At 47.7% G+C, this 144,179-nt stretch overlaps 2 protein-coding genes across 5 annotated transcripts in view; both read right to left on the reverse strand.

Annotated features, from left to right (window-relative positions):
- Window positions 1-6,949: 6,949 nt before the first annotated feature.
- On the reverse strand, window positions 6,950-117,656 carry GALNT14 (polypeptide N-acetylgalactosaminyltransferase 14). Of its 3 annotated transcripts, none has more exons than XM_082049116.1 (15): window positions 117,445-117,656; window positions 79,287-79,456; window positions 53,031-53,129; window positions 43,434-43,501; window positions 40,874-40,939; window positions 38,969-39,090; window positions 33,610-33,697; window positions 32,859-32,943; window positions 31,382-31,485; window positions 25,918-26,044; window positions 23,237-23,329; window positions 21,819-21,902; window positions 20,496-20,643; window positions 12,154-12,273; window positions 6,950-11,597 (listed from the first exon to the last, which is right to left on the reverse strand). In XM_082049116.1, the coding sequence occupies exons 1-15, from the start codon at window positions 117,571-117,573 to the stop codon at window positions 11,439-11,441; spliced, it is 1,662 nt and encodes a 553-aa protein (XP_081905242.1). In that variant the 5' UTR covers window positions 117,574-117,656; the 3' UTR covers window positions 6,950-11,438. The 3 variants fall into 3 exon arrangements, with proteins under 3 accessions (XP_081905242.1, XP_081905243.1, XP_081905244.1); XM_082049117.1 differs by having other exon boundaries at window positions 20,434-20,643; XM_082049118.1 differs by lacking the exons at window positions 25,918-26,044; window positions 31,382-31,485.
- Window positions 117,657-132,256: 14,600 nt separating this feature from the next.
- The window catches only part of CAPN14 (calpain 14), a 25,602-nt gene continuing 13,679 nt past the window's right edge, over window positions 132,257-144,179 (reverse strand). For both annotated transcript variants that reach the window (XM_082047904.1, XM_082047905.1), the window contains 10 exons: window positions 143,774-143,979; window positions 143,193-143,229; window positions 142,287-142,349; window positions 140,582-140,639; window positions 138,788-138,852; window positions 138,327-138,395; window positions 138,123-138,201; window positions 136,873-136,989; window positions 136,179-136,234; window positions 132,257-134,834 (listed from right to left, as the gene is read on the reverse strand). In XM_082047904.1, the coding sequence (XP_081904030.1) occupies window positions 134,808-134,834; window positions 136,179-136,234; window positions 136,873-136,989; window positions 138,123-138,201; window positions 138,327-138,395; window positions 138,788-138,852; window positions 140,582-140,639; window positions 142,287-142,349; window positions 143,193-143,229; window positions 143,774-143,979 (777 nt within the window). In that variant the 3' untranslated portion in view covers window positions 132,257-134,807. The remainder of the gene's footprint in view (window positions 134,835-136,178; window positions 136,235-136,872; window positions 136,990-138,122; window positions 138,202-138,326; window positions 138,396-138,787; window positions 138,853-140,581; window positions 140,640-142,286; window positions 142,350-143,192; window positions 143,230-143,773; window positions 143,980-144,179) is intronic.

Here is a 144,179-nt window from a genome sequence, read left to right on the forward strand (position 1 = left end):
AGCATCACCCTAATAGCTACAAACTGAACACCTTTCTGCATTATGTGACCAGCTATAGTGCTTTTCACGGGTGGGATCACAGTCTTGACTAAGCTTCAGTCTGCTTTTTGATACACACTCCCAGCATGGTCTTCATTTCCTGGCCTAAACAACATGCATATCACTTCCAGGTGTCACTTACTGTCATGGTGACATACAAATAGAGTTTATGAAACTCTTTAATATTCAAGTTGAGACCTGATTCCAGCTTCCCTGTACTGTGTGAGCCATCTGAAGCCACACAAAGAAGACATGAAAAATTACCATTGTAGAGAAGCGTGATTTTGCACTCCTCTTGCAGGGTTTTAGGTGCCTTGACAAAGAAGAGGTAGCAGCTCAGTTACTCTCTTTCAGTGAATTGAAGACAGTTCTTTGATATCCTCAGAAGAAAGTCTTCCTGCTTTCAGTTACATCACAGCAGACCATTGGACTTGTCATCTGGAGATTGTGTGTTTATTTTCTATCTGGACATCCCATACATGAGAATCGGCATTGGTTTCTCCAACAGGTGGGAGCCTGCAGAAGTGAGAGCTTGCTATAATGCGGAGGCCATATGATGACAGCAATGGCTCAGAGAAAGTGATGCTGCTAATTGCAGCAATTAAACAGTAATGATATAATTAATGCAAAAATTATGCATGGCTCAAATCCAAGCTATTGGAGTGCAATAGGTATTCATCACACCTAGATGAAATCATTCCTGTTGAGATGATATCAAAACTTTTATGACTTGATCGTTGGTAACGGTTACAGGGAATTCAGGGAACAGTGACAGACCACATTCAGCAGCAGAAGTAGCTGATGGGAATGGCAAGGAAACACAAAAGGACTTCAAATTTGATTGGAGAAATTGAGCACTGAAGGTGAGGAGAACTGAAAAAGTCTTGCGTCTTTCTATAGCAAGTCCCTGCATAACCCACATCCCACGTTTCCAGTCTAGTATATTGACAAATCCTTAATTTGAGAGATAAAGGAAATAGGTTTAAAGTGACATTATGAAATCTTAAAAAATGCTTAAAGTTCAGCAACCAGTTATTTTGAGATAGCTGGTAAAAAGGGGTGAAAGTTAAAAGTAGTCTGTTGTGTTTGCTCCATGCCTGCCCCAGCTGTCAGCTCATTCTGCAGTTTGGCTTGTAAATTTTGAAAATCCACCTTGTCATATTTCAGTGTATCTACTATCAGGAGGACATATTAAAAATATGGCTTAGAAGGCTTCATAAATTGCAATTTATTTATTTTTATGTTCAAAGCCAGTTGTGGCAGCCCGCAAAAGGAGACAGTCACATCAGTCAGACGGCAGTGCCCAGTAGCTCTTTCCCACGTTTATGCCAGAAGACTCTTGCTGTGACTGCCATTTGATTGTGCAGCAATAGGAGAACTGCAAAATGCTCAGAGTTTTTCAGCTGTGCTACAGGTTGAGAGGTTCCTATGTTTGTTGGTCCTACAGAAATGCTTTGGATTTGCAAAACTGGACTGAAAACATGGCTAGCTTTAAGCCTGTCCCAACCAAATCCAGCTTGAAATATTTAAGTGGTAGCTTACTGGAACCATATTATTTATACTTCCATGTTGTGTACCTTAATGTAGTGATTAATAAAACGAAAATGTTTGCTGTGTATTACCATATATTTTACTGATTGGTTGTCCTATGGATAAGGACACAGGTGTCAAGAAAAATGGAAGGACTCAGAGCACTCTTTAGGCTGAAAATACAGAAAAATATTAGAAAAAGACAGAAAAAAATATTTGAAAGCAGTCTAGTTTCTAGCACAGGGTTTTATTGTCTTTTTTTTTTTTTTTTTTTTTTTTAATATTGTGACCAGCATGAAATCACTTTTAACCAACCTCTGTGCTAAACCCAGAATAGTCTCTCTGGTTTCTTACCGAGTCATGGAGGTGAAGTCGCTAGGGAGTTTTGAGGGTCAAAACTAGCATGTGGTGTACAGCTTTGCCCTCCAGTAGCTTAAAACATTTTACTTGTCTCTAACTAAACAGAGAGAGCCCTGAGGTCCAGTAAAGCGGACATAGTATTTGTGTTCATGCAAGTATACAATATATTGGCCATTTGGCTTTATGAACCTACCTTGTTCGGTGTCTAAGGAGGAGTAATGGTTTTCCATTTAGACTGTGGAGTCTACTGCTTAATAATAAATATACTCCTGACATTGTTAAATGATAGCCTGCTTCTAATAAACCCCATGCTGATCTGTGTGTTGGTTAGAGTGGGTAATTCATCTTCCAGGGCTGTTAAAACTTTAGCTGGGATTATAGAGACAACATGAATCAGACACGATCAGCATGTCCCCTGCTGGTTTGCTCATTTTCTCCCCTTAACAAAACACCAGCTAGTTTTCCCTTCGCATTGCAGATCTTGTTATTAGGTGATTTCATTATTAATCTCTCCTAAGGCTTGGGAGGCCTTTTCAAGGCACGTACATAAGGGATCCACACAGTCTAAAGCAGATCACTGTACTTTCATGCACATGCTTCTCCCAGGCTACTTGGCATCAAGTTGTAACTCCTTTTTTGTTACCGAGTGAAGAGCCTGCAGCCACACTCTGGGTCCACAAGAACGAACTGAGTGTTCCAACTTTTTACTTGATTTGCTACCAGAAGGAAAGAGGGGCAAAAGAAAGAGCAAGGAAGAAAAGTTAGAATCATATTATCCTCAAATCTAATTATGGCCTCAATAGCTCCTGAGGATTTGGCTTTATGAAGTGGCTTATAAAAGCCTTCCTTGACATCGTGCCCACTAATACCCTTCGGTCTCATCCGCTGATAAGAGCTTGTTTGAGTCATTTTAAATCAGCTGCTAAATACGCCAACAAGTAGGCTGCAGGATGCACTGGACAGCCAAGAGCCCTAGAAAGAGCAGCCTCCAAGGAAGAACTCACAGCTGCCTGAACAGACATGGCTTCTCGCTCCATCAGAGTCCCACCAAAGGTTATTTGGCTTCCTCAGGCTCTGCTGAGGTTGGCACTGGTCCCTCCAGGAGCAGGCATGTCACACCAGAAAGGTGCAGCGTGCACCATCAGTGATCCTCCACAAGCCACTACTGTAAGCCTGGAGAAATCACAGAATCAATAGGGCTCCCCAGCTCAGCCCTGCACACTTGAACACACAGGACACAAGAGCTTTTAACTCCCCACTGCCTCACATAAAAATGGCTCAAGGCTGACCTTTTAAATCACAGACCAGACAGTAGCATAGTCCTTTCATACCCACCCACACCTGCTATTATTATTATTTGCCATGTAAAGTTGAAGTCAGGTTAAGGACGTGTTCTTTTTTTCCCCCCAGTCCAGTTACTTCTTACAAAATCCAGTTGAGGCATGATGAATCTCTCCTTTCCCTTCTGGATGCTTCCACTCTCAGGCACCTTTTGACAACTACCATTAATTATCATGATACATGAATATGGGACATTAAATTTTCACAGCTGCATACAGGCAAACCAACAGAAGATTTGCTCTCTGCCACCAAAGGCAACAAGCTCAGCTGTGAATGTTACCCTGTCCCCTGCAGAAGCACCAGTGCCTGCCCCAGGCCTGGTCAACCAGGGTCATTTCCCTGTTGTCTTAGGGACGTTGGCATCTGTTGCTAGGAGCCCATCCACTCCTGTTCGGGGATAACTGCTCCATCTTCATGAACCAACCTCTTCAGCCCATCCCTGATACTCCTGTCAAAGCAAAAAGGAATGCAGGGCCCACAAAACATTCCTGGTCTTGGCACAACAGAAGCTGGCAGCCTTGTGCTGAGGGAAGAGAAGAGATGAATCTAGACAGGAGTCACACTGCAAATGCACCTGTGTCTCCAGCACCAAAGTAGCGTCCCAAGCCCTGATACCTCTTAGATGTGTTAGCACACATCAGAAAAACCTATTACAGAACACAGAGAGAGAGAGGAAGGGAGGGAAACGTGGTGGTTTTGTTGTGGGCTTTTTTTCTCACTACTCTTCCCTTTAAATCATACTTTGTTTTGCTGGTTTCTGTAGGTTATCTGCCAGGGTACCTAAAGAGGCACCAGCTGAGGACCAGACTAGAAGGAAAGAACAAGCCAGAGGAAAGGAAAAAACAAAAGACATATAAGACACTGAATCTATCCAGACAGAAGAGCAAGCTGCATGTGTGACCTTCCAGAGCCACCACTTACCTGGTAGCCCAGGTAGAGCCTCACAGACCAACTTGCTGCCTCCTGAAGGCAGGGGGAGCAGCCTGACATCTTACTTGCAAGGCAATTCCCCCAAAACAGATAGAGCTGCCTCACTCATTGTGGTAATATGCTCTGGGTCACACCACCAGGCCTCATGAGATTCTGTAATGTGATTGGGAAATACGATATGCCTGTCCTGAATTAGAGTATATAGGTTTATCACATTTCAGAGACAACTCACGGATGGGTAGAGATCAGATCAGCTGTAAGAAATTCCTTTTATTGTGCAACTTGTTATTCACGGTAGAGTGAAAATGGTTTCAAAGGTGATCCTCTGCATTTTGAGGGATATCTTCTTATATCTAATGTAGTTTATACAAACCAAATTGGTTTTTGCTTCAAACATCTCTCCACAGAAGGAAATGAATTTCAAGATGCAATGGCTGTGATCTTTCAAGCTAAGGATCCATTGCAAACACACTAAGTGTTTAGCAATGCAAAGCTGCAGGGACAGGACAAGTAATACACATTACCAACATATGTGCTGTGTCCAAATCAAGGTTACACTTCCAAAGCACTGAAAAATCCACTGCCACTCTAACAACAGTTTCACTAGCAGAAGCAAAAATATGTAGTGACCAGATAAGCACATTTGTTTTAACCCCTTCGACATTTGGGTGCAACCATTTCAAGCCACTGGATCAGTTATCAATCAAAATAAAAAACTGTGAAAGTGCCGTGTGCCGACCTGAGATCCACCCTGGCTCTCTACACCCCTGGGAGCAGATGTTTTCATCCCCAGATTATTTGTAATGTCCCTCGCTACTCCCTAGTCTCACCTGACCTGCGGCAGCAGCGGCCTCATGGCTCCACACCTTATTGTGCATCTTGTGAACTCACTTCCCTTGCCCTTCATCAGCTCATGTGTCAGTCAGACTCCCTGCCAGTGCTTCCCACCTCTGCCAAACCTCCAGGAAAACTCCCTTTCACCTCAGCCTGTGCACAACCCTCCCCAGCCCAGCTCTCCGAGGATTAGTAAGAAGGTGACAGCAGCCTCAGGATGAGGATTAGGAGCACTCGCTCCTAACAGTTTATGCTCTTCTGCTTTGCGTGAAATGATTGTTGCTGTGCATGCTCCTCTGTCTGACCATAGCTGTGTCCTTGTTGTCAGTGATCCCAGGCAGCTGAAGTTCAGTAAAGCTTGTAATAGCTATCTAGCTTGTGTTGGATTAGCGCAAGAGAGTCAGAGATAATGTTAGTAACACCCTTGGGGAAGGTTGTGACTACACACAGTCTTTAGGACTGACTCTGCTTTTAGAGAAAACCATCATCTCTGCTAAGGGAAACAGGCTGGATGTCCCTGGGGGTGATGCAGGAATTGTCAAGCAGGATCAGAATTCATAAAAACTGTTCAAAGTGCTTCTAACACTGATCCGTCTAAAAACATTCCAGATGCGAGAACAGCATCACAGTACCTGGATGCTGACCTCCATAAATATAGGCTCAGGCAACTTCTCCAAAGCTGAGAGGAGACATGGCATTGGATCTGTCTGCTGCAGAGACACACAGATGGATAGATGGGTCGGCATGATTCTCCACGGTCAGAGTTAGCTGGGAGCATGCAGTGTGTGTTTAATACCCGATACAAGCACGGCTGCTCTGAAGGACCACAGGAGCACTCGAGTCACATGCTCTTTTCAGGAGTATTGGGAGAAACTTTGCTTTGGTGCTGTAGTACAAACTTGACCCTGTGGTGTAGCTCTGAGTCACTGGGGCTGGATTTGCAGCTCACTCAGACAAAGCACAACCACTCCAGCCCACAGCCAGGAGGACACGCTGCCAGTTTGCAGAGGGCCCTGCCACAGCTTTAAGGTCCCTTGTGCGCCCAGAGTATCCTGGCAAAGGACTCTCTGCTGCAGCAGAAGCAGCTGCTACCCTACAGGGAAATCAACTCTCTTTAAAACTATGGAGCCTTATATCAATTTGACTGTTAGATGGGAGTTTGCTTCTTCCCACTTCTCTCAGTTGGAGTGGTGGGAACAGGCTAGCTAGGACACTTCTGTCTGCAACCAGCTCACAGCCCAAGGTAAGAAAGTCTGGGTTGCAGAAATGGTCGGAAAATGTGCATTTACAATCAGTAAATTTGCTTACACTTAAGACCTCTTTTTTTCCACTCTTCTCTTAAAAATAACCCGAAACAGATTCCTACTGACTTGCAGACTACAAAACCTGTCAGCCTGAGAACAGTCCTGATTTTGCAATATATTTCTTTTGTTACATGTATCAGGTAACATATAAGCTTTCAATGCTCCTTTTCCTTTTTTTCCTCTTGGTTGGTTGGCTGTTTGGTTTCACAACTGAATTAACCCTGTATGGTAGCAATGTCTTGTCTGGGCACTTCTTTCACATAAATCACAGGAAAATGAGAGACAACATTAATTGTGATGGACAGTCAATAGATAATTACTTGATCACTTATCGTAGAAGGATTTTGCTTGGAAAAGATCCTCAAGATCGAGTCCAACCATTAGGCAAAACCCAAACTTGAAATTCAATCATATTTTCTTCTGTACATTACACACAACCAGCTTATATTTCCTTGGTGCCCAAGTAACACCAGAGAAAACAAAGCACCCTCTACACCACAAAAGCAGCATTCTTACCTGCAAATTTATTTGTTGCTTTTCATCAGCTCTCAGCTAAAATGCAGTTTAACTCGAAACTTAATTAGACTCAGTTAGAGAGGTAGTAGCTTGTAACAGGTTTTTATTCTTACAGGGTTCTGAAGGCACTTCCAGTGAGTAACAGAACAGTGGACATATGGAAAATATCCATAAATCTGGTATAATTCCACTGGATTTTAGCCCTTAAGTCTCAATGTGAGATGGACACCCATAGCAGGCTTCCTTAGTGTCTTCAGACACCTAAAGCAGCTGCATAATATTAAAACTGGAGCTGGACTGATCATCCAAAATTACTTTAGCTAGCACATTAATGAGCTGCAGTTTCTTCTGCTGCTTGTATGTCGATCATCAACAGTTTGTAATCTGCTTGATTTTGCTTCCTTTACCACTTCTACAAACAATTCTAGCCCATAGCTTTGCACCAAAGCTTCTAAGATCTGAAATTTGAGCAGCACAAATCCTTTTGCACAGTTGTGATCAAAGTTCAAGCCATGAAGAATACCAGTCTGTTACACTACACACCGTGGTTTGCCTAGGGCAGTGTGGTGGGTTGACTCTGGCTGGCAGCTAAGCCTCTACACTAAAATGTTGTGTGTTATCAACACTGCTTGGGTCACCGGTCTAATACACAATGCCAGACAGTCTGCTATGAGGAAAACTAACTTCATCTGAAACAGACTCTGTACAGGCAGATACTATAATAAAGGTCCATGGGGCTAGCTCCAGCATCTGCCAGTCTATTTCCAGCTCAGTACTGCTGGCGTTCCATACCACAAAAACTAATACTTGGCTTTCTCTCTCTTCAAAACATTCAGTCTTCACTAAAAGGTTGGGAAACTGAGGCAGGGAAATGAAGTAAGCTATGCCAAGTTGCTCCTAGAAGCAGTAGAAGGGATTAACAATCAGGGCTGGCGCTTGTCTTGAACCACAGTCCTCCAGTCTTCATCCATCAGCCCTGTATTCCTCTTGCCTAACTAGATAATCAGAGATCTTTGAATTCCATTTCCTTCTCTTTACTACTAAATTAATACGCTGACATGTTGTAAGCTGAGGTTCCAAGCACTGATGCTTCGTGTTCTTATCTCATGGCACTGTGCTGGTACAGAGAGAAGATGAGCACAAAATACCTGGAAATCAGATAAGCACCAAGGCAGGGATTTTAAGACTACCCCCAGCCTAACTAAACCAGGTAGATTTGTTCTCACTGGAGCATGGATCTCCTTCAGGAGGGAAGGGGAAGGTTAAGGTGCTTTTTTGCTCTTTTTGCACTGTCTTGGTTGGTTCTTTAAATGGCAGTAGTAGTTCTAGCCCTGAGTTTCCTGCTCTGAATCTTATTTTCTGAAGGCACAAGAAGTGACTTACCTGGAGATCATAAAGGCTGTCATGAAGCTCAACAGCCAGGATTAGAGCCATATTTCCTATTTTACCTTCTGTTCTTTCAAGTCAGTGCAAAATGTTACCAAAAAGCATTACTACCAAATTACATTAGGGCTTAGAGGTAAAGGCATAGGAGCCCATCTAGATACACCTATCAATATCACATATATTCCTTCAAAGCATGATAATAAATATCTAGGCAAGTAACAAATACAAAGCAAAAAAAGGTTCATCTGTCTCCAGTGTATTTTAATAAGTGAAATAAACCTAAAGGTATGAGTTGGATTTCAGCAGCAGTTAACCTTTCCCCTGACACAATGCAAGATCTTTTTGCAGGGATGGTAAGCAGAAGATTTGCTAAATGTCATACTGGGGCTAACTCTAGACACTTCCAGTCCATTGCCTGCTTCTGTAAAGCTTCCCAGGAGTCAGGTTGATATCCTCATGCTTCTCAAAAAACACTGCTGATGCATAGGGCTAATCTCATTTCTAGGACCATGAAATAAGCTGCAGTCAAAGGGTTACAGTCAATGGATGTGTGAGACACAATCATCAGTTTGCCGAGTGGCTGCTGCCCCCCAGGTCTTTTAGGTACGTGGTGGCTTTTGGGCCTCCAAGAGACTTAGCTGAGTGACACTACTCACTTGTAGGGGACACCAAGTCCTACACCTGATGTTGCCTTCCCCATGGCCTGACTTCCACTGCCCCCAAACAAGGTCACAGTGACCACCTTAGCATGTGTTTTAGAACCGAAGGGGTTTAGTACAGCTTTGGGGTTTCACAAAGTGCAAGAGAGCTGAAAGGTTGGCCAAACCACCTCCTAGACTACATCACTGCAGGTCCCACTGGTCCATTTGCTCAGGCACACACACATGTAGTGAGGTAGTAGCTGTTTCTGCTAAGGCAAAGAGGAGTGTCACCTGTTCAGAGAGCTTTGGCTGTCAGCAGAACAGTTATTTTTGGCTAAGGTGGAAAATAGTAAAGCTAGATAGGTCTGAGGTCCTGGTCAGAGTGTACCTGCCAGGTGCTGGATTTCAAAACTGATGCCAAGCCATTCATCTCTTTAGGTTTTCAGAACTGAAGTGCCAGCAGCTGGGCAGCCCCTGGTACAGGTGTGAACACATTAAACTGCAGGCTCTCAGGAGCTGCTTTCCCTGTGAGCGCTAGACAGGGAATAACTACCATTTGCGAGTCACCTCCAGTGTGAAAAGTAGGTGTGATATTTCCTGTTTCAATTAAATAGAAGGAGCCCAAGGTCATTATCCTTCTTTGTGAAAAGGGTCCATTCCATTTTAAGTGCTTCTCTTTGTTTCCCCGTGCAAAGTGGTGACAAGGAAACAATGGCATCTCCCACCACAAAATGAGAGCTTACTCCAGCCCTTTCATGACAGAAGCCCTTGAGGTTTGCACCAAGGGAGAATGATTAGGTTAGTAATCACTGCAGCACACACAAAGCATTTATACTCTGCAACCTTTTGTAAATAAAGAGTTATTCTGGTTCTGCCTCTAATGCCAGGGAGATTTACACATAAGGCTTTCTCCCAGCACTGGGGGAGGAGAAACTGAGGCAGTAAAATCCTGAAAGCTAGCAATTTATTCAAGAAGGGATGCTGAGAGCACTTGAAGGCTCAAAACTTGTGGTATTTTACTTAAAGCTTGCAGCACAGAGAACAAAGGATAGGATTTTCATTAAACTCTAGCATTTTTAGAGACATAAACTGTATTTTTTTCAAGTCATATTGATGGTCCTGCAAAAGTTCTCTTCAAGAGTTGTTGCTACACAAGAGCTGTGTGCAGAGCTCTTGGTGATTCACTGCCTGCTGTCTGTTGCTGTGGTGGGATCTGCTCTGAAGGACAGGCTGGAAAGGACCTTCCAAACTTCTATTCCTAAGACCCCTTTTAAGGCCTTCTGTCCTATCCTCCTTTGTTAGCAACCTCACTCTCACATAGCAATAGCACCTGACATGACATCTGGTGAATGACATCTCCAAAACCTGAAGAAATAACTTCTGCCAAGTCTGCCTATGCTAAAAGACTTTGGGAGAGAGGTACTTTGTGACCTAGGGTTCCCTCCTCACAGGTGTGACTGGGAGAATCCCAAACCTTTTCTTCAGTATTTCACATCTTGGGCTACAAGATACCTGGAAGCAAAACCAAGTACTATCCCTTTTCCGTTCTCAGAGCGGTGTCTAGTTTTAAGTACCTCCTCTGTTACTTCAGTAGCAGCATTTCATGGGAGTCCACTCTTCTATAGTCGGAGAACTGGGAAACACAAATATGACACAATTACCTTCAATTAGCAAAAATATTACTTTTATGGAAGAAAAGTGAAAATTTGACTTATTCCAGATCTGAAGCAGTGAGAGAGACATAGATTATAGGGGAGTTTTCAGTAACCAAAGCTCACCCATGGCCTTCAGAGAGAAGAAATAATCATGTTACTGCCTTTCCTCCCAACTTCACAGCAGTTTATATCCTTTAACCTCACACACCGAATCCTGTTTGCTTGGGCTTTGGAGATTGAACAACCCCCATGTGCAGTTAGCGCTGAGCAGGACTTCCCCATTATTTGCTGGCTTGATCCTGGCCGTAGCCATAAATGACTGCCCTGCCTCTGTTCACACATGTACGTGGATCAGATACAAATTCAAACGTGCAACACAGCTCCACCCATGCTGTCTGCAGAAGACAAACTCATCCACAGCAATGAAAAGTGCAAAGATAATTCAGTGTTTTACACACAATCCCAGGCAATGTTTCACATCCCTCCTTGTGCACCAGCCTCACACCCCATAAGTTACTGAGATGCTTGTTTTGCCAAGTCCAAGGCTCCTTTTGGTCTCCAAGGCTCTTCTACCATGTTTTGAGAGAGATTAATAAACATTGTGCACACCGAACTTCTGTAGGACTCATCACAGGAGCCCCGGTATCCCTCTAAAACATGTGAAGTTTGGTTTTTTTGCCATCCCTTCTCTTTGAATGCCGATATCAGCTGCACACCCTGCAGACAACATCCGTTGTTCAACCTGGAGCACCATGTCCTTATTTTTATCTGTTTGATTCTTCTTCTGTCCCACAATACACAAGGACCACCAACGGCTTTGCATTTGAGCTCCATCTGGTGCATCTTGGCTGGGTGTAGGAACATCTCATTGTCAATCCCCGTGGTGTAAGTCCTCCAGCAGGTCAAGACATCACCATGTCCCAGCGCTGACTCATGGCTGTGCTCTCACAAGGGTTGATGACAAGCTCTTTGGTGCTCTCATGCGTGTCCCCAATCGTCTCAGTGTCCAAACAAAAGCGTGAAGCTATATGTTCAATGTGTGACCCAACTTTACCCCATCGCTGAGGAGAGACACACATGAGAGGAAAAACATTTTGCTTTTGCTATACTGTTTCAGCATCAAGAGGACAGCTGTCACTAAGCCTTTGTGGCCTGATGTTGGGAAGCAGAGGGTTCCCCAGCCCACACCCAGCAGAGAACAGGCTTTGCATTTCTCTAATCAGGATACTCACTTAAGCTCAGTCTCTGCCTGGCTTCAGAAAGATAATATATTACTAACAGCTTTTTCCCCAGGTCACTGGTTCAAATGCCAGCTCAATGATTAACTGCAGAGAAATTTTAGCATCTGCTGGCTGACTGGCAGCCCGTGTGAGCTAAATTGCCAGCTCTGGTTTGACTTTTGCAGATAAGTATCCAGATCACCACCCGCACTAATAGACATCCTTAACAACACACTCATTTAGGAGGCAAAGGGCTGAACAGGCCAGAGGCTGTACTCCCATATAGACTGTGATTCCCAGATGAAGTCAGAGCACACGGGCCATTTGATGTGCAGTAATACTAATGCTGAAAGAAAGGGAACTTCACAAAAAGTAGGGGATCAATGAAAGGGCTCACCTGCTTGTTGTCACCTTCTTTGCAAGGTGACAGCAGCACCTGGGAACCGGGGAAAAGGGTATAGACAGACAAGCACAGCTGCTGCTGGCGGACTTGGTGGTTGTACGTGTATGTCCATTCCTGCAAAGAGGAAGAAAAAGAACGGAGTTGTGATGAGGACTGATCCTTGGTATTCTTCTACAGGAAAGCAAATACTTTGGCTTGGAACATGTCCCCTCTAAAGCAAGCACAAACCTCATTGATTTCAAGAGCTACCAGGACAGGTCACTAGGATGTTTCAATCCTCCCCCAAATTGCAGCTGTCATTGGGGGACTGCAAGTACCAAAGAAAATGTTTACAAAAGCTGCTCCAAGAAAAATGGTTCATGATGCAAAGGATTTCATACCCAGAACTGGGCTGTGGTTGGGAGACAGGGGCATGGAAAAACAGCAGAAGAGAGGCAGAAATACTACACACAATGTGCAATCCTCTTTTTGTCAGGAAGAGCAGCAGAAATGCTTTGCAGCTGGCAGTGGGAAAGAGAAGGTGATATATCACAGATGTTTGCTATTCCCAGGATTCTGTTCCCAAATATGAAGAAAATCATGGATAAGGCTTCCCTTTATATCAAAGGAGTGGGACCAAACTGAAGAGAAGCTGCTAAATTAATGCATACTGTGATTAAGTTACAAAAGACCTACCCATCATTAACCAATTAACATGATAAATGTTTTCTGACCACCTGCAAAATGAGGGGATATTTTTCAAATTTTAGATCCTTCCACATGACAAGAGGGAGACAGCAGATTGAGTAATACATTGTTTAGAAGCAGAGTGCTTAGTTTATATTTAACTAATAATTAATAGATGTATTCTAAGTAAGAAACTAAACAATTATAACTAACATCATCAATTATTTCTTAGTATAGATGTATTGCATGTACACATTTTCAAAAATTGTAATGCATATGTAATAATTATGTGAATATAAGCAATGCAAGAGCATCCAGTCTTTGGAGCACCTATGGAGGATGACTGCCAGAGCTCCCCAGCACTGTCAATAAAAGAATGCCGCTTAACAGTATAATTGACTCTGCTGTTAAGTTTATTTCTCCATTTCAAAACTCCAAACATTCACTGTACTGGTTTGCTATGACCACTGCTATTCCTGTTGCCTTGGGCTGCCTTGGAATTTTTTTCTCATGCCACTTTTCATGTTCACCTGCTCAAAGAAATAATCTTTGGGGGAGCAGAGACTCTTTGGCCTGTGTAAAGCTTACTATACAACAGGGGCTCTCTGGGATTATACTCTTTTCTACCCCTGGATGTTTTTTCTTGGGAGAAAAAGAGAAGCAGCGATAGTTTGATCAGCATTTCCAATGTGCTGGACAAAGCATCATGCTTGTCCAGATACACTGCTTAGCCCAGCAGTATTTCAATGAAGTTTACTCCAATGTTTATTCTAGTTGAACATTTTCTGTTGTTCACCTGTGCCCATATTACCCAAGAACACCTCCTGAAGATCTGAGACTGCCCAGGCAAGGGATATCTCCCCGCTATTTGTGTGTGTACACAAGCAGACAAGAGCTGCTTTGGCTTACAAGAAAGCACAAGCCCTGGAGAGTGACTTCTAGAACATTTTTTTTTTTTGCTTATAACTTTGTGCAGGCATTAACTTTAAAATTAGAAAGAGCAGGGCTGGAAGGGGTTTCTGAGGGCATCTAGACAGGGTGCAAAGCAGGATCAACTCCTGCTGTGTAAACAGCCCTGAGACAGCAGTCATGTAAGCAGCAATGGGAGCAAATGGAAAGCAGGTCGCTGGGCTGAGACAGGGCAAGCGAGCAGGACTTGAGGACAAACAGCAGGCTGGCTTCACTAGCAGAGGGCAATAACCACGCTGAAGAGACCAAGGTCAGGGAGCAAGAGGGTTTCTGCAATAGGCCCCAAGAGCCAAGGCTAGACATGTGGAAGAAACTTTTTACAATGAGGGTGGTAAAACACTGGCCCAGGTTGCCCTGAGAGGTGGTAGATGCCCCATCTCTGGAAGCATTCAAGGCCAGGGTGGACGGGGCTCTGAGCAACCTGATCAGGTTGAAGATGTCCCTGCTCATGGCAGGGGGTTGGACTGGATGAGCTTTGAAGGTCCCTTCCAACCTAAAACATTCTATGATTCTAGGCAAATGCCTTGACACGGTACAGGCTACTGGCTACAAGAAGTAGGAAAGCTGATGTGCAAGAAAAGGTGCAGAGAGAAAGAAAAACAGCTTAGAGCTCAGATACGGTAGAGTCAGAGCTCCACAAGGAGTGAAGTGAGCAGGGGTGTTGGCAATGAAGGGGAAGGTAGCACTTGAACATATGGCAATTTAGGCTGGGTCTGGAAAACTGAAGGGTAAATGGTGCTCCTGGGAGTCTGCAACCCTTTCTGGGTGTTGGAAGGGGAAGTGAAGAATGGCTGCCCTGACCTCAGAGCTGGGACACATGCAGCTCCCCCTGAGCTTAAATGGTGGAGGCTTTGAGTTGCATTAGCATGAGTTATTAGAGCAGGGAATGCTTCCCCCACTTTGGTATTTGTCACTGTCAGCAGCTCTAACTCCTCTGTCTGACTTCAAAACAGGCAGCTACAGGCATCTAATTCCTGGGAATATAAATCCCACTTCATTCAGGTTCTTAGCCAAATGGAAGGAAAAGCATTCTTTTGCATAGCAGACCCAGATCCACAAGGACTTCACACTGCGATCCTCACACCTTGTGCTTCTCACATCTACTAGTCCCTCCCCAGCTAATGGAAATCAAACCTGGCTTTCTGAACAGCCTGCCCACCAGCTTCTCAGGCAGAGCTGCCTAGGATTTCAGCATATAACAAGCATTCATTTTCAAAGCTGCAGTCTGCACCCAAAGGGCCTTCTAGCAACTACTTTTTTGTCAGAGGGAGCAGTTTACCTGATCCTAAAGTGAACATGTTCCACACATCCCAACTATGCACGCTGTCACTCGCTGTGTAAAGCACCAGCCTGGGAAATCATGTGTCAAATTAGTCCTGCATCTGTGAAGAACCAAGCCCTGTGGGGCAAGCTCCAACACCTGTTATTGGCACCCACACTGCTGCAAGCTACTTTGGAAACTTGCTTTACATTTTTTAATCAGTTGTTTGTCATTTTAGCTTGGGACCAGGCCTCAGTAGCACCCATGAGGCTCCTCAGCAGCAGCAAGTTAATCCTGTAACTCATATGTATCATAGAATCATAGAATGTCCTGAGTTGGAAGGGACCCACAAGGATCATCAAGTCCAACTCCTGTCCCTGCATATGACAACCCCACAGTTCACACCATGTGTCTGAGGGTGTTGTCCAGTCTCTTCTTGAACACTGTCAAGCTTGGGGCCGTGACACCTCCCTGGGGAGCCTGTTCCAGTGCTCCAGCACCCTCTGGGTGAAGAACCTTTTGTTATGTTGAATATGAGGATGTTGAATCCCCCAACTAACTCAGAGAGTGGGACTTTGTGACCTCTTATCCTCCTTGCATCACTGAGGCACCTCACAGAGGACTGTTCCTCCCAGAGGTTCTCCATGCTTCTTTTCCAGGCCAGGCTCTGTTGAGGCCTTCCTCTCAAGGCAGTACCACCCTCTCAGCAAACCACCATGGGATAGAGAGGGTGGTGGTAACCATCTCTCCTAAGCTGTTGTTCATCATAAGAAGTGAGGTCTACAGCTCTGGATACATGCATCAGTTCGATAGCTGACATTGGATCCTCCCCTCTTGCCCCCAGGCTGTCCTGCTGCTGTCTTTATCTAAACTGACAGATTTTGACATGGCTCTTCTATTTTGGCAGAATGGCTTTTTATGGAAGCCAGTCCTGTTGAAAATGCTTCGTCCAGTTCTAATCACGTCTTGTCTCTTTTCAGCCCTAGATGAAAGCCAGAGAAAATGATGCAGAAAATGAAGAAATTCAGAGGTTGTGGGGAAAGTCACTTGAACATCACAGAATCCACAAAAATCTTTGAGTTAAAATACAGGCAAATGGCCACGCAAATTTTTATCTTACCACGTCTCTTTCCCTATTTTTATCAGTTGGGATGACAATTGCTGCTTTTTTCCTCCATAAGAAAATCCTCTATCTTCTAAACCCTGGCATACTAAGCGCTCACATAGCCAGCACTGCAGGAACAACAGCAGAGCTTCAAACCCCATTGTGGTGAAATGGGTATCCTGGGGTGCTGCTAAGAAAGGAGACCTTCAAGGAGCTACCATGGCTTCAGGGCTGCAGACCAGCCTGAAGTGATGCCAACGGGGTTGAGAGCTGACCTCTGGCACCGAGGAAAAACAGACACGAGGTGAAAGTGAGACCAAGATTTCCTGCCTTTTCAAAGACAAAGCAGCTCCTAATGAAGTAGTGGTGGAGCAAGGAGGAAGAGGGTGGACTAGGTGAGCAGAGCTACCAGCTGCACACCACAATAAGCAATCCCCTTCCTCTGAAGCCTCGGATAATGCTAGCCCCCATCTGACGCTCATGACTGTTTTTCAAGGCTTTAGCATCATTTGAGCAGGCATCTGTCACTGCTACTCAGCATCATTGTGAATTGAGAAAATTATTTTAAAATGTGATCTTCAGCTTGGTGTAGCCTGGCTAGCAGAAGGAGAAAGGAGCCCCCCAGCCTAGCAAGGAGCAGCCCCATGGGAGCCCATGGTTTGACAGAGCTGTACATTCTCTGCTGCTGAGCAAGAGGTCAGCCATACCCTAAAGCTGGGGTAGCAGCTAGAGAAAAATGTTTCTAAGGAAGGCGGAAACAACCTCAGCTCTCAATTATTATAGTTTTAAAATCACAGGGAAGGATTTCCCAAGGCACGTGACTCCATGGGTCATCTAAGGATACCAAGGCGCTTCTCCCATCGAAAGGCCCTGGGATGCAACTAGCACTTGCACACACCTCAGGAAAGGGAAAGCAAAGTACAAAAGGTGCCCACGGCAACCTGAGTGCAGAGGTGACACCGCTGCCACCAGCCCCTCTGCTCTGCCCAGCTCCCGCAGCCCCAGCTGGCATACAGCTGGGGCAGGACCTGCCCATGGAGAAGAAGAATGAAGACTTTTGAGGGGAGGAAGGTCAGAAGAGAATTTTTATGGTTGTGATGTCTCAGGAGGGATACTGTCAGGTTAGTTTGGATAGATGCTAAATATTCTCCAAAGAAAGTGCAGATCTAGTCAGCCCACAGTGGTCCTTGAGCCAACTGGGATAAGCTTCAATGCCACACCAGGCAGATCATTACATTGCATTTCCTTCACAATAAGAGTCAAGGATGCCACCCAAATGCAATGGCAGCCACTCAGCTCCAGAGCCCAGATATTTTGGGGTGCAGGTTCAGGAAATGTCTACTGCAACCTTCCCACTGTTTTCTTATTTGTCGGGGAGATGACTAACTTTAAATTCATCTAGTGGCTACTGCTTATATGTGTGTGAGCATCGATGACAAAGTGTCTTCTGCTTTTTTATCTAAGGTATGTCAGGTTTCCTGGAACTGCTAATAATTTAAATAAATCCCAGAGTCAGATGTCTATTTCAAAGCTGTATGGACTAATATCAACTGACAGTTTGGAAAACAAACAAACAAAACCCCCAACAACAATAAAAAAACTACTCACACATTCATGAGATAGACCAGGACAAAATTATGACCAATTACTTTCCCTCCGATGCATTTCTCTTGTGAAAAATTAAATCAATCAATTCATTTAGCAAATGAGACACCACAAGACATAGAGCCCACTGTACCCTGGGGACAGGCAGCACCGCACAAAGATCTCTGCCAGTCGCTATCTCAAGAGCAGGTCCCTCTGAGAGCCACCCCGGGGAACAGCACCTGCCTTGACTGCTACCAGAACTCTTGGGGAGAGAAGGGCCAAGTAGATCCCAAGGATGAGGAGACAGAGCTCTCCCACATAATGATGAAGGGCCTTCTTGTGCCTCAGTGCCCCTTTTAGTAATTCAGGATTAACACCAGACGCCACCAGGGAGGGTTTGTGAGATCTGCTAGGGGTGTAAAGCCTGCCTAGTTTCACTGCAGTCACTCTTCTCAATTTACCCAAACTGTGGATGTGGCCAGAGGGCTCGCAACACCCTTCCCCTGCACTACAGATACAAAAAAACTAATATAAAGAGCAATTGTTTGCCATCTGCCAGCTTCTGTTTCTCTCTCCTCAAATCATGGTGATCTATGACAGCTCAGATCTTCCCACACCCAAACCCGGACTTCATGCATGTGATGCTGGTAAAGGGCTTGGGGAGCCTGGCAGGGAGAAAGCTACAGAAGGGCAATTGAGCAACCAAATTAATGCTACTAACACTAACAATAAAGGGTCTGGATGGCCAGGATATTTCCATAGTACATACTGAATACCAGGAAAGCACAGCTTTGATTTAGCTAAGCCTGTTTTTCAAATAATGAAGCTTAGGGTAAACAAGACGTGACTTCAGTATGTTAAAAGTGAAGATTAATGCTTCATTCTGGTATATCTAATATGAAAATAAGTAGCATTCAGGACTGCTGCATAATCTATCCCATGCAGCCTGGTGACTATAACACTCACGTCATGCCCGAGTTCAGGTGGCCTTGTAACAGTTGTGTAATTAAAATATAAGTTTCTATCCACAATAAAAATGTAACTACCCTGTTTTCATTTGAAATATTGCCCATAGGTACAAGTAACAGAGAACTAACCTAGAAAGACAAAGAAAGATAAAAGGAAAATATTTTTCTCTATTCCTGCCTGTGTACTGAGTGTAGCTATTCAGCAATCCTTTTGTAGTACATTTTTCTGTTCCCCTGCAGAGTTAGTCCTGGATGCACACAAGAAATGGAGTTGCCATCCAGTGGGAAGTGATGACCTATTGCAAACTGCTGCAGAATCAAAATGGGAAGATGAAAAGTTAGCGGCATGAAAAATTCCAAAAATTTACTGCACAGAAATGTCAAAACAAAATGTGTTTGATGGGAATGAAACAATCCAACTTGTTGGCATGACATTCCTCATTTCAAAATATCACATCAAATTGATATTTCAGAAGGACCAATGCCACTTCATTTTGAAATGCCAGCTTGCAGTAGCATTTTCCATTCTGATTTTCCCAGATTTTTTAAAAAAACATGTAACTCATTGAAAGCTGCAATTGTCACTAGAGCATTCTTTTTTCCTTCAGCAGAGTTGACCCTGCAAAACACGATGACCTTCTCTCATCAGCTCGCTGCTCTTGCTGTTCGTATAAAAAGTCCATGCAGCAGTAGCAGAAAGAAGAAGTCTAAAACTTAGAAACCAGTTAAACCCTAAGAACTGTGACTATGCAGTACTTGCAGTTATATTCACTATATTTTCTGAACTGACTAACATTCCAGCAGTCATTGTTGATTTTACCAGACTGTGAAACAGATATTATTTTCCTGACTAAAGGCAGGCATGCAACTGCATGCAAAAGAGATGCACATAATGACGTGCTTCATTTGCACATACAAATTAGGGACATTTTCAGCAGCATCTCCAGGCCAGGATTTTTATATGTGCAGCTACCTGGTTTGAACGTGTAACCATGAGGGTTAAACACATACAGCGAAGTGGAAGCAAGCACAGCATTGCCTATTAAATTATTTCACAGCACCCCAAAGAAGCAAGTGATTGTTATCCTCCCTGTTTTATAGATGGGAACATTGAGAGAACTTACTGACATGCCCAAAATCACAAAGGGAGCCTGAAGCAAAGGCAGGTTTTGAAGTTGTGTCTTCAGGGTCTTGCTCCAGCGACTCCGCCGCAAGGGACATGTGCCTGCTCTTGGCTCTAACATTTCTTAGAAGATGCTTTTGAGAACATTGATTCATACAGCTTTTTCTCATCTCAGTGAGATTGAAAAAAAAAACGAGATCGAAAAAAACAAGATCATCATAATTAAGTTCTCACTAGTTTAATGGGCAATCTAATATTGCGAGAACGCAGACTAGGAAGTTATAAATACCATTGCGATTCAGTGCATTTTGAAAGAAGTAAGGCTGAAAGATGAGAGGAAATTATAGTTCTCTTTGTCTTTCTCTGATCTCTGCAGATGAACGGCGCGTGGTGTTCCTAAGCAGCGGCGAGTGTTCAGCACAGCCTAGCGCAGAGATAAGCGGTCCACCCCGTACTGTGGCTCCTCCACCAGTCCTTGCTGCTGTCCAGGGCCTCCACTGAGGGCTTACCAGGGCTAAACTGCATGCTACCCTAGGAAAGGGGTTGGCAAAACAAGTAATCCTCCAACAGAGCTTTAGCAAACTTAGGAAATCACCTTGAAGCAGCCCCAGAGCCTTCTCTCCAGCCGGCATCACAGGGGTTGGCAACACATCCTACCTGTGCTGTTGCTGCCGTGGTGCCTTTGCTGCCAATACATGGATTTAAGCTCACGACGGGGAACTCCTGGTCTTCAGACTTGTGCGACTCCAGGCAGCTTTGCCTTTGCCTGATCATCCCAGTCTGATAAAGCGATTCCTCAGGAATCCTGTGGGAACAGCATGAAAATGACACCCCTGCTCCCCCAGGCACAGGGAGCACTCAAAGGGAGGCTTGGAGGGTCAAGGAGGGTGCAGTTGCACCATTTCAGCTTCAGAAATTGAGAGTGGCAAATTCTATTACAACCCTGAACCACTGAGAGCAGTGGTACATGGACAGGGACGCTGCAGAAGCAGCACTCAGAGATGGATGGCTGGCCTTTGTGAGAGGGAAAAATAAATGAAACTGCACAAGGCAAACGGAGCAAGGAACAGCCTGTGAGCAGGCTGAAGGTCAGCCTTCAGCTTACGGGCATGGGGAACTTTATAACAAACTGTCACAGAGCCCTGGCATTCCCTGTGAATGCTGCTGTGCAATGCCACACGTGGCAAAAGAAGCAAGAAAACAGCTATAAATCATTTTCACGCTGCACTCAGCCACTGCATCAGCAAATCCCTGGAGGCATCTCCAAAATTTCTGCACCCTTTCTGAGCATGGCTCACCATAGTGACTGAGGGACTGGATACAATTTTTCCCAGAGTAATTTTGGTGACTAAAAGGGATCTGCGCAAAAGCAGCTGTGGAAATACCTATTAAGCAAAGCATGAGGCTAGGAGTAAGGCAGAACCACCTGAATACAGGTTGTAAAATCCTGGAGTGGATGGTTTCATAACAGAGAGGTCTTGAGTACCACAGGACAGTGTGAAAGGAGTGGCAATTTGGTGCTTTTTTGTAAGCAAGAGTCATTCATCACTGAAACAGCCCACCAAAGGCTATGGTGGATTTTCCACATTGGAATACTTTTATAAAGAAAACTGGCTGTTTCCCTACACCTCCTGTCCTGCAGCATGAGCAGGAGGACACCTGAGGAATCTCCAAGAGCTACGAGAAATAACTGGTGCTTTGCCCCTCACCAGCCCTGCAGGAAAGAGCCACAGAGTCTGTAAGGCTGCTCTGAGAAAGCAGGATCACAAATGAACCACATCTCGCTGTGGGCAAGCTGTGTTTAAAGCCAGCACAAAATTCACTTGTACCCTTCTGTGAAGCCCAAGGGAGAGGGCAGCTGTGCCTCTGGGGCAGGAGGGAGGTGTGGGGACTGGAGGGGCAGAGGAAAGCTCTGTAGGGCAGGAGGGGTGGGACATCCCGCTGGCCTGTTAGAGATAGGTGGGGATGGCGCATCCATACCGAAGTTCGGGATAAACATTTTCCAGGTACCACTTGAAGCTGTGGCATTTCAACCTCTTCCGCAGTTCCACTCTGCTCTGCACGCTGTGGGAATAAAACATCACAGAGATACAATGGAAATCATGAAGGTGAGACCCAATGCACCAAGAAAGGAGGCTGAGAGAAACCCAACAGATATGCACAGACAGCAAACACGAGAGCATTAGCAGCTCTATTTTCTGCTCTCTTCTACATGAGCTTGGGTGGTCATTTTGATCTCTGTCTCTTTGGAGGTGTCACTTGATAAAGAGTCATGATGACATATTGACATTTTAACAAGGAGCCTGGAGTTTGGTGGATGAAAAGGTTGATGAAAAAGTACAGTCACTTAAAAATTATTAATAAAAAAAGTATGCTTTCTACTCTATGCAATAAGCATTAATTTAATACATTAACGTAATAGGAAATTAATATATGCTATTATAAGTTACTCTTAGGTTACAAGACTACAGAAGGCCTTGATTTCGAAAAGCACCCAAGCACATCTTTATGTCAGCAGAAGTTACCACATGGTGAAATCTTTCTTTTATTAGCCAGGGCAACACTTCTGCTGAGAGATCCCCCTCTAAGTGACATTTTCCAGACTCCAGCTCTTCCCTGGGCCAGCCTCCACCCGTTGAGCTGTTATGAGCTGGCATTTACAAAGCAGTAGGAAGCCTCTGGTACCTTCCCTTTGCACAGTCTATCTCCTCTACACCCTCATATATTTAGCAGGACAGAGCTGTTACTTCATTCAGTGCTGACAGATGGGAAGAGGGTTAATGGAAACAGGTTAGTCACTAGGACTTTATTTATCCTGGAGATTGAGCAGTAGCCACAAGGAATTTGGGTTTGGATTTGGAACTCCCTGTGATCCAAAGGAAACTTTCTAAGAAAAGGAAGTGTGTAAGAAAATGAGAAATTAACATAAATACTTAGAGTCCTTCTGACAGGGAGGCGTTTCTGACTGTTCACAGAATGAATGGCAAACTCCCTGCATACAAAGCACTCACTCCTTTCCAAGAAAGCCTTAGCAGGCCCAAATTTTGATTATTTTCCTGCCCCTCAGCTGCCAGCGAGACCTCTGGATTCTCCCTGCCAAACTCCACTTTGGGACCAGAAGTACTTGTACCTAATGCCAAGGGCAGGACAATGAGCAGAGGGGGTTCTCCTCTGCCTCAATTCAGTTCACTCACTAGCATAAACTGGCACAGCATATAAACAAGCTGTTTATATGTTCCACTGCCGTGATCATAGCATCTGCCTACCATTAGCATTTAATTGAGCGTTACTACAGAAACAACGCAGGCGGGTTTCCACAGCAGGACAACGTCACCATGAGCACCCACTGCAGCAGGCAGGGTGCAGGCAGGGCGCAGGCAGCAGAGGAAGACACTTACTTTCCATAAGGTCTCCCTTGGGCTGCAGGACGAGCTGCATAGTAGTACCGCTTGAATTCATCCATCCACACCTCTGCGGTGCGCTTGGTGTTTCTGAAGGAGGCAACAAAAGACAGGTGAAACCAAGGATGCTTCCAAGGTGACATTTTCTAAAATGCATTGACTAATTCATCCTGCTCGCCTGCCACCCTCAACTTGGTCTTTGGCTTCATCCAAACCACCTTTGAGCCAGCACACCCCTCACTACTAGAGAAGGTACTCCTTCTCCCCATTACTCCAGAGACCAAACACAACAGGCCAAAGCTTGGGTGAAGAATTCACAATTTCAAACTCAGCTGGATGCTTTGCTAGACTAGACTCAGAACCAAAGCTTCTCTTAAGCATCATCTTCCAGGGAGGTGTGTCTAGGGCTTTATTTAGTGTCTGGGATGAAGCTCTGAAAAGTGGTGCAAAATTCACCAAAGACTGAAAGCAAGTATTTTCTCTGCATCAATCCTGTATGGACTCCGCTGCTTTGCACCCCTGGGTTTAACTGAGGAAAATCTCAGGATTCAAAGCTTAAGAGAAACCATCCTGGCCACAGTGCTGTAGCATAAATATCAGTCTTCCATATCAGCCAGGTGTCTGCAGAAGGTTTATAAACCTCGGGAAATCTTCTGTTGACTTCAGATGGCTCTAACTCTCATTACTAATAGTTTTGTTGCTCCATGCCTAACTGCCTGTCCCTGCCCGGGTCAGAGGAGTCCTTCAAACTCCTGCTCTACAACAAGCCAGTGCCATCATTGCTACCACACCATGAGGCTGCAGGTGCCATGGGGCAGGCTCTGATCCAGCCAAGTCCCATGAGGCCAGAAAAGGAGATAGTGTGTACATGAAGCCAGCACAACACTGGAGTTTGAGCTGTCTCTTGCACTGAAGTGGAGGCTGTGTGGGAAAAAAAATCAATATCTGGCAGAAAGGTAGAGATATTTTTTGATAATGTCTTTATTTAAACAGAGGTACCACATAGCATCAGGTTGCCAGAAGCTGCTTCTCCTCTCTTTCTATATACCGTAACATTAGGCTTAAGGCTGATAGATACCATAAAGCTCCTAATGCCTACGGATATGCTTTGCCAGACCACTTTTCGGTCCCTTGCTGATTCATGGTGCTTCTTCCTCTCTCTCTAAGGGCACTGCAGCAGTCTAAGTGCTCTGGCTCAAGAGATGCCTAAGTCACAGTGTCTACATCTGTACCTAGCTTTCCCCAAGGTGCAGAGTTTCACTGTCTGGCTTCCTGGCTTCCAAGGTTCACACATTGGTGTTAATTCAGACCTCCCCACCGTCCCTGTGTGCCTGTGCCTGGAGTGCAGCCAGAAGAACCGTTCCTGTTCAAGCTCCCCTTGCTACTCCTGCAGGTGCTGGAACGCAGACACTGCCTTTTTACTGAGGTTTGCAGCAAGCCCAACAGTGGAGATTTTACCACATGCCAGTCTCTTCTGTAGAAGTCTTATTTTACTACTAAAAGCAAGAGGCCTCCTTGTGACTTTCAAATTTGTGCCCTCCTCCTTGATGTCCCACGTCCTTCACCGCTATCTTTATGAAGCGAAGTGATGAAGTCCCCTTGGATCACTCAGCTGACAAGTCCCCTGCCTGCCCCACAGGCTGCATGTCTGGAAATCACATATTTAGTATAACTGAGGGGTGTAATTTGCACCCCCTCAGTTCACTGTCACATGCAAAGCATGGGGAAGCTGCGGGGAGCCCAGGCCAGTGGTAACGCCACTGCAGGTGGCTGGGTCTTTATAAATACTGTCGGCTCTTTATAACACTGGGGAGTCCATGCTAAAAGGGATACCTGGTGTGTAAACACACACAAATGCAGTTTAGCTGAGAAACAACCCTGCATTAAGTGTAAGTGCTCCTGGTGCTTGTCATTTGCTTAATGGACAACCTTCAGCCTCATGATCTAAAAGAGGAGGAAATCCTCTCCGCCTTCACTAGCTGCTCCTGTCACCTTTCCCATGCTGATTCCCACTTCTGGACTGCCCTTTCCAGGTTCTTAGCCCATTTCAGCCAGGCATTTCAGTACGTGATTCAGTCTCCACTCCTGCATGTGAGGACAGGTCCCCTTCAGCTGGGACACCCTGGCAGTTCCTCTGGTGTCCCCACCAGCGAGGTGCAGCCCATCGCTGCCCCTGCTCAAGAGGCAGCACCAGCCCAGAGGTGCAGCCGCCCGCTCCGCAATGCTGCTCAGCTCCCCTCTCGCACAGGCATTGGGAACCAAATTTTCCGGTTCAGCTGAGCCACACTCAGCCCTCAGCTAAGGTCGCTGGGTACTGACAGACATTGCTGGCATAGCCAGATTTCAGGTCATTATGAATTTGTTCTGACGACCTTAGGGTCTAAACCATTTGCTGTTATGGTAGCTAGAGCTCATGAAGATGCTGGGGCCATCCTTCCACTTCCATGCTGATGAAAGATACCATCTAAGTGCCCTATTTCTGTCATATTCTCAGCACGGTAGAAATCCTAAGGGAGAGCTGTACTGGCTTGATTTTCTTTGGCTCAGGAGATTCCTGCCCAGGGATATTTCAAAGTTTTCCAAACAAACTTTCCTCCCCATCTTCTCAGCTCCCCCCTCCCCTGCAAGGCAGCACCTAATTCCATCTCCCAAAAACTAGGCAAGCACAAAACACCTACTTAATGTATGTATTGGCATTTCCCTCTGGAAAGACATATGGATGTTTCTTCCGGAAGACGTGTCCAACACGGCTGCAGGGGATGATTTCCAGGCTCCCTCCACACATCCACACACGGAAAGAGATTTCTACAAGAGAAGCAGCTTCAGCATTTTGTCTTTCTGTCCTACAGCATGCTGGATCCTGGTGTTACCTCTCACTTTATCCTCAGCCACATTAAACTGGGGTAAATCAATTACCAGAGAGGCTTTCCTAGGCACAACTCCTTTAAAAGCACATTTCAAAGCTTCTTGCAATCTGTTTGAAGTCAGGGCACTTGAAACCTGCCTATAGCACAGCAGGTGCTATCACAATGGCAAGAGCAAGACGGTAAGTAGGTCCCTTTTCATGCAGCCCCGCTTACATTGCAGAATCATCTTGCCAGTTTTGTGCTCCTGTAATTACATCTGTGCTGCCTGTTTCAGAATCACTTCCCTCAAAGGGCTGTCAGGTTCACCAGGAAAGGCCATGAATTCTGTTTATTAATGACTACAACCATCATTATCTTTGTAAATCCACCATTGATTCTGCAAAGTGAACAGAGAGCTGTGCATCCATCACCTGTCCCAAAACGGATAGGAGCCTACCCTGCCCAGCACGTACTCCGGGACATGAGTGCCAACATTGTGGTCCAACAAGGCACACACCTTCACACAAGCAAAGGTCACTGGTCGGAGGGATTTTCCCAAAAAAATCAGGATAAGTAGTCAGTATGGTAAATACCTCTCAGTTGCCCCAGGCTGCTCTCTGGCTGGTCTACAGGGCCCTTCTGGAGGAAAATGAGCTTGTGGCTCAATTGACACCAGAAGTGACAGGGCTCTTGGCAGGGAGCTGGATGAAATCCTAGCTGGCAAGGTAGGACAGGAGAGCAGAATGGCTGATCTAATGGACCCATCTGGTCCTAACGCCTGTGAAGCTATGAATATGCAGCTATATTGTCAGAAAGTCATGCTTAGACAGAACCAGCATGGAAAAGAAATGAAATTAAAAGGAAAAGGCTTCTGCAGTTCTCCGCATCCTATTTGATCATCTGTTGACAGTATAGAGATACATGTAGCATGTATTTACTCCAAAACTAAAAACTCCTTTTTCACTCCATACTACTTTTAACTACAGAAGTCAGACAGAAGTCCACCCATCACCTTTGCCAGCTCGTGCAGCTGGCAGTCCCCTCACATATGCCAGCACAAGGATGACTTGTCCCCAGGTTGGATGTTGGCAAGACAAGTGCCTGTGGCGGGAAGGCCACTTGGGCAGTATGGACAAGAATCCTTGTGCTCCGCTGCCAGCCCACAAAGCTGCCATCCCTCCAAAAACAACTCACAGCTTCAAGGAGCAAAGGAGGATTGGAGCCTGGACCTTCAGAGTCATCTACTCTTGGCACACATGGCTCAGCCACGAGGTGCACATCACTGAACAGGTGGGAGCACCTTCATATCACTCCCGCCCCTGCTCTCAGCACACCTGCCTGCTCTGAGCTGATGGAAACGGGAGGCTGGCACAGCCATAAGGCACTCACGCCTTGATGCCCAGGTCCAAAATTCAAGGCTTGAGCCCATCCCCAAAAGCTGCCCCTGGCAGCAGGGGCCAGCAAAGGCTGGCATGGGAAAGCACAGCACGGAAAAGTTGTTTGGTTTTTTTTTCCAGAATTCCCCTCCCCTTCTCTTCACTGCTGTGTTTACAGGCAAGAGCTGCAACAGCAGCTGGAGCTTCACCACTTTCGCTGGCGCAGGGTATTAACAGGCCAATAAAACGTGCCCTTGTGTCTTGTCCTGGTGCTATATTGGGAGCAACCTTAATTCACAGTTGTGGGGAAATGAGATTACAGCAAGACGCGGCTGCTCCAAGCTGCTGTGCTCAGTTCCCCTCGCACGTGGCTGTTGCTCTCATTTGCCTGAGTGTCCCAGCGCTGACCACACCACCAGCACTGCTGTGTATGTCAGAAAGGCGCCCGATCAAGGGGGACAATCAGCCAAGCAGCTGTGAACCACAACGTGGTTGCTGCATCATGCCTTCCCCTCCTCTGGTCCCCCTGGGAGAAGAGCAGCTCCCTGAAGCACCACAAGGGAAAGACTGTTCAGTCCTCACCTGCTCTTAATTTAAAGCCTAATGAAGAGGTGAGCTGAGGTGATCTCTCAAACTGGAATGAGAACACAGTGCTGGGGAGGCAGGAGATGGTGAGGAATCTGAGCTCTGTGCTTCAGACTCTTTGCACTCTGCAGACCCTGCTCCAGTCCCAGCAGACGCAATTAAAGTACAGGTTTTGGCAGGCAGGGATAACCCATGGAGCCATCTGTGGCACCTAACAAACAAGGTCTCCAGGCAGCCAGCCAAGAGCTAAATGCCTTGAGAAGAGGTAAACTGAGGCACCAGTGAAGGCACAGCACAGGGCCAGGTCAGAGGAGCAAGAACCAGCCATGCATTTCACCTGACCTGTGAGTAATATCTGCAGGGTGGGTGGCCCCTCCGAGTTACCCCCAGGAGAGACGCAAGCAGTACGTGTTGGGGTGCACTGGACTTGGCCTTAGCTTGGCAAAATAACTTAAACCCTTCTTGCTGGCCTGCAAGTCCTTCTGCCGTTACTCATCAATTCACCTACAGGGGATTAAGTAAATTTAAGAAGTAAAACACCCACAATGTCCTCCTTCTAATCCAAACACACTAGTTTTTGTTTTGCCTGAAGCCTCCAGCCCCCTCTGGCTGCCCAGTCAATAACATTAAAGGCAGCAGTGACTGCTCCCCAGGACCAGAGTCCTGCATGCTCTCAGGACTCAGCTACCAGAAAAACCACAGTTCACTGCAAGGGCCCAAAATGAGGAGCCGGTCAGTCAGCTCCTGCCCTCTGTCACCTGGCCAGAAGTGATCAGAGCCCATAGGGTCACAGCTGCCCTTGCCTGTATGCAAAGGAGTGGTGGGACGTGCTGCCCTTGACTGCTGTGTCTGCAGGAGACACAGCTTTGAGCCGGGCACGTTTCTGCTCTCAGGACAATGGGAAAGATGGGACATGCCCTGCTGCTATACAGACCTGCACTTTTTTGTTGCAGTGGTAACCTGCCCAGTTCCCTTTACCATGCCGGTGCCCCAAGGCAGCGTTACATCCCACAGCACAGCCAGCACACATTTGGTTGGGACCAGACTCCCAGGGCACCGCACCAGTAAGGGAAGCCTTACACTCCAAATGGCATCTTGGCCTTCATTCACCAAAAGGAGCATGGCCAGCAGGTTGAGGGAGATGGTTCTGCCCCTCTGCTCTGCTCTGGTGAGACCTCACCTGGAGCCCTGTGTCCAGCTCTGGATCCCTCAGCACAGGAAAGACATGGACCTGTTGGAGAGGGGCCAGAGGAGGCCACAGAAATGATCAGAGGGCTGGAACAGCTCTGCTGTGAGGACAGGCTGAGAGAGTTGGGGCTGTTTGCCTGGAGAAGAGAAGGCTCCGGGGAGACCTTGTTGTGGCCTTTCAGTGCTTAAAAGGGGCTTGTAAGAAAGATGGGGACAGACATTTTAGCAGGGTCTGTTGTAAAAGTACAAAGGGTGATGGTTTTAACCTAAAGGACAAGTGATTCAGGCTAGACGTGAGGAAGATATTTTTTACAATGAAGGTGGTGAAACACTGGCCCAGGTTGCTCAGAGAGGTGGTAGATGCCCCATCCCTAGAGACATTCAAGGACAGGCTGGACGGGGCTCTGAGCAACCTGATGTAGCTCAAGATGTCCCTGATCGTTGCAGGGGGTTGGACTAGATGGGCTTTGAAGGTCCCTTCCAATCCAAACCATTCTATGATTCCACGGGCCATAAATCACACATAAGGAGCACAATGCCTGCTGTTGTAGGGCATTGGACAAGCTGCCAGGATGGAGCCTCCCTGAAGGGCTGGCTGCATTGTCACTGTTCATCTCCCAGGAGCAGCTCAGGCAGGCTGCTGTCAGAGAAGAGAGACGAGCAGAGACAGACAGCAGCAGTCCCTCTCCTCCTGTCTAGTTCTCTTCTTGAATGCTTTCTTTGGGCCATTGATCCAGCAGGGAAGATGGGAGGGAGGGCTGCTGCTCCCTCCAAGTTTTTCTCAGAATCAGTTCACTCAGACGAGCAGACGCTTTGAGTCAGACCAGTGGCAAGACACCCACCCACAGAGAGAAAGCACGAAGGCGAGAGATCCGACTGCATAACAAGATATAAATAAATAAAATATGCTAGAGGAAAGAGGCATGTGAAGGAAACAACAGTGCCAAGCAGGGGATGGGCTGCTGCAAGGCGGCAGCATCTGCTCCCTTGGATGACTGACAGCATCCCTCTATGCATTAAGACACAAGATCCTTCCTTCCTTGCTAGCCATACTCCCCAGAGGTGTGAGCTGTTAAAGACAGGTTCTGATCTGTCTCCCTGACATCAAGGGCCTCTTCCTGCTTTCACAGATACAGTCTGCTGCTCTGATCTGCAACATCGCTTTGGCTTCAAAGAGAAAACAGCCCAGCCTGACTCAGCTTCACTTGACATGGGCGACATGGGACAGAGAGGCTGTTACCTCTTTCATGTGCCCTCTGAAGTCTGCAGGCACATTTCTTAATTTCTCTTGCCCCGTGATAATGGACAGATGTGACTGAATTTAGGTCAGCTCTTAACCTTTTTTTTTTTTTTTGTGCAGGAAAAATAATAGAATCATAGAATAGTTTGGGTTGTAAGGGACCTTCAAAGATCATCTAGCCCAACCCCTTGCAACGATCAGGGACATCTTCAACCAGATCAGGTTGCTCAGAGCCCCGTCCAGCCTGGCCTGGAATGTCTCCAGGGATGGGGCATCTACCACCTCTCTGGGCAACCTGGGCCAGTGTTTCACCACCCTCATTGTAAAAAATGTCTTCCTCATGTCTAGCCTCAAATGATAGCGCCAAGGAGAGCCTGGCAGTGCTAAGCCACCTGGAGATACAGGAACAGATAAGCAGCCGTGTTACTTTGTGACCTGCTTGCAGCATGCTAATGGAGCTACTGTTTCAGGCACTCTGCAGATTCAAGGAGGCACTGATTCCTGATTACATAGCTCCAAAATGCTGTCATCAGGCAACAGAATAAGACATGCCTTTGCTTTATTAATGAGTAAATAAGATCAGAAAGGAATTGCAGGGTGTCTGTGGTGTTCTTTCATCCACTGGTAACACCAAAACTGAAAACTCTGTGGTTTAGGGTATCTACCTATAGCAATCAAAGCAGCATGGAAGGCCGGGAGTCCCAAGTACACACAATTGCTCACTTCCCATCATTCATGGGTACTGGATTCCTTCTACTCCTTATTATGGTCCTTGAGACCGCAACCATGAATGTGAGGGAAACCATGAAGAGCATTCAAAGCGAAGTCCAAAATGAGCTTAACATCTGGCATAACTCAGGAAAAGAAGCCAACACAGCAAGGCGCAGGAGGAAGAAGAGAGACTCACCAAAGTTCTCCCCGCCCCAGATGTCCATGGCACTGTCATACTTCCCCAGGTGGTTGAACCAGGCTTTGTCTATCACGAACAGCCCACCAGCAATGATGGGAGTCCTGCAGAATGGGTAAGGGAAGGAAGGACACACTCTCAAACACTGTTGCAGCACCTGGATGCACAGAAGTAGCCCTTCCCTTTGCTTCCTCTTCCATCGTCAGGACATAACCTATGTATCTCTTTCTTACCAAACAAAGACAACACACATCAAAAAGCATCTCAGTCTTTCTTTCAGCTGCCTTGGTATTTTGCTGTCAGTCATAAAATGCCTGGCACTTAATGACTGGCTAATGTACCCGTCAGCACAACTCCTACAAGCCCAAAGTTCACAGCCCTGATTGTAGGCTTCAACATCAAAAATGCACTTAGCGCTCGGGGGGTTATTCACTCAGACGGGCTTTTTGCCTGGAGCCAGCCTATTAAGAGCACCATTCCACTGGGGAGGGGAAAGCAGAGCCAATTCAGAACGGCTTTTTAAAAGCCATCACAAGCTGCGTGATCTTTATTTCAAAACAGGGTTATTTTTTATTCTTTGGATTAGCTAAGAAAACCGCACAGAGAAGGTCCATGGAGGAGGGGCAGGCAGACCCAGAAGACAGCTCAAGGAGACTCGCCATTTGCTGGCACAATTCCCATCTCCATTCAGTCGCAGACAGTGTGGATGCCTCACTGTGGGCTGGGGAGGAGCTGGGGTGACTGCTGCCCTGGGCAAGTCTGCTCAGTGCGCCACATGGCAGGATGACCAGGAACGTGCCCCTCAGGAAGCCAGCAAGAGCTCGTCTTAACACCAGCATCCCAGGAAGAAGCAGCAAGCTTTCCCAGGCCCTGAGCTTCCCCCAACACTTGGTCTCCTCCACATCGCACACCCCAGTGCTTCACGGCTGGGGATGCAGACACCAGCACTCGGCTTGCTGCCAGGAGAGATTTTCAGCAGAAGGAGGGACTCCCTCCATCCTGCTGCATGAGGACAGATGGCATCTCTCTCGTTCAGTTTTGCTCCCTCTCCTGCACATCCTGAATTTCTGAGGTGCCTTCAGCAAGGTCCAGAAGAGCAGCACTGATCTGGAAAGACACCACATTTTTATCAAGTGGGCTGAGGACACTGACTTATTTTTAAGTGACAGCTGAGCTGAGAGAAGCAGGAGTCTAGAGCACTGGGCTTTTTCCCATATTCAGCCTCCTTAGCACTACCAAAACACAACCATAAATACACCCTTTCTACCTTTGTAGCAACCTCAGGCTTCAGTGTTGGGAAGTGAAGTTGTACTGCCAAACCCAAGCTAGCCAGGAGCTTGCTACAGGTATAAGAAGTTCAGAGCTGTCCTGGAAGGAATATCACACTGCTGTGGTGCATGGTGGCACACATGAAGTCAGATGAGATGCCTGTCCTGCCCCACGTTTCTCAGGTGCCTCCTTTCCCCTCTTGACTTACTTAATGGGTTCGGTGGGATCAAGTCGTTTGGCTTTCTGCTCTGGGGAAAGCTGTTCCCATTTGAAATGCAGACTCCAGTCAAAACCTAAAACCAAAGCAGAGGACCATGAGGAAATTAGAAAGGGTATGGATTAGGAGGTAATGCAGGACGCAGAAGCTGTGTTTGATGGAGTATATTCCCCACTTTCAGATGATTCAAGCCATGGAGTTGTAGCTCTTGAGAGAAGAGTCCAACAACTAATGTATTTTACTACTGCACACAAACAAAAACCCAACTCATTGCATTACAAGCACTCTAAAGGCAGGAAAAGTCGGAATTCAATCTGCTGATGAAACCTTACTTCGTCCCCTTGTGCACACAGATACACGCTCTGATGGATACTGTGTGCTACAAATAGCGCAGACATACTAATAAGCACTACAGTTGCATCCTTCATTTGCTGCCTAGACATCCCCCATCTCTTTTTACTGGCAGCCCGACTTTCAGAGCTGCCAAGGGTGGCTTTGACATGACCCTTCTTTCTTGCTTGACCGCCTTACCCACTGCAGCAAACACCATTCCTCACGCCACACTTACCTGTCTCCAAAATAGCCTGTAAATAGCCAGCAGGGAGCACTGAACAGTGCTAATGCACTTTTTGCAAGACAGTGGGAGCCAGCAGTGTGGTGCAGAGCCACCAGCTCCCCAGCCCAGCGCATGTTCACACCACAGGACAGACACCCATGGGACGTGCCCACAGCTTGGACTTACCTCCTCTGAGGTCCGAGGAAGCTGCCACATAGGCAAAAGTGTCCAAGTTGATGATGTCGATAACAGGGCTGACCACTCGGGTGGGATCCTGGAAAGCAGAAGCGAAACAACCCATGATTTCAGATCACACCACTCAAATTGGTCAAGGGATGCTCTAAACTCCCAGAGACATCAGGTGGCTGGAAATCTTGGTGTCATTCAGGTTTGTCAGGGACAAGTGCCCATCATTGCCTCTTCTTCAGCCATCACATCGCTTCAACCATGGAATTAACGCAGCAGCACCAAGTGGCAGAGGAATTGCTGGGAGCCTGGGAACACAGACACACTCTCTGCTGGGAAAGAGGATGCTGTGCTGCTGGGCTGCTGAAACAGCATCCCTCTCCAGCTTTGGCTTCACCCGCAGCCTCTCCCTCCACAGGCTTTGTGTGCACTCAGCGTCCAGCTCAGCTAGATGCAAAGTTCCGTCTGCCTTTTGCAAATGGACCGCTGTATTCACCTTTCACCTCCCTTGAATACTTTTTACCGAATTTCAGAAGTCAAGGTATGTCAGAGGAAAAACACAGGCAATCAAGCAGCTTAAATACAGCTGTTTTTAAATGTACAGACTACAGGGATAAAGCCAGAGTTTTGCCAAAGGTGTGAAAGGGTTAAAAAAAAAAAACAAAAAACCTGAATTATTTTAAATAGTTGGTGGTGGTTTAATTAACATCTTCTTATGGGCAAAGAGATTATACAAACAGTTATGAACAAAAATATCTACAGGAGGAAGAGACTCTGACAGCTTTGACTGGTCTCTTATCTCCTTTTTTCTTTTCAAAAATCCCAAACTCCAATTATAGCTCAAACTTCAAGCTTTTACTCTTGCCAGATCAAATTGTTTTTCACAGCCATGCAAAGGAAAGCATCTGAGCACACACCGGCTTGCTCTCTCGCTCAGAAAAGACTTTGGTTTAGAAATTAGTCCTAACAAACTATTCAAATGCAATTGTCAGCAGAAGCAACTAAAGGCCATAAGCTGGGAGCTGAACTAGAGCTCGGCTTTTCCAAATGAGCATGACAAATACTTGATATCTCCATAACAACGTCAAGTCAGGAGTCTTAACGTGGCTTTCTGCAACTCAAACATCCCACCAAAAGGTCAAGGTCTGCTGTACCTACTTACCACACAAACTCAGGTCAGGTCTGAGCATGATGTACACAAGCATCCTTTAGTATCCTGAGGGTAGGGGAAAGGTTTTAAGCAACGCATCTGCTTTGCATTCCAAACACTGCATGGAAAGGACCGTATCTAATCATTCAAAACTTGCCCCTCATCATCTTACTGGTGAGCACTTCTAACTAGCTGACACTCATCCCCAATTTCGATTCCACTCCTACTCATTGCATGACACAACTTGCAAGAAAAAACCCTTTAGCATTTTGGCTGAGTGCATTACTACAAAATGCTAGCCTTCAGCAGCACAACCTTCTCCCTGCCATGTCCTGGGAACATTTACACTTACTCAGCTTTCACAAAGGTCTCTCTGACCCTCAAAAGAAAAACATGGCATGCTCAAGAGCACAGCGTTGTTGCTATGATTTATTCTGGGTTGAGTACCAGATCTCATAATAGGCAGCTTCACATTTCTGGGGTTAATTTATATCCTCTCGTGCCAGGGCATGTTAATCTCAACAACACCCAAATCTTCAGTTTCAAACAATGAAATCCTCAAAAGCCTGAGAATGCATTTCTCCAACGAACTTCTCAAACAAGCCAAATTATGGAACTAAATCAACAGGAAGAAACTCTGAAACAGTCCTACAGACAACAGATACATTTCAACCTTGGAAAAGGACCTTGACTCCAGCTTGTCTCCCAACCTCTACGTCATGACCTAGTAATGGTCAACAAAAATGGCCACGGTTGCTCCCCAGACCCCACAGCAGCAATACACAAGGCAAGAGGGCCAAGCTGCCCCTCATCTGCCTCCCTCTGCCCCAGGAGAGCACCAAACTGGGGGTGGTTCTTGAGCTGGAAATGGGGGGGTCACCATCCACTGCTTCATCCCAGTGCCATTTTCAAATCCAATTTTGGGGTGAGCTCATTGAGTCATACTGTAAAAACACCTTGGGCTGGATAATCGCATTTTTATAAAAATTATTCAGTTGAAATGTACAGTTAATGGCTTTAGAGATACTTGTTCAGTAACTAAAAACAAGAGCCCATGCGCTTACAGTCATACACCTGCAAATATGCTGGTACAAAACGCCCACCATTGCTGCTGCTCCCTGGGACATGCACCCTCCCAGGCACTGGTCCAAGGCCCCCTGGACCTCCTCTCTTCCCCCCACACCTCATCACTTGCTCTTAGACATTCTAGTCCTGCATGTTTCTAAATCCATATGCTGGGTACGTGCTGCCCACACCCATAAGTGAGCATTGGCCTTGGAGGAGACACCATCAGCTGCTGGGAAAGTTTGATGTGTGGCCTGAGGGGCACCTTCACGTGGGTGCATGGTGGCACACCTGGTCTCTGGTGTTTCCCACCACAGAAAGCTTGAGGAATAGCTTCTCTGGCTGAGAAAATAAAAGAGCAGTGATGCATGGGGTGGCTGGTGGTGGCAAACATGCCAGATGTACTTTGAGGCACTCACTGCTCCTCTGCTTGAAACTGAAATCACATCAGCTCAAAGCAGACTGTTCCTAGGAGTAACACGGTGGGTGGCTAATCCTCACCGCAGCAGTCGGACAGGGAAGCCATCTCTTTAGCACAGCCTGAAGGTGGCAGCAGTAACATTTCATACACTTCATTGATCAATATTTTAACCCTGATGGAAAGGATGGGTACAGTGGGCATGGGAAGAAGGAAATCAAGGGCTCTCTGCCCTTATCCTGCAGCTTTTGTGAGCAGCTGAAAAAGCAGGGAAGCAGGACGCCACTTGCTTTGCAAGTCCCTCAACACTCTTCATAGTAGGTCTCCCTTGCTGCCTTCAGCTGGGCTGCAAGGCACTGGGCAGGATCATAGAATCACAGAACAGCTTAGGTGGAAAGGAACCTTCAAAGCTCATCCAGTCCAACCCCCTGCAATAAGCAGGGATGTCTTCAACCAGATTAGGTTGCTCAGAGCCCTGTCCAGCCTGACCTTGAATGTCTCCAGGCATGAGGCATCTACCACATCTCTGGGCAATCTGTTCCATTGTAAAACACCCTCATTGTAAAAAATTTCTTCCTTGAGCAAGGAAGTCTGGCATGAGAAGCCGTGCAAGCTTACCAACTGCCTTACTTCCAGCAGGAGAAAGATTTAACCCAGAAGAGCAAATTAAAAGAAGTTAACAGAGGTGACATTTGCATGAAGTGCTATATTCAGACCACAGTGCATTGAAACTCCTGTGGTGATGCCGCATGTGGCATCCACCTTCACCTACCCTATGGGTGCCAGCTGTGGGGCACAGTCCCAGTGCTGTGCAGGAAAGCAGCTCTGCCTGCCCCCTTCTGCTGCCGCCACTGCCCTTCTCCTGCCTAAACACACCAAAAGCTCTGCCTGGGAAAGCGGCAATTGCTCTGGATATTCCCCACTGAACTGCAGCAAGGTTACAGCAGAGAGCAAGGAATGCCTGCCTTAAAAAAGCTCAAAGAAACAACTGATGCAGTCAAATTTAGTGGTGAATTCCACTCTGGAGCAGGCCAACTACAAGGCTCGAGTAGGGCTTCATAGCACGTGTTCTCATAATTCCACCGGAACTGCGATCAATAATTTTTCATTTTATCACCATTTATCAGCAGCACTGTGGCCCAGCCTGCAAAACAAGGTTGGGACCTCTCCAGCACTGGCTGCTCTGTGAGTGCCTGCAGCATCAACTGTCCTCGCCCACTGCAGAGGGACCTATCCCAGTGCTGTGATCCCCTTCCCCTGTCACATCCCTGCTGTGCACAGGTGACACTCATCCCAGCCAGCACAGCTGTCTCCTCTGGAGCTGTGAAAAGCAGGATGTCTTGGACAAGGGGCACCATGAACACCAGCTGAGCTGCTTTCTCCATAACCCACTACCTTAGCTTCCCCTTGCTCCTCAGCTGCCCCTATTTCAACATAATTAAGTAGTTTTAAAACTACTGAGTAATAAGAAATAGTGTGGCCAGCAGGACTAGAGAAGTGATCATGCCCCTGCACTTGGCACTGATGAGGCCCCACCTTGAATCCTGTGTTCAATTTTGGGCCCCTCACTACAGGAAAGACACTGAGGTGCTGGAGAGAGTTCAGAGAAGGGCAATGAAGCTAGTGAGGGGCCTGGAGCACAAGTCTGATGAGGAGCGGCTGAGGGAACTGGGGCTGTTCAGCCTGGAGAAAAGGAGGCTGAGGGGAGACCTGATCGCTGTCTGCAACTACCTGAAAGGAGGTTGTAGCATGGAGGGGGTTGGGCTCTTCTCCCAGGTAGCAAGTGACAGGACAAGAGGAAACAGCCTCAACTTGTGCCACGGGATGTTTAGATTGGATACTAGGAAAGATTTCTTCCTGGAAAAGGTTGTCAGGCATTGGAACAGGCTGCCCAGGGCAGTGGTTGAGTCACCATCCCTGGAAGTGTTTAAAAGATGTGTAGATGTGGTGCTTAGGGACAAGGTTTTGTGACGGATTTGGCAGTGCTAGGTTAACAGTTGGATTCAATGATTTTAAAGGTCCTTTCCAACCTAATTGATTCTATGAAATATTAGCAATCAGAGGCATAGCAAGGATCAGGGAACAAGGCACAGTGAAGGGAAAGGACTATGCATCCACGACTGAGCTGAAGGCTTCATCCCCTGCACCACGGCAGCAGGTCACCAGCACAGAGCTCCTTCGACTCGAGTGACAAGGTGCCAAGAGCCTCTGTGCACTTGTCTCAGGAGAGAGTCGCTGCCTGCGAAAGTCGAATGTCATTGTCTGCTCCAAAATCAGCAGAATTTAAATCCTATTAAATCAATTTATTAGCGCTTAATTTGTGTGAAATTAAATTCGGCCCCTATTCAAGGAGCCGTCACTCCCTCAAATCATCAGCACTGAACATTTCACATGAGCCTAATTAAAAACTCTGCTGGAGCACTGCCCACCTATTCCCCTTTCACCATTCAATCTGTGCTTGGTGGTTAGAGCCTCACTGCCCCAAGACGCACCTCATCCCACCAACCCACACGCTCTCCCAGCCACGAAGACAACCCCACCTGCCTGTTGGGTGGAGATAGACTGGAAAACACCGCTTTGCAGCCCAAAACCTCATCATTTTCTTAATGGGATTGCCTGCATGCAGTTGGTTACGGTCGCGTGGTCATGCCTCTTGAGAGGGAAGAGGAGGTGCACATCAGCGACGCATCTCCTGAGGGTGGCCCTTGTCTCTCAGGAGGACTCACCTCTTTGATCCTCTGCAGCAGAGGGAGCAGCCAGTCCTTATTAACCTCACAGTGACTGTCAAGGAAGGTCAGGACTCCTGCTTGTGCCACATCTGCCCCTCGGATTCGGGACCGGATCAGACCTGTTCAGGGACACACCATGTCAGCTGCCACCCAGATGGCTGGGCAATATCCCCGGGCTCCTCCGGCACAATCTCCTGCACTCAAGGTGTCCCTTGGGCTTTGACCCATCAAAATCCCATTTGGATAAAACATGGCTCAGGTTCTTTGTCTCCTTCCCAGTGCTGCAAGGCATGCCAACCATCTCCCAGGGCCACCAAAGCAAACAAATGGGTCCACCTAGATTTACGATTCACAGCATTTATGCCAATCCTTAATTTGTGCAATTATTTCTGCTACCACGTTCTGAGGAAAAACAGGACTCAAAATGCTTCCATAGCCTCCTACAGGTAATAAATCTAACATTGACCTAAGTCAGCAAGGAATGGGCCAGGGGAGTCGAGGGTGGGTTTTCTGTGGGGAATTTCCAATTTAGACAGGAGTAAACCAGCTTTCCGACACCCCTTCCTGCCTGCATCTGATGCTCAGGTGAACTTTAACATAAGAAAGGAGATGGTCTGTTGGCAAACAGGACATGCAGGTTGCTCAAGGGGAGCAGAGCTTCTTGATGAATAAGAAACAGTGGTAATACAGGAGGAGACAGGGGCAGATAAAGAGAGACACATAAGGGTTTCGGGAGCAGCGGCACCTCTGGTTCGTGCAGAAGGAGGTCACTGAATTTCATATTAAAATTCCCTAGAGGAAAGGGGTCAAAGAACAGCCTCTGAGCAGGAGGGAGAGGGACTGGAGAATAAAGCCCGGAGCAATCCAGTGACTGCCAATGTCACCTCCTGCAACGCAGGATGTGCCCATATCTCTCCTGCAACTTCTAAGACCTTGTGGATAGGCATATTATGTTGTATCCACCCTAGCCCTTCCCAAATCTGGGCAGGTCCTGAGGGACACAGCTTCAGTGACCTACTAAGCGAGGTAAGCTCTCTGGACTGGGGTCCCAAATCCTGAGTGCTTTACAGAGCACCAATACTTGCAGGTCCATCCAGTGCTGGAGTGAGCATATATGTACCCCAATAACACAAGGAAGAAGGGTGAAAAGGAGGTGCAGACCTATGGAGACCACTCCTACACTCCTGCCAATGCAGCTATGTCTCATGCACCCATGGGGAGCATGACACCACTCCCACACCAGGCCCACAGAGCTGAAACCTCTGCAGAAAAATTCCACAGACAAACCCTCTCTGCTTCCCCATCTTTCCAACCCAACATACACCCAGACTCACACCTTCAATTTTCAGCATGAAAAAACTTCTTTGTTTTTTGTTTTCCTAATACTGAAAAGCAGGACTCGAAAACACCCATTCAGACAATGGGGAACTGAAAAATGTCTCAAAAGGTTGCCAGCAGCATCCCAGTAGGACATACATTCATCCTCCATATAGCCATTCTTAATCTTTCAATTACAATTAATTATTAAAAAAAAAAATCCCAGAGAAGCAGCAGGAACAGATCTCCTCTCTTTCGTTAGAGCAAACATCTTTAAAAATAAGACCTGGGGCTTTGTTTTGCCTGTTCTAATTTTCTGGCTAATAAGCTACAGCTGAGCCTCATTGGATATCTTAATAGTCCCATATTTTACAGTGAGAGAGGGGGAATTCATTTCAACTCTCATCTCTTTATCATGTCTCCTTCTATCAGTGTGTTGTTGTCATCCTGTTCCCTCCCCCCCAATCCCAAGAACTGATGACCTCTCTTATCATCCACTCCACTGAGGTTCCCCCCCTGCTCCATTGTTCTCATGCCTCTCAAAATCTGGGTTTCCCACTGGGGCCATGGGCAGGCAGCTCTTACCTTCTCGCCGTCCATTCCGCAAGCACTTCACCTTGGGGAGCTTGCCCAACAAGCGGCAGTCATCAGCTTGGGAAACACAAATGGAGGACACGTCACTCGAAAGCCCTGAAGTGGTGGCTCTAGCAGCAGAAAAGGTCCCAGAGCAAATTTGGAGAAGGGAGAGGACCCTGTCATGGGGGGCTGATGGCTTGTTAGGGCACAACAGCCTCACCTCTTGGCTCACCCAGGAGCGGCAGAACAGCAGTTTTCATAAAAATAGTGTAAACCCCATGGATTTAGCCTGAGAACAGCTGAATTGCATTATACAGTCAGCATAGAAGAACTGTGGTTTGGGTCAGAATCTGACTTTTTGCAGGTTAATGCAAATGACTGGTTTTGGTAGCTGCAAAGCAACACATCAGTTGTTGATGCATGTCTGCCTGGCAGGGCCAAAGCTTTCTGAGGTGGCCTGTGAGTCCTCAGCGAGGAGAAAGGGATGGTCAAAGAGAGACCTGTGGAGCAGCTCAGGGCTCCCCATGCCCTGGGCAGCAGCTCCATGGGGTAGAGAGGCCTGATGCCACCCGCACCTGAGCTGGGGACCTCCTGCAAGCCCACCTGCTGCTGCTGCCATTGCCCTTGCCCTGGTGCTGCCTGCAGCCCCAGCATCCCTCCTCACCTGGATTTCTCCCAGCAAGGTGCAGGATGCCAGAGCTGGATCTGCAGGCAGGTGCAACCATCACAGCCCGCTCAGTCTCCCCGTGCTGTGGCCTCCATAGCCTTTTCATGCCTCTCTGCCTCTTCTTCCTTGGCACTATAGACACACACGCATGTGCCCCATCCCTGTGCACACCTCTAAGTAAGTGCTTTCATCCCCTCCAGCAATCTTTGCAGAGAGGAAACATCCCGTACCCCTGCCCCAAACAACTCAGGTACAGAGCCGAGTCGCTCTGCTCACACCAGGAGAGCCGAAGTGGCAGGGGCTGGCTATGGACCTATGATGGAAATTTGCTGGCAACGGTGTGAAGAGAGGTGAGAAACAACACGCAGCTGGGCATGAAATAAAAGCATCAATTGTTTGGGTTGGATTGCGAGGAAAAAATTGACCATTTTTGTGTGTAGCGTGTTACACAAATACATGCATTTTATGTAAATGCATGCAGAACAGATGCCAACAGGCTCAGACTATCACAGGAAAGAAGATGTAAGACAGCTGAGAAGTGCTGATTTCAAGCAGCCAAGGGGCTGCCCTAAGTTACATGGGAAAGGGACTTCCCCCCCGATGCCCTGGGATTAATTTAAACCCCACCCTGCTGCTTCTCCCCAGCTCATGTCACTGGGCACACTGGAACAGGGGAGCTGCATTTCTACAAATGCTTCTCCTTTCAGGAAGGCAAGTGCTTTGTCTATTTAGCTAAAACCCAGCATGTACTGCCTCTACCCTTCCAAAAGTCTGCTCTGCTGTATGCCAGGGCAGCTCCAGTCCTTGCACCTGCTCCTTTTCTCTGTCACAGATGCTCTCCTGGTCCCCAGACTTGCCCAGCCTGGTACCCCCATGTGCTGGAGTCACTCCAAAGCTCACTGTAATCACTGCAACCCACTCCCCTGGCTTCAGCACTTTCCCAGGGAGGTGTCAATGCTGAGAAGTGAGTCTCAAGTGAAATCTGTCCCTAATGCTCTCCGAGGCAGTGCCTATTTATAACATACAAAAGCAAAGCATAGATACTTTTTTTTTCCACAACAACAAAAAAAAACCCTCTCTGGTTTTGTTTTCATGTTTCCTAGTTAATGGCTACATTTTGCAGCTCCTTGAAATGTAAGTGCCACGGACCAGTCAACCTAGGTGTATTTTATCATCCTTTTTATGCCCTAGACAGTTTTTTTTTGAGCACTTACTCTCAGCACCTGGATCTTCCACTCGCCCATCTCACCAGGCAAGGTCTTTAGCCCCTGGGGCTTCAGCTACCAGCTTCTGCTGCAGATCACACCTATTGATTTCACTTGAGTCACACTATTAACTGGGAGAAAATGGCAGGAGGATGTGGGCTGTCTGTGGCACACAATGCTATTTATGGTGCATCTCAGAAATGGGTCACCCATCTAGGAAATCCTCCTGACATGGATGAAAAACAGGGTGAAAAATATCAATCAAGAGTTGCTGGCCACCCACATAAATGTATGCAGAACATATGCATATGTCAAGACGGTCAGGCTATCATTATCCTGTGCAATTCCAGTGGTGTCAACCAGAATTGCTCCTGGCTGCAGCTGAACGCCAGATCAAACACACCATGGCTATGGCGGGATACAACCAGGTAAGAACTAGATTCATGTCTACTAGGCATAAAAATGATTTGCCATGCGCTTTTCTTGTATTATTTTCATGAGAAGAGGCTTGATTATTTGAAATTTGAACTCTCCACATGGCAATGCAAACCTGGCACAGCAGGGCTTGCCCTCCACGCCTATGGAGCTTTAAATCTCCTTCCACTTTGACAAACTCTCCCCCTTCTCTGCGTAAATCCCAATCTCTCACTGTTTTCTGGTTTGGCCCCTCACTTTTAACATAGAAAGAGTCACTTACGATCATCACTGAAGTCATCCACTAGTATGATTTCATGGACGAGGTGCACTGGGGTGCGGTTCAGCACGCTAAAGAACGAAGAGAGAAAATGCATGACAATGCTTGACCGACTCAACAACCCAGCAAACAGGGTGGAAAAGGCTAGGAACTGGTCCCTGCCAAAGCACAGAACACCAGGCTTGGACTTCTAGAAAAGATATACTAGATAAGTGCCAGAAACCACCACTCCCCACCCCCGGTAACCTACACTGCCCAGCCATCAGCTGCCTGTAGCCTGACCTAAGAGCCAAGCACCTGGTATTCCTAGGAAATAGCTGAGGTTCACCCTTTACCACCTTTGTGAGCAAAAGCAGAGCACCACATAAAGCCAGGAGAACTGGGCTTTTCGGCAACGTGCACACCAAGTTTCCTAACGGGGCTTGCAGCAAAGCTGCCATCACCCCACCACCGCCCCTGGGGCTAATGATATGGTGTCCACCAACAGCAGGGCCAACACAGAGAAAATTACCCAGCTCAAACCCATCTTTACAGAGCTCACAGCTGCGGCAGGACAACTCCTGTTTTTATCCGTGAGCTGACTGCGTTTCAGAGACTGCCGAGAGGATAAGAGCAGGGTTGGAGCCCGCCTATTTAATGAAAGAGAGAGGCTGGAGGATGTGGTTCACAGCTCCCTTCAGGTGGACAGACACTGTGAAACATGGCTGAAAGCTACAATCTTCCCTTAATTATGCCACTGAGGGTTTTTTTTATTATTCTTCTTATTATTAAAAAGTCTAGACCTGTTTTTCCCCTTTCTCGCATGGCGCAGAGGTCGGCAGAATTACACATGTGTAAAATCCTGCACAGGCAAAGGGTGAAGACTGACTTCTTGAAGCAGAAACCCAAGGGTATCCCAAAAATCTCCTAAGTGCGCTTTGATAATGCCAGTTGGGTTGTACAGGCTTGTCCAGCATTTAAACTTCTTTGCCTTCATCCTGAGCATGTTTTTTTCTTCCAACAATATTTAAAGGGTCCCCAAATTTCACATCTGAGTCTGCCTTCTGGTCAGGGTTGGAGAAAACCTTCAAACCTCCCCCTGGCTTAAGAGGGCAGGCACCCTGCAGGCTAATGACCTTCAAGCCCCTAATATCTCCAGATCCTCCAGATACCTCCAGATCCTTATCAATAGGTTTCCTCCCACCTCTCCCAGCCCAGGAGCCTTTGAAAACCACATCCCTGGCCCAGACCCCAGGCAAGAGGGCTCTGAAGGGCAGGATCCCAGGGGAACACAGGTGGCAGGGAGCCATCAGCCCAGCTGGCAGAACCCAGAGGGGTCTCACAGCCTCACCCTCAGATATCTGAGCACGTTCAGCCAAAGGACTGTATTTCTCTGATGAAACCTTCTTGATGAAAAACCGCAAGCCCACCCCACCCAGGAGGGCTGGGAGCGTCTGTGCCCATTGCCAGGGACCTGCTGGTGTCCCCCCACTCTGCCAGGTGCTGAAGTTACAACCCTCTAGAGGAAGAAAGAGTGGGGCTGGATTTTTTTGGAAGGAGAACAAGACATCCTAAGGCAGATGCTTGAAATGGATCCTCCCTCCATGGTTTGGTTTGTTTTCAGCAGAAATCCTGAAAAAATGGGGGCTGATCTCAGACCAGAGTGGGTAAGACTGGCACCTCCCTTGCAGAACTCCTTAAAAATCACTTCCAAGAACTCCTTTCCCTGGAAACACAATTCCAGCCTCCTCCAGTTTGCGGATCTTGGCAAAAGCCATGATTTTCCCCCCACTTCAGATGCTTTGCATATTAAGGCTGGGGTGGGGAGAAGAAAAAAGCCTAACAGCCAGGAGCTGCTGTGGCCACCCCAGCAGTGCCAAGGCTTGCACCTAGCAGGGTCAGACAAGATTGCCTCGCCAACGCCCACAGTCTGCACAAAGTAGTAGAAAAAGTGGCTGAACACCCCTCCTCCCGCTGGGGCACACAGAGCAATTTAGATGTGCTGTTCCTACCTGTCAAGTGTTTTTTAATTATTATTATTAATAGGTTTGTTATTTTTAAAAAATCCCCATATGCGAGAGCTGAGTTCAGCAAATTACCGCAGCTGAGCGTCGGTACGGAGAGACAGGAGAGCAATATCATGCTCAGTGGAATATTTAACAAGCGCTGATTGCCTGGAAACCTAACTTGGTGAAACCTGCAGGAAAGAAGCAGACTTGTAAAAGAGCCAACAAAATAAATAAATAACCTGCTGACAGCAGGAGAGGGGGAGGCAGCAGGCAATGCGAATATACAAAGCCTACCTCCCCCCAGTCTCCCCTACAGATTTGTCTGCCCAAAGTGCAATGCAGGGCTTAACCCTACAGGCGGGTGGTGACAAAGGGGACGATAATGATTTTGCTGTTACCAGCAAGAATAACTTGATGGAAGCTGCTGCACTGCGCTGTAGACTCAGCCCTGGGCTCTAAGTGGGACTCAGCGCCTTGGAGGAGTTCCCCCCAGGGCACTTCTGATGGAAGAAAATCCAGCATGGACCATTTTCAAGGCACTGGGCTGGGGAGATGTGCAACCCAGTCTCAGCTCAGCTGCAGACTCCTGCTGTTCCCAGGTCAAGCTGTTTGCTGCCAACCATGTGCCTCAGCTTGCTACCGCGTAAATCAGGGCTGGTGTCCCCTGAATGACCACAACTGCCATCCATGGGATGCAGACAGTTGACCAGAGCAAGGATGGAAAAGTACCATGCAGATGAATGAGGGAGGGACCTCTCCAAGGCTTGCCCCAACTCCACAGCCCATCATCCTTCCATGGGATTGATGGCAGATGCCACTGTGGCTGACGCAGCATCCCTCAGCTCTGCGAACAGCCTCACCCAACATCACCACAGCCCTCTCCCACCACCTCCCTTGCACCACTTGCCCACAGCATGACACTTTCCCAAATCCCGAGTGAAAAAAGCCCCAGTGAGAATAATCCAAAAGCGGGGCCTACCACGGTTCCAAGGGACGTGATGTCCACTGATTTCAGTAGGCTTTGAGCTCATCATTGCCCTTGCAGATCTGTGCACAGACGCCTGCAAGCACCAAAATTGCTGCTAATCTGAGGGCCACTTGACACAGGCACAGAGATCCACAGCAAAGGCTGCAACGCCACAGCCCACTGCCCAGCGCAGTGAGGGCAAGCGCCCCGGCTTCTCAGCAAAGACAAATTCATGTCTCCAGCACATTTTTCTACCTGTGCTCTATTAATCACACGATAACGCACCCGTGCTGCTGGAAATACAGGGGATTATAAACACCCCTCCTGCGGCACTCCTCAGGGAGGATGGGAAACAGAGGCACCAAATACAGCACATTTTCAGTGTTATGGGTTTGGTTTTGGTTTGGGCTCTTTTTTCAGATAGACTATAAAAGCATTTTTAAAAATTCAAAGACAGCCTTTCTATCACTTGTGCCTTTGCTCGGCTTTGATTTTTTATGCTTTCTTTTCCTTCTTTATGTGTGTGCATCGCTTTTTTTTTCTTTTATATAGGTTAAATCAAAAGACGATATTATAGTGCTTTGAAGTCCCCCTGTTATTTATAGAATTTTTTCCTTAAATCAAACATAGGTAGATATACTGCAGTGATGGACATACTTTAACAAATCAAAAGGAGCTTTTAAGTTCTATTGAGCCAGAGATCACACTTTCTCCCTTAAATTGCCAAAAGACCTGTTAACATTTAAATGGAAGCTCATGCCTCTAGTCCATAAAGTGCTTACATCTATTCAACCCCATAGGACCAGATTCATTCCTGAATTATCTTGAAAAGTTAATGCTGAATTTTTCTGTGTTTCAATGGATTTGGCAGATGTTATGCAGACGTAACAATGGAGAATTTCACCTTAAATTTTTATCACAAGGTCCTTCTTTCATACTCCTCAACAATCTGTTGGGATCCTTTTCTGCCTACCCAGAGGTAAGCACTGGTTTCAACAATTTCATCTCCAAATATAATAGTTACCAATGGAAAAGTCACCCTGATGTGTAAGACAAGGGAAATGTTTGCAGGAAGGAGTTCAGATCTTCTGACCAAAGGTTGGTATGTTTTTGGTCATCACCCAAAATATCAGTTGCTTTAGAGAGGTGACTGTGGACATCGATCCTCAGGAAGTCATGAACCCATTAATTCTCTCCACAGCAACAAATGACTTGATGGGGAAAACAAAACAAGCAAATAAAAACAACAACAAAAACCTTTAGGAGTATAATAAAGTGTCAGAAGGGCCACGGGTCACAATTATTGAAATCAGACCAAGAGTGTGAAGAGAAAATGCCCACCAAAATGAACTGCTTCAATAACCCAAAAAAGGCTAATTATGCGGGAAGAGACACATTGCACCAAGAATAACCATAATGAGCTTTGATTACACTGAGGCTTTTGCATTTTATTCTTTCAAATACCCACCAAGCTCTTTGAAATTCAAGAGTTCTCTTATGTTAACATCAAAAGGTAAAAGCGCATGGAGGGCTGTGTACTTAGTCACTGCGAGAGATGATTAGCAAATTAAGAAAAAAAAAACAGACCAGGTTTTAAGCAAAAAGAAGAAAAAAAAAGGAGAAATAAAAAATAGTTGGCACAAAGTGCTAATTATACAGTTTCTGCACAACACCTGGCTTATTTTTGCTGCTTTAATCAGGCTCATTTCAGTTATGGCACAGAGTCTATATGGTGCTGTTACTGCCTAAAGAAGCAGGCTTCTGGCTTTGTCATTTCACTGCTTCGGATGTGTCTGGATGCAGACAAGGCAGTGGGAAAGGTGTGAGGTGCTGGCTGTCCAGGACATCTCTTACTTACAAGCACTGGAAAATGAAAAGCATTATATTCTCCCCACTAATTAGTAATCTAAATATTTAATGTGATGTTCACAGCACTTACATCAGGACTTTTGCCAAAGGATGTGTTTTGATTTGTCAGTGAGAGGTAAATAACTAAGTCTCCTTGTTCCGCTTCTGAGCTTCCCAGATGCAAGATTGAAGTATAAATAAATGAAGACCACTCAGCAGAGTAAACGGAACCATCTCACCCTCTGCCCAGCAGGCTGCTGGCACAGCAGCCTCCTGTCCTCCTCTCCTGCCCAGCCTGTGCCAGCACCAACCAGACATCAAGCTCCCAAAATTGCTTTGCTGGAGGAAGTCACGGTGTGGTGATCTCCAGTGGTCCAGGAGCAGAGCATCACCCCAGGCTGCCCGCAGTCCTGCCTCCAGGGCTGGAACAGCTCTGCTGTGAAGACAGGCTGAGAGAGTTGGGGTTGTTCAGCCTGGAGAAGAGAAGGCTCCAGGGAGACCTTATTGTGGCCTTCTGATACTTAAAAGAGGCCTGTAAGAAAGACGGTGGCAGACCTTTTAGCAGGGCCTGTTGCAATAGGACAAGAGGTGATGGTTTGAAACTAAAGGAGGGGAGATTCAGGCTAGACATGAGGAACACATTTTTACAACAAGAGTAGTGAAACAGTGGCCCAGGTTGCCCAGAGAGGTGGTAGATGCCCCATCCCAGGAGACATTCCAGGCCAGGCTGGACGGGGCTCTGAGCAACCTGATCTGGTTCCCTGCTCATTGCATGGGGGTTAGATTAGGTGACCTTTGAAGGTCCCTTCCAACCAAAACCAATCTATGATTCTCTCCCCGACATTTCCAGGGTTGTTCCCAGGGACAGGGCACACACAGCCATGCTCACTGCAGACCTCCGCAGGGGATGCCACCCCCCATTGAGCACTGAACACATGGCTGCCCATCCATCAGTGGCTGCATCTCAGCATGTGAGCCTGCGGATGCCTGCAGAAGAGGGATGGGATGGGATGGGATGGGATGGGATGGGATGGGATGGGATGGGATGGGATGGGATGGGATGGGATGGGATGGAAAGAGGATGATGTTCTCCTAAGCAACACATGGGGTTACACAATGGGAAGGCACTATCACCCATCGCTGTTGAGAGCCCCAGTACCCAGCCTGGCCCCAGGTAACAAGGAGCATATGTCCTTGCCCAGCCATGCTGCTCCTTCCCCTCCAGTAACTGCTGTGGCCTTGAGGACATCTTTATACTCTCCCTCTGGAGGAGCTGGGCAGCTAGAGCTGGGCAATGAGCTCGATCCCCTTCCTAAATCCAAGCTGGCACAGGATGGAAAGAGAGGAAAGAAGAAATTGCCTCTGTATTGCTTATTTTGCTTATTGTCTCCCTTGCTCTCACCTTCCCTCCTTGGGTTTAGTCACACGGTCCTATCCCCATACTGTTGGAAACTCTCATCACCTTTAATGCACTAAACCTTGGAGCTACTTTGCTATTCACCATCTCCTCCTTGCTGGCCTCTTCTCCCCTTTTCTATTTCCCTTTCTCATGTCACCCACCCCCTACTGCCTGGACATTTGTGCATATGCACAAGTATAGTTACATACTCATTTATAAACGCTGACTACATAATTTCCAGACATTTTGGCATTCGATTAATTTAGCCTTCTTTTTTTTCCCTCTTTCTTCTAGCTGGTAAACAGCCAGAGAAAAGATCATGAAACTTTTAAATTAATTCATTATTCAACACAGTCCACTAGTTTTTCTCAATAGCTCCAATGACACAAAGTGTTCATAAATGAACTGTCACAAACACTCACAACGTGACTTGCGTAATGGGTGCTGCAGAGGCCACATGTTGGTGCCTCTGCTTCATGGGTGAGACAACTCACATCCTCACCAAGAGCCGAACGCTAAACACTGAGCCTGTGATCCATCTCAGCCTCAGCACTTGGTGGCCATTAAAGCTCTCAAGGGCCTAGAAAAAGCATAGGAATAGCAAAATCTCTCCTGCTCGTTGTGTACGTGTTCCCTTCTGCAAAAGCTGATTTCTTCCCCTGCTAGAGGTGCCTTCAGTAGCTTTTCCCTCAGTCACCCCTCCGCATTTACACGAGGCCCTGTAAGAAGTGCTTTCTTTGAGGGGACAGTGCCCCATCGCTCTGTGGCTTTGGACAAGCCAAGCAATGCCTCTTTGCCCTGTTCCTTGCCCCTGCCACGGGGGTTAACTGAGAACATTCATTTTGCAATGGGGCCGAAAAACCCAGCTTGCTGGAACTCAGGAAACCAGGTTTGTAACCCCAAATCTTCCACCAGCCATGGACAAATCACCTCCCTGTTCCTCAGTATGTCCGTCAGTCACATGAGTTATACCAAAAGCACACCATGGAGAGGTACTGGGGAGAACTGGGTAGAAGAGTTGCTAAATTTACTCACCACTGTGCTCAAAGCACTTGGGAACACTTGGCCACAAACTGCTCCAAAAGGCACAAAGCAGTATCAGGAGAACAGACCTTGTTGTGACTGGCCATGGAAAATGATCCATGTTGTTACAGCCACCGTGGGATGGAGTTATCTGGAAGATCTAATTAAACTAAGCATTTGCCAAGTAAGGGGGAAAAAAAACAGAGCAGTCAGAAGGCACAGCAAATTAACCTACAGAGGCTGAAGAGGCAGATGAGCTCTCAGCTGGGTTCAGAAACAGGCAGGGAGGTGGCAACATGTGCACAATCACAGCTGGAAAGGAGCAGGGCAGTAGCCATGCCACCAGCACTACTTGCCACCAAGGGCTGGTACCCCTAGTGCCAACTGGATCACAGCAAGCCTCTAAGTGCTCCATCCAGGAGGAAAAGTTCCAAAAACTTCCAAACCATGGGGACCAGGAAAAGGAGCAGCTCAGGATCTCAGCCCAGGTAGAGGCAGGAGAGATGGAGATCGAGGCTGTCGTCTCGTTCCGCAGTGCCCAGGCTGCCCTATGCAGTGTGGCTCCGCAGGATGCTCCGCAGGGCTCTGGCACAGCTTAGAGATCATCCTCTGGGAAAAGAGAGCTGTGACGGGACCCCAGCACTGGGGAAGACTTCCCCACAGACCAGCTGGAATCCCCAGGAGTGGTGTGCATTGCTGTGGTGGCAACCATGAACAGCTGGGTAAGGAAGACAGTAAAGCAAACTAATCAAGTCAAAGAAAACAAGCAGAACAAGGAAGAAAGTATTTGTATAGCTGGAAACCAGAAACTTCAAAGGGCAATACCCTAGAGGAAGAAGGAAAAATTCAAACTACCTGTGTTTCTAACCATGCCATCATTGCAACGAGTAGTTCTCTAATGAAGACAGATAAGGGGGATCCAGGAACAATAGATGTATCATGGGTCTAACTTCTCTTCATGTGGCAACATCACTCATGATCATATCTGCCAGGATAGTCAGGTGGTAAGTTATGGGGAGAAATGAGATTAAAGTCCATTCCTGCACTTTACATGTTACAAGCCTCCTGTATCGCAGGGGCTAGAGGACTACACTTGGCTTTGCCTTGCTGTCTCGGTTACAATGGTTTTTGGAGGATAGTAAACCTATGCAAGGCACTGTAAATATAAAAGAGAAGGTCCAGGATCAAGGAGCTGGTGCACAGCACCAAGTGTCAGTGCTATGACACCCAAAATCCACATATCCTAGAGAGAAAAAGCAGTGATAGATTATTAAGTGTGAAGCGAAGTAGATGGGATTGGGCATGAAACCATAAAGCAAAGCAGGAATTCAATTTCAGGACTGTCAAACTCACTTGTGACACGGGCTGCGTTCACCTGATGAAGGATGCTGCTTGCAGAGGAGACCAGCGAGGACATGATGGCGAAGAGGAAACAGCTGAAATCTCCCTGCAGCCAGCAACCCCAGTATGACCAGTACCAAGGATGACAAGGGGTCTCTGGGGATGCCAGGATTTAGCTGACAAGGCTTGCAGCAGGGCACAAATGTTCACTACATGGTCATGAGACACACCTACAAAACTCTTATTACTGGCACAGGGCAGAGCACACCCAAGCTTGCTATGGAGGAAGCCACCAGCCAAGACCTGGAGATAGACCCAGACAGACCCCTCAAACATGTGATGGACACACCTCACTAAATCTTCCCACAAGAGAACTTGCAGATTCAAGGCACACGGTGGGATTAAATGCATACTTCAAAAACCTGTGGTGAAAATGAAGCTTTTAGTCTATCCACTACAGCAGAACACAGCCAAGAACAAACCGACAAATGAAGGAATGGCCACATGCCCAGAGCGCCCCGCCATGCAACCAGAGGAGTACAGACACCGTCCTTGAAATTCTAGTCTGCATGTGCACCACGAGGGCTTCTCAATTAGCAAGCCTGGCTGGCACTCGATGGGTCACTGGAGAAGCTCAAACGGCAGGACTGGAACAGCGATCTGCAGCATCATAGCTGTCCCCAGAGGACTGGGACAAAATACAACTGAGCACCGATCCCCCGCTGGTTATAAAACCTCTTCTCCCAGACTCTGTCTAATCTTCTGCCACTCCCACAAGGGCACCCTGTTCTAAACCCTGCAAAGGGAGCACAGCCACTTACTTTCCTCAGCATCCCACTATAAAACCTACTTCTCAGAGACCAGCTTTCACCGCTAATTTCTCCTGGTCTCATTTGAGACCACAGCTGGCAAGTCCAGTCCCGTTGCTGCAGTGAGTGCAGATTCTACCTTTATTCACAAAAGCCTCCAGCCCACTCACCCTTTTTTAAGAGTGTTTTAAAATAAGGTTATTTCCAGCAAACCAGAGCTCTTACCTCCGTATCGTCCTTAGCAGGGTCGACCTGGCCTCATTGTGGAAGGTGATGATGACGCTGGTTGGCGGGAGGTCCTGGCGATAGTGCAAAGTCGTACACCTGGGGAGGGAGAAGGAGGAAAAGGACATTCAGGCTCTGGAATTCAAAGTGGGAGCTCACATCATTAAAGCAGGCAGCAGAGTCCATCAGTAGATGGTCCTCTAGCCACCATTAAAAAAAAAAAAAAAGAGTCTTTTCTGTATGAATCCTTTCTGGAGTCCAGAAACTTCCAAGTAACTCACTGAGAATTACAGCAGTAAAACAAGCATAACTGTCATTATTAGGGAGGGATGGGAAAGGGGGAACGCAGCTTGCAGCCCTTTTCTCTAATCATTGCTTCCCAGCTAGCCCACCCTCCTGATGCCACCAGCCTCCCCTACCAACAGGTAGTGGGAAGATAAAGGCCCTCCCTTTTAATACCAGTTAGGGAAACACCACCTTCAGCAAAGATGCTCCGCACTGGCATTAGCATGATGGGATCAGAAATGGATCCTTCACAACAATGGTGAGGAACAGGTGCAAGTCTTAAGCTGCCTTGGTGGCCTTGTGAGCTTCGTGGGGCCTTCGGTGCCACGCCAGAAGTACTGGGTTATGTCAATAAGGTTTTTTTCTTTCTTAAATTGAGGCAGGAGCCCAAGCACTCTTGTGCCCACCCAGCTGATGGCCTTGGCAGAGGTAAGAGCATCGTTGCATCTCCACCTCCGAGACACCTCACTCCCTCCTCACGAGGCAGCCATTTCCAACTGCCAGCTGCAAGGTAAGCCAGGTCCTGTTTCTAAATTGATTGTTTCCTTATTCATTCTGCCTTAATGGCATAACCTGATTACAGGGAAGATTGGGATTTAATACCTTCCAGGCCAGCCAGCAGAAGGTGAAAACCCACAACTGCAACCGCAGCCCCTGCCACCTCCTTCCCAGGAGGAAACGTCATAGACTCTGTAATTACTTTGACCTTTAGCTGATGAAATTTATGGCTTTTATAGACCAACGCCAACATATTCGTAGCTCAGAAAACCCGGATACACCTCTTATATCTGTGCTGCTCTTTCCAAGGCCCTTTCAGCCCCTGTGATGGCCTTAAGATAATGCATCAGTGGCAGGAGGGCACCACGTGCCCAACCTGAGGAGCTCCCCATCACAGCCATCGTGCCCCTTCCCATCCACATGCCACTCGTCTGCTCTTGTATCCCTGCCCAAGTGGTGCCACTACCACCTTCAGAAAAAGCAGGAAAAACAACTGAACAACCATTCTTCCAACAAACCATTGGCTTGCTGCCCCAAAGCTCTAGACCGTGGTATCTGCGAGGTGGGGACTGGAAGGAGACAGCAAGTAACAGTACCCAAATATTGCTGTTTTATACTATCAGCACTGCATGTTGGACCTCTGAAATACCAAAATGCTTGAGATATTCTTTTTAATGAGGTTTTTCACCTTTTCATTTTGAAATTGCATTTCTGATTATTTACAAAGTGACCTAAAAGAGAAGAAAAAAGAATTCACAACAGGTGAAATAATTCCAATGAGAAGAAAAAAAATGACATCTTGAGTGGGACAAAATATTTGCAAGCTCACAGTAAATCGATTGCTGCCTTCTCTCATCAAAACCTTTAACAAATCCTGCCTCAACTTGACCAAAACAAATTTCTCATTACTACCCTGTTCTTTCAGCATAGCCATCAACCCCAGAAATTCATCATTCAACCCATTCTAATTCTAGGTCCATCCTCAAAGGGTGACAAAGTTGCAGGGCCACTAAGCATGCAGAAGAAAATTCAGTGACATTGCCCTATGCAACAACACCCTCATTTATCAAAGTTGCATCTCAGGCATACTAAAAGCAGAGGGTTTCTGAATTACTAAACAGCACCAGGTCATGCCCTGAGCTGCTTGTCTGGGTCACTGTGGCCCCTTGCGTCATCCAGTAACCAACTTCAGCTGAGCTTTCCCAACCTGATACGGTGAGGAACAAGCTGCTGTTGCTGCTCGGTTTTGCCTGGTTTGCCACACTCAGGCTCAGCTCTCGCTTACTTTGTGCAGCTGACAGGGCAGACTCCAATGATTGCTCTCCCTGTGCTATTTATACACCATTATCTCCAAACCATTCCCAGATGCGTGCCCTTCCACCCCCACTTCCAGCACAGCATCAGCAGAGGTTGTATGGAGCAAACATGGAAAGCTATTTCTGGAAAAGAATGAAAGAGGGTAGAAAATACAGTCATCAATACTTTACTCATGTCATTATGATAGCAAAGGAGCTAATAAATAAATCTGCTGTGGATGCGTGCAGTATCACCCACCAGTGGGAGTGCTGGGTATGCTGCACACTGGCTGAGCTGCTCCTCGTGCGTGACAACAACTTGTGTTTAAAACTCCAGACATCTACGCACTGGATCAGACTGACTAGAGAACATGCACGTGGGAAGCACTGAAATGTCATATACGAGCAACTCCAGAGCTTGATTGGGATCTATGACTTGCCCTTGACTTCTGTCTCAGGAGGCTACTTGCATCCCAAAATTGGGACCGATGGCTGCGCTATGGAGCGGGCAGGGACCTGGCATCAACCCCAGCCTCACTTTACCTCTGTGACCAGCACTGCACTGTGGGTAGGACTCATCTCCCGAAAAAACAGCGCAAAAAGGGTTTGGATGGGCTGGTGCATCTGCCAGGGCTCCTCTGGGTTCACTATGAGGCCCTGATTCTGCCCTTGCCCAGGATTTTACCCCTGGGCCCTTCTTTCAGAAGCCCGCCCAAACTTTCCTCCAGTAGATCCCTTTTTGTTTTTTATTCCCTTCCTCCCCCAGAGTAACTGCAGCCAGACACCCTGGCTCCCCAGAAGGCAGATTTCAGTTTAAGTTTTTGACTACAAGTGGTTTTTTGGCACTTGCTTAGGTAATAAAAACCACAGCTTGGAAAAGCATTAAATCCAGCATGTCCAGAATTATTTTGTGTGACAATTACATCTGGGGTAATTTCAATTTAATACCTCACTGCAAGTGAAAATTGCAGCATGCAGCCCTAAAATTGCTGTAATAATGAAAATAAACCCACTAAGAGCTGCCTGCGTTACCTCAGGCTGTCACCGGATAAACGTTTTGTGCTGCTTATGGTATTTCATAGGTCACCCAATTGCCAACAAGGAAAAAAAGACAAAACCAACACCAACAACATTTTCAGAAAACCAAATAAATTTTGAGGTTTTTTTTTTTTTCCAGAGTGTTCAAAAAAAAAAAAAGTTAAAAACATTAAAGTAATAGCTGCATTGCTTGTATTTGCAGCATGTTGAAACTCACTGGCTGAAATAATTTTTAAAGTTTTACAGTTTGAAACCCTGTGGCAGGACTGGGGAGCAACCTTAGCACAGCCATTGCTAGCAGGGACACTGCCAGCCTGAACTGCCTGCAACATGGGCTGCTCCACCAACTCACTGAGTCTGGGGGTCCAAAAGAAGACAAAAGATGGAAACTAGGCTGGCCTGCCCTAAAAACCCCAGAGAGAGCATCCAGACAGAGAGACAACTATTATCTATTCCTGCAAACCCAGAAGCCAAGCTTTCATTTGATGGGAAGTTTCAATTTTCTGTTTTAAGGTTATTTCCCATGCAAATTCAAAATAATTTCAGGATCAAAAAGTTATAAAAGGCATGTTCTGGCTGCAGATGCCTTAGGAATCGCCTTTGGGAAACCCCAGCCTGGACCAGCTGCTTGCTGTACTTCCTTCAGGGTGGAATATCTCATCTCCATGTTCCTGATATGCCATTCATAGCTTAGGAATAAATTATGGTGCATGCTTTTGCAGAGACAAGGAGCAGGCAGCCGGAGCCTGGTACTCATGACAGGGATCACAAAGCTCTCTCACAAAGTCTCAAGCTTCGGACACTCCTGTGCCTCACAGGCCTCCAAAGTCCCTCACTCTGAAAGCCTTTCTCTTGAGTTGTTTCAGCCCTTGTGCTCCTGGTGAGCAATGGGCTATCACACTCTGGTGGACTCCACACAGAGCCACCCCTAGAGGTACTCCTGATGGGGCAATGCACACCCATTCCCAGGACATTTCAACCCATATTACATTTAGAAAAATAGACTTTACTCATAGTGCCCCCACCAAACCAAAGGCCACCCTGGAAACACCACTACGCAGCACAGTGGTAACGACTGATGGTGTCAACAAAGACAGAATCTGCTCCTCAGCCCCTCCTAATCCAACCCTGGGCTCACCCAGAGCATATTTTGACATCTGCCATCACATGCCCACAGAGCTCTGCCTTGACATCTGCCATCATGTGTCCCCCTCTCATGCTCACCCTTTCCAGTGCCTCACTAACTTCCTTCAAGGGTCAATTATCCTCATCCTGCTCCCCCAGCTTCCCCTGCCAGGCTTCTGTTCATCCTTCTTTTCTGCTTCAATGGTCATCAGTTGCCAGCAGCTCTGCTTTGAATTTTTAATGTTTTCCATGAAGCCCAAACTCTCCCTCAACACAGCTCACCACTTCCAAAGCTCTCTCCACATATATATTTTGAACAGCCAACCACATCAGATGGAGCTACACCATCTTTCAACTCCATCCTGGCTCCTCTCTTCTCCTTGGAAACATGTGGGAGAGCAGTCTCATCACCACACATCTAAAACAAGAGTATTTGGGTTTGTCTCCACACCACAGCCCCAAGGCTCTCCCTCTCACATTGACCCAGAGGATCAGGGGCCTGCCATCAGAAATAGTATGGATTCACACCACCCCTACAAGCACTTTGGGGTTCAGATGACATTTCTCGTGTCTGACTAGCTCTCCATGATCGATGGCTCTCTTGAGTGAAGATGTGCAAGAGTCACACCACAGCAGTGTAACTGCCATGAGACACTGTTACAGACTTGGGCACTCCACAAGAAACAGAGAAGAACTTGATAGCAAAAGGGGAAAAACATAAAAAGTCCTTTTAGCTCACAGAAAAAAGTGAAGCAAATTACACAAATCTCCACAGCAGCTTCAAGGAAGAGTTAACACTGATGTCGAAGCTCTCAAATCACAACCATGCTTGAAGAACAGATCTTGACCGCCTGGTGCATACTTCTGGAGGGACTCAGCCAGCCAGGACCAGAGCAAGCCTCTGCTCCAGCCTGGCCTTGGGCAGGACTGAATCATACATGCCTGGGAGAAGCCTCTATGGTTTTGTTCAGCCTACACACCAGTCAGACAATGACTACCTGCCAGGAACTTTGCTGTCACCCCACTCCCAGCCAGAGAGACAGAGCAGCAGGGCAAGGGGAGGAGAAAGACCAGAGATGCTGAAAACATGTCGGTACCTTCCCAAAGGGACAGGAACCAGTCCACTTCTGGAAATGGGTGACAGTCCAGGAAAGAAAACCAATGAGAGCTTTATTTTCTCATTTTTCTTTTTCTTATCATGAAAACCAGCTCAGCCCTCTCTGGGTTGAGCTGCTTCACCTAATCATTCTAGCAGGGTGTCCTTGGTGTAGTCACTGCAATTCCTCCCTCCAGGACCCCAGAGAAAAATGGAGCAAGCCTTGAGAGCCAACCAGGTGTTAAAAATCATTCTCTCAGAGGAAAATAAAAATTACTGCCTTAGGGAGGGAGGAAGGCACCCACCATGGGCAAGCAAACAGTCACCAGTGGGAAAGAAAAGATTACAGAATCACAGAATCACAGAATCGACTGGGTTGGAAAAGACCTCAGAGATCATCGAGTCCAACCCTTGGTCCAACTCTAGTCCGTTTATTAGATCATGGCACTAAGTGCCATGTCCAATCTCAGTTTAAAACCTCCAGGGACGGCAAGTCCACCACCTCCCTGGGCAGGCCATTCCAATGCCTGACGACTCTCTCTGTAAAGAATTTCTTTCTAATATCCAGCCTAAATTTCTCCTGGCAGAGTTTAAGCCCATGCCCCCTTGTTCTATTGCTAACTGCCTGGGAGAAGAGACCAATCCCCACCTGGCTATAACTTCCCTTCAGGTAGTTATAGAGAGTGATGAGGTCACCTCTAAGCCTCCTCTTCTCTAGACTAAACAACCCCAGCTCCCTCAGCCTCTCCCCATAGGTCTTATGCTCAAGTCCCTTCACCAGTCTTGTTGCTCTTCTCTGGACTCGCTCCAGCACTTCAATGTCTTTCCTGAACTGAGGGGCCCAGAACTGAACACAATACTCCAGGTGTGGCCTCCCCAATGCAGAGTACAGGGGAAGGATCACTTCCCTTGTCCTGCAGACCACGCTATTTTTGATGCAGGACAGGATACCATTGGCCTTCTTGGCCACCCGGGCACACTGATGGCTCATGTTGAGCTTCCTGTCAATTAGTACCCCCAGGTCCCTTTCTGTCTGACTGCTCTCCAGCCACTCTGCGCCCAGCCTGTAGCGCTGCAGGGGGTTGTTGTGACCAAAGCGCAGCACCCGGCACTTGGCCTTATTGAACTTCCTCCCATTGGAATCAGCCCATTTTTCCAGTCTGTCCAGATCCCTCTGCAGAGCCCTCCTGCCTTCCAGCAGGTCGACACTCCCTCCCAACTTGGTGTCATCAGCAAATTTGCTGATGATGGTCTCAATCCCTTCATCTAAATCGTCAATAAAGATGTTAAATAGGACTGGACCCAACACCGACCCCTGGGGAACACCACTAGTGACTGGCCGCCAGCTAGATGCAGCCCCATTCAGCAGCACTCTCTGGGCCCGGCCCTCCTGCCAGTTCTTAACCCAGCGTAGAGTACACTTGCCCAGCTTTTGCAGGAGTATATTATGGGAGACAGTGTCAAAGGCCTTGCTGAAGTCCAGATAGACCACATCCACAGCTTTCCCCTCATCCACCAGGTGAGTTACCTGATCATAAAAGGAGATCAGGTTGGTCAGACAGGACCTGCCTCTCCTAAACCCATGCTGGCTGGGTCTGATCCCTTGTCCATCCTGAAGGTGCTGTGTGATTCCATTCAGGATGATCTGCTCCATAACCCTGCCAGGCACCGAGGTCAGGCTGACAGGCCTGTAGTTGCCAGGGTCAGCTTTGCAGCCCTTTTTGTGGACTGGGGTAACATTGGCCAATTTCCAATCATATGGGACCTCCCCAGTGAGCCAGGACTGTTGGAAGATGATGGAGAGAGGCTTGGCAAGTTCTTCTGCTAGCTCCCTCATCACCCTAGGATGGATCCCATCTGGTCCCATTGACTTGTGAGGATCCAGGTGGCTCAGTAAATCACCAACTATTTCCTCCTGGAATACAAGGGGCCTATTTGGCTTCCTATCTCTGTCAACCACCTCCAGACATGAGTTGTCCTGAGGGCCACCTGTCTTACTGGTAAAAACTGAGGCAAAGTAGGTATTAAGTACCTCAGCTTTCTCCTCATCTTTGTTAACTATATTTCCCTCAGAGTCCAACAGAGAATGGAGATTTTCCTTGCCCCTCCTTTTGTTGTTAACATATTTGAAGAAGGACTTTTTATTATCCCTGACAGAATTGGCCAAATTAACTTCAAATTGCACTTTTGTTTCCCTGATTTTTTTTCTGCATGATCTAGCTATTTCCATAAATTCTTCATAAGTAGCCAGCCCTTTTTTCCACAGTCGGTAAAGTCTCTTTTTATTTCTGATTTCATTCAGAATCTCCCTGTTTAGCCAAGCCGGTTGTCTTCCCCGCCGGAGCCCCGGGGAAGAGCCCCAGCTGCATTGCCACGGCCAGTACCAAACGTGCCTGGGCTCCACACACCTGTAGAGGATGGCAGGACATATGGGCACCTTGGTCATACATCTCAAGACAACCTCTCAGGGTGGCAGAGCCCCCAGCCAGTCAGAAAACACTGTGCCTAAACCCCATCTTTGACTTGAAGCAAAATTACAGGTGACCTCCATTAAAATACTCCAAAAATAGGGGCCATAGACATGTTGCAATTTAGAGCTACATAGCAATGTATATGCCAACTTGTATGGAAGCTAATTAATTCATATAGCTTACTGCTGGACAGGACCGTCTCATCTGACCTCTGGGTAACACGGTCTCTGGCATTTTTCCCAGTTATCTGGGCATTTCTCAGTTATCCATGCATTAAGCCCGCTGACTTGTGTCTGACTGCAGAATACCTTTCAAAAAATCATTACTTCATGCCCTCCAGAGATGGAAAATCCAAGAAGTGCTGTTCACATTACAGTCAATACCTTAGTCTCATATGACAGTATAAATGGGATACAACAATTCAGTAAGTGCATGACTGGAGCACACAGAGGGGTCAGTAGCCTTCTTCATGACATTCATCTCCCATCACCACCCTCGGTTTTTCTTGGCTCTCCCCAAGCCATCCTTCCTGCACGTTACCTCAAAATATTTTGTTGCCCATCTTTGAGAGACATTCAAAATCCCACTTTGTCTTCCCAAGATATGCCAGCATCCCCTTCTCCTTCTATGGGTGTGCTTTGTACCCACTCAAACAGAGGAGCTGACCATGCCATGGGACACCTGCTAGCAGCCAGCATGCACTTGGGGTCAGACCTGTGACAAAGACCTAGCAAGGAAGCTCTGGGGTTTCTGCTGTAACATCAAGAGCTTTGATGCTGACCGCTCCACCAGGACACACCACAATTTGAGCATGAACATCAGTTGTCAGACCACTTTTGTGACCTTTGTGGCATGCCAGGAAAAGCAGTGGCTCTAGAGACTGGCACCAGGTACAGAGCCTCTTGCAACTATACTGTTCCCGCATGCCCACCTTGGGCTGGCCGTGACCGTGAGCAAGCTGGTGCTACCGAAACACCAAAAGGCCTAGAGCAAAGAGAGCTGTAAGGTAGAGGACTCTGGAAAGCAACCGTGCCAAAAGGAAATAAGAAGGGACAAAGAGTCAGATATCAGCTGGCAATGCCATGTGATGGCAGGGAATGCAAGCTCAAAATACCCTTGAGAAAGGTCGGCAGGATTTCTCTGTCCTGAACTGGTACGTGCCTGAGGTTTGCATTCCCCAAAAGGGACTAAAAAATGCCCAGTGGCTGCTGGGGCTGGGAGAAATGGGCTTGATCCAAAGAGAGGAACCCTTGGCTGAGCAGACAGGTTGGGGGTGTGCAAGGGCTTGAGCAAGGGTGAGGAGGCACATCTGCAACAAATATTCAACAGTGGTTAGCATCGGAGCTGACAAGGAATTATAAGCAGGCTTTAACTAGATGTAATTGGATAAAACTGTAAGGAAAACCATCAGGAAAACACTGCCAGGGCGCTGAACCAGTTCTGGCTGCAGATTAGACTCTCAGAGGAACCTGTCCAAGTCCCCACCTCTCCCCTCCCCAGCACATGCTGCTGCAAAAATACTAGAAAACAGGCAAAACAGGAGAGTCATGAGGGCAGGAGAAAATGCAGCCACTGATGAAGGACGTCTTCTCAGCCTCCATATTCTTCTGAAGTTGATGTGCTACCATGAATGTGAAGGTCACAGCTAGCACTTGCCCGAGGCAAGCAGCTCCAGGCCTTGGCAGGGGACCACCACGTATGTTCCCCATCAAGGCAGGGACCTGCAAACAGGAACCCGGGTTCAACTCAACTGTGGGTTGACTTCAGAAAGTCAGGCCTCTTGGGTTGACCAAGAAGTACATTTTTCTACACAGCTTCTGGAAATTGAAACAGTTCTATATCTGGCTAGTGCACAATTAGTATTTTCTTTAACTCACTGCCTTTTTCAGTCTCTTTCTTTCTTTCTTTGCCCTGCAAGACAGATATCTAAAAAATTAATCAAACGGATAAATTTGAAGAAAGGGGGAAATATAAGAAGGCAAAAATAACCTTCTGTGCACATGATGTGCTGCTGCCTGTGAACCTCAAAACTGATGAGATGATGCATTTATAATTTATTAAAAATTTTCTGGACTTTTGTCTTTGGAAAAGGGGAGGGAAAAAAATAACCTACTAAAAAAGGAAGGAGAGAATTGTAGGGCTGCATTTAAAACCAAGTTAAACTAGATTGTGTGTCTTGATTTTCAAAGCAGCTCATGAATTATTCAGATTTCTAGGGCCCTTCATGCAGACTCGGGGTCTGTCTTGCTTCTTGACTCCCCTCGCCCTTCCTTCGTCAGAACTAAGGCAAAAAGAAAAGGGAACCAAGAAAAGTAAAAAAGAAAGAAAAAGCAAAACCAAAAACAATGAGCCTTCTTTGTTTTCAGTAGGATTTTAAATCGTGGCCAAATTTCTGACATCAAAGGTTTTCACTTGGTGAAAGAAAAGCAAAATCTGGCACCTTGCACCTTCCTGGAAAGCCACCAATCCTTTAATAAAGATCTTTAGAAGCCAGGACAACCTGAAATTGCATTTCAGACGGTAAGAACCACAGATGTAAAGATTCTTTAGGGAGGACGCTTTCTGACCAAGGCTTCCTGGCACCATGTGGCAAATCGAAGCAGAAAAAGTCCCCATCCCCACAATGCCTCCTCAGTCATAACTGGAGTAGCACAAATGCTGTGATAGCTCAAAAACACTTCAAGCATGCAGGGATCTGCAGCACTTAACAGCAAAAATGGCCCCAAAACATTGCCTGTGATCGGACTTTTGCTACAGTTGATGGAGTAGGACTTTAAGGGGCTGGGTAGCTGGAAAAAACAAACAAGAGTTTGATGGAAGAAACTGTCTCATGGCTTTAATTATCAATAGTAGTGAGCCTTGGAGAATTAGTTCCATCGCTTACCAATACTTGATTTCGATTCCAGCCTACGCAAACATATTCAGTCAATGGAAATACCAAGATAAGCACGAAAGTTAAACTAACAACTCCATTCTGTCAGAAATACTTGGAGCAAGTTATCAAAGTAATCGATGGCACGTAATCACCATAAGACAAGTGGTCAATACATTGTAGCAGTCAAAGACAGAGGATGGCTCTAGCACAGTGATCAATAGCACCCTGGGAAGACCAAAGCGCTTGGTGATGAAGCAATGTCCATCATGTGCATCAGCAGGCCCCAGTATGGTTCAGGTGGTTACCACATCACTCCCTGCGAAAGACAGCGAGATAAGCAAGGCTTTCTCTTCCCTATGAAAAAACAACAGGACTCTCTCTATCCACTGCAGGGAAGTGGGCACCTGGAGTTCAAAGAGGAGACCAAATGCCTCCATGGACTGACCAATGCTGGCACACTCATCTTGAGGGTCATGGCTGTGATCAATCCTGGTCTATCAGAGACCCCCATCCCCCTCTCCAGCAGAACGAAGCCCTTCCCCCCAGCAGCAATGCCACGTCGTCCCGTCGGTGGCTCTGGCAACCGCCGATGCGTGTCACAGCATCACTTCCACTCTAGCACATCATTTGTTTCAAAGGAGCCCAGCCTGTACTTTTCATCTGATACTCGAAATCACTTGCTTTTAAATACAGCCTGTCATTTTTAGATGACTAAAAGTGTCAAAAACATTTGAGATCTAAATGAAATTTTTTCCTTTTCAGGATGAGAAAAACAGACTCCTTCGGCCTTAAGTTTTCCTGTATTTTTACTTTCAGATTCACTGAGAGTTTTGTTTATGGTTTATCCTGAAATTGCTAACACCTGGCTTTTCTTTTTCTTAAATAACCAAAGAACTGAAACAGGATTATTCATTCAGCTCTACAGAGCCCTGTCCACCCGCACAGCCCCAACAACTCAGGCTCCAAGGATGTGGCACTGACAACACTGACGCAACCCAGGCGTGGGGAATGGAGTGGATCCCACCACCCGCTCAGCCTCCATTTCCAGCTTCGGCATCTTAAAGGAAAGAAGCGGTGCCTGTGCCCAGCCACCACTCACCTTGAAAGAGAGCAGTTTGTCCTCAGGGCACAGTGACTGGCAGGTCACTGCCTTTTATTAAATTCCCAGCTCCCCTCCTCCACATCCCCCATTGTGACAGGGACACGCAGAAAGATCACTGCGCCATAGACAGATATCTGGGGAACGAGCTTTTATCTCTGGGTGAATGTGTCGCAGAAGTGGAGCTAATTAACTGGGGCTCTGTTTTTGAAAAAGGTTAATATTTTATCACATGTCTTCTGTCTTGAGGAATAATTAGCCCTGGCAGTACTAGCTCTGCCATTTCCCAAGGGACTGAGCGAGAGACTGGAGGCTGGAGAGAGGCACGTGGTATTGATGGATAGACAGCACCTCGACTCTGGGCTAACAGTACATCTAACCAGTGGGTGCTTTTCAACACAAACTAACCTGCTGTAGAATATTAACAGAGGTAAAACCCTGCTCCAAAGGCTGTAGGTGTTTTGCTTGTCCTGTTCTATGCCCTCAGGTACAGGGGATGCTTTAAACCAGGGCACTGCGACTCAGCCAAGGGCTTCATGGCCACAGTTGCAGCACCAGAGCACCAGTCCAAGTTCCTTCTCCCCAGGCACCAGCATCAGCTCTGGGGCAGTCTCTTCCTTCGTAGCTCCAATGTCCCAATCTGCACAAATGAGAAACGACAAAGGCTCCCCGAACCCTTTCATCTGAACAACAAACCTCTTCTCATGAGGGGAATGAACTGCTGAGGAAAATTCCCACTGGGACTGAAGAGAAGAAGGTCCTCCCAGTGCTTGCATGGCAGTCATAGAATCATAGAATATAATCTTAGAATAGCTTGGGCTGAAAGGGACTTCACAAGTCACCTAGTCCAACCCCACTGCAATGAGCAGGGACATCTTCAACCAGATCAGGTTGCTCAGAGCCCCGTCCAGCCTGGCCTGGAATGTCTCCAGGGATGGGGCATCTACCACCTCTCTGGGCAACCTGGGCCACTGTTTCACCCCCTTCAGTATAAAAAATTTCTTCCTCATGTCTAGCCTGAATCTCCCCTCCTTTAGTTTAAAATCATCACCCCTTGTCCTATCACCAGAGGCCCTGCTAAAAAGTCTGTCCCCATCTTTCTTACAAGCCCCTTTTAAGTACTGAAAGGCTGCAATTAGTTATCCCCAGAGCCTTCTCTTCTCCAGGCTGAACAACCCCAACTCTCTCAGCCTGTTCTCACAGCAGAGCTGTTCCAGCCCTCTAATCATTTCTGTGGCCTCCTCTGGCCCCTCTCCAACAGGTCCATGTCCTCATTGGGGTGTACAGCACATAACACATCCCCATGAGGCTGCTAAGAAGACGGCTACGATGCAAGTAGGGTAAATGAAGGAAGTAGAAAAGGAAGAGGGAAGAGTCATTTCGGGTCGACACAGAACTATTTTTGCATACGTTTTTCTTGGCAAAATATAATGGACCAGTAGGTGGGGAATTTCCAAAATGAAATCAAAACCGTCTCACGGGGAAACAAAACAAAAATAACTCAGGTGAAGGAAATCGATCACTTGGGGAGAGGGGAAGAAACTGTTTTCAGCCTTTTTTTCTTTCTGAAACAGCAACCTTTGGCAAGAAAAATGTTACTCCATACAAAATAAACATGTTCTCCTCCAGGGAAGGGACAGCTGGGATGGAGACTATGCCTGCTCCTGAATGAGCTCCTGTGGATGCTTTTCCTACCCAGCAAGGCACTGTGGGGCCGAAACAAGAGATAACTTGGATAAACAAAACACAGCACATAGGAAATGTTACACCATGGTGTCTTCTGGAACAGTCCAGAGTCACCCCTGCTGCAGGAGCTGGGCTCCAAGACACCGAGGTCCTATGAGCTCCTCCAGTACCCGTGCTGCCGATCCCCTTTGCCCTGCAGACACCTTTTAGCCAAGAACACAGCTCAGGAATCATTTCTGCTCGCTGCACAGACAGGTGCCATAACTCACACTCCTAGCACAGCTCTTTCAGATAAAACTAGCTTTGCCCTCCAGAAGAAATATGAGTAACACAGCCACTTAACTGACACATCCTCCTGCATTCAAAACACCCGTCTATACATTTCCATCAGCTCCTCATATAGTTTGTCTCACTGCTCAACTCCTTCCCAAGAGTCGCCCTCATCCTTCTCACTCAAGAAAAAGGAGGGGGAGGAATAGGACTGCAAATCCACCATTGCAGAACAAGCACCATCATCTGTTATTTCCCCACAGCATCCGTGATCAAGACACAACCAACTCTGCTGCTGGGCAAACACCAGCCTCCCCCCACCCCAGCATCCCTTCCCAGTGCCGTTTTTAATGAAAGCCCCTCAGACTGCCTTTCTCTAGGCAGCCCCTCGAGATACAAAACTGTGGCCTCTCACAGCACTTTTGATCCTGCCCACTTGGTGATGGCGAACATCCAACACCAGAGTCCGTGATTCCAGGGCACGGACAACCTGGGATCCGCTGAGATGTGGTCCAGAAACTGGAGGGGAGCTACTGTGCTGCCAGAGTGAGGAAGACACAACACCCCCAAAATCAACAGGGTGGCCATCCTCTCACTGTGATGCACATGGCCTGATGGTAACGATTACCCACCATTTCTGCCTAGGAGTTGCTTGTTGGCTGACCTGACCCACCATCTCCAGCTCCAGGAACAATCAGGGAGGGGGTGGAGGGAGGGAGGGCACAGGAAGTTGTCAAGGTCATAAGAGCAAAATCCAGGGTTGGGCTGGGATCTTGGCACTTGAAAGCCTGTCTTCTCCCCAGGGAGGTCTACATAAGTCACACAGGGTGGTTCAGATGTTGGTGAGGCCCAGCAAATACACTAAGCCCCAGCACAACCAGGAGCAAAGCCAACAGGGACCATGACAGAAGCCCCATCACATCTGAGGAAGGAAGAACAGGCTCTTCAGGACAAGTAGATGTCGGGAAGATGGTCTGGCCAGCAGCATTGGCCAAGGACAGCCCCCAGGTCAGGCATGGGCAGCCACCTCAATTGAAATGTGACCTCTCTCAGTCCTCAAGCCTACTATAATCCCATTTCATGCAGCCCCTTTTCATCTCATCAGTGCTTCCTCCCCCGCCATTAAAGAGCCAAAAAGCTTCAGAAGAGGGCATTAAATAGAAAAGGATATTTGAAAAAGATCATCACATTCACCAAGTTTTGTCCCCTGAAGCCACCAGCCTCTGTCTCAGAAGCCAACAAGTCTAGCTGGCCTGCTCCTCAAGTTCTGCCTCCCAGCAAGCTGCCTCACAGGCCACTGGACAACAAACATGGAGCAGCAAAAGTCACAGATGCTGTCGCACATTGGGGTGGCCACATGTGGGACACACACCAGCCGTTTCCCAGGACTGTGCGTTTCCAGCCCAGTTCACAGTTGGTGAGTCTCCAGGGAGACCCATCACACTTTTTGTATCAGCTCTCCTGAAGCAGTGGGTGCAGCTGCCAGAAAGAAGCCTTGCCGACTTCTTACCAGGTGTCCCCAAATCTATGAAAGATGCCAATTTCAGCAGAAGCAGGAGAATCACAGAATCACAGAATGTTAGGGACTGGAAGGAAACTCAAAAGATCATCTAGTCCAATCCCCCTGCTGGAGCAGGAACACCCAGATGAGGTTACACAGGAAGGTGTCCAGGCGGGTTTTAAACGTCTGCAGAGAAGAAGACTCCACAACCCCTCTGGGCAGCCTGTTCCAGTGCTCTGCTACCCTCACCGAGAAGAAGTTTCTTCTCAAATTTAAGTGGAACCTCTTCTGTTCCAGTTTGAACCTGTTACCCCTTGTCCTACCATTGGTTGTCACTGAGAAGAGCCTGGCTCCATCCTCCTGACACTCACCCTTTACATATTTATAAACATTAATGAGATCACCCCTCAGTCTCCTCCAAGCTAAAGAGACCCAGCTCCCTCAGCCTTTCCTCATATGGGAGATGCTCCACTCCCTTAATCATCTTTGCTGCCCTGCACTGGACTGTCTCCAGCAGAACATGAAACACTGTTCTTTCACAGGGCTAAAATGGTCCAATGAATATTTTTCTCCACTTCCAGGAAATATCAGAGACTGGAGACTCCATGGGATTTTTGTTTCTGCGTGGGAGTGGGATTTTTGTCTCTGACTGAGTTTTCCCAAGCCTTAGGAAAGATAAAAGTTCAGGAGTTTCAGTCCCAGACTGAAACAAAGACTCAGGGTCACTTTTTTTTTTTTCCAGTTTTTTTCCCCAGTGTTCTCTGAGCAGAGGTCTGGACAGATCTCAGCCCTGCAGTCTAGGCAGGATTTAGGCAGGACTTTCCTCTCTTCCACGAGGAAAGGGAAAGCAGATGGTCATGGTCAGTCTTGCAGAGAGTTCAGGCATTCCTAGCAGGAAACACTTATGGATCTTATTTTCTCAGAGAAATGCACATAAACCAAGAACCTCTCTACTGGAAGAAGTTAAGTGGTTTTGGATTTACACTAACATGAAGGTAAAAAATGTGGAGTTCTGGGTGCGCAGCATATTTGGAAATATCAGGGACTAAGAAGCACATGGAAACAGAGGGAAAACACAGGGTGCTGCTTACAGCCCAGTCTTTAAGCTTTTCTCCTTTGCTGATGTGGCTCTGGCCAGCTGACACGAGAAGATCGCATCTTTACAATGGTCTTGGATGGATGCGGTGCTAGGGTCACCGTTTCTCGCACTGGATGCACTTCAGAGCCTGCACAGTAGAAGTAGGGCATGAAAACATCTGCAGAGTCGAAGCAGCATGAAAAGGTGATACTGAAACACTGTCAGGACTGTGCTGGAGTCTAACCAACCCCTTGCAATGTCAAGCCAGAAGAGATATGTGAGTGGAGTAAGTAAGTGTATTGCTCTTGGGTGATAGACCCAAAAAGAGTAAACAAGAGAACTCCTGTCACCGCTGTCCCACCAAGAATAACCTGAGGCCACCAAACATTATGAACATCACCCAAGCCGCAGCAGAGACTCTTGCTTGTTGATCACACAGACAAAGGTCTCCAGTCACCTCACCTGTCCTGCATTAGGGCGACCGCACCACCATACACAGATTTGAAACACAGATTTGCTACTGACATAAGAATCAATCCTGGAAAAGATGGCAGACAGCGAATGACTGGAGAACCAGGCCCATGGTGTCTGCAGCAAAGACATGGGTAACGCGAGTGCTGCAAGGACGGCTCCTCAAGCAACTTTGTGTAACTTCAAAGCTTGTCACACAAACACACGCAGCTGGGGGAGAACTACAAATTACATGTGCCGCAACTAAGGTTTGTAAATTATGTCACCTCTTACAAAATGCGGGGCCACACCTAAGAGGCAGGAGCGCCTGTGACAAGAAAAACCTGAGCTGATTTCGTAGGTGACCCTGCTTTCAGCAGGAGGCTGGATCAGAGACCTCCTGTGGTCTGTTCCAACCTGAATTATTCTATGATTTTGTGAAGTGCCTGTTTCTGATTAATAGCTGTCTTGCTTTCCCTGCTTGGCTGCTAACAATTGTAAATCTCAGTAGTCCTTGTTCTCTGTGCTACCTGAAAACAATCTCTCTGAGTTTTGATCACATACCCGTTCCTCAAACCTCTTTGGAGTTTCAAGTTCCAATTCTCCCAGAAGACCAAGTGTGAAATGCCACTACGTGTGGTGAGCACTCCAGAGGGACTGAATCTACAAAGTGCAGAAATGAGCTTTTTGAGTGAAAGACTCAGATTTGGGCCCACCTACAGTCATGGGTGGGTCAGATTTAGTCAACGGGCACACAAAAACCAGTGCTGGCCCAGGAGTGATGGGCAACAAACTGGTCAACACATCCATGAGGTGCTAGTACAGCTGTCCGATAGGGACGGGGAGGGCAAAACTACTAGGACATGGTAGCCTGGGGGGACGCGGTGCACATCCTTACTCAAACTATGCCTCATCCTTAAGTCTTTGGCCAGATCAGACTTTCCCAGTTTGCATCCTCTAAATTGAGCTTTGTGCCTCAGTTCAGTCAAAAACCTCAGCTCTCCAGAAACACAAAGGTCCAAACTGTGAGTGGCAGCAGGTATAAACACTAGCACGAAGCTACAGGACCTATACTGGGTCTTTTGGTAGCAGACAGCAAATTTTCCCAGCTAGGGAAATTGGCTGCACTTGTAAACAACCTGTATAGCAAAGGTCTGGATTCCTGAAGGGATTTAGAGTTTGAAAACAGGATAACTATGACAGGAAGAGATAATAATGACAAGGACAAGTCCCTAAAAAAATGGATGCCAGAATCACATAGTGATCCCATCCTAGATAGGTGGTATGGCTGGATCTCAAATGGTTGATCAGTGGTCAGTGACAGTGTGTGGAGAGCAAGCTGGCTGCCCAAAGCTGTGTGTCTCACTGACTTTCAGCAGCCCAACTGTATTAGGAGAAACTACAAAACATACTAAGATACTTCCTTAGTATCTTAACACGTCAGCCTGTGCTGGCTATTTTGACCATTGCCAAAGGGTTACCAGGTTGCCCAGAAGAAGTGTGAGTGATCGTCCCACTCTACTCGGTGCTTGTGAGGCCTCACCTTGAACCCTGTGTTCAGTTTTGGGCCCTTCACTACAGGAAAGACACTGAGGTGCTGGAGAGAGTTCAGAGAAGGGCAATGAAGCTGGTGAGGGGTCTGGAGCACAAGTCTGATGAGGAGCGGCTGAGGGAACTGGGGCTGTTCAGCCTGGAGAAAAGGAGGCTGAGGGGAGACCTTATCGCTGTCTGCAACTGACTGAAAAGAGGTTGTAGCATGGAGGGTGTTGGCCTCTCCTCCCAAGTAGCAAATGATAGGACAAGAGGAAATGGCCTCAAGTTGTGCCATAGAAGGCTTAGATTGGATATTAGGAAAAACTCCTTCACAGAAAGGGTTGTCAAGGCATTGGAACAAGCTGCTTAAGGAAGTGGTAGAGTCAGCATCCCTGGAGGTGTTTGATGGGTGTATAGATGAGACTCTTAGGGACATGGTTTAGTGCTAGAGTTAGGTTAATGGTTGTACTCGATGATCTTGATGGTCTCTCCCAACCAAAATGATTCTATGACTTCCTTAAGATGTTACCCAGCCCGTGAAAGTTCCAAACTGAGGCCACAAAAGCCAGCTGATTGACACCAGAAACAAAACTTTGGCCTCTTCAGGCAGTTCCAGTTTATCCCCAAGACACACACCAGGCCCTGCTCTGCTCGATGGACTGTTCTCATATCTTCATCCCCAGAGATAGCAGCCTAAGGAGCTGATGGAAAAATACAGTGTTGAGTGCCAGCCTCTTGGGGTCTGGTGTCCAAGAGACAAAAGCAATCATGCTGTTTCCTAATAGAGATCCTTTTGTCTCAAATGTGTTTTCCACTGTTCATTTTTGTAGCTGTTCGCCTGAAGGGTCATGTTGTCCTCTTGCCTGTCATTAGGAATAAGAAGGATACCAAAACCAAAGGCAGAGGGATCACAGATCTCCTTTTACCCAGCTAATTCAGCCTCAGAATATTCTCTGCTGGCCAAACACCCAGGGACAGTCTTCACGCATACAGGATTTTGCCCAAATGTGATAAATCTTACTTTGTAATGAAATCGCAAAGGCACTGGCTTTGCCCAGAGAACAGTGTAACAGCTGGAAAAACACACCAAGAAACAGAAAAACTCTGTGCTGGCATTCACACAGCAAACAACAAATCCTGAAAGTAAGAAGAGACCCATATCCCCTTGCATCCAGCCACCCCCAGCCCACACAAGGCGCTGCCAGGCCACTCTCCCCAGGACAACACCCACATGGAGACCCTCACTTCACACATGGCAGTGTGGGGACACCTTCTCCAGCTTTTGCCAATGCTGAGTCCAGAGATGCGGCAGCATTTGAATGCTCCCTCTTCCCCATCCTCCTCACCAGGCTCCCTCTTTCATGTCTTAGCTTGTACAGCTCCACCCATCCTCATAGACAGATGTCCATCCACCTCACAGAATCACAGAATGGTTGGGGTTGGAAGGGACCTGTGGAGATCATCCAGTCTAACCCATCTGCTACAGCAGGTTCACCCAGAGCAGATCACACAGTAATGTGTCCAGGCAGGTTTTGAATGTCTCCAGAGAAGGAGACTTCACAACCTCTTTGGGCAGCCTGTTCCAGTGCTCTGGCACCCTCAGAGTAAAGAAGTTTCTCCTCATGTTTAGATGGAACCTCCTGTGCTTCAGTCTGTGCCCATTGCCCCTCATCCTATCGTTGCACACCATTGGAAAGAGTCTGTTCCCATCCTCTTGACACCCTGCCTTGAGTTATTTATAAGCATAAATAAGATCCCCTCTCAGCCTTCCCTTCTGCAGGCTGAACAGACCCAGCTCTCTCAAGTCTCTCCTCATAAGAAGGATGCTCCAGACCCCTAACCATCTTTGTAGCCCTCTGCTTGACTCCCTCCAGTAATTCCTTGTCCTTCTTAAACTAAGGAGCCCAGAGCTGGACCCCCACCACACACAAGGTACCTCTGCTCAGACGTGCCCTGCTCCCTGCTGTCCCACCACACTTCTTTCCCGAGCAGATGCATCCATCAGCATCAGGCGCAGGGAGACCATGTGCACACACACCCCTACCCACACCACTTCTTGTCCTGGTCTACAACACAGCACATCCAGAATCAGCAAGTCACAAGACACTGCCTGAATAAGCAAATTTTAAAAATAATGGAATCTCTCAGGATTTAGTCTGCATTATGCAGGAAACCGAATCAGCTCAGCTACAATCCAGGGGCCACAATGAGAAATGCATGGAGTCAGCAAAGGGAAAGGCAACAGTAGACCAGGAAAACCTCCAGGTTTGGTTCCACTCTCAACCATTAGAGGTCCATCTGGGTAACGTCCCAGCAAACCTTCCCTTGAATTCACCTGCTAGCTATCTACCTGTTTCTGCAGGTGTAATGTTCAGGCACTGCTGAGGACAGCAGAGCAGAGCCCCATCTCAGTCCTGCCTGTGGAATAAGATAGGCTTTTCCACGCATGTTGTTCTCCAGACACTAAGTACCTCCTTTGAGAACTCTCAAGAAACCAGGCAAGAAAGATAAGATGCCTAAATCCCTATGTGGTGTATAAAATGCATTTCTAGCTGCTGATACCCAGTTTTCACCTCAATTCATCTCAAAGTGACTTTGGTCTAGCGGGCAAGGAAGTTGAAGGAAGACAAGGCAATGCAAGAAGTCCAAAGGGATCATAAACACGCTAAGCCTAAGGCAATGCTGTCAAAATCTACTTTTCTCCTCTTCGACTCTTTACTTTCAAGAAGATATTGCAATAGTCTCAGTGCACTTGACTGCTTGCCACTCCTGGGATGCAATCATCAACTCAGCCAAAACCACAGCCACTTCAAAACTTGCATGCGATACAGCTGCCCTCACTGAATCGCGGACACCTACACACGCTTTCACATGCTGTGCACCAAACACGGGGACACGTGGAGGGTGCACAGTGGCAGAGACACATGCTCAGCCCCACATTCCCATGTACAGAGGTACCACATCTGGCAGAGGGAGGACCACCCTTGGAACCACATGTTCCTCCCAGTCATCCCCATGCACAGCACAGTCAGGTATTTTTGACTATCCCCACTAGAGCTGCTCCAACGTAATACTGAACATGCAGTCTCTGTACCCTGGGGATGTGCGCTGCAGTTAAGAGGTCAAAATAACACTGCAGCATGTAGTGCTTCTGCTCCAGGGCTGAAATCCTGACATTTCTGGACCTTGAGAACTAAAGACAGCAGCTCTCTGGCCCGGGGGAACATCACAGGCATCACCTCTTCCCATTCCTCTGTGAACAGTCCCTACAAGCAGAAAAAACAGCCCTGGGCAGCTCTCCTACCCAATGCACACTCTCCAGCTTGCACCACCGGGAATTGAGCAAAGAAACCTGGAGAAAATCTTTCAGTGTGTGTTGTTTCCCACAAAGGGAACCAGACAAAATACAAGGGCAGAGCTTTAATAAGGGCATAAGTTGGCATGACCAAGCTCCAGGCTCCCAGGCTGCTGGGATGCTCTCTTCTTCAGCAGACGATGCAACACCTGATCTTCATATCTGCCAGCATCCCTGCCAGCCTCACATTTCAATCGCAACTTGATTTTAGCAGCTGCTTTCTCTCTCTCTCTCACACACACACAAACACATCCCTCAAGCAGCTGTAAAATTCAAGCTTAACTGGGTAGGTAGGGCCTCTTGTAAAGCAGTTGGGACCCAGGGAGGAAGGGAGCTTCAAAAATTCGGAGGATTATTGCCTTATGCCAGGATATGAGAAGGCTCCATCCCTGGCCTCCTTGCTCTACCAGCTTTGAGACAGCACTGCTAAACTTGTATTGGCACTAGGGAGGAAAAAAAACAGATGAACAGAGGAAAACAGACAGTGGGGAATGCCTGAGGCTGGCTGACATGATTTGCACAACCTAGAGAAGTCTGCTGAAGGCTCTTACCTCTCCTCCAGCCACTACCATCTCATCTATTCTCCTTGTCCCCAATTTCACCCCTCTTCTTTGTCACCTTCAGTGAGCACAAACCCCAGATCAGGATGGTGCTGGCTGTGACTTGTGGTCCCAGCCTGGCAGCCACAACAGCATCTGCACGTCTATTAAACCCAACAGAGCATTGGCAAAGTGGAGGTCAGATTCAGTAGCATATGGAGCAACCGCCTGGCAAATACTGGCCTCCCCAGGAGCTGTCTGCCACAGATGGAAAAAGCCCAGGAGCCATCACGACGAAATCTTCTGGTTGGGGGCGACGCATCCTCCCTGTCAGCTTTCCAAGCTGCTGAGCAATGCTGGAAACCTCAGCTCCTCTCCCCACAGGTGGGCGCCTGGCACTGACTCACTCACTGCCGCTTTGGTTCTGCGATTTGCCGGTGGGAGTTGCAGAAGGTGGGATGTGGTGATGAGGTAATCCCAATGGCATGTGGCTACCATGACAGAGAGGGAATAGCCACTCACTCCTGCAGCATGAGCTGGCTGCACATCATGTGGACGTGCCACCTAGATCTGGGTCCAGCCTGCTGCTGTGGTCACAGGGAATTTTTAAACTTGAAACTTGGTGCAGATGGGATGTACAACCATGGGACCTATATGGTCTTCTCCTGGAGAAAGACATCCCTTCATGTGGCTTAAAGGCTTAGTCCACATGCAACCAGGGACACAGTCAACAGCAGGGAAACACAGGCAGGTCACGAGGAGCGATGCTCCAGCTGTCAGATCTCCCAGGTTGAGGGGTACAATGCAGCCATGGTGTTTCCCCAGCTGAAACTACCCACAAACCAAGCACAAGCTCACAGCCCCATGCCGGCCAGAGACAGGCAAGGGCAGCCACCCTGGTTTCTCCAGCTCCAGTTCCTTGGAGCACTGCAATTCCTCTCCATCTGAAACCATTCCACTGGTTGCAATTTAAAAACAAAATCAATCCAGCAAACATTGCTAAGCAACTGGCTGTCAGTGCCACATTCCAACCCAATGAAAGTATTTGCCCTCTCCATGACCTGCTGGCAAGGAGCTTGCTGCTCTGGCTTTGCCAGATTCAGCTGCCACTGTCAAGTCCAGATGCTTCGTTGGATTAGCAAAGAAAACCCTAGGAAATCTTCTGCCATCCTCCTGGTGAAAAACACCCCTCAGCGAGGCTGTAAGGAGTAGCATTCCCATGTCCTGGGCACTAAGATCAGGACTAAGGGGTGCTAGTATCTGGGCATCACCGTGTCCTGCAGGGCTGCGAGTCTTGGTGCTGCCATGTGTTGTACAGAGGTGTAAGAGATGGAGAGCAAACACACCAAAAACCTGGCTGGAGAGCAGAGCAAGCTGCTTCAAGCGATGACATCTGGCTGAGAGGCTGAAGGAGAACCTGCTTACCCATGGCTATGAGTTGAAAAAGGGGGTGAGACCCTCTCCAAAGCCACCTATCCCCTCATTTGACCTGGGCAGGAGCCCCTTGGCATGGCGGTGCCCCTCAGCACAGCTCCTAGCATGGCGGTACCCTGTGCTAGGATCTACCTTCCCCCAAGGTCAGCTGGAGCAGAATCGAGGTCCAACCCTTTGGTTTCGTTGTCATACTAGAAAGCCTGTGCTCTTCCAGTCTGGCTCACAGAAAGCAGCCTAAGCCAGGTTTGTTATTGAAGTCAAGTCTCTCTCTAAGCACAGCCTCCAGCAGGTCACACAGCGTGAGCTCTGGGGGTTTCCCATCTCTCATGCCAGCCCTGTTGTGGTACTCTGTTTTCTGTTTCACAGGAGGGACCTCTCCTAGGCAACCCCATGCTGGACTCTCTTCTTGCACAGCCACCAGCAATTTCTCCCCGCTGCTAAAGCAAGCTGTGCCCATCCACGCTTTCCCACCCAGCTCCTCTGTGCAATTCAGGACCTGCTCCCAGGCTGCACAGCAGTGTCAGAGAATCATCTGCAGCAGCCCCCCGGACACCTGCACCAGGAGCAAGAATTTAATTCCAGAGAAGGCTTTGCAAACTCTGCACCTTCCTCTCCCTGTCCACCACCATGCCCACAACCCTTCTCCCTCCTCCATTCCCCCCATCAGCAGCTGACTCCCCCAGATCTCCCAGCAGCCCCATTTCCTCCGTGGCTGCTCTAATGCTCGACTAATGGTGCATCATCCACAGCATTGTTCAGACATATTCAATAAATCAGAATCCAATTACCGGGTTAAGGAAATTGGAAGCAAATGCAATTAGCCCCAGCCCCTCCCACGTGCTGTGCCCTCGCTTCCTCCTTAATGAGAACTTTTCTTTTGCAGGAGCACTTGGTGCCACATCCGACCACCCAGGAACAAGGTGGCTGACACCACGCAGTGGGGGTACAGTGAGGGGGCAGTCAAGTTGATCTTCCCTTTTAATAGGGCAGATGGTTAATATCCCTGGCATTAATTCTCTCCAGGAATAGCACACTTGCTATCTGCTCAGCTATAACAGGCGTCCGTCAGGGCTGACAGCTCGTCTCTGGAGAAAGGAGCATCTGGTCCTTACTATGAAAAGGAGCTAAAAGAATAAATAAATAAAAAATCACATCACTAGCTACAGGGCTGGAGAACGGGTGCCGTTTCAGCATTTCAGCCTAAGTGCTGCATTTGGACTGGAACAGGAGAAATTCAGAGTTGGAACAGATGCCGGGAGTTGAGTCGCTGTGATCCAGGAGCAAGGTGCAGCCTGGGCCAGCAAGGTGCTATGGCTGGGTCCGGCACAGAGCTCCCACCGGAGCAGGTTCTCCCTGCAAAGGGCTCCCAGGATAAGGCAGGAGAGAAGAGCTGCTGCCAGCAGGCTGGGACGTAATGCCAGGCACAGCTCCATGGGAAGGGCTTGCACCAGCTGTGGGCTGGTGATCGCCAGCAGGGGCCAGGCATATGCTGTGCTCGCAGAGGATGAGGAAAACTGCGTTGAGGGAACCCTGGAGGTATTTCCTACCCCAGCAAGACACCCCAGCATCTCTGTGTCCAGCAGACTTACAATTAACCCCAGCAACCATCAACAACCTGCAGCCATGAAGAGTAGCTGTTCCTCAATGAGTTTGGAGAGGCAGCCGGAGGGAGGCTACATCTTTGTGCCCATGGCAAGCAAGGTGCACCAAAATTCCCACCGTGCCCTTCCCACACTGACAGCAGCAAGAGAGTGCAGGTCTCACCAGGCAACCCTGCAATACCCCTGCCTCTCCCAAGAGGTCCCGAAGGATATTTGTGACCCCGATGGTGCTGGAGTTGCTAGTAACCCAGAGAGTTCTTACCTTCCTCTTCTCCTCATTCACCAATAGTCCTTTATTCCTCACATTAACTCCTCACTCTGCAGAGCAAAATAAGTGCTCAGCTGCTGTTTTATCTGCCTTGCACCACCACATTGCATCCTCTGCAGAGCCAGAGTTCCCAGCACCAGCAAAGACTTTGCCCATCATGGATGTGTGCTCTGGCACACCCATTACTTTTCTGAAGGACAAAATTAAAAAAAATCCTTTTCCTTTATTTCCCTGTGGTCCTGGAATAATTTATAAAGGTTTTAACTAGGAGGTTTAGGGCTGCCAAGCACACCAAGAAATCAAGTAAAGTGAAATAGGACAAGGGGCAATGGGTACAATCTGGAACACAAAAGGTTCCACTTAAATATGAGAAGAAACTTCTTTACGGTGAGGGTGCCAGAGCACTGGAACAGGCTGCCCAGGGAGGTTGTGGAGTCTCCTTCTCTGGAGACATTCAAAACCCGCCTGGATGCCTTCCTGTGTAACCTCATCTGGGTGTTCCTGCTCTGGCAGGGGGATTGGACTAGATGATCTTTCGAGGTCCCTTCCAATCCCTGACATTCTGTGATTCTGTGAAATATTCAACCCTAAAAATACCACCCAGGTAGAACCAATCCCAAGCACACTAACCAGGTGTGGGTGAAGGGCCCAGACCCAAATAGCGTCCCAAAACCACAGCCCTGAAGAGAAATAGGACTATCCACCCATACAATGAAGATTCACGAGGAAGACCAGGAGAAACCAGGGGGGAGGCAGAACCTGTGATGGCGGGTGTCACGGACGGCACGGTCACTGGGGATCCTCTCGCTCTCCCGCTGGTTAAAGGCATGGAGCCGGTATGGGTCCTCTCCACCCTTCCACCTCCGGGCGCTCAGGTACCTCCGCTCTTCAAACTGATCCCAAAGGTCGTCCCAGTCCAGGTCCGAGCCCTGCGCGCACAAAGTCAGCCCCGTTAGAGAGATGAGAGACAGGAGAACATCTGATCCCGCTCCAGAGGTCCTCCTGAGCCCTGCTGGAGGTCAGTCAGCCCCACAGCATGGGCAAGCATCACAAGAGCAGGCTAACAAGGAGCCTCATTAGGTCTTCAGGTTTTGTTTTTTTAGCTAGGTCTTGAAACAGGTCTTGAAACCTGTCAAAGAGAGCCTGTCAGTTTGAATTTAAAATTACTAATTTGAAAGCAAATTCATGTCTCTGGTGGATCCCCCTCTCCAACAGTACAGTCTCAAGAAACATAAAAGTGCAAAGGTCTCGTTAGGGTTTTACTTTCTCTACAGCCAAAAAGCAAAGGTATTTTACACCACATGCCCCCTCACCCCTGTAGGCCCTCCAGCAGGAAAGGGCCATCAGATGGGAGCAGCTTCATCAAGCAAAGTCTCATGTTTCCAGAGCCATACCCTGGCTCCAGGGCCAGCTCCAGCAATGGGACTCTGGAAGGAAGAAGGGTGTTGTGGTCCTCCCAGCCCAATTTTAGTCCATCTTTGCTGCAACAAGTCTCCCACCGAAAACTTTAGCCCTACCACAGGGAGAAGAACAGGCAAGCATTAGTCGGTGATGTCCCTCCCCACAAAAGGATGGAGGAGCTCCATTTTGAGATTACTCAACAGCCGTCAGAGGGAGTTAAGCATGCCTTGGTGGATTGGTGCCATCAGGGGGTTTAAGCATTGCTCAGCACCATGGTGCTGTTGAGAGTTTAAACATCCCTCAGCAATGCAGTTACAGAGCCGGAGAGCACAATGCAGTGCCGATAAAATCTCATCGTTACAGCAGCACAACCTCTTTGATCTCACCGTACATGTAACACAGGGAGATGCAAACATTTACAGACATCTCAGCCCCAAAGAAAATTGTGATCTTATCCAATAATTGATCTTTTCTTCTTCTTTTATTTTTTTTCCCCTCCTCAGTTAACACCATCTCAAAGCCGACTTTGCCTGCTAATAGCTCAAAATGGAGCTTTTGAGACGGGCGATTTTTATCCCATAATTGATTTTACTCATATCTAGCAGCGCGTTTTGTCTAGTCGTAGGAAGAGGAGGAGGGAGCACCGGCTCCTGCAAGCAAACTGTGGCAGGACGAAGCCACAAGCCTCCAGCCACACACTGTCCCATATCACCCCAGGTCACAGCAATATGGGCCCCCCACAAAAACATCGACAGAGCTCAGGGATGCAAAGGTTTCCAGATACAGGACTGTATTCATCCTTCCCCGGTTTGACTCTACAACCTTCTTGGGAGCTGCTCCAGCACTTATCCCAGTGCAGGGAAGATCAGAAGAAACCCTGAAGCCACCAGGCATACTGGGACAAAGTTATTCAATGCTTGGAGAAAGTTATTAAACCAGTAAGGTCGCTACAGGAGGTTTACAAGGAGGATGTACATAACCCACCTGCAGGCTTTTGGAATGACTGACTTATACAGGCTGATAAATATTGTTTATGTTTTTTTACAGCATCTCGGAAAACATGATTTACCGCCACAGTAAAAGATCAGGGAAAAGTGAGCCGATTGCATTGTGGAGCCACCGACAGGCTGACGTTTATAAGATTTCAGTATGGCCCTGGGGGGCCTGGTGCCATTAAAACAACCACCATGCAGTTCCAGTCCCTAAATTTTAACACTGTTAGGAAAAGTAAAAGTTGGTTTTGTCAAAATTAATAAGAAGAGAAATAGCTTTTTAAAGTGGCCACACAGCACTTAAGGCTGTTGGATGGAGATATATATACATATATATATATATATATAAACATCAGTTAAACCCAATAGCCTTGGATCAGCTAGAAGGGTGCAGCTGGGCAAGCATCCGATGGTTCAAGCAGGAGGGCAGGTGGCATTTCCCCAGCACCCATCTATCCCCACTACCAGCCTGTTACTGGGGGATAGCAGTGGTAAATGGGTACATGGACAAATACTAGTCCCTTATCCCATGGCATTTGCTTCTCATCCTGCCCTGGATATACCTTGCATTCAAGGCGTTGCATTCTTAGCTCACACCACAGTGAAGAACTAATACCCCTGTGAAATCTCCACCTGAAAGACATCAGCCCATCTTGACTCACCCAGGCTCTCCTTTTTGGGTCGAGGAAATCTGGCAGTAGGATGGTTCCTAAACATCGGGTAGCTAAGTACACATCTGAGATCAAGAGCACATAGATGCTAAATACAGATTAAAGAGTTATTTCAGCCACTATCTGACCATGAAACAAGCCCAAGGATTGGGTTCACAGAATCAAAGAACCACAGAATCTACTGGGTTGGAAAAGACCTCAGAGATCATCCAGTCCAACCCTTGGTCCAACTCTAGTCTGCTTACTAGATCATGGCACTAAGTGCCATGTCCAATCTCAGTTTAAAAACCTCCAGGGACGGCGAGTCCACCACCTCCCTGGGCAGCCATTCCAATGCCTGACCACTCTCTCTGTAAAGAATTTCTTTCTAATATCCAGCCTAAATTTCCCCTGGCAGAGTTTAAGCCCATGCCCCCTTGTCCTCTTGCTAACTGCCTGGGAGAAGAGACCAATCCCCACCTGGCTGTAACTTCCCTTCAGGTAGTTATAGAGAGTGATGAGGTCACCTCTAAGCCTCCTCTTCTCCAGACTAAACAACCCCAGCTCCCTCAGCCTCTCCCCATAGGTCTTATGTTCAAGTCCCTTCACCAGTCATGTTGCTCTTCTCTGGACCCGCTCCAGCACTTCAATGTCTTTCCTGAACTGAGGGGCCCAGAACTGAACACAATACTGCAGGTGTGGCCTCACCAATGCAGAGTACAGGGGAAGGATCACTTCCCTTGTCCTGCTGACCACACTATTTTTGATAGAGGTTAACCTTCTTAGCCAGAAGTTGATACCCAGGTTTGGTTATTTGCTTTCAACCCACACCTCCTGCCCAAATCTTCTGTGTGTTCTTCCACTTTCCAGCCCAAGCTTCCCTGCGAGTTAACCGAAATTGGAGCAGGATGCTTGGACACATGCATGCACTGACTTCTGCAAAAAAATACCTGTGCAAAGCTGTGAGGGAAAGCAAGGCAGCGGCCTCGGATGAAAAGCTCCCAGCTACGCAGGTGGTGGGAGGCAGGAGATATCCCCGACCTGCACACAGGGACTCGCCTGTTTCTCGGCACCAGATCAGGGACAGGGTAAGCAAGTTACAGCATAAGGAGAAAACCCCTTCACTCACCCAGGGACAGCACATCAGTTACGGGTTACTGGGTAAGGTCTTCATTATAATATTTCTGCCATGTATTATCACCTCTTCCTCACACCAGAATTCTGTCTTGGGAGTTATTTCACTGATGTGCAGAAATCTAAATTTAATTTATTATGATCTAACTCACTTTAGAAGCCAAATTACTCTGCACTAGAAAAGGATCAAGTCAATACTCCACTCGCCTTTCTATTTATCTTCTACAGGAGTCTTCTCTCCAAGTTTCATATTCATTTTCTCTCATGTACTAGTAATAAATTTTCATTTTTTTCCTTGGAATTAGGTAATTTCTCTTTCAACATTGCAGTTTAATGGCTGGTATTAATTATAGGAAACACTGTCAATGCTTAAAAGAGTTTGAGAAACTCAATGAATCTGAAGGAAAGAGAGGAAATAAATATCCAAGGGGTAGCCAGTCACTCTTGGCAAACAAGTGCCACCCTTTCCAACACTGCACTGAGGGGCTCAATGAGAGGGACACTCTCTAGGCATGGAGACATAGACAAAACTCACCACAGGGAGGAGCGACCAGCTCACGCCAGTGCCCAGCTGAGAACAGGGCTCACCAAGCACCTTCTCCTTTGGCAGCCTGCTAAAAGCACCCCCCAAAACCAACCACTAAAGGCACCTCCCCAAAACCACCTGCCACCTCACCAGCAAAGGGCAAACAGCAGAGCGAGCACTGAGGCAGCTTTTCACCACAACTGTATATTAAAGATCAAAAGCCTCTCAGTATAAAAATGTAATTCATCATCTGCCTCTTAAATCATGGCTCAGAAACAAAAAAAAAAAGGGAAAAAAAAAATTAAAAAAAGGAGTGGTGCTGTAGGGGGAGAGCAGGTCATTAGCAGTAAAACTACAATTTTCTGGCAACTGCTAATGCCTTGTTTATGTGGATTTCTGTGAATATGACATTTTAATGGCATAATAATTGTGTGATTACAGTACAGCAGGGATCGCTGGAGCGGGAAGGAGGAACAAGCGACCCAGCCGGCTGCTGCTGCGGGCCCACAGCATTCCCTGGGATGCTCTGCCCCCTCCTGCCTGCACCCCTCGCCAGGACGGGGGGCCAGAGCAGGCTGGACGCTGGGCAGAGTGTGAGATGAGGTGGCCTGGTGCGGAAAGGTTATTTTGCTTGAAAAGTCTGGCCCAAGCAGAATCAGTGGTGACCAGGGACAGGCAGGTCACACTGGTCCCAAGGGCCAGCCTCCAGCTGCCCAGGAGGAAAGGGAGTGGGTGGCACAAGCCAAAATCAGGCTCTCATTCCCTTTTTTCTTTCATGGCGCTGTTTTAAAATAGAGAATATATGCCTTTGCTAAAATAAAAGTTTCCTTTTGGGGAAGCCGAGTGTTGCCATTAGACCAAGGTGAATCAGGCCGGCACCTTGCGCATTCTTTCAGGAGGCAGCAAACTCAAGCAGAGCTGCTGGTGTTTGCTGGGAAGCCCTGGGCAAAGGGGTTTTGCCTGTGCAGGTGCAATGATTACCCCAAGGGGGTCTGGCAGCAGCCCAATGTACTTCTACAGCCCCTCCACACCCCTTACAGCCAGTTTTCCCTTGAAAATCATATCCCTACATAAATCTCTGACCAAGCACTCACTGCCAAGTCGCCATCCTGCCTTCCCAGAGACTCAGGCATTAAAAAAGGAGGGGAGAAGGAAATAAAAAAATGCATCAGCCTAGCAAAAGCTCCAAAAACAAGCAAGAACTCTAGAAACTTGGATGATGCACAGCATGTTGCTGCCTGGCCACGCTCGGTCGCTCCTCTGCCCATGGCCAGCTGGAGCACATGTGCGTGTTCGGCACAGCTCGGGGGCACTGGAGGTGGAGGGCAATCTTTCAGCAGGAATTGGAACCAGGCATTATACAAATGAGATTTAAATACCTCGCTGAAGTGCGGGGCCCTTGCAAGCAGGAGGCTCAATTATAGAGCTGTTAAAGGCCGAGGCACTAATGCCATCTGAAAGGATTATAATACTTCAAACAGGGTAGGGCTCATCCCTCCTCGTCCCTTGGTGCCAGCACATGCACTAAGAAGGTCAGCAGCCCCAGAGGGGAAACAAGCAGAGAGCAGCATCACACCGCCTCCATCATTTTCCCTGTCTCCCTGAACAGCCCAGATGGAGCACCAAGGTACGAGATCCTTCAGCTGAGTTTTGGTCCAGTTGCTGTGCATCCCAATGACCTCATCCCCAAGATACAAGGGGCAGACAGGCAGAGCACCACGCCCACGCTCTTTGCCCTCTCCAAAGAGCACGTGGCAGTGCCAAAACCAGGCTGTGGGTCTTTGGAGAGCAGGCTTGCACCCATCCTGCAGCACGTCCTCTGCTGCTACGGGTACCAGTCAGCAGCAAACCAGCACAGACCCTGCAAGGGTCACGTCCCACACCCACAGAAATCCCTATTTAAATGCTTGAAGTTAAGTACTTGCTTAAGTGCTTCACTGGCTCAGTGCCACCTTCTCCAGCTTTGTGCTGACACTAACCATGCATTGGAAACGGAGGTAGCTCTGGGCCCCAGCTACCATCCGCCATTAATTAGTCTTCTCCCCCGTGGGGATTTGAGCTCCAGTTCCTTTATTTGAGGGCTGTGAAGCTCCTCTTCCTCTGGCATCAGGACCTGGGCACAACAGGCAGGTGCACCTTGGTGGCAGCTTCTCTGGGACCCTGCAGGGATGCATAGCAGACCCAGGTTCTGTCAGGATCTCACTCTGCCCCAAGGAGGACCAGCATCTCCCACTGCTTGGAGTCAATTAACTGGTTCTCAAAGGACACTTGCAGATCCGAGTCTGCTCTGACCCCACTTGCTGGAGGAAGAATAACAAAAAAAATCAAATAAAATATTAATACAGATACCTAATTAAAGCAAAGCACTTCTCCAGCAAAGCCTGTCCTGCAGCTGAGCTGCCTGGAGAAGCTCTGAGCATTCACCATTAAGCTTCTCACTGTTAATGACCTTTCCCTGCTCGTGTACATCCACAGGCACACTGCTCCATCTTCAAAGGGTGGAACATTGCCTCCTCATCTGCTAGCTCAGCAAGGAACATCAGTCCCTGAGGACCTTCCAGCAAGCATCCCACTTTCTCACGTGGTTCTGAGGCCAAGGCCATGCTACCATCACCCTTGCTGCCCTCCCTACCTACTGCCCAGTTTCCTTTACTCGTCGGTCTCCAACCCACCCTCTAATGCCCACTACTGTATGGGCAGGGTCTGGATCTCTCCTGCGCTGCACACACACATTTATGCAACTAAGACACCTTCTGCATCAGGCAACAGGACTGATAAAGGCTGCAAAGTGGCCATGGAAGACTTGACCTTCAGGAACTATGGCTGCAACCACTTGGATGGAAACATCCCCATTCAGACTCAGGAGAAGGCTCCCCAGTGTCTTCCTCTGAATCGTCCCCATGCTCGACCAGCATCAGCACAGGCTGTTGGCTGCTGATTCAGTGCAAGGAGCCAGCCCAGGGCTTCGGCAGCTGGGCCATCGATCACAGCTAGAACCAGCTCTTTGTGTATCTTCTTGTCCGTAGCTGTAGTAAACTATCTACAGGGTACAAAATACCCTCCAGAGGCTTAAATCTGCTAAATTCTCCAGCCAAATACAACAGTATGAAAATCCACCAGAGAACTATTGATGCTTTTTCCAGTAAGGGCACCAAAGCCTTAATTTTAACACAGATGGACAGGACGGTAACCAAAATGGGGAATTTATTTACAAACCAGAAGCAGGAGACTCCAAGTTGCAAGGAGCAAAAGATGACAGACTCATTGCTTTGATGAAAGGCCAAATTCTGTTTCCAGGGCTTCCCTTAGGAGAAAGCAAGTCAGCCCAGTGTTCACACCATGCTTATCAGCAACCACTCACCATGCTGGCAGCTGTGCCAAGTTAAAATATACCCTCACCTCCCACAAGTGGCCTGGGCCTGAGCTTCATATGCATGGACAGTGCTTCTAACCACTGGCTGTAGTATCAGGCCACCGTCCTGTCTCTGTGGGGAAAAAGGCAATGCATGTTGCCAGTCAGCATTTCGTGCCCCAGCCAGATCCCAAGGAGCCCCCATGGTGACCCTCCCATCCTCTCCAACATGCTGCAGAACCTCCTGCCTCACTGTAATGACAGAGAGGAGTGCAGGATCCAAGCCACTGACCTCTAGAAACAACATCCAGCTACAAAATTCCCTGTATTCCCACTTGGGAAGATGCTCTTCCTTCTTGCAGCTCCCAAATCAGGTGCACCCACACAGCCATACAGAAGCACCTTGCTGTGTAAAGAACACAGACTTTATTATTTAAAACAACACACTGGCCCATAGGATACCCTGACACATGAAGACAAATCCTGTATAATTAAAAAAGAAAGGAAGCCGATTATATCCTCCTAGAGAATATTGCTGCCTGCTTCTGTTTTATTTATACATTACACTGTATAATGAGCTGAATATTTAGGAGGTCAGCACAAACCAAGCTGCTGACTGGAGAAAAGAGAAGACCCAGCTCTGCCTGTGCCAGAAGCCAAGCAGAAGGATGGAGAGGATTTTTGGTCATCTCTTCCTCCCTCTGCCCACAGCTCTCCTGAGATGCTGCGGGACTGCTCGGTTCAACTGCTTGTGCTCAGGCTGCATTGGTCTTCCCAAGTCTCCATCAAAAAAGGTCTTCTGGGCTCACCCGCAGCTCCACAAGAAAGGTCAGCTTGAGCCCATTGCTGCCTGTGAACTCTACTATTGGGTCTGCAAACAGTAATTCTGGATGGCAAACAAGACCAAATAGGTTTTAAGAGTCTACAAGAAAGCCTCCACTTCCACTGAGATTATTTTTTTTTAATATTTCAGTGGGCTTTTTTTTAAAAAAAAGGTAGAAAACAACTGGTCTGGCAGCAGCTCTGCTCCCTGGTGAGCTCCCAGGTTGATGGCAATAGTCCCCCATCGGTGCCCCTGCTGCTGCTCCCACCAGTGGTGGGACATCCACCTACAGCTCCCTTGGGCGCTCTCCATCCTTCGCTGATGCCAGCTCCCCCAAGCACCTTGACCCCTGACAGAGAGGGTCCCTCAGCACACCTCTCTGAGCTCACCGGGGTGCCAGGAGATGGCAGAGACCATCTTTGTGTCCATTGTGCCACACTAACCGGAGCACCAGGGGTGGCCCCTCCATGGCCCACTGTCACCGCTCAGTGCCACCATCCGCTGGCAGCACAGCATGGGCAAGCCTGAGAGCTGCTCCCCTGAAGGTCAGCAGCAATTACACAGGCCACTAATTAGGAAAGAAACAAAGGCAGCATCCCGTGTCCCACTTCCACATCAACCAGGTTCAGCTCATCCCCAGAATCATCAGAGATCAAATGCATTTGGGAAGAACACAGACACATGGTGGGTGAATGGAGTGGCGAAAGGGAGCTCCTGCACAGACAATGTTTTGTTTCCCTTCTGTGCCTTTTCAGGATGGACACGAGCTGCTTCCCAGCCATGAAGGTCAAACCAGCCTTCACCGGCTTCAGCAGGAGCAGCAGATGATTTAGTACTTAGGAGCCCATAGCTGCACAGTCCCCAGCTGAGCTTCGCTCATCCTTCCGCATAAAAGCCAAAGTTCCTATAAAACCACAGAGCTTGAGCATCTCAGAGGTCAGAGAAGGTCTCCCTCTTCCCCATGGAGCTGTGTGTCCCAGGTGCCAGAGGACAGCCCAGGATTGGGAACATCAGGGGAAAAGGGAGTGGGGAAGGGGATCAGAGAGCAAGAGCCAGTAACCAGACCTGCTCTGACCCCAGCCCTTTAAAAAGCAGGCGGCTAATCTGAACCGCACCTCCCAAGCAAGGAAGGGATCGTGCCATTAATGCACTCAGCATCCTCAACCCGACTTGGCCTTTTCGCAGCAGCAAAGCCAGGGGTAATCCATCTGGTAATTGCTTCCATGGGGATCTTTACACAGCTTTAGAAACTAATGCTACTATCCTTCCCCAAGTGGCCACCTTTCCAAAATGAGTAGCAAAGAGGGGTGATAGATAACAGTGGTGTATTAATGCGAAGGGAAAAGTGCTTCCAAGGGAGGGAAAGCTCAGCCTTTATTTTACTTTGGTTTATTCTAATGGGGGGGGAAAAAAAACGGAGATTAAAAAAATAGATACTCAAGCAAAATAAAATAATTGCAAATACACCAGGCAGTTATCCACGTGGCTCTAGCTCTCTTCAGGAAGCCACCAGCTTGCCTTTCGCCCCACTGTCAGCCAACTGCTTGTGAGGAGCAGAGCTTAACCAAGTGGGCACCAAGGCACAACCTGTTCCATGGAAGGAGCTCAGCAAGGACAAGAAATGCCATCAGTCAAAACTCCCCACTCCTGCACTTGATTTCCAGCTCTGGAAAAGCCCCAGACTCCTCTCAGCTGTGCCTCAGTTTCCCTGCTCCTACAATTAACTCACAAGGCTCGCTCTTGGTGGGAGGCTCCCCAGGGAGCATCACCTGCCCTGAGCAGCTCCTGCACAAGGGCTTTTCTCTTTTCCCACCTCTTATTTGCAGAGTGTGAAAAGCAGAGAAAGCCATTACTGCTGACTAACCAAAATGCCCCAAGCCCCCTCGGAGCGCTTTTCTGGTGGATGCACACCAGGCAGTGATGTGCCTCGGGCCAACCCAGCCCAAAACACAGCAAGCAGCTACGCTGGTACTCGCAGATAAAAGCACCACCAGAAAACATGAGGGCTGCCCTACCCTCTATTGAGAGGTTGCAGGACCCAGGGGCAGGTTTTCTGTAGCAGGTGTAGATTCATAGAATGTCCTGAGTTGGAAGGGACCCATAAGGATCGTCAAGTCCAGCTCCTGTCCCTGCATATGACAACCCCACAGTTCACACCATGTGTCTGAGGGTGTTGTCCAGTCTCTTCTTGAACACTGCCAGGCTTGGGGCTGCGACACCTCCCTGGGGAGCCTGTTCCAGTGCTCCAGCACCCTCTGGATGAAGAACCTTTTCCTAATGTCCAACCTACACCTCCCCTGGCACATCTTCCTGCCATTCCCTCGGGTTCTGTCACAAGTTGCCAGAAACAAGAGATCAGCGCCCACCCCTCCTCCTCCACTGGTGAGGAAGCTGTAGACCATGATGAGGCAGTGGCAACGCAGGCTGTGGGGTACCAACCCATGAGGCACCTACCCATGGGACACCCGGCAAACCCTCAGTGCACAGCATGAGCACAGGACCCACCAGTGCCCACCTGTCAGATGCCTTCCCACCAACAAAATGCACCAGGACGTCAGTGTGACCCACCTCCTCACCTCACATAGACATTTTGCAGAGAAGCAGGCAATTCTGTAACCCAGAGCTGCTCCTCAACATGCAGGCAGAGGCAGATGAAGCTCAGGACACAGAGACCATGCTCCAGGGCACATGTACTACCCAGCCGGCAGCCCATCCTCCCTGCAACTCTCCTCAAGGAGAAATTAGATATAAAACATTTGTGACAGCAAGAAATGATCTATACCTTTGATCCTTAGGTACCTGCTGCTGGAGTGTCTGCAAGATCCCAGGTTTGGAAGCAACATGACTGACAGCACCAGAGATACAACAGCATAATTTAAAGCGTATGTGTCAGCCTAACCTTCTCCTATCTCAGCTCAGTAATAGGGACAAAAAAACAACCAACCAAACAACCCTGGCTAGTGAGAAATGCATCATAGCATAGCAAGGTATGGAGGGCTAGAAAATAAATAAGCCTGTTGAGGAAGGACTGCAGGAAGGACTGGGGCCTGAGCAGTATTTTAGGGTATATTTGCCTCAAAATTCATCCCCATAACGAGAGAAGAGACAGTGCTGAGAAAAAAAAAAAAAAAAAAAAAAAAACAAACAACTTAAAAAAACAAATACACAACAGCTTCTTCTGGAGCAAACCTTCTGCCACAACAAAAAACACCTGCTTCCCCAGAGGAACAGGCTGAAGCAGCACTGTCCTTCCCAAAAACAGAAGCAGGCAAACAAGCATGGGGATGCACAACACACCACCCCCTCCTGCTGTGCCCATGTGAAGGCACACGCACAGCTCCCCACATTGCTAGGAAGATCAGAGATGCACAATGAAAACAGAAGGAGGGGGAAAGAAAACAAACAAACAAAAATTGACTTGTGGTAAATGACATCAGTGATTTGGAGGACAGCTGTGTCACCATGAAGGACCCACTGCTGGAGCTCTTGCACCCAGGAGGACATTGGTTTAAAAAGCACTGCTATGTCACAGCCCAGAGACACAGCACCAGCCTTCCTTTCCCCCTTTCCCTAACATATTAGCAACATCTCATCAATATTTCTGCACATCTCTAGATTGAAAAGAACCCACTTAAAATAAAAAAACAACCCACTGTTAATTCACCTGATGCATCAAACTCAAAACACCTCCCGAAAGCATGAGGATCTGGATGGAAACCAGCAATCAGGCACCAAGCTTTGTGGTTATTATCAGAAAAATAATAAAATCTGTGTTTGGCACGGATTCTCTCTCACACATACACACACATTTCACTGCAATAAGGGAAAGAGGATTTTTGGAGTCACCAGTGATGAAAATGTAGCATGGAAGTCTTGGTGATGCGTATGCCTGGGTATGCACCAAACCCCTTGGCTGATAATGGAAGATGATTCCTCCACCGTGGTGAGGCAGTATGGCTGATGGCTCCTGGCACGCTCCTGCCCGGCTCCACCGTGGCTACCCCACGCCGTGGCTACCCCACGCCAGAAGACAGCGCGCCACATACTTCAAAACATTAAACCGCCAAACCTCGTCCTCTTCAATGCAGACAGCAAAGCACTCCTGTAGATGGCATTTGGTATTAGCACATGATGTGATGAGTCACCATAGAATTATAGCATAGTTCGGATTGGAACGGACCTTCGAAGCTTATCCAGTCCAACCCCACTGCAATGAACAGGGACATCTTCAACTAGATCAGGTTGCTCAGAGCCCCGTCCAGCCTGGCCTGGAATGTCTCCAGGGATGGGGCATCTACCACCTCTCTGGGCAACCTGGACCAGAGTTTCACCACCCTCATTGTAAAAAATTTCTTCCTCATGTCTAGCCTGAACCTTCCCTCCTTTAGTTTAAAACCATCAGCCCTTCTCCTATCATAACAGGCCCTGCTAAAAAGTCTGTCCTCATCTTTCTTAAAGGCCCCTTTTAAGTACTGAAAGGCCACAACAAGGTCTTCCCAGAATCTTCTCTTCTCCAAGCTGAACAACCCCAACTCTCTCAGCCTGCTATTCAACAAAGAGCATTTTGTGCCAGGTGAACACATCAGGTCCACCAGAACCTGTGCAATGTCTGTTGAAGGGAAACATCCCTGCTCTCAGAAAGCCATGGCAGGGAGTGGGGAAGCACCCCACATGATGCAAGGAGTGGAGAGCAGAGGTTCGACCCACTTTTAAGCATCCCCATCACCCAGCTGGGGCATGGCTTGTCCTGCACGCCTTTGATCGTCCTTGTTCTTGCAGCGACACGCTCCCCTTGCCGGCAGCTCCCTGCATTAAGGATTAGGTGGGATCAGACAGAGGATAATAGAAATGAGGCCGCGTTTGCTGCCGACAGCAGCTGCAAAGAAATGAGGAGCCAGTCTTCCCAGCCAGAAGGAAATGAGATACTCCGGCCAGGCAGGAAAGGATGGATATGGCTGAAGCAGGGCTAACACAGATTTTCTGCCCATAGGTTCGCATACACCAGTACAGCACCGGATGACCCCCAGCTACAGGGAGAAGGGACTCTCCTTCCGGGGCAACCGCATCTCCAGCTGGACTTCTCCACAGAAAGCACAGGAGGTGAGGAGTGCAAGCAGCGGAGAGGCTCCCCACAGCCAGAGGGATGTCTCTCACACCACCCCTGCACGGGTCTGCATTAACTGGAGATTAAACAAAACCCTCTTGTTGCTGGGACGGTCCTGAAAGCATGTGGAGTTGAGCCCCAAATTAGCGATGCTGTTTCCCTTAATGCTGGGCATCAACTGGCTCTTTTCTCCATCCTCACCTCCTCCTGCATCCCTCAGGAGCTCCCTCCTCCCAGCCACAGGCATGCACATCTCTACCTCCCCTCGCTCCCTGAGCCCTGAGGACCAGCCATGGCATGCCTTCAAACAAAGGGGAGAAGATTGTGATAGAGGAGGTTCAGGGCTACATTCAGGCTTTGACAGGCACACCAGAGCAATCAAAAGCCACAACACCTTGTGGAAGGAAGGGTGAGGAGCAGAAACCCCATGGATGGAGAAAACCTGCCGAGGAGCTGACACAATACTCCACAAAACCTTCCTGAAAACACAACAGTCAGTGCAGATATCCCACCTGCTGCGGGGTGGGTGGGCAGGCAGGCTTGAGCACTCCAACCAGCACTGGTCCTGATAGCTCAAAAAAATCCCCACCTGACTGCTTTTATATTTGATTTACTGCTTGTAAAGGCAACTCCAGAGAACACGTTCAGCTGAGCATTTTTGTACTCTTTTTGTCCTCATTGGAGCCTAAAGAAGAAATTGCCGTGAGACGTGAAGAGCTCTGGACACACCACCACAGGTCCCCAGCTCTGAGCTGGATGACCTGCCACCACCTCATGCACAGCCCTGGGAAAGGTGGAGGTGCAGAGCCCTGGCTGCAACACCCACCACATCCCCAGCAAGCCTGTGTGCAGATGGAGACAGGACCGGTCCCTCTGCAGCCAGCAGCATATGCTGCTGCTGCCTGCATCAACGCAGATGCCTGGAGAGATGCACCACAAATAACTGGTTACACAAGCCAAGACTTTTTCTCCTACGCAGGCAAAGAGAGTTTTAATCCCAAACTACCGGGTACAGTTGACCATCTGAATGCATCCCTCCTTTTTGCAGCGGAAGGAACAACATCTCAAGGGCAACCAAATGGACCTAAAAAAGTGCCAAGACAAAAGGAGGCCAGTGGGAGGTACGGTGGCTTGTAGCTGCTAGGCTGGTGAACATCTATATGACAGTTTCTGCTCTTGTTCTGCCAGCAGCCTTTATGTCTGCTCTAAAACAGGGGCAATAAAGCTCACTTAGAGTCTCATGCTGAATTAATCGTTGCAAAGTGCTCTATGGTTCAGAAACGAGAGATAGGAAGGCAGCGCTAAGTACGATCATAGCCATACTCAGCAAGACTAATGGTCTGTGCTGTGCTGCAGTTCCAGGTAAGCTGCCTGTAACACCACTTAGCGCTTCAGAGGAGTGTGCACGGCAGCCCCGGGGACGGGAGTGCCCCCTCCTCCCTGCCATGGGATGGGCACTGGCACCATCTGCCCAGCTGCCTGAGTTGGCAGCAGGTCTCGTCCCAGCTGGGCACAGCCACTGCAGTGGTACCCAGTTGTACCACCCGGCTCTAATGCCACCGAGCTGGGGAATCATAGAATAATAGAATAATTTGGGTTGGAAGGGACCTTCAAAGGCCATCAAGTACGGGGGTGTCAAACTCATTTTCTCAGGGGCCACATCAGCATCGTAGTTGCCTTCAAAGGGCCAAATGTAATTTTAGGCCAGTGTAAATGTAGTAGTTACAACCTGATCTAGTCCAACCTCCCTGCAATGAGCAGGGACATCTTAAACTAGATCAGGGTGCTCAGAGCCCTATCCAGCCTGGTCTTGGATGTCCCCAGGGATGAAGCATCTTCCACCTCTCTGGGAAACCTGTGCCAGAGGTTTGCCACCTTCACTGTAAAAAATTTCTTCCTCATGTCTAGCCTGGGAACATCGTGTTCAGGGGGAAAAAAAAGAGAAAAAAAAAATAAAATCTAGTGATACTAAAGGAAACAAGACATTTTAAAAAGCTTCCTCCTCTCTGCCAACTTCTGACCTCCTCCCGGGCTCTCTGCCCAGCAAGCAGCACCAGGCAGGGCGAGGTGCAGGCAGGGCACACCCAGCAGCACCTGTCCAGGGGCTTGTCCTTCCCAGGTGAAGGCCAGTGCAGCACAACACAGGCAGCAGAGGGGCACAGAGAGGCAGTGCAGGGATGAGGTTTTCGGTGCCCACCTGTCCCCCTGGCAGAGTTCCCTCCACACCCTGGTATAAAGGACCAGTGTGCCCACAGCTCCCCTCCTGCCCAACTGCTTGTTCCCACACCCAGCACCAGCTTTCCACAGCCCAGTTTCCTTACAGGGATGCGGTAAATTAAATGTATCAGTGTATATGCATATTTATGCATGCACACCATGTTCTTCCTGCTCATTTACACGCCCTTACCTGCAAACAGTCTCCAAGCTGAACTGGGACCATGGAGTGGGAAATCTGGCCCTCAGGGACCAAGGGTGACAGCCACGCACAGAACGGCTGCTCACAAAAGCAGCAGTGCTGGGTCACATCTGCCTAAATACTCCATCTCTGATGAGACTCTTGATAGCAAAGACCTGGGCAAAACTAGGGGCAAGGGAGCACAGGGACACCTCTCTGAGCACCCTGTTGCTGCCAGCACACTCCCACCTTCACCTTTAATGCCTGCATGGACCTTTCTCCCACAGTCTGTCCAGTCACTGCTGAAGCCACACAGGTTTTCAGCACCTAGAAGATGCTGTTGCAACCTTGCATCCATCCACATTGAACCTGCCCCCTGTCAGCTTCCTTTGATAACCCCAGCTTCTATCTGGGAAAGAGAGGAGGAATTCTTATCCACTTTTTCTTGGCCACTATCTTCTGGATCTCCAACACGACCCGCCCTCCTCCATCCCACGTTAAGCAGCCCAAGCCTACTTCTTGCAGAGAAGCCATCCCAAAGTCTTGATCACCCCATGTCCCAGCTCTCTGCATCATTTCCAGTTGTACAGCCCTCTCTCTGAGTCGGCAGGGAGCAAAAGCAGGCAGGATTTGCTGTGGATTCACATGGCAGCACCCTGCTTGCCCTTGCCTCTTGACCACCCATGGTTCACCAGCAATACCACCAACCTGGCCACTGTGCTCCATCCCTCGGTGCTCGCTATGGGGCTGGCTGCAACCCCGAGCATCACTCACCTCCACCGGCAGCACAGTAAAACGCAAGGAAAGGCAATTCAACAGGCCTGTCCCTCTGCCTCACTATTTAAATCTGACTACGGAGAGACAAGCAGCAAAAGCCTCTTTATTCTGCAATATTAGTCCAGGCTGCTAAAAGGCACGGGGGTTGTGGGAACAAGGTAAACCAAGACCAGATGTTCTTCCTCATTGAGATGGGGAACAAAACCACAAGGCATTTGGCAGTGGCTCTGCTATTTCCAGTGCCACAGCTGAGCTCCGACAGGCTCATTTTGGCTTATCCATCACCCCCTGCCCAGCAGCAGCGATGACGAATGGGAACGGGCAGCCAATGCTGCCCAAGTGGGGCTCTGCCGCTGGCACTAGACTAATCCCACCAGCTCCTTACTTTCCAAGACAAGAATGGTGAACACGGGGTATAAAATTAAAATTCTTCTTTGTGTTTCAATGTAACATTCTATCTGTATTAGAAGCAGTGGGGGAAACACGTGGGAAACGTGAAGCAGTAACCGCTCTGGCTCAATAGTGGGAGAATCCAGAAGAAACACTAGGGCATCTAGGGCCAGCTTTGCAAGGCTCGTTTTGAAATGTTCCCTCCGCCAACACAGACAAATATTTGAGCAAAAAATATTACAGAAAAATTCAGTTGACTCACAGAGAGCAAGCATGTTAAATATAGAAAATAAATTAAATAATTAAAGGCCAAAAGAAATGGGATTTTAGCCCTGCTTTGAGTATAATTTTAATTGCAGCCTTACACAGGGAGCCACCAAGCTGCTTTTAACCGTTGGAGTGGGTGAACAGTTGCCAAAGCAAGCTTTTGCCATGCTCCTGGGCTGTATTTCCCTGCATTGGGAAGCGCAGAGCGGTGGGACTGGCACGAGAAGCTCCCGTCGGCCACTGCCCCATGTCCCCAGGGCACAGCGCAGCTTCACCCATGGCTCCCCGTCCCTTCTCCACATCCTGATGGGACAGCTGAAGTGCAGACATAGTGACTGCTTTGCCCACAGCGGCTCAGAAACTCTCCAAACCCACCTGGAATGTGCCGTAAGCCGTTAGCCCAACTGCTGGGCTCCCGCAGAACTGTGGGTATATGTGGCAGCTCTTCAGGTACAGTCCAATTCAAGCTTAAAAATATTTAAAAAAAAAAAAAAAAAAAAAAAATCTCAGCTTCAAACAGACTCAAAAACCTTGGGCTAGGCTGAAATTTAGGCTACAGATGTTACAGCCAGATCCTGTCATTGCCAGGAGCCAAGCCCTGCTATTTAAAGGTGCCCTGGCACTAACCCACCCCAAACGCAGCTCCCAGCCTCTGCTGCACTCATAAATTACAGACAGCAAAAAGGGCAAGCTCACAGCATCTGCACCGCTTTCCAGAGCTCAGTGCTGACCTGGCTTACCAAGGCTTTTCCTGGCCCCCAGGCAGAGCCAGGGAGCTCCTTGCTCAGACTAGCAGGCAAGCCCGACGTTGCCCATGAATTAAAGGGCCATGTGCTCTTCCAACCCCAGTAACCATTCCCCAGCATTGAGGCAGGGAAAAACTTGAGGCAAGGCTGAGCTGGCAGGTGCCTGCTGTGACCAGGGGAACCACGGAGCTGTCAGTCAAGCATCATCATCCACCCTGATGTCCCTCTCCTTCCACAGCCTGCAAGACACAGTGGATGAAGGATGCAAGCAGTAGGGTAAGAGCCAGGGAGAGGATAAGCTCAGAGCGTGGCTGCTTTCTTCCAACTGCCACCAAAAAAGGTCCTTTTCTCTTTCTGGAGTGACATTCTCAGAGTCTCCACTGTAACAAGGTCAACCTCTATGGAGGGACAACCTGGGTAGCTCACAGGAGGCTGAAAACCAGCAGCATCAACTCCCTAAATAACACACAGCGTCCAAGGCTACAACTGCTGATCTTGGCAACAACCCCCTTCTTCTCAGCTACAGAAAACTTATACAGGAGAACATACATATATATGTGTGTGTGTGTGTATATATATATACACGACTTCCATATTATTTTGCCTTTTGTAAACAGTCTGGTAAAGAATCATGGATTCTCTTTTCCCAAGCCAGAGACTGACATGCCCACAGGTAAGCAGTGTCCCCTGCTCGCTGTGCCACACTCATCTCCCTCTTGAGACCCGGGTGCTTTGTCTAGCAGTGCTGCTGGGAGTCACAGAGAGGAGGATTAAATCACTATAGCAAACTAATTGAAATGGATCCAAAATATTCCTCATCTTCATCAGGCCACCCTCTTTGTATTTATCCCAGCACCAGCTTTGCAGGGATGGAAGAGAGAAGTACACACCACAAAAGGCACAGCCCAAGCAGCAGAGATAAATTGAAGGAGTGACTAACAGGGTTGTGGTTAATGGTTCACAAACATTTTACAAACGGGCTTGTGTCTTCCTCGGTCATGAGCAATGCCTGTTGCTCACAATAGGCTCTGCATCCCTATCGCTGCCACCAGCACTATCAGTGTCCCCTTCACCATGTTCCTAATGTACTGTGTGTGCAGCAGGACCATGGGGAAGAGGAGGTGATGCCAGGTGGCATCAGTCGGTCTCCTCTGGGGGGGTGTGATGCATTGGGATGCAACTCCGCATCCCAAAGCACACTGGCCACTGCAGGTGCACCCTAAAGCATCCCCTCAGCTCCCAGGGTAGCCATATTCAGTCTAAAGCACCAAACTTGCCCACTCTTCCCCAGGCTGCAGAGCGACCCTGAGAAAACCCAGTAATACTGAAAGTGTTAGGCTGTTGCTTTTCCTGCCTCGCTGCAAAGTGTGCGGCTCAGTTTTGGTTTTAATTGCAAAGTCTCCACATTCTGCAAACCAAACATAGCTGGAATTGAACTTGAAAAGTGAAAACGCCCATCAATGAAAACTAAAACCCTGCACTGCCAAAACCAAGTGAGATGCACAAAAGAGGAAGCTTAAATAGGATGGGGAAAAAATGAAAATTACTTTAATAGGATATTTTCATTCGTAATAATCTGATAGAGGCTGGTAATGACACTGGAAGGTGAGCTACCCTCAGCCCAAGGAGGCGTGCCTATTTATGAAACCATCTGGCTGTCATCCGCTCAAACGCAGTGCGAAGGTAAAGCGCAAACAGCCGCTGCAACACATCGCTGTGCTGGCTGCGGTCAGATAGAGCCGGGCTGGCAGCAGCCCTATGGGCAGGGAGACGATCCTGCGTCCTACAAGCCAGGGGAGAAGCAAAAATAATCCAGAAACCATCTGAGTTATGGGGAGGAGTAGCAGTCTGTGGTTTATATGGGGCTTTTTCATTGCATGTAACTTGTTTGTTTAGGAAGAGATTTATAAATCATTGCTTTCTCAAAAGTAGAAACCAAGTAACAGCTACAGGGGAGTTACTTCTTTGCTTTTAAGAAAGCATTGCACAAAACCAATCAGATCTATTTAATGGGCTGTTGAAACAGTGTAATGCCAGCCTCTTGTGTTATCCTGGTTCCTAATGATTTTATTAACCAAAGAGCTGGAAGGAGATCGACTTGGCATTCCTGCTCTCTGCAATTATATTCCACTCATACACAAGCAGGAACTATAGCTGAACAGCAACAGGTAGGATGATATTTAATACCCAACTCTATATTTCAACATTGTCTGGTTTGAAATAGAGTCCTTGTGCCATTTACTGGCAGTGAAACTAATAGGATTCTCTAAAAATCAATCCATAAACGCACAGATGCTAAAATGAATGGTTTCCTTTCCATTCTGTTTACGGGAGGGCTCTTTTATGGATATCTATATCCCAGCATAAAAATTTCAGGAACAACTTTTCTAAGTCTTCATTAAATTCAAGGGGACTTTTGTCAAGAAGACCGCTTTAAAAGAAACTGCTACTTCACACTGTGGCTCATCATTACCCACAAACCCCAAAAAGCGATGCTCGCTCATGAGAGCTGCCCCAACCATGCCGTGCTCCCGATGGGCACGCAGGAGCTGTGTGGGAACCAAGGTCAGGGTTAGGATGGGACACTGAGCCCCACACCCAGCACACGAACTATCGAACTGAAATAACGTGCCATTGTCCACCAGCATCCCTGTCCCTTCAAGAGCAGCTGCTGCACCTCTAAAGAAACACAGCTGATGGCAAAACGCTGCCCGGGCTCATCCCCGGGGGCCCCAAGGAAGCGGCAGTGCCACGGACTGCCGTGCCAGCAGGGGGACTGCTGTCGGTGGAGGGTTTCCAGATGGGAGAAACAAATTCATTAACCGAAACTGAGTGCTCTTGGGCACGCCAAGGTGAGTGTTTCTCGATAAAATATTCAATGAAAGCAAACGTAAAAAAAGAAATATTTCTTCCTTGCCCTACTGTGTTAATGGCAAGGGTGGGGTTGGGGGGTTTGAGGGTTGGGGTCTTTTTTGGAGGAAGCAAAAAGACTGCATGACCTGTTTCTCACTTCTGAAAGCAAAAGTTTATCAGAGCAGCCTGCAAACTGAGAGATTATTCAGATTTCTGCCTCCACAAGGATATTTCTTCCAAGACCACCTTCCTGAAAGTGCCTCAGTAATTCCCACCCCAGAAATGAGGTGGGCACACCAGGCAAACCTCTGCATTGCTCATCGAACCAACCCTGCATCACCTTCTCAACCCCCAGCTCTGGGGTCAGCCTAAAGTCCTGGTTTGGGGTCCCCCTTCTCCAGGCAGGGATGCTGCCACACAGCCTCCACTGGCATCATCCCGCCTGACCCTGATTTCATCGGTACCACTCAGACACAACAACTCTGCCAGCACTGTGGGCTGAAGACAGATGGGCAGATAATAAAAGCTGGGTCAGGCACGCACTGTCCACAAAAGCACATCTCTGGTCCCTCCTGGTCCACAGGGGACACGAGCTCCCTGGCTTTCCTCAGCAGAGGAGAAGACAATGACCCCATAGACCAGCTTTGCTGCTGCTGGCCAGTGACACTGACACCCCTTGGTTAGTCCCATGGGACAGCCCCCGGGAAAAGCTGGAAGGCAGAAAGCCATGAACACATCACCAGATCCTCTACCAGGTATAGTTTTCCATGGGGGTTACAACTATCTGGAACACAAATTGGGATTAAGGGAATAATGTACATCCAAGACCTTCGTGAATCTGCACAATCTGTCCTGTCTCTGGCAGATTAACATCTCTAGAAAGATGTAGCTCTGCTGTAGGAAAAATAGCTCCAAAGTGCTCCAGGTTGTGACAGAACCTGAGGCACACGGCAGAAGTTTACCACAGCCTCCTGGCCAACAGCCAGGCTTGCAGAATTGAATTTCATCTTACCCTCTTTCACCTCCTCCTTCAGCCACAGAGGCTTTTCTTCATCTCTCCTTCCTCACATTTCACTTCCAAGGGCACAGGACTACAACTGCACTGTTTTTTCTCCATACTCAACCTCAGAAAACAAATAATTCTCAAACCATCCGAGCAGACACCTTGCCTCCAACACCAGCCAGGAAGGTGCACACCTCCTCATGCCAGATAGCTATGTGCAACTCCATTACAAGTGATGCTTTTCCCCAATTTTTTGCCAGCAAGAGACTGTCCCAAGTCACAAGACTATTTTGCCCTTTCCTTCTCCTCCTCTTATAAAAGCTGTGGCTGAGGATGGCCACGCAGATGTCAAATCCTCCCGCTGCCAGCCACCAAGTGCTTGACCCCGCAGAAGCCCAGCAGCAGCGAGGTCCACCAGTGAACTCCTTCTCCCTACAGGTAATTTTCTGTCATCAACCTTGATTTCTTCCAACCCAGGACCCATTCCAGTGAGATTCGCAAAACTCAGGAGCATACTCAAGGCAGTGGCACATTCCTGACCTACTCACCAGTGTTAAAACTTCATCAGTGTTACTATCTCTTCCCTTTCCCCTCCAATTTCTGCTTTTTCCCAATCATGCAAGACAATTTTCTGATGATTTTAGCTGAATTTAGCTCATTTTTTGTTAATTCGGCTAAGATTTTACTGAACTTAGCTAAGTAGATAATTTTACAAAGCGTCTCCCATTAAATCTCCCTGTGCCTCAAAGTCCCGGTCTATAAAAAGAGAATCATTATCACAGGTTTGTCTCTGGATGACAGAGGCTTTAAATCACTGTCACCCGACATCTGCTTTGCAGCCCATGGGGAGCTGCCAGGTCCCGTTCAGCTCCGAGTGGATAATTACCCATCGGTGGAGATACCACCAACTCAGCTCCAAACACCCTTCTCCATCCCTAAAGTGCAGGCGAGGGATGAAGGACACGGTCCGGGCAGCCCAGGGAGCCAGGAACCACCCCTGCCTGCCGAAATCAGTAGAAGACTTAAGCCTTGGGGGCTGTCAGCCTTTCACCAGCAGGAAAGCGCTTTAAAATTAGGAAAGAAAAGGAAAAAAAAGGAAACCCAGCCAAAGCAGGCAGCAAATGGAGAGGTTGCAACCTTAAAAGCCGCAAAGACATTCAAACAATAGTATCTCAGCTCAAACCTTCCCACAGCTCTAGATAGAGAGATTACAAATTGGCCGATGATTTAGCTCCATTTGGTGCCCTCTATTCAGTCCCGTGCCTTGGTGCACGCTGCAGATACCGGCTCTCATCCTTATCCCCAACATCCACTAGCCGCTGTCAGCTACCAAAGCTGGGTGAATGTCGTGTGCACACACAGGAACCCCTTTTTCATCCCCAGCTGGTCCCATGGCAGCACTTCGAGTCATCACCGGGACCACGCTGCTGTGCTGAGGGGCCTTGGTCAAGGTAGATATTTTGTTTCACAGCCCATTCATTGTTGATTACACTATTTCTTTCACATTTATATCCTTATTTTCCCCAGTTTTTCCTTTTTTTTTTTTTTTCTGCTCCCCCTCAGTTCACGTTACAGCCATCATTTATCTCCACAGCACCAGCAAGCTGATTTACTGCCTCAATCAGTGCAGCTCCAGCATAAGTTGCATGAAAAAGGGACACATCAAACCCAATAGGCAGCAGGGATCCGGCCAGGGGAACCTGGCAGGACAAGGGGGAGGGACAGGGCAGAAAACCACCCCATGAACCAAGAGCACCAACGGTGCAATTTTCTTCATTCTCCTTGTGGCAAATCTGGGAGGACGTGGCAATGCCAGGACAGATGGACTGATGTTCTGCCAGGCATCCCTGGAAGATGGGAGGTTTGAGGCTGAGCACTTTAGAAGCAGAGATTTGGGCAAGACAATTTTTTTTGCCCACTAACCAGGGAACAGAGAAACGTGCTCTATCAGGATCGACTCAGAGCATTTCTGCTAAGCACCTAGTTTGCTCTCCTTCTCCTAATGAACAGCGTGACATGCTTAAAAATCAATGGAGACTCAGTGAACCCTGAGCAAAGCCTCCTGCCAGTGCCCAGCCAGGCATCCCCGCCACGCTGCTCTCTCTAACCAAAACCGACAGGGGAGCGATTAACCGACAGGTTCTCTAATGGCCACCCCGTCAGGACTCTTTTTATTGAGACCCCGTGAAAGCAAGCCATGTAGAGGAGTCATTTGTGGAGGTGTCAGCCTTCTCCCTGGCAATGCTAGCGCAGGAAAGAGGGGCTGCTGAGGCCACTGCGGCATCCCCAGCCTTCCTCCACAGACAAGAATGTTCGGCTTAGTGCCCCTCTCTCAGATGCCCACAGGCCTTTCAAAGCCCCCAGCCCCACAACCTAAATCCAAGTCTTTATGGCCAGATGGATGTAGCACATTTTTGGGCTGAATGGGAAGAACTGAGGCACCTCTGAGAGAAGCCTCCTGCTTGCGATACCTGTGGTTAAGCAGGGAGGCAGACAGCAGAGATGACATGGTTTTGGGGACTGAGAGGGATGGGGAGCAGCCCAAAGAACACAGTAGGGTACCGAGAAACTGCTTTTGTCTCTTTTCCTTAAAATACCTGGCAAGTTAAAGCCCCCTCTGAGGTGGCTGAGGCTGCATGTAAGAGACGAGGCTTTGACAGGGAAATGGTTGCATCCCGGCGCCAGCCATGGAAACCTGGGAGCTGGGAAAATGGCACGGGCATGGCAGGGAACGGACACCCCAAACCAAACACTGACTGATCCACAGAGAAAAGAGCAGGGAACAGCTTTCCCACAGCACCCAAAAGAGATTAGGATGGAATGGGGCTCTTTCACTGTAAGCAGCTACTCGCTTCAGCCCCAAAAGCCTCCCCACACCACCGCTATAGCACTCCCTGCCACTCCCCCATATGCTGCACTGTTAAGTATGTATCGGTACACATACACACACATATATATATTACTCACTTTTCTACTTTTCCCATCCTTGCCTGAAAAGAGTAAGAGAAGCAGCGTGTACAGCAGCACTGCATCACGCGTGCATTGCCCTGACCCCCCAGGCTCCTTTCCCAAGGGGCTCATTTCCCATCTCATTTCATGGCTTTGAATCATTCCCTCTGTGTTTAGTTTGCTTTAAAAATGTCATTACTTAAGAGACATGGAAAAAAAAGAAAAAGGTGGTCAAATAGGAGGGGTTTAACTCTGCCTTTGAATCTCCTGGCTGGAGGGGCTTCACATGCTATTCAATGCGGCATCAGTGATTTAATCATTGGTGCGATGCGATTGCGAACAGCAGCAGCCAGCAGTGCCCGCAGGAGTAGCGCACTCCCTAACAGCGTGAATATTAAGGGCATTTAACAGCCCTTGTAATCACACTGTGCCTCCTTGCAAGAGCACAGCCAGGCAGCACGAGGGAAGGCACTAAACCACGCCGCGGGGTTATCAGACTTCGCCGTGCTCCTCACGGCATCTGAAATCAGCCCCACTTGCACAAAGGAGAGCGCTGGCTTCGCAATGCTTTTCTCAAAACTGAATCCCACACGGCAAAAGCCCTTAAGCACATGCTGGGATGAACTGGGTGGCTTTAAAGCCTCCTCCAGTGAAAGCTGGCCCCACGTGGAATTTGGGTCCTTGTAACACAAAGCAAACATTAAGACCTTCAGCAAATTAATCTCCCGAATCTGTGTTTGATGCACTGGGAAAGGATTACTGGGGGAGGAAAAGAAATCCTGAGCATGGCCTGAGTTTAGCTGCACCTCAGAACTAGAGATGTATCACACTTTTGAGGTCAGGTGTTAGTCTGTTCTCAAAGGAAAAAGATCCCCAGCTTTTACACTTTCAAATATTTTAGTCTTTTATTGGATTAATATCATTCTGAAAAGTTTCCCGTTATTTTGGTGCAGAAATGGCCAGTTATCTATTGCAGCCTACTGCAATGAAATGCCTGCAAAATACAGTCACTCCTGGCCTACAGACTTGAAACACAGTTTATGGAAATAGGGGGAAAAAAAAAGTGGGAATTCATATGCTTTATCTTTCAGATACAGTAATGGCTGCTGGTTCTGCCTGAAGACTGGGAGAACATCTTGAGACTCAAACTTACATTCAACCAGAGAGATGCTGCCTTGCGCAAGGGCACACTCACAGTTCATGCTAATGCCTAAACCGGTGTTAATACCAGGAGATACGCACCAAAAATTAGGCAATCCCGGTTGGTATTTACATATAGAAACTCAGAATTGGTCAGCTGCGAGATGGTGCAGGCAGGTTTCAGCTGGACTAACATCCATGTTGCCAGGTGCTCCCACCTCCCTGGTTATTTCAGCACAGCCCGCGCACCAGAGGGAAGGGAAATAACTGCCTGGCCTTTCATTCACACCTTTAATTATTCAGCTTATATTGATATAAAATTAATTGAAGCAGAATAAGCTTTTATCCCAAATACAGGTGCCTGCACTCAGGCATCACTGAGGCTAAAAGGTGCAAATTACAGTTTATTTAATGAGCTCACTTCTAGCTATCAAATGGGTAAAACCCTGTGCTGGACCCGCGGGTGCTGCTCCACCTTCAGCAAATGCCTTTATACCAGCTTGTGCCCCAGTTCTACAGCTGTGGTCTAAATACAATGCTTCGGTAAAACAGCAGGTATACAAAGGTTAGGTTAAATAGCAGAGATGTTCTTCACTTTTGTGATGCATCCAGTGTCAAGATTTGGCCACGACACTGGCAGCCGGACCTGATCTCCAAAGGATGCAACAAAGCACCGAGAGCAAAGAAATCTTGCTTTGCAGAACGCCGCTCGTGCCTGTTGGGGAAGGTTGACCGCACTTCACCTCCCAGTAGCCGATGCCCTCAAGCATCAATGTGTTTTGCTCCTGCCTCACACACGCTAGAGGAGCTTCTGCTTGCAAAAGCCAAATTGGAGCTGACTTCCCTTTGCTGACATTGCCTCTGGAAGGGAAGGTGTCATCACCTCCCCAAGACCCGCAGCGCCTCCAGTGAAGAACAACACCTGAATGACCTTCCCTGGCATTCGGACGCCTGCTGGAGCTTACTTTCACCTTGAGAGATAGATTGTGTTTGTATTTCACACTTAATTTTGGAAATGTCGTGCTTCTTGAGTGCGTGGGTACATCCAGGATGTCCCTGTTGAGAAAACACATCCATATCTGTGAGGGACATGTCACCAGCAGCAGCGGGGACCACCAATGTACTGTGTTCTCCTCATCCAACTCCCTTTTTTGCCACTTGCAAGTCTAATTTCTAATTACAGTTATTTCACTTGTAAACATCCTGGCTGGTTTTCTACTGCCAGGGAATTGAGGGTTGGGCAGTGAGAGCCAGACTCTCTTTCAAATAGCAAAAACAGGGAAGAAAAAAGTTGGTTTGGTGGTGTTACAAAATCCTGGTGACCCCTGTTTTGAGACATCCTTCCTTCTCCAAGCTCTGGGGCTTCAAATTAGGCAGATACAAGCCTCTCTAATGGGCTCAGATATTTCACTTTTATCCCAAGAACACCACCAAAGCAGGCAAAGCGAGAAGCCTTTGAAAACCGTAATTTTGCACAAATACTCGACGTTTCCCAGGACCACAGCAGCTGAAGCCTCAGCAGATTTCAGACCATTTATAGGCTTGATTTTTTCATTATTTCTAGTGCTGACCAAATCCTTCACATATCACCTTTGCAAGCAGGATGCACATCCTTATTTATGCAGGAGCTGAGCAAATACAATTACTACTGCTCATGAAGCCCTCAGCTATCAGAGCATCAAGCACGACAGAAAAGTCTGTGTAGAAGTGCATAATGTTGTCCTTCACCAATGGACTTGAGCTCAGCAGGGAGCAGGAAGGAATAAAATAAAATAGTTGCTTGAAAATGGAGCAGAGGATGTCCAGCACACTACGTGGGTACTCTTGTACATCATCATGTCATGGCGAATTCAAACTACACCCTCTTCACAGGGGTAAAGTTAAAGTGGTCATGGGTAGAGCAGCACACTCCACTTTAAAATTTGAGTCCTGATCTTTGAACACTATTTTTGTGAGTACTTAATGATACGGAAAAAAACACGCCAAAACTTAAGAAAAAAGACAAATTTCTTTTCCTTCTCGCTTCCCAGGAATTTCAACCCCTCAGCAGAATCACTGCTAACGGCTTCCCAAGACATGTGCCGCCCCTGTGCCAAAGCAAGCTGTCTATCCATCCCTCCCTCGCTCCATGCCACGGCAGCAGGGCAGGGAGAGCTGGTACTGGCCGGCCCTTGGCAATGCTTGTTGTCTCCTCCACCCCAAAATCAGCTCCTCCTGCACCACAGCCAGCAGGCAGGACCACCGAGGCACTGCTGGGCTGAGCACCCATCCCCAAGGCCTGCACGGTTGTGGTCTTTATTTTTTTCTAAGAGACCTAAACCAGCGATCTTCCTGCAGGATAGGAACTGCATTTCGCAATACCGTGAGGAGCGCACCGTATGCAGCCAACACGCTGTACGCAGTTTAACTCTGAGCGTTATATGGATATTCATCCATTTTGATCCCAGTCGCAGGAGCAGATGGCTGTTTAATGCATGTTTGAGTCTCTCTTTCTCCAAATTACACTATATTATCATGTCGGGAAAATGCAACGAGCATTATAAACACCACTGCTCTTCGCCGCTCTCTTCCCATCCGGCTTTGCTCTTGCTGAAAGGCAGGACCATGCAACACGGCAGCTTCCCTTCCAGCTTGGCTCCCCGACACCAGCTCCAGCGGCCCTGTTGCATCTTCCCTCTGCCCACCCCGCTGGAAAAAAACACCCACCTTCCCCACCCAGACCCCGAGTTTCTCATTTTGGCTGGGTGAGGTCACAGCACAAAGGGGCTCCATCCCAAACATCCCCCAGGGGCACATCCTAAGGGAATTTAGAGGATACTCTTCTATCCTGAAGGACTCCAAATCAACCCATCATGTAAAGCGGATTACTCTGACTCAGAAAAAAAAAAAAAAAACTCTTTAAATAAAAAAAAAGTTAATTTTTAATAAAAATAACTGAGCCACGCCATTGAAAATGAGCCTGCTCTGACCTGTAACTTCTCCCTCCCACCTTTTCTCCACCACACCTAGAGACAAGCAACTAAAAATTCAATGCACGAGAAAGAAAAGATGTGCACAAACTCCCCCCTGCCCGGGGGGCTGCAACCGAGCTCCGTGTCGCTGAACATATTCGTGTTTTATTTGCGAGCCACATGCCTCCATAATGTGTTATGAGGTGTGTTTGTAACCGGCAGATTCCGACAGTGGTCCTTGAGGAGGAAATGGTGTGTGTCTAAATGCAGGCAAAGCTATTTGGAAAGCCAGGATAATGCAGCCTTGCTCTCCTTGCTTGGGCCAAATTACATCCTTTGGATCCTTCAGTGGCTTAAAAAGAAAAAGAAAAAAAAAAAAGGCAAGAATAATCCATCTCAATTTCTTTGGCTCTGCAAATACTATTTAGAGAATAGAAGGTGATTTCTGAGCTCGTTTGGTTTTGCACCACACAAGCCCTGTTCTCCCCATATCACTTTCTAATCAGGTTTATTGTTGGCATTTCCACTAGAAAACCAAGGAGGGAAAGGCTAAAACCCTCAGTTGCACATGAAATGGAAGCAAACAAAAATAATAATAATAAAAAAATAATAATCTATCTTCCCCTTGTCTTTCAGCCTGATCTGAAAATGAACCTGTTTTGCTTCTGAATCAATTCTCTACTAGCACTGCACTTCCCACGATGAGATGCAATCATTAGCTCACTTGCTCCTCCAAATAACATCACAAAGCCAGAGCTCTAGCTGCTTTGCGGTAAATAATCACTAATTTTAGCTTATGTGTGCCAAGGCAGGGCTTTGGCACGGGACACAAGGCCCCCTCAGCCCCATGGGTGCCACCAGCAAGGTCCCTGTGCCATGTCTGGCCAGGGACAGTCCCCAACCCAGCATGTCCTCCCCATGAAAAAGGGAAACTGGCACATTGTCCCTTCCAAAATGCTTCTCCGTGACACGTGAAGGACCTCTGCATCTCTCTCGTTCCCTCAGGCTGCAGTGAGGGTTAATTAAGGCTCATAAGAAGATTCCAAACAGCGGGATTGAAGGCAAACTATTAGTAGAACTAATGCCGCCTCCACAAACAAAGCGGTGAACTCCTGCTGAACCTGTCACCACTGATCATTTTTTGAAGGCACATGTTAACAATGAGAAATCATCCTCCTCCTCCCAGCACCCCCCTGCCACAGGCACCCAGAGCCCCAGCCCCCCCAGGACATCCAACACCCCCCTGCAGCAGGTGGCTTCCCAGGGTACCCTATAGACACACCTATGGCTGCCCTCCCCACCAGAGCAGCGGCTATATGGGAAAACCTGTATCTAGGCAGCCCACCTTCCGCAGCTCATACGGAAATGCATGGGCAGAGTGGAGCGATACTGATTTCGGTGAGCAGAGGATGGGGCTCAGGATCTCTTCCTTGGATTGCTCTTCCCATAACGCTGACTCCTGCTGAGATTTTGGAACCGAAAAGGGGAAAGAGGGTGGGAAATCAATGTAATTGCAGCTTAGTAAGCAACTGTGCTAAGTGTCGCTGGCAAAATCTGAACATTTCGCTGTGAGAGAAAGGCAGGGAAAATGGCTTTTTCATTGCACGGGAAAGTGGATTGAGAGCAAACCCCCCCACTTCATCTGCTCCTCACTCCTTCCTTCTTTAAATAGGAGGAAGCCAGCAAGAAACACACAGCTAACGCCAGCAATCTCCAGCTCACACTATTCCAATTAATAGTCAATCCACTGCACCCTTTGTCATTAGGCTACACATAATTACCCCTTCATGCAAACATCTTTCTTAAACAGATTCTACTTTTGCTTTCTCTGCAGATACATTCCCCATAACTGTTTTTATTGCACCAAATGCTGGGCTGCCCTTCCAGAAGGAAACGGTTATAACCATGTCTCTCTCTCTCAACTGCAGTAAGTTGCTTTTGCACTTCCATGACTTCCCCCAAGCTTGCTTTTCCTACCAGCAAAGAGATGAGACCACAGGCAAACACACCCAGAAGTACCAAACTGGCATCCTGTGGGCTGTGTGCCCTGCACACGCATGTCCATGGACCCAAGGAAAAACACTTGGCTCACAAGACCTCTGCTCAAACCCTGTACTGAGCCACCCAGGGATTTGCCAGCCTGGGACAATAAGGTGGCACCCACACTTACACGGGCTTATAAAATGGTGCTATTTCATAGAATCATAAGATCATTTTGGTTGGAAGAGACCCTCAAAATCATTGAGTCCAACTGTTAACCTAAGTCTGGCACTAAACCATGTCCCTAAAAGCCTCATCTACACATCTTTTAAACAGCTCCAGGGATGGTGACTCCAACACTTCCCTGGGCAGCCTGTTCCAGTGCCTGACAACCCCTTGCCTGAATAAATTTTTCCTAATATCCCATCTAAACCTCCCCTGGCACAACTTGAGGCCATTTCCTCTCATCCTATTGCTTGTTACTTGGGAGAAGAGCCCAACCCCTTCCATGCTACAACCTCTTTTCAGGTAGTTGCAGACAGCGATAAGGTCTCCCCTCAGCCTCCTTTTCTCCAGGCTGAACAGCCCCAGTTCCCTCAGCCGCTCCTCATCAGACTTGTGCTCCAGGCCCCTCACCAGCTTCGTTGCCCTTCTCTGAACTCTTTCCAGCACCTCAATCTCTTTCCTGTAGTGAGGGGCCCAAAACTGAACACAGGGTTCAAAGTGGGGCCTCACCAGTGCTGAGTACAGGGGGACTGACCTAGTCCTGCTCATTACACTATTCCTGATACAAGCCAGGATGCTGTTGGCCTTTTTAGCCACCTGGGCACACTGCTGCAAGGCTGCCTCTCCCAGCACTGCCCATCAAGCATCTGTACTCACCCAGCTCACATCTAATAAACCACAGTGGTTTGTTAAACCATGCCCTGCATTCTCTGCCCTGGTCTCTGTGCCTACAACCAACCCCACAGCTTCAGCAGGAAAGAAAAACTCTAGTCCTGGTATCATAGAATGTTACACAGACACTGTATTGCGATTTCTAGCCCTTACCCTGCAGCCATCCCAGGCACACAGCTCATGCTGCAGAGCCAGGGTCAAGAGACCTCTTGGCAGAGCAAGAGGAAGCAAACCCAGCCAAGACAGGCTCTGGGACATGAGCACATCAAGATAAAACAGGATGATGTTCTCTTATAATGGAAAGGAAGAGTGAGGAAGATAAAACTGCCTTGTTTCTTTGAGTAAAGAATCCACCTCTGTATGCATCAGTGGTGGTGAAAGGATAACTAGGAAAAAACACATGCTGATAGTCAGCATCTTTCTCAAGCGTCAAAACACTCCACACACACATTGTGTGTCTATGATGCCCCAGCATCCAGAGGCAGAGCTGATTTCAGAGACCTCCCTGCCTGATAGCAGGACTTTGTTTTGCCGAGCTCACCCCTAAGGGTCACCAAAGGCTCAGGGCCAGACCCAAGCCCTCCTAAAAACCCAGCTGCAGGGCCAAGGGCTCGACGCCCTTCCCCACCACCTACCGAGGGGACACCGGCACGCCACACCACAGTAGCCAGCGAGAGACGCAGCAGCCCAGAGCCATCCCACTGGCAGCCTGCAGGGTGCTCCGCAAGGACCTTGCCAGGACAAGCGGATTGCAAGAGAGACCACCTCGGCAGCATCACCACCTCTGACACCCCTTCCAAGCACAGCAGCAGGATTTTTCCAGCTCTTTCTTCCCTCCTAGAGCAGAATAAACAATATTTTTCTTCTTCTAGTGCTCAACAGCTCTTGTCAAGAAGACACATATCAGCTGCATAGAAATTTATTTAGCTCCTTACCAGCAAAGAAGTATAAACCTTGCATTCTCTCCCTCCTTCCCAGATATTTTTTGAAAAGCACTGAGCCAGGAAAGGCACTTGGGCATCCTGATACTCACCGTTTTGCAAAGCAAACAGGTTCTTGTTCAATCAATATTTATGCCCCCATCAGTCACAGTTGCAACACAGAGCTCTACCAGAATGTAATGGGGGTAAAATTCATTCATTGCAATTACCAGTGAAAAATTAACAGGGTTTTCATTGACCGCTTATCGTTTCACTGGTATCTCAGAGAGCACTTTGATGCTTAGTAGGTAAATTAATTAAACAAGACATACAAGACAGGATGCTCACCGTTTGTCCATGGCTGCTTTAGTAGCTGACGTGACTGGGTGCTGACTTGGGCAGGAATTCTTGTCTCGCTCCTGCTCCACGAGGATACAGGTGTTAGCACGAGGAGGTGGCCGTGCTGAGAAAACCTCTTTCCCAAGCCCACCAGAAGGAAGGTGAGCAGCTGAGAAACAGCACCCATTGATGCACCAGACCTGTCCTATCTGTTCCCATAGATGAGGATGGCTCAGGCATTATTTTGTGGTTTGTACTTCCACATCAATCACTACATACACCAGCAGGAGAGAGCAACTGGATTCTACCCCAACTCCTGGACCAGCAAAGCTTTGGTCATCCTGAAGAGCCTGGGTTAGCTCCTAGAGATTTCAGGGTGGGATTTCACCAGCAAAGCATGACAGAAGTTTCCTACTTTCTCCTACCCTGGACCTACCCAAGCCCCCCGCCAGCACGAGTGTCCCTGTTGCTAAACACTCTGCCTTTTTGTTCCCGACAGCTTTGTCACTTCAGTTCCTTAATAGTCAAGATCTGAATTTTTGCAGGATGCGCAGTTATTTTAATCTGTTAAGTGGCTCTGCTGCTATAAAACTGACAGGAATTTAATATCTGAAAACTGTCAGCTGAGCTCCAGGTGCTGAGGCTTTCTAGACGGCGATGTTGCAGAAGGAGGTGCAGGCTGCTGTGAGGCACACGGGTGCAAAGCTGGCGAGCATCCCTTCGCCTCGAGGTCTGATCCTGCTGGGTGCTGAGCACCACCGTGGGCACCTCTCATCACCTCACCCTCCAGCTGCATTTGAACACACTCAGAAAGGATCTGTCGCATAGCAAATACTAGTACAAGTCAAGTATGTCAGGTCACTTTTTTTTGATAAAAGGAACTCTTCTTCTGTAGCTTTTCTCCTGCAATCCAGCCCATGATGGACCTGCTTTCCCCCTAGAGGCTTGTCAGCTGTGCTTCAGCCATTCACCAGAGGGAGCAAGTTGGCACACAGGAGGGAATTAAGAGAAGTAAAAACCCCAAACCCAACAAAGAACCATCTTTCTGCCTCTCCTGCACACGCTGCTGGCCCAGAGCAGCAGAACCCAGACCCCTCCACGAGCCCCTCACTGCAGCAGGGCTCTGCTACACAACCAGCTCCCCACTCCAGTCTGCTGTGGCTCCACCAGGTGGAAGGGATGAGATGGCCAAGGGGTTGTCACCCACCCTTCTCCTGCTCCCTCCTTAGCATCCCCCAGGCTGCGCGGCTGCAGCCGGGCACAGGCACCGGCACGAGCCAGGGGAGCCAGCATGCTCACGGAACATCCCTGCAGAGCCAGCTACACGTGCTCCTCACAAATCAGTTCAGGAATTTGCTTGTAATTAATCCCACATATCAGTTCTTCTCATTATTTCTTAATGTAATTAAGTTATTAATTTATATGTGTGTGCGTCCCCTTTCCAAAGCAAAAGGCCAGATCAGAGGGAGGCAGGGGAGACACCAGGCACTGGCATGAGACCATGAGCCCCAGCTACCCCAGTACGTGCCAAGCCCCAACGCCACCTCTCTATGTGACTTCAGGTGGGTCACCGGCAGCCTGTGTTTCCAAGAGGGTTGAGCGACTCCAAATTCCTGTGGGGTCAACGAGAGCCAGAAGGATACAAACTTCAATTAACCTCTCCTGGTCCCAGTTTATCCAGCCGGAAAACTGCTGGGGCAGGGAGACAGGCTGGAACTAATTAATGCTTGCAAAGTATTTCAAAACTCTCCGCCGAAAGGCACAGAGGGCAGGAGGCATCCACAGGTCCCAGGTCATCCGTAACCCTGAGCAGCCCTGTGTCCTGACACCCTCATCCATCAGACTCAGCGCTCCTAGGGGCTGAGCCCCCAGCTGCTAACCCAGCACCCAGCCAGGCTGCGCGGGCAACGCGCCATGGCAAGGGCAGGCATGCCACTACGGCTTCCCCTCCCAGCCAATTTACAGGAGTTTATAAAGGGCAGGGAAAGGGCAAGGTCAAGTTTCTCTTACTGCACTAATAGGGCTTGATCTGCTTTTTGGAAAAGAAAAAAAAAAAAAAATCAAACTGCAAGCGACAGCAGGAATAACAGCACTGGAGGGACAGGGGAGCCTGTCCCAGGAACAGCTTCACGGTCCTAAATGGAGCAAGTTATGTTCTTCCACACGCTACCAGCCCTGCCAGGTTACTGCATCCCACATCCGGGAGGGAGTCCCACACCCTAAAATCCAGCCTCAGCCTGCTCCGGCTGCCCCGGCACGTACTGACAGCGGCTGCAAGCAGCAGGGACAAAGAGGGGGGAAAGGAGGGGATCAGGATTGAGGGGAGCAAGGGCTGGCAAGAAGAGGTGCCCTCTGAGCCTGCTCGCAACTGGGCAGCTGTGAGAGATCCACAGAGATGGGATTATAGGGGAAAACAGAACAGAAAAAAAAAAAAGAGGAGGTGAAGCCAAGTTAATTACAACAAACGGCTGCTCCTACCTCTTCAGGCACAAGCAGCTCAGGAAAGCTCAGCTACCACTGTCAGACCTGCCCAAACACCTGTCTCCGCCAGCGCTGCGAGAGGCCAAGCTGGCAGTGTGGTCTAGGGGTAGGCAGGACTCAAAGACCACAGCAGACCCCTCACACCGAGGACCTGCTCCTCAGAGACCTTGCCGACCCCAACACAGAGTTCTCCGGCTGTGGGAAAAACATCTCAAGCCTTCCTTTGGGAAGCTGAGTGCTGGATCTGGCACAGGATTTGGGGTAAAGAGCGAGGGGGGGATGTGGACCAAAATAACAGCAGCGGACGGGCAAGCCCTCCGCACAGTCAAGAGCAGCAGCACTGCAAGCAGTGGCTGTGGCCCCGGCAAGCCACCAACATGCCATGGCCAGCAAGCTTGGGCACCGCGGCCACCTGGCATTGGACACATGCTGTGAGTCCTGCCTGGAGACAGGTGGGGGCAGGAGGCAGCACTACCAGCTGGAGCCTAAATAAAAGGGTCCAAAGGTTAAATCCACATGTGGCATGATATAGGGTGTGCATATGGTCGCAGAAATAAAGCTCGACTGAGAGAAAAGGCAGAAGGGAGGGAGGGATTAAAAAAAAAAAAGTCAGAAACCACTGCCAGGAAACTTGATGTGAATTTGCTCCATTTCTCCATCGTAGCTGCGTTACAAAGTTTGCACTGCCATTAACAACCTACTGCCTCCACTTATTTCTTGATGAACTCTAACTGCTCAAGTTTTCAGCAGCAGCCGGTCCCACCAGCCAGGGGAACAGGACGTGCTGCCAGGCTCCTCTCTGGACCGCAGCACCTCTGCCTCTGGTACCCAAGTCAGCTCCGCAGCCATTCGGAGGAGTTAACTAAAGTGACACCACATCCCCGCACTCACAACCAGCTTATAATTCACATTGCCCAAAAGCAGCTTGCAAAGCCAAAAAATGTAATGCATTTTAAAAAAAAAAAAAAAAAAAAAAAAAAAAAAGAATCTGCACTCTATGGATCTCAAGGGGATGCAACTGTTTTGATGGAAAATTCAGAGGAAATGAAGGAGAGGCAATTTTAGCAGTCAAATTGCTGGAGTTATAACAACTTGGCAGTTGCAGCTTCAAAACTTGGGGCCTGATCCTGTGTGATGGAGAAGTTCGCTTCACCAGCCATGGGAGCCCAGCCCAGCCTCTAACAGCACCAGCAACCTGCACCTCAGGGTGGGCGGGGGGTTTGCATGAGAGCCGAGAGTGCAAACAGGCTGCCAAGTGAAGCAGCAATTCAGCTGCAGCTGGTGCCAAGCGAGAAGCAAGGTTCATTTCAAGGAGAACACAGGAACTCACATCAAACAGGGGAGGTCTGGTTTTGCAATTTTTAAGAACGCAGTTCTGACAGAAACCAATTGACACCAAAGCACAGCTACGGTTCAGAAGCACTTGTCTTCCAGCACTGTTTTCAGTAACTTATTACCTTCCCTCGCTTAAAAAAATAAATAAATAAACGTAGATATAATTATTTATGTTGGAGCCTGAAATTGCATAGATTCATTCTCCTCTGCTAGGACTGAAAGATTTCTGAAAGCCTGAAAAATCTCCTCAATCATTTTTATTTAAAAAACATGGGAACCCAATAATTCCTCAAGATGAAAAAATCAAAGTAAGCTTTATGAGTTCTGACTTTCTTTTTTTCCAATCAGGTCGTTAATTCAGTTTCAGAGGTGAACATAGATGAGACTCTGTGAAGACCTGGCCAACACATACAGTTGCTATAAGTCATGGGCTTTTAAACACCCAGTTGGGTGTCACTGGTGCAAAAAAAAAGGGCTGAAGTCTTGTATCCTTCCTCTGCTACAATAACCCTTAATCAGAGTAGATTTTCAAGACCTGGGCTCCAGCCCTGATTAACTTATTCAAGACTTACAGCAGTATAACCAAAAGAAGCATCTAATCTGTGTCCTTTGGAAGTTAACCCTCGGCTAACCTCAGGCTGCTCTCTCGCATGTTAGAGAGCAGGGGACATGGGACCTTGTTCAAACAAAGCTGCTTGCAGGTCCCTGCTTTTCGCAGCATCTGTGCCGTGAAACTCCTCTGTTTCACTCCCGGTGTGAAATGGGATGCTCTTCCCATCTCCCCCGTGCTGTCACTCCGAGGACTCAAACACGACACAGAAACACGCGACTGCAAATGTATCCTTCTACCCAGGCTGACTTATAGGACAACACTCCTACCCTCACTCTGTCATCAAATACAACCAGTAATTAAAAGCCCCAGTGATTTAACCCGGCTGATGTACCTGCAGGTCTGCCAGCCGATGTGTCCCAGCCACGGGCCACCTCCCGTTTCAGCCAGGAGGCAGGATCGAGCCCTTGTTGTTTTAGGAGAAGGCTCAGAACCGCTGCGTGACCCACGAGGGAAAGGAGTCGCCCGTCCTCCACGGGGGACACAAAACGCGTGCTTCGTTTCCTCGGAGCACACCTGTCTCCCCGCTCCCCAGGGACCCAAGGCCCGAAACGTGGGATGCTCAAAGTTGGCGGCGGGGCGGAGGGCTGGTAACGCCGGCAGCACCCGCGGGTCAGGAGCCCCGACGGCTGCAGCCCCCGGTAAAATAGGGCAGGAGGACGGCTGGGATTGCCGGTTCCCAGTGCCGTGCAGAGGGGAGCACCGCGACCGGGGGGGTTAATCACCGGGGCGGGGGGAGTGAGGAAAAGGCCCGACCCACCCCTACAGGCACAGAGCCGATGCAAAACTTTAAGGGGAGCGCGACGAGGTGGGGGATGCCGAAAACCGCCGGGAAGTTCTTCCCCGGGCGGCGGCGCGCCCTGCCCGCCGGCTGCGTCCCGGCCCCGCCGCCCCGTGCTCACCTCCGGCGTGCGCCCCTCGGCTCCCGCCGCCTCCAACTTCCTCCTCGCCCCGAAGAAGAAGAGAAGGAGAGCGGCGAGCCAGAGCACCCCCAGCAGAGACAGCGCCAGCCGCCGCGTCGGCCGCCTCATCCTCGGGAGGGGTGGGAAAAGTCCGAGAGGTGGGGGATGAAGGGCCGGGAATAGGGTAGGGGAGGGCGGTGGGCGCCTCCGGGGGCAGCGGGAGCGGGGCTAGGAGGGGAGAAGCGTCTCGCCCGCCCGCCTCGGAGCCGGCGATGCGAGTCCCGGGCTGTGCATGCTCTGCAGGGGAGGGGAGGGGAGGAGGAAGAGGAGGCGCCGGTAGGAGGGGGGCTGGAGCCGGTGCCGGAGCCGCTCGCCGGGGGAAGGTGCTGCGCGCAGACAGCCGGTCTGACACCCGGGCCCGGTGGGGCAGCTACGGGGCCGCGCCGCTGCCTCGCCCGCCCCTCCGGGGACCGCGCCTGGGGGGGCTGCGGCCACCCGGGGACGGCGGCACCGGGCACAGAGGTTCGGGGGGCGGAGGGGATGTGTATCGTCGGGGCCGCCCGTTTCTCTCCCCGGCCACGCACCGTGCGTGGGTCCCGGCCACTTTCCAGCGCCCCCGAGCCGAGCGCGAAAGGACGCGCGGGGCCCGGCAGCGCCGCGGCGAAGTTGGCCCGTCCCGGTCCCCATCCCGGTCCCCGTCCCGGTCCTGGTCCGGCGCTGAGGCGAAGGGAGGCCACCGTTCAACACCACACAGAGGAGGCTCAGACATGACGGGAAGATTAATTTATCCAATTGAAACAGCAGGGGGAATTCAGGTAGGTGGAATTTAATTACTGGATTTGGAAGAGAAGATGTGAATCTCCAGAGCTGTCAAGAGCACTTAAAAAATAAAATCATAATCATTGACACGGAGCAGGGCAGCTGTTGGTATGCCAGCTACAGCTTGGTGCCAGGCCATGGTCCTGCAGGGATGGCCCTCAGTGTCATCCCTGTCCCGTGGAGCGTTCCCTGCTGGCTCCACACACAGCCCTGGCACAGCAAGCCTGTCCACACAGGGCAGCCAAAGTGGGAATTACAGACATTGCTGAGGGCAAAAAAACCCCTGGAGTAGGACTCCAGAAAAGAGCTGCCTTGCCTAGCTGTCCCTGCTCACCTGCCTTACTCACTGCCCTTCGATCCTGCCACTGACAAGTATTGCACGAGCTGAGCAATCCCTTGCAGAAGACATTAGAGAATAAATTAAGTATTGGAGCAGATGTGAGTCATTCCTGTTAGTACAAGAACTACAGAACAAACCCCATAAAAACAGGAATCCATGCATAAAGTAACATATGGAACGAGTCTGAGATAAGATGTCAAATGCTGGAAAGTCCGATGCACATGTTGTAAACAGCCTCTCCTATGCGTTTCCCACACACTCCTCTTGGTTTTATTATTTCCTGCAGTTGTTTTCTGTCACTTGCTAATTTATCATTTGCGATCTTCATCGTCTGTCCTTCTCCGATTTATTTCCAGGACTCAGTAAGCCCTTCTCCCCCAACAAAATCCATGCCTCTCAGGCCCAGCACTCACAGAAAGATGCCCAGATAAAAATTTCATTAGCATCCACAAAAAGGGACATTTCTCTTTCTTTGTTTCAAGGCCATCTGACTTTGAAATGCCTTTATCAGAACGATGAAATCCAGGTCCAGTGGGTAGGCTTAGGTTGTCGTTGCAAAACAAACTTCAACAGCACAGCCAAGCAGGAGCAGAACTAACCACGTGGGAAGAGAGTGGAAAGCCCTTATGCCATGGTGAGCCGTCAGCCTGACACTGCATGGGAGGCCCATGCCAGCCTGAAAATGCCACCACTTCCCATGGTGTCACACCAACTAAGCTTCCTCAGGCCCATGGTCAGTGTAGCTGGACCACTGCACTCCAGCTCTGCCACCATGAGGCATCTCTACCCAACCTAGAAGGGACCTGCAGGTAAATGCAGCAGGTGTTGCTCTCTTCCCCAAGCTGTTATTTTATGTTTTCTCCTGAAAGCTAAAGCTCATCAATGGTAGCTTTGCACAGGGCTTATATTTGTCTTCTTACCTTGTGCCTACCACAGCTATTGGCACAGGCTGGTTGCTACCTCTGACATACCTTTTTCTAACCCCATTGGGGATAAGAATGGCTCTCTGACCAAAAATATCATCTTGCCACAAGTAGAAAGTTGCCACTGGTGTTTCCCCAACTGGGATGAAATGACCTTGGCGCTGTAACGCAGCATTTCCCCCAGCACATTCGCAGAGGGTGCCGAGATTTTCCTACCATACCTCGTTCTGTGTTAGGAGAGCTTTTCCAGATAAAGGCACCTGGGTGTGATCATTCAAAGCTGGATTAAAAACCTTGTCTTTTTCATAGGTCAGACTTTCAGTGGAAGTTATTACAAAATATAAGGGGGAAATATAGAAAATATCAGGGAAATACATTACAAATTAGATTACAAGTAAGGTAATAAATAGGACAGACCTGACAAAAATGCAATCAGATAATGCTATCTTATTACCTTGAGAAACAACTCCCTCTGCTGAGGGAAAGCTTTATTGGCAGAGCTCGACGCTGTGATGAATAACCCGCTGTGCCCGCAGAGATAACGGGCAAAGGCCTGACCCGTTCCTGCTAGCGCTGCCGTTATACCGGCGAGGAGGTGACACCGTGAGCACCACGGTGACACCGAACAACGCCCTGCCTGCTGGAGCCCCGTACCTGCTCTGTGCAGGTGTCCTGTGGTGAGACGGGAGATTCGAGGTGCTCTAGTGACGCATACGATCTCCAAAAAAGTCTGTTGCTCCTGACTGTGAGCATGTGTGCTGCGACAGGTAATATATTGAGCAGAGGATGGTAACAGCTATTTATACAAGAATAAGGCAAGACTACAAATCTCTAGGTTCAGGGTTATCTGAAGTCATAGACTTTCAGAGACTTGTATAAAAATCCTACTGCAATTCCATTAAAACCACAGCAATAAAAAAGAAAAAATTGCTATTATTGATGGGCATATCTTCCCCATTTTTCTATTTTTTTCATCTGCCAATCTCAGTTGCTTTACAAGTGAGGTCCATAACATACTACGTGTTTCCAAGAGAGCAAAATTTAAGGCCAGCAGTACATCTAGAGACAGAAAAAAAAAGTGTAGGAAACGGGTATTTAGCATTTGTTGGTATCAGCACTACAAAGTTGATTAAAGTGATTGTTTCATGAGAGCAAAAATATGACATAATTGTGGGGTACTACAGTGGGTCTGTGGATTCCCTGACGGAGGACATGGCAACAGAAATTAGCCTTGAAGATATGAAGGCCTACCCGTGAGAAAGATGGGAGTAATGGAGTATCCAGAGATGTTAAGGATGTACCTGCGAGAGAGAAGGGAGTAGAAGAGTAACACTGATGACAGCAAAAATAGCCAATGAGATGTTACTGCTGTAACTTGTAACCAATAGTGAAGAGACACATGAATTGGTAAAACTGTATAAAAATGCACTTCTGGCAATAAATGGCATCTACTACTTTCATCCTGGAAGAACTTGGTCTATGTTGTTTTTCCGTCTCAACCACGACACATAATTTCTGAGTGGAAGGGAAAACTCCACAATCGCAACCTCAGGCGGTGGGGTCCTGAATTTAAGGAAAGGGTGGTAGGAGAAAGTAGCTCTCCTCACTGTTTCAAGGACACCTGTAAAAGCACATTTCAAGAGAATTTAATCTCACTAGGGTCTGCAAACCACCCAGGCACTGCTTCAGTGCAGTTTATACTGGGAATACGCCTGGGTTTGGCTCACATCTGAGATCCCACCCAGAGAAAAAACAAGTTTCTTTTCCAAAAGGATCACAAATAGTTTGTGTTTTGTTCCTGGAAATCTGAAAGGGCGATAAACAGGTAGGTTTGAGAAGCGATTTGAGGAAAGGATCAAAATCTATCCCTGACGCAGGATGCTGAACACCACAGCTTCTTGTAAGATGGAGCAACCCGCCAAGCTGTGGCTGAGAAAGGGCTTCTAGGACACAGAGCCCCAGTGCCAGTGGAGGACCTGGTGCAGAGCCAGCAGTTCGGGGCAGCCCAGGTCTTCCTGCTGTTTATGGCAATGCAGCTTCTCGACAAAGAGATCCTGCTTGCAGTAGCAGATATATCAGGAAGAATTTGTTTGCAAAAATAAGATCTGTGTTTGAAAGGGTCAGCATGGCCATATGGTTACACAGGGAGATGGATTTCATTCAGTGGTCAAAGGCATCCTTGTGGTCCCTGCTCCAGGCTTGGGGAAAGAAGCTAACACAGAAGTTTCTCTCCCCACCCCATGGAAGAGGGTGTGCTGCACTTACTGCACTTAATCGCACTGAAGACAGCGCCAGGAGAGGAGGGAGAGCACGTCAAAGCTGCTCCCAAATAACTGTTTTGGCAAGTGCTGAGCATTGGCGTGTTTCACAAGAAGCCCAGCTGTCCCTTGTCACCCATCAGCTGAGGTGCCAGCCTGGCTGCAGGGCTCCCAGAGAGCAAGCCAGCACATGTCCCTGGCCCAGGCACCACCCCGCCAGCCCCGACCTGCTCCCCAGGGGTGACTCAGAAACCATTTGCTACTTGTCTAGGGGTGGAGCTGTGCTTTGAATGTGAACAGTCATGTCAGCGACTCTTCCAGGTTTATATTTAATACAAGAACAAAAATCCCTTTTCGGATCTGCAGCTGCTCAGAAAGCCTCCAGGTCACTTGATCTGTTCCTAATCCAGTCAACGTGGGTAGAAGAAGGGGAGAAGTCACAGGTCCTTTGCACAGGAGCAAGGAGAGATTGTTGCTTTGCCAGGGGAGTCCACCAGCTCTGCAGCGCTTGTCACCACTCTGCCTTGTCCCCGTGGCATGTTGCTGCACGGGTATGTGTGTCCTGAGCTGCTGGTTCCAAGATACAGCTTCCATCACACACAGTCCTCAGGGTTGTGGACGACAGCGAGGACTCTCTGCCACCTCAGGCAATACCCTACCATCTCAAAAAACAGCTTCTGTGAAGGCTGTTGAAGAGACTGAAGAGATTATCCTACATTTTTGTGGCAGGTAAGCTCTGTTGTGCTATATTGTAAGCCAAAAAAAATAAATCTGTGATTATGTTGAACAATGTTCTCCCTGTGTGCCCTCAGAGAAGACCACAAATGTTGGAGACAGCTCTAGCCCCATAAAAGGAGAACTATAAGGTAAAGTTCTCCTAAAAGAAGTAAAAGCTTTATAGCTGGGTGTGTGCTTTCTCTCGCCACGGTAACAGAACTGTAGCTTGTCCTACATCTGCAGCCCAAACTGGAGGGTCAAACATGAAGCTGTGAAGCCCTCACCTTCTACACTCAGGCAATGGAATCGCTCTGCACCTCCTTACCCACTGCTGCAATCACAAAGGGAAATGGAGGAAATCCTGCGGGCTTTTTGCCACTGTTGGAGTTGCAAGCAGATCTTTTTCAGTAACTGTAAAGGATTCTTTTCTTTTTAATTAAACCACAAGCATTCTTCTCTAGCAAACTTTCCATGATGGCATCTCCAGTTAATTAAAGGTTTAAGCTGTCAGGAAATGCTATGCATTAAAAAAAAAAAATAATAAAGAGGAGAGCCACTTTAATAGCATTTGCTAATTGAAGTTCTCATCAAGTCATCTGCAGGAACACAAGCTGTTCCCCAAGTAGATGGGCACCAGCATACATCCAGACATTCACTTGCAGTTCTACAAGTCAGGCTCCCACCTTCAGCCTAGCTTCACAGATGTAGGAGGTGGTTCTGAGGTCCCCCACCGTTCGGGACAAATGCAAAGACTTCTCCATAATAAGGCTGGAGGACTGTGGGAGGTAATTCTTTCCTACCACAAGGTATTCTATCTTGCATCTTTAGCAACTGCAATCAAATGGCCACCCACTTGGGCTGGTGTTTAATTCACATTCTCCCCAGCCTTTGTCTCCATTTACTGGAGCACAGGTGTTTCTAGGTTTGATGCAGTCTTTTTAGTGGCTCCCAGCATTGCCATGTGCCCGGTGGCGCCAGTACAAACAGGTGTGGGAACAAGGACCAGAGCAATGGGAGGTTTGAAGGGAGAAACATGGACTTCAGCATGTGGTTGAGGGACATATTAGGGAGCACAAGAACAGATCCCTTGGGTAGTGTTCGTCTGCTGTGACCACCTTCAGTACTGTTCACTGGCTGCATTTGACCAGCTCTGCTTTTGTGTAACTTATTGCCACAGTAGAGCCATGTCTTCTGTGCCCTGCATGTCTCCAGATGTCTCTGGTGGTTGATCATCTCTCCTAATGCTCCCCAACACTGTCATTTTCTGGGAAGAGCCCATGGTAAAGTGATGGCTGCTGATGGCGCAGCCTGTCTTTTCAGTGTTGTGGCCAGAGGGCAGCTGTGTAGCTCCAGGTCACTGCATCAGCAACCAGAAGCAGCCACCGCAAAGAGCCACAAAAGAGCATTTGGGACAAAAGGCAGCAGATAGCTTCACAGGCCAAGTTGCAGCAAACAATCAATATGCAAACATAGCACAGGGCAGATGAATCTTTACCATAAGGACCTGGGCCCCCTGCGGCTCTCAGCACAGCTCTGGCAGGCACCCCTGCTCCTGGGGGACCCCAGTGCTGCTGGAACAACACGGGGGCAGCAGAGCTGCTCAGCTGTCTCCCAAGGAGATGTGCTCCCATGTGCATGCATCTGCACACACACTCCCATCCGTCTCTAAGAGAGCAGAGAACCCTGCCAGAATTCCAACAAAACCCTTTTGTTACTGTGAATAGCCTAAATCAGTCCCTTTAGCCCTTAGACACCTTCAAGCCCATAATTGGAGTTTGGACAGGTGACACTCAACAGAATAAAGACCAAGTCAGGGGATGGGTGAGAGAACACATTAGCCAAAATAAAGCTTTGTCCTTAAAGCACCTTTAATGCCTCTCTCCTTTTGTGTGCAGGTGTTAAGCAGACTTCAGAGCCAAATCTCTACTTCTGTGATATGTAACTGTGGCCTGATGCCACACAGCTGGCGATATGTAATATTGCACCAGGCATTTTGTGGTAAGGAGCATTTTCACAGCTGGATGAAAAGTTTTACCCTCTTCCTCCTACAAAATGTTTTGTAGAAAAAAGAAATCTTGACTATTCATCCCCCTTTCTTCGGGGATCCAAAAGCTGAAGAGAGTGAGCCACACACCACCTAATGATATTTCAATCCCATTATTTAGGTGAAGTGTCTGGGAATAGACATTTTTTCCATATACAATCAAATGCTCTATGTATAGAGATGGAGTGATTTATATTTGATCAGGCAATCTCCTGCTCTCAATGCAAAACCTCCGAGGGGCTAACAACTAAACCTGCATCTCCTTGAGAAACAGTTAAAAGCAAACAGCTACTCTGTGCAAAAAGCAGGCATAACCTCAAGGTCTATGCTTGCCCCACATTGATCTTTTCATGAGATACACTGTGATCTCATAGAGGAAAATATACACCGTGCAACAAATCCTGCCTACCTATACACAGGAACAATTGTCAACCCTGAACGTCCTCAGGTGGATTAAAATCTCATTTTCCGTCATGAAATCATTGCTGTTGGTTAGAAAACAAAGCAACAGCTTCACTTTCCCACTAGCAGGACGAAATTTCAAGGCTGCTGTTTAGAAAAAAAAAAAAGTAATGTTTAATTGCACAAATTTGTTTTGCTGTTATTGAGCAAAAACAAGTTAGATGCCCAACAGCGTTATTTTTCTTTCCCCGCATAACACCTCATTAATGCATTCAAACCTGTTAGAGTTTGTTAGTCCCAGAGGGTCTTGTTGAAACAGAACGATCAATAGATGCAAAAAGAACAGGTAAAGAGGCAATCAGGGTCCTAGAAAGTTGAAATATTTCCCATTAGGATATTGTAGTAACTTCCCCTGAACAAGCATTTCAGCAGCTGGTGCTATGAGCAAGGGGACATCCCAGGTAGGAGAAACCCAAGTGAGATGCATCTAGATTTGACCACACAGAGCAGAACGTGCTCTGGATGGCAAGATGTGCTGCAAACAGCTTGGGCTATCCCACACAGGACAGGTACTTCTCAGGAAACTCTGCGTATGGGAGATAATTGGAAGAAATGGCTCCAACATTTCAGGTTCTGATCTCCTCACAGTAATGAGCGCACAAGCGGACGATGCATATGCATGAGAACATAATTAAGAGTGGTAAAACCTGGAAGATTTTCAAACTCGGTGGCAATTACCAACTTAAACACACAAAAAATTAAGATAGCCTTATACCCAAAGGAAAGTTATTATTCCGAGTGCCTTGCCTCATTATAGTTAGCTGGGGCTCAGACAGCAGGCGAGCGAGCAGGGGAAAGCTGCCTCCCATCAGCAGCAGGTGCTCTCCCCAGAATGGAGGCAGGATGCTGACATACATCCTTCTGCTCTTGCCAAGGCATCTCAAACGGTCCCAAAATGCTTTATCAGGACAAAAATAGAAAGCAGAGGGCGCACATGACTGGCAGCTCGGGCTCCCCTGTTGCTCTTTGGGCCTCTCTGGTGAAGAGCATTCATGGACAGAGAGCTACCCTGTGTAAATAGATTCACTAAATAAATGCGGTAATTATACCGAATATTATTCTCAGTGGGAACAGCAGTAGGGAAATGATTTGCATAAGAAATGTGGATTATTCATGTAAATGAATGTGTTATTTGTTTATAGAAAAAATTAAGCTATGTCTAAAGAACTAGAACTCAGCTATACGTTCCAGCTAACCCTTTACCAGCATCTCATGTCTTCACTGTGCCCACCTTTATGAAATTCACCTTTGCAGGACTAGCTATATTTTTCTCATAAGCCCATTTTGTTAAAGCTGAAACTCCCCTCAGTCCAGGAGACAGTTAATCTGCTCAAGGAAGCCTGTTTGGGTTGCCATTAAAGTACCTTTACAGGAATTCAGGCTTTTCATCTTTGTTTCAGCAAGCTGAGACTAGGAGCAGGAGAGAGAGGAGTATTTTCTAGGTTTGAAATGCTGAGCAAAAAGCCTGACTGAGGAGGATGGATTCTTGAATTTTCTTCCTCCGTGTGCTGGATAAAAGGAGGGGCTCGGATCCCAGGCTGGCTCTGCCATGCACAGTCCAGAAGCAACCAAAACTGTCCTCAGTTTTGGGGGACAATAGTACCTCATGGCAGGCTAGCATAGCCTTGTAGCCCCCGAGAGCCGGGCTACACCATGTGCCCACCTTCTACCCTCTGGGCCACCCCAAGGCATGCTCACCCTTGAGGTACTCTAACCCTGCTGCCTGAGCAATGCAGAAGGGGTTAATCCTGTTACAACTACATCCTATTAACATCAGGACAGCCTCATCCTTCATCCCTGAGATCCCAAGCCCAGGGTTATTCAGCAGTGGCTTAACACAAAAAGCAGACAAGCAGCCTTACCTGGTGCTGCAGGACCCTCACCCTGCGACTCAGCCCTGCAGAACAGCCAGCTCAGCTCCTGGACCCATGCTGGGAAGGGCACCAGCACCCAGCACAGAAGCAGCTTTACCGACAACCAGGAGACTTTCTCACTAAGCTTTGCCCTCAAGAACCTGCTAACTAGAGGCAGCTCTTTTTACATGCCAAGTCATGGAGAAGAAACACTCTTAGCTGATCCTGACTTTCATGAGTATGCAACAGTGTGGACCACCTGAGGATCTGTTGCCTCTAGTTGCTTTAAAGAATTTGAGGAAGGATGAATGCCTGCCTCACAATCAAGTGGGAAGGGCTTGATTTACTGCCATGGTGAGCTCTCCAGTGGCAGACATGTTTGCAGCTTAGGTTTTGGTACCTTAATTCAGCAAGGCAATGTGGACTTCTCAGCTTGCTTCACCTGTTTCAGGTGACTGGAGCTGAGAGAAGTTCTTTGATGTTTGTCAGATTTACTGCAACGTTCTAAATAATTTAGAGAGTAGTGTTGAATGATGGCACCTCCACGTGGTCTTTCCACCAAATTTCTCCTGAGATTTTGTATTTCCAAGTACTTGTGAACCATTCAAATAAAAAAAAAAAAAAAAGAGGAAGAAATAAGGGTTCCTTCTACTGGACTCAGCAATTTATTCTTGCAGCATATGAATTATTTTCTGTTAATTTATCCCCTAAGTTCTCTATGTGCTTAGCTATGTGTTAGTTTGATAGAGTATCCCTTCCTTTTTTGCATTTGATACAATTAAAGTTCTGCAAAACTCAGCAGTTTAAACTCTTGGAAACTTGTGCACATCGGAAAATATTGATCCAGACGATGGCTGTGGAGTGCCCAAGCCTTGCTTCTGTGCTCTGCCCTGCAAAAGTAGAAGAGCAGGCTGAAGTGGAAATTGAGTTCTCAGTAATGCTCATCTCGGCTGTTCAAAAATCGTGTGCCCTTCAGATTAAACTACTTTGGACATGCTCAGGGTTATTTCTGTTGTCCATATTTGCCTGGTGACCATTGGGAGGCCAGGAAACACAGTTCTCTGCCATCCCCGAAGATGAGCATCAGACCAACTTTTCTCCAGTATCACTGAAAGACACAATGTGGGTAGAAGTTGGACACAGTGGATGTGCTCAGCATGGGCATCACCTGAGTTTCAGAAAAGGGCTCTGACAAGCATGGCTCCAAGTTAAAATAAGATCTCCAGCAGTCTGTCCCACCACTCTCAGGGGTGCAGTCAGACCCTGGTTCTGGGACACATGGTTCGACATGAGCCAGTTGCTGTGTGACTTCAGACATCAGTCCAGAGAGCTGGAGCTAATGAACCACTGGAGCTAATGTTGTTCAGGGGAGCCAGGGGAACACCTCAGCCCTTCAGGTTTAGTCTGTTGATACATGTGCACCCATGCCCTAAAAGTAGAAACAGTTTTTACAATGAGGGTTTCCTGAGTTGTGTGTAAGATTAAGGAACAGGTAAGAAGAGTATGTGATGTTGAGTTTGTTTTGTTTTTCCTTTTTAAAGGAAACACAATAAATGACAATAAACACCCAAGTTACAGAGAAGAGACAACATGAAATCTCACACCCAAAGATGTGCAGCCCCTCAAGATATTTCCTGCATCCCAAACGTGGTCATTTCCATTACCCTTCCCTGGAAGGGAGGTGCTCACCGTGTGCTCCAAAGCTCTGTGTTGCCTGCTCAGTTTTTAGGGGAACCACACTAACAGGGGACTGGATCTAGAGACTTGCAGAGCAGGCATGGCCACAATTTCTGGAGCAGTATTCCCAGCAAACACATCGGTTTTGAAGGGGGCAGCAGGAAAAGAGAGAGACAGCGGTAAGGAGGCTATCTCAGACATAATCCTGCTCCTCGCATCCTCTGGAAACTCAGCGTTTAGCCGCAGAGGCAGGAACCTTCTGCAGCCTCAGCCCAAGCAAAAAGCAGCGTCCCCACTGACAGCAACCAGGCTGAAACCACCCAGGTCAGGGTTGCTCAAGACCCAGTTTCTCACTCACGAGCTCCAGCTCTTCAGCAGCGCAGAGCTGGTTTCAAGCAATAAGTGGTTTATGTCAGGCTGCAGTGTATTTATGAGAAAGAAATCCTGCTTTTACCTGAGGAAAAAAAGCTACTTTAGAGCAACTACCTCTTTCATTTCGTCTCGCTTAATAAGCACCAGCTATAGACATCCTTCTTGTAGCCACATTTGCAGGAGCGTGAGGATCTCCACGTGTTTCCGCGGGGTGCTCAGCTCTTAACCCTTCCTTCCACGTGAGATGCGTACATGGCTTGTTAGAAAATATACAGGTCTTTTAAAATTGACTCTTCACAGCAATCCACATTGTGGGTCTTTTGAATCTGAAAATGTAATTTCCACATTTGTATATAGTTCACTAAATATCCCGTCAAAATGGGTTTTGGGAACAAACTGGAATTTTAATTGTGTGCTTTCTTAATGGAGAGGCCATGTGCTAGATTACAAGTGAAAATTTTCCTCCTCAGCAGCAGTACCAAAGCCCATTCCATTGTCTCACAAAACTGCTGAAAAGTTGTACAAAAAAACAACTCTGTTTTCAACCTGACTTTTACTATGAATTTGAGCTCCAAGGACCAACCTGAACGCCCGGCTATAACATTATTAGTAATAAAGGAGACATGTAATTCACCAAATAATAATTTTATTTGACACTTTTCACCACTTCTTCAACAACAAAAAAGTAGGAGGTAAGCCTAGACAGAGAGCACTTCTTCTACCTGGTATCTGCAGCCAACACACCAGCAGGTGGGTGCTTTGCAAGTGGCATCAGTCTCTGGCACTGCCAGGCTGGGTAGAATTAGTCAGGATTTTGTAGGTTTTTTCCTTTATCTGTGGAATGTCAGCTTCCTACATTACATAGCTGATCTGAGCAAAACAAAGGTCTGCCTGCATTGGAAGGGAGCGCGATGGAGACATTCATTTCCCCAGAACAGGTAGTGTAACAAATCAATCCTGACTGCACTGATAAATTGAACTTCAAGCTTGGTGATACTGCATTTCGGGTCTAACCCAGAGTAAGACACAGCAGGAAGGGAAGGCAAAGGCGCTCGTTAGCATTTCATTCTGCAAGGAGCTGCTCCCTGAACAGGAGAGGAGAATAAAGATCATCTTTTTCCCCTCTTTTTCAGCACAGTATTGTGACTGTTTTTGAGGAATGTGACATGGGGTACATGGGAATGTGCAGGGGTGCGTGTGCAGATAGCAAGGTGCAGAAGAACTGCCCAGCGATCACTGGCTTCTTGCCAAGCCCCAAACCTTGGGATGGGATCATAACTTGAGCTCCTGGGTGCATGTGAGAAAGAAGCATTGCTCATGGGAAAAACCTGGCTCACAGCAGGATGGGGATTTCAGAGCAGCAACACTCTGGTACGCAAAGGGAAAAGGAGCTGGTAGACTGGGCTTTAGGAGTCTGAGGTTCAGATCAAGTCTGGACTGCAGAGCCCCGGGCTGAACACAGACAGTTGTACTTCTTTTTCTAAGTGTAACAGACGGCAAGTTCTGCTCTTTGGGTCACACAGCAGCCAGCACCCTGAGGACCTGGTCTTCACCCCTCAGCACTGTGGTACTGTAAATAATGACAAAAGGGATTTTTGCCCATAACTCTTCTGAGTGTGGATGAAAACGTCACACCTGTGGGAAACTCCAGCTTTTCACTCCTCTTCCTCATTGTAGCACAGGGTTGCCTTCAGCTGAAGCCCAGTAGGACTAATATTGGGGGAAAAGTCTCCCAGTCCTCCATGTCTGGGCAGAAAGCTTGAAGCATTGGCCTGAAAAAGCTCACAAAGGAAATAATACTTAAGGTTTTCAGATTTTGAAACCCTACTCTTTTACTTGAGTCTCATGGGGGGTTTTTGGACTGGAGAGGAGGTGAGCAAGGACTGGTGGACACTCAGATTTGGCAGTGGCTTCGACTCCACATTCCCATGTTGTCTCTTCATTCCCATCACTGCCCCCCACAAAGGTCTACACTGGTGGGACCCCTTGTACCCGCTCTGCTCAGCTGCCAGCCTTCGTGCACCACCTGCCCTGGGAAACAGGCTTTTTCTTACAAAAGCTTCAAAGTCCTCATTTTTGTGGCTCCAGTGCAATGACAACTTGCCCTTTAGAGATCCCCTTTTGTGGGTGACTGAGTTAGGATTACAGCTGCTGCTTAATAATTAAAAACAAAGCAACATATTATTCACTCTGCACAGAGGATCTCATGGTATGGTCAAAGTCCACTGGCACAGCTTGGCCAACCATGACAGTGGTTGGTGCAGTAGCCACTTACATTAATATAAGGACTCACAGCAAAGGACTCTAACATGCCTTTAGTTAAGGCAGGAGTCTTGTTGGCTGTACTGTAAAATTGTTGAAAAGGAGAGATGTGACCTCAGACAGAGGACTACACTGCAGTGTCTCAACAGCACGTAGATTTTTCATTCAATCAAATTTTAATTATTTTATTAATTAAATTATTATAGTAAATTATTATATTATTAAATTACTTAATTTAATTGCCCAGAAATAAATACACAGATAGGTAGAAATACCCAGCCCTCAAACCTGGCCCACCTTGGTACCTCTCCAAAGGTGGTCAATTACTAGCTGTCCAAGGGTACCCCATCATCTTGGGGTAGTTTGTCTCCAGAGGGCAGCTCTTTGCCTTTTGCTTGATGCCAAATTGTCAGGTCTCTGCCACAGCTCTTCCCTGAGGTGATGATGGCTCCAGGTGTGCTTGTCACTGCTGGAAGTCATAACCCCTGTTTGAATTCTGTTAGTCTTGAGAGCAGAGCCCATCCTGTTGTCATCTGGAGAGAAGCCCTGACCATGCAGAACACACACAGCAAGGTTGACAGGTACCAGCTGTACCCTGACTGCACACTAAACGTGTGCACCAACTATACCAGGAAACACAAAATACTTCCAGTTGTGCCTGTGCATCTTATGGCAACAAGCTCTAGCTGAATATTTTGCTTGCAAAAGGTTAATTAGTTCCTTTCAATTCCATCTCAGACTTACTGTTGCAGTGTATCATCCAGCTCCTCTTCATGCTCCACCCATTATTTGCTATTCTTGTTATTTGCACCTGCCTTTTCCAAAAAGGACCTTCATTAGCAATACTAGTCTCAAGCTGCAGCCCCACTTTTCTTTCATTTCTGCTAGAGCAATACCACCCACTGCAAAGCTCAGCATCTCTATAAACACTGTGGTTACAAACGAAAGCATCCTTCAGCCGCCTTTTAGACCATTTTTTCCACAATGCACATTGTAAATGAGGAGTAATATATCTTCAGAATTGCCCAGAAAACGTTATTTTGTTAGCAATATAAAAGCCTCACAGTGTCCGAGTAGGTGCCCTTGCCAGAAACATTTTATTGTGAGCCAGATAATTCAGTTTGAATTGTACATGGTTTGGTATAATCATTCCAGTAAAGCATTCTTTACAATTCTGTAACAGCAAGTCACATGGCTCAATAAAGTTTATTGCTGCAAATGCTTAGTGATTCATGGCATGGATGAATTTTGTTTCTTTCCTGGATCAAGTAATCAATAGCAAAATAATCTCCCTGCAATTACATTGCTCTGCATTAAGGAGGTGTGAAGTAAATAAGTACAAAACCTGATATAAAAAACAATGTGTATAACATTAAAATGAACTGCAGTTTGAAACTGGGTGTCCTGCACCACAGTTTTGCACACTGTGGCAGAGCTACGTCCAGCATACTCATAGCCTTTAACAATTCTTGCTCAGCTGATTACACACATAGTGCAACAAACACAGTTGGGACTGACAGATTTTCATCCCATCATGTCAGAGTCCTGCTGTGAACACCCTGCACTCATGCAGACCCCCCTGGCCATACCTGTGGGTGCTGGGGACCATCTTTTTCAGAATGCGCTGAAAAAGCAAGACCTACACTCTCTCAATCAACCTTTTCGGTTCTTCCAGTGATGCTCCTGTACACAGTAAATCAGTGTTTATAACATCCCCCACTGAGTTGAGTGCAAATCAAATCAGGCTAATTTAGTTTGCACCATCGTGTTCAGCTGCGAGTCACAAAAGGGAAGAGAGGCATGACAGTCAGGAGAGAGCATGTGCTTTGCAGTAGGAGCTGCTGAAAGAGCTGGGACATGGCCCTCAAGGGCCCTGGATGTCCATGACCCCCTAACTGATTCTGCTGCACAAATCAGAACCCTGGGGCTCCAATGACACCACATCGGGCCACTCAGAATAGACAACCCATATAACATCTGTAAGAAACAAGTACAAACAAAGCTATCTATTTATCTGGTTCTAACAGTTTTCTCATAAAACCAGAAAATTATACTTTTTAAAAACAGACTGTTGCGGGAAATAAAGCACCCTGTTGTGTTTACTGTTTAATGCCTCCTGACTGGGAACACTCACATGCGATGGGGTTTCTCTCTAAATATGCTTATGCTGTTGCACAGGCTTTGATGCAGTGGTAAGCACACATCTGAGCTCAGCCTTTTACTCATTTTCACATTCTTATCCACAGTCCACCTCACTCCCAAATCTCATATGCAGTCTGAAAGGACATTTAAGAGACTGAGCACCTAAAAAGTCACAAAAAGCCAGAGGGAAGGCTGCCTATGCAAGCTTAATATAAGTTCTTCCTAAAAATGCATTAAGAGTATGGCCTTTCATTATACGTTCATTCCTGTTGGAGCTCTGTTTCATTCGGCACCCAGACTAGAGCGTGCACTGGAAAAAGAGACACAATTGTGCTGTCTGCTAGAATGTAAAAGAGTCAAAGCAGCAACCTGTAACAGGCACTTAGCATGGAAATTTCCAGCCCAATGAAATAAATGGTAAGAAAGTGAAAAAGGATCCTAGCGATAGATGCACCAAGTAACTCTAGCATGGAGTTTGACGAGAATAGTCCCACTTCTAACATGTTCTCTAATGCTGTTCACAACTACACACCCAGCTTCCACTATTTAATTAGCTACAACCTACACGTGCCTCAATCGTTTAAAAGTACACACAGATACTCACTCTCATCCTCCTTTATAAAAAGTAACTGACAAATATGCAAATGTTTTGCCAGACTGCTCCAGTATCATGCTACAGAGAAGGTCTATTCCCTGCCAGCCTCCAGTGACTTAATGTGGGATCAGTTTACTTCTCACTGTACTGTACTTTTCAATCTGCAGAGAAAACCCACTGTCTTCCTGAAATAAAAATGCAAACATCTCAGCCTCCATCCACAACAAAGAGCTGGAGGCCCAGCTCATTCACTTAGTCAAATCAACTTAGGTTCACTTCAACAGGGTTATGCTGACTTATAAAAGCAAAATAAATGGTTTGAATGCTTGCAAATTACCTTTCCAAGTCATGGCTAGGGAAGAGTGTTCATTCAGAGAGTTCTCACCCCTTCTTCCCCACAAGCACACAGACTCCTGCCCTCTACCATGGGCCTGGCAGCTGCAGAACTAGGATGTCCTCTATTAGATGACAAGCCTCTCAGGGGAGGAGCTGTTTCCTTCCCAGGCTCAAGAGCCCCATCACCAAGCACAGCCTCTGGGCATTACACAGCATGTGCCATCCAGTAACAACAACAGTGTAATGTCAGCATGAAGTAGGTGGACCCAAAGACTCAGCTCTGTGGCATCACATTGTGCACCCGTAGTGGCTGGCACCCAGCAGTCTCTTCTCAGAAGGGTTGTCTGAAGTGAAATAGGACTCACAATAAATACATTAATTAGCAAAACTTCAGTTCACCAAGTCTGTGGTCATCAGGTCAAGTCTGCTTGAGGGGAAGAATTTTCATACAAGGTAAGTTGCAGGGCTGAGCCCAGAGAGTCCACTGTGCATAGAAAGTTGATACGGAGCAGCCTTCCCCATCCTAGCACAGGCCTCGTTGTCCTCTCTTCTACAGCATTGCTTCAGGAATAAAGGGTCATCATCATCCACTGCAAAATAATGGGGAAAGCAGGTTGAATTCATCCATCCCCAAGAGCACTTTGCAATAGTCACAACTGAACTGGACTATGGGCATTTGGAGATTTTCTGTCTCTAGGAAGCAGCAGAAGCTAGAATAGAATATTTTGGTTGGGTGGGACCTGCAACCATCATCTAGTCCAACTGCCTGACCAAAAGTTAAGGGCATTGTCCAAACGTCTCTTAAACACTGACAGGCCTGGGGCACTGATCACCTCTCTAGGAAGCCTGTTCCTGTGTTTGATCACCCTGTTGGTAAAGAAATGTTTCCTAATGCACGGTCTAAACTTCCCTGGCACAGGCTTGAAGCATTCCCATGCAACCTATCACTGGATACCAGGGAGAAGAGCTCAGGCAGCTGTAGAGAGCAAACGCATCATCCCTCACTCTCCTTTTCCCCAAACTAGACAAGCCCAGGGTCCTCAGCCACTCCTTGTGGGACATTCCTTCCAGCCCTTTCACCAGCTTTGTTGCCTTGCTCTGCACACATCCAAGGACCTTCACATACTTAAATTGTTGGGCCCAGAACTGCACACAATGCTCAAGGTAAGGCTGAACCAGCCCTGAATACAGCAGGAAAATCACCTTTTGACCAGCTGGTAATGGTGTGGTTGATGTCCCCCAGGATGGGGTTTGTCCTCCTGGCTGCCAGGGCAGACAGTGCTGACCCGTACTGACCTTCTGCCGACCAGCACCCCCAGATCCCTTTCTGCAGGGCTGCTCTCCAGTTTAGACTACTGCCCAGCATTACTCCATCCTAGGTGCAGGATTTGGCATTTCAACTTGTTAAATTTCATCCCATTAATCACAGTCTAATGCTCCAATCTATCTGGATCCCTCTGCAAGGTCTCCTGTCCCTCAAGAGAGTTGACAGCACATCCCAGCTTGATATCATCAGCAAACTTGATAATGGTTCATTCAAGTCCTGCATCCAGGATTGTTGATAAATATATTGAACAGAACTGGCTCTGGAATTGAACCCCAAGGAGCACCCCCAGTGACTAGTATCCAGCCAGATGTAGCCTTGTTCACTGCAACCCTTTGAGCTCTGCCCTTCAGCTGGTTCTGCACCTAGCAAACCATGAACCCGCTCATCCCACAGCTGGACAACTTGTTCAAAAGGATGCTATGAGGGACAGCATCAAAAGCCTAAATAATATAATAAAGCATGTGGCTTGGAAGCCTGAAGCACCTTGTTGTTTCTAACCTACTCTGTAAGCAATCAGGTAAAGATTTTTTTGAGGCTACAGAACAAAATACACAGTGTCACTTGCAATGAAGGAACCCGCACCTGTCAGTCAGGGAATGGACTTTACCTCAGATTCCCGGAGATATATCCCTTTGCCATCTTGTGTTAAGTTGCGAAAGGCCTCTGCAAAATAAATAAATGAGGAGCATTAAATTGATAGACAAGAGATCAACACCAGCCAAGACATCCTGTCTCAGGAAAATCTCAAAAGGCAGAGTTTGTAGGCTATTCACACGGACATGTGAGGTTCTGTGTTCTGTCGCTGAAAGATCCCCTGAGGGCTGGGACACAGGGAGCAGCTGAATAAAATCAGACATTTTACTGTCTGGCCATCCACCTGTGAAACCTCCAGATGCAGGTGGGCCCAACCTCACCCACTACAGTTTTGAGAGGTGAAGGGTCTGCAGCACAAACTCACAGACTGAGTACCAGCTGTCTTGTCATCACAACTGCAGTCCCACCAAAGGTATACTCCAAGGCTCTCTTCTTCCTGCAAAATGAGCAGGCTCCACTTGTAATTTGCCTACTGCCTCCTACAGAAGGCTGGTGCAAACCTGCAAGGAGTTAACTCACTCTGATACGTACAACCTGGATATCTGTAGAAAGTGACTGGTGCAAAAGTAAAGAGAGAAGCTTTGATTACTCTTCATCTACTCTGAAACTCAGCCCTTTAATTTTGACCTTGCCATGCCAGCTGGAGCAGCGTTGGAAAGGCCAAGGCAACCCAGCTTGCCTGGCCAGACACATGGTACCAGCCTCACCTCCCATGATCTCCACTCGTAGCATGAAGCACACAAAGCTCTCGAAGCTGATCTTCAAGTCAGGGTCACCATATCTGATTGCCATCAAATTACAGATTTCATTGCTGAGTGAAATGCCTTCATAAAAGGGAAAAAAAAAATAAAGGAAAACATAATGAGGTAGCAACTCCCAGCTGCACACAGCTGAATGTGCACAGGGTGTGCACACAGCTGTGAGCATGATCAACTGAGCAGCTTTCAGCCCTTCTCCAACAACTTGGCTTTTCAAACCTCCCCTAAGATTACCAAATATCAGCCAGTCTAAACCAGACCAGTACATGGAGACATCTCTTTCAAACTTAAAAGGGTTCACATCTGATCCCCTGTATCCACAGTCCTGCGAGAGCTGCAATAAAATACACAGTGGAAGCCTTTGCTTATGGGGTATGAGGGTAATAACAGCAGCTGTGTTTAAGAGCAATACTCCACAGGATGGTAGGAAAGGAGATGAAAAAGAAAATCCAGAGGAGCTCAGACAGAAAGCATCAGTCCCAATGTCAAGCAGCATTTGTAAGGAATAAAAGTATTTTCTATTCATGTCCTGGGATTTTAGTTCACTTTAGCAGAGATCCATCTGGGTTTCTCACTGTGCTTTCCCTGACTCAGATGAACTGGGTGAACCACGCACCAAAAAGGAATGATATTTAAGCTGTAAACGTGTAAAAGAAGCTAGAGGACTGAGCATGAGCCACCACTCAAAGCCCAGTAACAGCAACAGAGCTTGATCCAGTATTTGGACCCATATGTATGGTCTTCCATTTCTAGATCAAGCTTCAGATATTATATTAGTGAAGTCTGGCACTGTTATCACCTCTGTATGAGTCCCACACTTACAGGTTCAGTCCCTGAGCTGTCGTCTTCAGCAGAGGTAGCAATTTATTAGAAGCTCAGTCTGGCCTCCCACATGTACCCACACAACCCCACACAGTCTTTTAAAATGAAATTAGGAACGAGCAGGAAGGGATTTAAAAACTGGGTCTAAAATAGACAGACACTTCTGTTTCAGGGAACTATCAGTACAAGACTACAACTGGGCAAAGATTAAGTAGCCCATCATATAGCAAAACAATTCTCAGATGTTTTTACCCAGCTAGGGAGGGAAGCAGAGATGGCTAAGACCATGCAGCCTGTGATGTTTTCCACTTCTCCTGGGTTCCACCTACAGTTCTCAGGAGAAGGATAAAACTTGCCAAGATGTGCTGTGGGCTCACCTGTCTCCTGTACAGCTGCATGTAGTTCCACAAGGTCAAGTTTTCCTGATCTGCTAGTATCTCTTTTCTGGAAAACTTCCTGGGGAAAAATATATATTTTTATTTTATTTTATTTTTTTAAAAAAACAAACACTCCCAAATCAACAGATTACACTAAAACTATTGTGAACAGGGAGATATTGCAAGGAGACACATAAGTTATACCAAATAGAAAAGCAGCCTTTTCCACAGGACTCTGAATTCCTGGATACTCAGTGTGCCAGTGGCATTCAGCTTCATGTGAGAATTAAGGTCAGAACATCTCAATTAAACATCAGAGAGCACCCATTACATAAAAAGAATCTCAAACAAACAGAAAACTTATAGCCACTCTAACATCCACACAACTATATTATGAGGATAATGATTTCTCAGCCCACAAGCCTATCTATAGGCTTGATCATCCTCCCTCGCTGCTGATTTCAGAGGCGGCAGGAATCAGCCCTTTCCCAAACCAATTCCATTCTGTCACAACTGAGCTGTTATTATGGAGAGTGAGAAGTTCAATAAGTGGGGCCATGTCCTGGTGGTAAAGAAATCACAGTAACACCCAGTCTGCCCTAAGAAATAATGTTCTAGTGAAGTATTATATGAGGCAGAAGTATAATTCATGCCAAGAAGGATACATCCAGGAGTGCCAAGATAACCTGGCAGGCATCCAGACTGAAATGCAGGCGAAAACTCTGGAAATCTGGAGAGGGAGGGGGAAAAAAAAAATAGATTGTTTTGAGAAGTCATTGAACATTTCTCGGAAAATGAACTCAAAAAATTCCCCCTCACTTGAGAGGGCTCAGGCCCCAAAGCCTTTGTGAAACTTTACACCCACTTGAGAAGCTGTATCTTTTACGATGATAAAAATATGAGGCAACAGGATGGATTCTAGTAGTCTCAGAAAATCCAATATGAGTTCCCTGCAGGCATGTAATACAGAATGAAATATGGTGCATTCTCTCCAGCTATTAGAGAAAATGGAAGGAAAAGGACATCCAAAGCTGTAATCCCAAACAGAATTTACTGCATGACCTTGAGTGAAGTCACTTGACCTGAAGAGCTTTGAGGAGCAGCAATGAAGATTAATTGAAACCCTTGTGCTACGCATCTCTCTTTCACAGACACACTGCCAGCTCTGTTAATATAATTAAAAGCACAGGCATCACTGAAAACACGATGCTGCATCAAAGCTTAATATTCCTGGTTCATACATAAGTTACATGAGGAGTAACAGAAATAGACTCTAATCTCACTGCAAATCATGATTATAGATAGTCTGTAGACTTCCACTGAGCAAGGGACAGAACCATAACTCACCAACTCCTTCCCTGTAGAAAGCGAAGATGTTCTAATTTTGTAATAGCCCTGTTTATTATATATGAAAGAAGTACTGCAAAGTTTTTTAAGTAAATGTCTTCAAATTGATTACTAATGAAAAATAAAGACTCTCTGTTCAACATAGTCTTCTCACAGATAAGACAGTGCCTAGTGGGTCACTTTGCAAAAACAAAAGTGCTATCCTTGTCCAGCTTTGTAGAAAAGGGAGCAGTGTCAAACTCAGCTTAAGTGGAAAAGGCTGGGTTTTGTTCACCTTCTTTTTGCCTGTAATGGCTGGACTGTGTATTTCTGTGTTGCACATCAGTTGTTGCCAGTGAAGATATTGGGAAGGAAGCCTGGATTTATCATTGTATCTGTAACTTCATTGTCATTCTTCAGGGGAAACAGCCACTGCAATACCTCGCTGCTGCCTGGGTAGTGTTATGTATAACTGGGAACCAAATCATGGGCTTGTGGAATGCTCTAGGCTACCAGTGGCAGAGCAGAAGTCACAGTCTTCACAACAGACAGCCCCAGGGCTCACCTGCTTCTCACAAGTGTAAAGTACAGAAGCTACTTGCACCTCCATCCTGTTTCCCAAACACAGAGCAAGGAACAGACCTACGCACGCATAGTGGGGAAGAGTTAACAGGAGCAGCAGGCATGAACCAGGCACAAAGTAAAGACAAGAGCCCTTCCACCACATAGCTGCCTACACGCCAGGCTGAATTTCCACACCTTCTAGCAGTAGCACTGTCGGTACTGTGGCAGTGGCACCGGCTGAAATGAGATGCAGTTTCAGAATCAAGGCTGAAGTAAAGCTGGGTTTGGAGGTCAGAGTCTGCGTCCACATACAATACCTATACTTGCTCTTCCCCCTTCATTCTGTCAGTTGTTGAAATTCAAACTAGATTAGCTTGGCTTATAAGATTTCTACCATGTTGATTCACACCACAGCAAATCCTTTCTCTCTGGAAATCTCACATGGCATCAGAAGAGTCAGTTCAGTCAGATGCACACCAGTTTCTCTTCCCAGAATTCCAGAAACAGAGGAAGTGAGATTTTTATCTAAGAGCATTTATTTTACACAAACATTGTTTCTCAGCACTTACTTCTCCAAGATATATTATTGAGGATCCTCTGGAGCTGAACAGCATTTATTTCAGGATTCTGTAATATGGAAGAGAATGTTCATATTTTATGTGTATATATATATATATATATACAATTTTTTTTTTTTTTAAGTATTAAATCACTTTTCTCCCTCTTTTGTTTTCCCAGCATGTCCCATCTTCATTCTCTGCTTTTCTGGCCCCACTCCAGCTACTGTGAAAATCAATAGAAAAGACTCCCTTTGAATATGACAAGATTCTCAGCCTCCAAGAGCCACAGTCTGCTCTGGGCTAAGTTCTCAGGGCTCCACACAGATCAATGTGGTATTGCAGATTTACACTGAGTGAGGATGCAGACCATTAACCTCTCGGCCCTGGTGCCATCTGTCGCATCAAGCACACTGTCAAGAGACCTGTTTCAAAAATTTCTCTTTTAAGATCTGCAAACAGACAAAAAAAGATGGAAACTTTGGAATACCTCCTCCCCAAACTCTTCAAAGCAGAGACTTCCCCTCCTCCTTGTTATACTTATTTTTATGTTTTTTTTAGAAACTGTGACTTTTTTTGTTTGCAGAATTCTTTTCAATGTCACTCTTCAAAAATAAAAGCCTGTTTTCAGATCATTGAGGCATGTCAGGGAAATGCATTGAGAAACAGCAGTACTGCTCACCTCTGTGCATACTCAGACCTCCTGACAGCAAAGGGCCAGCACCTCACAATATGTGGCAATTTCTAGCACATCTGAAAGCCACACCATTCTCAAAAATCCAAATCTTAAGCAAGTGTCAAAAAGTAAAAGCATTGCTTGTTTTTATTAACAGCTTCCACCAAAATATTGCTGTTCAAAGTGCAAATATGTTTCTGTGAAATTGTGTTGATCAAATACAGCATATGTTGCTAAATAAATGTGGCCACCTTTTCTGAGAGATTAAACACTTGCAGCCCTCACCATAGTTACAGGATAACTGAAGGTCAACCCTGTCCCAAATCAGGCCAGAGAGACCATTAAAAATAATCTTCCACACTAAGCATCATATTTCACTAGGAAAATCAGTGAAAAAATGGGACACCTGTTACTTACTTCACCTCTCAAAGAAAGTGAACTGCCATCAAACTGTGATGAAGGATGTATGAGACAAGTGTCAATATTCCAGGGGGTGTTCTGTAATAGTCAGCCTTCCCCAATGAGTATAAGAACACCCTAAAGGGTAGGATGGATCCACACAGCTCACCACTTCGTCCCAAATACAGCCAATAGGAATTAATGTGTAGTGAGGGCACGTGAGCCTGGTCAACTTCTGCAGCCCATTCTCCTGTTTCCCTGGCACCCACACCTGTTGGAAAAGGGATCTCAGGGGCTACATCCCTACTTAGTCCTTCAGCACCTGTTTATGGACCTGCTGCCCATCATTGTGCTAATACCTTTTGAGCCTGTTGATGCCACAACATCCTGTGGCATTAAGTTCCAGGCATTCACACCCTGTTGTATAGAGAAGTATGTCTGGCTCAATGCTAACATATTCCTAAGCTTTGTGGTCAAATCTGCTGCATGGAATCAGCCCTGTACACACAGCCCAACCTTTTGTTGCCCCTCTCTGTTCCCCACACTTCCACATCCAGACCTCTCTTGAACATGCTTTTAATTTCACAGTGCTATATAAAAGCCCTGGAGTAGTTTATCCTGGTATCTCATGCACACACTTACCTGTTCAAAATAGTTTGTGAAGAAATCCTCCCAAATTTTGCCTTCATACCTATCAACAATTTCCTTTAAGATATTAAAAAAATAACCATTAACTCAAGGAGGAAAAATATCACCATCCAAGACAGAGTTTCTAAAGATGCTTTCCCAGAACTGCACTCTCATGCTCTGCCCTTCCACCCTCTCCCCACCACTGCAATCAATGCTGTATGACTAGTGCAGCCCACTGCTAAGATGTTCCCCAGCTCACAGAAATGCTAGTTCTAGGAAAGAAATACTCATATAACATTCAGTGGGGAGAAACATTTCCCCCTCACCAAGCTGTGCAACAAAGGACGGGGCTCACTCCATGCCAAGAAGAGAGTGAAGGGTCTCCATCCTCCTTTGTACAGGAGAACAGAGGATGAAAGAAGGAATGGCCCTGTTTATGCCAGGAGAACAGACTAGGCTGTACACTTCCTGGCACAAGTTGCAGATGTGCATCCAGTTATCTTGAAAATAACCATTTAGAAAATACACCATTGCATGGGAACTGTACTGCTCAGGTCCCATGATGTCTTCAAAACTTTCAAGGCATGTAAGGAGTGGGGAGAAGTGCAAGAATGGACTGGGAGTCTCCACAAATCCATGAATATGAAAGATTGCAGAGCAAGTAAGATGGTGTCACTAAAAGAAGTTTGCAAAAACGCAGCTAACAAAGGCATCTAAAAATTTGCCCATCCCCCACATTTGACTCTATCTGTCCACACGGCCCAAGGAACTCTGCCTGTGAACCCAAGCTCCCCTTTCAAAAGTGCAGCAAGACAAACACATTCTCACTCAGCCTCTCCACAGGGCAGAGCAACAGGAAAAGCCCAACACCCAGAGCTGAAGACCAAACCACAGACCTCCCACTCCCCTCATACTCACCTTTGAGAGGGTGAAACTGGTGTTCCCACCCATTTCCCTGGAGATGCAAAAAAAGCAGACACATTAAGGAGTTATCCCAGAGTTATGTGCCTGTCTCATCACAGCTGGCATCCCCCATGCCTAGAAGGGGCCCCAAACCCACTGTCGCAGCATGTTTTTTTCCCCAGTGTTACAGCCGCAGTAAGGAAAGCCCTCATGTCCACACTGCTCCCCAGAGGCTACTGGCATTTGAAGTCTCCAAAGCACCATTTCTACATAAGCAACCATCCTAGCATTGTCTGCAGGGTCTCCTGGCAAACTGATGACGTATTAAAAACTGCTGTCCTTCTCCACAGTCTCAAGCACGTGCACACTGCAAGGAATCCCTTATGTGGGCCTAGCTCAACACTTCTTGAAAAGATAAGGCCAAAAGCAGTGCTTCAGCCACTGAGCATCCTAAAGTGGGAGAAACTGACAGCCAGCCTCTCCAAAAGAGATTGCACTGCGTTTTGCAGAGTAGTCTTTATGCTGCGCCCATGAACCTAGAATGACCAGACCATCCCAGAGAATTAGGTGCTGGTAGAGTGGCAGCGGCATCTCACCGAAGAACATGCTTCCTGGAGAAGACCCGCAGGATGAATTCAGACTCCTGCTGAGGTTCCAGGGTGGATGGGACAATCACATATACACCAGGTTGCAGGTGGAAGTCAAGAGTCACTTCCCGCTCATCAAGGAAGACCTTATGCTTGTTCACAGGCTGATGTCGGGTGAAGAAAGCTGGGGGCAGCTTTCTGTTGCTTTCCTGGTACTGTTAAGGTAAGAAACAGAAGAGAAATGTGTTCTGCACCAGCTAAACAAACAGACAAAAGGCACATGGATAATTCACAGGCATAGCATAGACAGTCTGCCTTCAGACTTCAGATTTTTTTTGCAGCACAAGCAGATAACAGGGCCCAAAGGACTCCATCTTCTCCCAGGACATGATGGGTCTCGCTATGCACTGCCCCT

This window comes from Streptopelia decaocto, assembly GCF_964273445.1.
Source record: "Streptopelia decaocto genome assembly, chromosome: 3".
Lineage (NCBI taxonomy): Eukaryota > Metazoa > Chordata > Aves > Columbiformes > Columbidae > Streptopelia > Streptopelia decaocto.

Bases quoted from the DNA above. Each gene is read 5' to 3' on its own strand.
- GALNT14 (XM_082049116.1), bottom strand. From the start codon at position 117,573: ATGAGGCGGCCGACGCGGCGGCTGGCGCTGTCTCTGCTGGGGGTGCTC. The intron at 31,486-32,858 runs GTAAGTCAAGAG...CCCATTCTGCAG, and splicing joins GATCCCACCGAACCCATTAA to GACTCCCATCATTGCTGGTG. The intron at 23,330-25,917 runs GTAGGTGTTTTG...TGCCTCCTTCAG, and splicing joins AATGCCAATACATACATTAA to AAACACCAAGCGCACCGCAG.